This window comes from Chlorocebus sabaeus, chromosome 20, assembly GCF_047675955.1.
Source record: "Chlorocebus sabaeus isolate Y175 chromosome 20, mChlSab1.0.hap1, whole genome shotgun sequence".
NCBI lineage: Eukaryota > Metazoa > Chordata > Mammalia > Primates > Cercopithecidae > Chlorocebus > Chlorocebus sabaeus.
The window spans coordinates 25,343,645-25,487,823 of record NC_132923.1 but is presented as its reverse complement, the minus strand read 5'-3'; the positions used below and the strand labels follow the sequence as shown (position 1 = coordinate 25,487,823).

Genomic DNA, 144,179 nt, shown 5'->3' with positions numbered 1-144,179 from the left:
GTGAGCAGGGCTGAGATCTTGTTCCAGGGTATAAGCCTCCCTACCAAGAATGCGAGCAGGGCTTTCAGGTCCTATCTGTCCCCACCTGCCATGGCTTCTGTGCTCACATCTGCACTTCCTCTTCATCCCCCCCAGCGCCCCGCCCCACCCCCTGCCAGATTCAGCCCAGAAAAATTCATGCCCAGTCAAAATTATTACAAAGTTCAGCTGGGAGTTTTCTTTTTTCTGTGGTCCTTCCCCAGTTCCACTGGCAGCCCTCCCCAAAAACTCAGGTGAGATAAGGTCAGAAATGTCTTCCTTGGACTTCCCTGGGGACTAGGAGTTTTCACAGGGCTCTTCCCACTGCTTCTTTTACTTTTATATTTCACTCGGGTTTCTAAATTTATTTCAGCTCTAGGTAAGGTTAAATCCTTCTCCTGTGATCTGGATTTTCAGGTTCACCAAGGAGGATGTGTGTTCAGAGGTGAAATTTCCCCCTCTCACGCTTTGAGCACTCACAGTTTTTTGGCTGTCTCATGGAGTTTGTAGTGGCAAGCCACCTATTTCAAAGGGTCCATGAATTCTTTTGTTTTGCTGGTATGTTCCCGCAGTAGTTCTTTGAGCAAAACTTCACAATGTGAGTCTCCGCATGCTGTTCTGTCCATCTGAGTGAGAGCTGCAAGTTAGTCCTACCTCCTGTCTGCCATTTTTTTCTCCCCCTAACAATACTTTTTGAACTGGGCCACTATCCTTTGTTCAATATAATGTGTCAAAAGTGAAATATTGAATTTTCAAGCCTTGGCTTCAAGATGCCTTGCAGGTTATGCTCTTGCATTTGGAATACACAGAGCCATAAAAAGAAGCTAGATAACTTCAGCTGCATGAAAGAACCCATTGAGATCAGTGCAAGAACATTCCAACTAATCTTCATACAAACTAATGGCCCACAGAACTTTTGAGAATATAAAATTTTTGTTGTTGCAAGCTAAATTTGGGAGTCATTTGCTGTGCAGCCAAAGATAACTGAATCAGAAAATGATATCTGGAAACTGGGCGCTGCACAACAAAAAATAAAATGTTTCACTGGCTTTGGGACTGGGCAATAGGTAGAGGCCAAAACGTAGTAAGAAAAATGCTATTGGGACTGGGAAAATAGTGACTCATATATGTAATATGAAACAATTGGCAAAACTGGGCATCTGAATTCAGCACAAATTGTTACATCACAAAATTGTAAGCATATAAAATAACTGCTTTTTGAAGCCATTAAGTTTGGGATGGTTTGTTATATACCAATAAACAACTAAGACTCATTTTTACAATATCTTTTAATTGGCATATTTAGTCCATTTACATTTAATGTGTAATTACTAATTTGGCTGGGTTTCTATCATCTTGTAATTTTTTAATTTATCCAATCTATACTTTGTTACTTTTTTTCTGCCTGTCTTGTTTTCTTTTGGATTAATGAAGTTTGTTTAGCATTTCATTTTATTCCCTCCATTGGATTTTTTAGTTCTACTTCTTTGTGTGAGTGGGGAGAGAAATGAAGAGAGGTTTTTTTCTGTTGCCTACAGAATCTTGCAAAATAGAAAATACACTTAATAATTTGTGAATCTAGGAAGATTTATAGAAAGACCATTGCAAGAATCAACTAGCTTCTTACATCTTCATAAAAGGTAGAGAAACAGAGAGATGAACTAACAAAAGAACTGTTTTGTTTTCAAACAGAAATCAGAGAAAATATAGAGTTCCAAGGACTTACTGTGCTGGAAAATAAAGTAATTTCTTATCTTTTATCTATTCAGCTGGTAAACTATTCTCAAAGTGAGAAATAGACTCAGGATACATATTCAATCAAGAGTGTGATCCTTGGCGGGGCGCGGTGGCTCAAGCCCGTAATCCCAGCACTTTGGGAGGCCGAGACGGGTGGATCACGAGGTCAGTAGATCGAGACCATCCTGGCTAACACGGTGAAACCTCGTTTCTACTAAAAAATACAAAAAACTAGCCTGGCGAGGTGGCGGGCGCCTGTAGTCCCAGCTACTTGGGAGGCTAAGCCAGGAGAATGGCATGAACCCGGGAGGCGGAGCTTGCAGTGAGCTGAGATCCGGCCACTGCACTCCAGCCTGGGTGACAGAGCGAGACTCTGTCTCAAAAAAAAAAAAAAAGAAGAAGAAGAAAAAAGAGTGTAATCCTTTGCTAGAACCTCTGAGAGATTAAGCCAGTTCTTAGCAGATGTTTTTGTTCACTCAAAGTGTTCCTAAGAATATTAAGATCATGCTTCAACAGCAACCTGATATACCTACGCTAAAGAGTAGTCTATCTCAGAAAAAAAGTATGGTTATTGCTATTGGAGTATGGAATAAACCCTAGTAGGACTCATTGCAATCTACTAATTTTTTTTTTTAGACACACTACTAGAAAAGACATTATCAGTTTAGATTAAAAGGGACTAAGATGGTTCAAAATGAAAAAGGAATCTCAGACCCCCACATTTGTATGAACAGAAAGCATACTAAGAAAACTATTTAGCTGCAAATATAGTCAGTTTCTTCTAGAAAAGAAAAAATGTCTCAGTTGACAGAGCCCAGAACCCACATAATAGAACCACGTTCCACAGAGAGCTATGGAATAGGGAACTACTCCAGAAGCAGAACCAGACCCCAGTGACAGAACATCTCTGGCTCAGTGTAGGGAAACCTAACAATATTTGCCTAGTGGAATTTCAGAATAGCTGTGGGACAGCAACTGCTATAGTTTTCTCATTTTATTGTCAAGTGTCTATTGCAGTTATCATCTCCCTGCCTCACTATTGTAAATTGGTAGTGTGTATGGCACATAAGTTTTCTTTTTTGTTCAAAATTCCTGTAACTGAGAAGAGGCACACTTAAGGAGTTATGCCCAAAAAGGCTCAATGATATCTACACTCAGTGCGAATCACTAGATCATGGATTTTGAGCCTGATGCCATAATTAGATGACACCTTGTATTTACTTGGACCAAATATGCACATTTTGCATGTGGTAAATAGAAATTATTTGTAGCCATAGTGCAGACTGTTACAGATTGCACATGGCTACAAATTCTTTGTAGCATCCCCTATCAATAGATGGAACATATTTCTCTACTTTTTAAAGCTGAGATTTTTTTCTTTAAGATGCGGTCTTGTTCTGTCACCCAGGCTGGAGTGCAGTGGCACAAACACAACTCACTGCAGCTTTGACCTCCAGGGCTTAACCAATCCTTCTGTCTCAGCTTCCCAAGTAGCTGGAATTACAAATGAACACCATCATGTTGCTCAGGCTAGGCTTGAACTCCTGGGCTCAGCAATTCTCCTGCCTCATCCTCTCAAAGTGCTGAGATTACAGACATGAGTCACCGCACCCTGGCAAAAGCTGAAATAATCTTATGATTTGACCAAGAGAAAGTGATACAAGTGACACAGTTAGACTCTTAAGCCTACTTCTCAAGAGGCCTTGTGGCTCTTGTCAATTTTGAATAATTCTGCTGCATTTCAAAGCAGTCTGAAAGAGTCTCAGAAAGATATAGCCCAACTGACAGCACCAACTGCCAGATATGTAAGTCAGTCCACGTTAACTCATATAGCCCTAGCTCAGGTGTGAAATGTCTGCAGCTATATGAATGGCCACAAGTGAGACTAATATAAGAACCAACCATCTGAACCCAGTACAAATTGTTAAATCACAGAATTGTAAGCATATAAAATAAGTGCTTTTGAAGCCACTAAGTTTGGTATGGTTTGCTATATACAGCCATAGACACCTAAGACTCATTCTGACAATATCTGTCCTGTAATTGGCATACTCAGTGTATTTATATTGAATGTAGTTATTAATTTGGCTGGGTTTGTGTCTATTGGCTGTTTTTTTAAAAAAATTGTTCCATCTGTATTACTTTATTCTATCTTTCCTGTTTTCTTTTGAATTAATGAAGATTTTAAAAATTATTTTATTTTGTCACCCTCTATTGGATGTTTTTAGTTCTAGTTCATTGTGATATGGACAGAAGGCAAGAAAATACTAGGTAGAAGAGGGTGGTTCCCTGGCAAAGGCCCCACCCTCAAGCCTAAAAACCCATGGCCTTAAATGGGAACAGGGATTCCTGTTTTCATGCCCAAAAGTTGCCTTTTGGCCTACCTATCCTGTACACAGATAAGTAACAGAACCCTTTTCTGTTCATCTCCATGAGATATGAACAGAAGAGCAGAAGAGCAGAAGAACAACATGGTAGAGAAGAGAAGAGAAGGAGCATCTGAACATTGAGAGGAGTTCAGCTGGGGACAATCAGAGAGGAGACTGGCCTCAGGATGGCCAAACTCCAGGGGAAGATCAACTTTCCATTCCATCCCCTTTAAAGCTTCCTATCCATCCCACTGAGAGCCACCTCCACCACTCAGTAAAGCCCCCACATTCATCATCCTTCAAGTCCATGTGTGACCTGATTCTTCCTGGATGTCAGACAAGAGCCCAGGTGTCAAGAGGACACTGAGCTGGTTAACACCTAAGCCATCGGCAAGTGGCAAAGCTAGAAGAGCTCACTGCAACACATGCCTACTTAGGCTTTGGGAGTTGCAGGTACCCATCCCTAGATGCTGCCATGGGGCCAGAGCCCCAAAGTGCTCGCCCTGGCTCCTGTACCTGCCAACTGCATGCTCCCCCCCAATAAAGGGTTTTGAGCGCAAGGCAGCTGAACAGACGAGCCACACCCCTGTCACACATCCCGAGAGGGGGATCAGGGAACTTTCCTGTTTCAACTGTATTTTTAAAAAAATTTATTGATACATTATATTGGTACATATCTATAGGGTACATGTGAAATTTTGTTACATACATGAAATGTGCAATGATCAAGTTAAGGTATTTAGGGTATCCATACATCAAGTATTTATCATTTATATTTGCTGGAAAGACCAAGTTATCTCTTTTAGCTATTTTGAAATATATAATACATTGTTGTTAACTATAGTCACCCTTCTCTGCTATCAAACATTAGGACTTATTCCTTCTATTTTATTGTATATTTGTACTCATTAATCAATCAATCTTCATTTCCTTACCCATGCATCCTTTCCAGTCCCTGCTATCAATTATTCCATTCTCTATATCCATGTGATTAACTTTTTAATCTCCCATATATGAGTGCAAACATGTATTTGTCTTTCTGCGCCTGAGTTATTTTACTCAACATGGTAACTTCCAGTTCCATCTATGTTGCTGCAAATGACAAGATTTCCTTCCTTTTTATGGATGAATAGTAATCCACTGTGTATATACATGACATTTTCTTTATCCATTTGTCCATTGGTGGGCACTTAGTTTGATTCCATATCTTGGCTATCGTTAATGGTGTTGCAACAAACATGGGGATGCTGGTATGCCCTTGATATGCTGATTTCCTTTTCTTTGGATAAATACCCAGTAGCGGAGTTGTTGGATCACATGGTAATTCTAGTTTTTTCAGAAATCTCCATACTGCTTTCTTTTCTTTTCTTTTCTTTCTTTTTTCTTTTATTCTTTTTTTTTTTTTTTTTTGAGACAGTCTTGCTCTTGTCACCCAGGCTGGAGTGCACTGGTGCAATCTCGGCTCACTGCAACCTCTATCTCCCTGGTTCAAGCAATTCTCCTTCCCCAGACTACCAAGTAGCTAGGATTACAGGTGCCTGCCACCATGCTTGTTAATTTTTTGTATTTTTAAAAGAGATGGGGTTTCACCATGTTGGTCAGGCTGGTCTCGAACTCCTGACCTCAGGTGATCCACTCACCTCGGCCTCCCAAAGTGCTGGGATTACAGGTGTGAGCCACCACACCTGGCCCTCCATACTGTTTTCTATAGTGGTTGTACTAATTTACTAATTTATATTCCAAACAATAGTGTATAAGAAAGAGTTCTCTTTTGTCTATATCTTCACCACAATCTGTTAACTTTGTCTTTTTAATAATAGCCATTCTAACTGGGGTAGGATAATATTTCATCATGGTTTTTATTTGCAGTTTTGATTATTAATGATGCTGAGCATATTTTCATATATCTGTTAGCCATTTCTATGTCTTCTTTTAAGAAATGTCCATTTATGCCCTTTGATTATTTGGTTTTTTATTTGTATAAATTGATGGCAGTACAGGTGTTGCTTTGTTACATGCATAAATTGCATGGTGGTGAAGTCAGGGCTTTTAGGGTATCCATAACTCAATGTACATTGTACCCATTAAGTAATCTCTCAATCGTACCCCATTCATCCACTCACCACTCCAATTCTCTTGCTATCATTGCACATTCTATGTACATGTGTGCGCATTATTTAGCTCCCAGTCATAAGTGAGGATATGTGATATTTATTTTTATGCATGTGAATATTTCACTTAAGATAATGGCCTCGAGTTCCATCCATATTGCTGCAAAAAGGAAGATTTGATTCCTTTTTATGGCTGAATAGTATTTCATTGTTGGTATCACATTTTTAAATCCAATCATCTTTCAAAAAACCTTTTATTTTAGGTTCAGGGGTACATGTGCAGATTTGCTATACAGGTAAATTGCATGTCATATGAATTTAGTGTACAAATTATTTCATCACTCAGGTAAATAAGCATAGTATCTGATAGGTAGTTTTTCTATCTTCACCCTTCTCCCACTGTCAATGATATCTAGACTTGCTACAAAGGCATGATCTCATTCTTCTTTATGGCTGCACAGTATTCCATGGTGTATAGTTACCTAATTTTCTTTATCCATAGTAACATTGGTGAGCATTTAGGTTGAATCCATGTCTTCGTTATTGCAAATAGTGCCACGATGAACATACACATGCATGTGTCTTTAAGGTAGAATGATTTAGATTCCTTTGGGTACATATCCAGTGGGATTGCTGAGTCAAAGAATTATGTTTTAAATTTTTTGAGGAATCACAAAATTGCTTTCCACAATGGCTGAACTAGTTTACATTTCCACCAGCAGTGCATAAGCATTCCCTTTTCTCCATAAGCTCACTAGCATCTGTTATTTTTTGACTTTTTAAACAGTAGCCATTCTGACTGGTGTGAGATGATATCTCACTGTAGTTTTTATTTGCATTTCTCTCATAATTAATGACATTGAGCATTTTGTCATGTACTTGTTGGTTGTATGAATGTCTTCTTTGGAAAAGTGTCTGCTCATGTCCTTTGCCCACTTTCTAATGGGGTTGTTTTCTGCTTGTAAATTTAAGTTTCTTATAGTCTGGATTTTACACCTCTGTTGAATGCATACTTTCCAAATATTTTCTCCCATAATGTAGGTTGTTTACTCTTGATAGTTTCTTTTGCTGTGCACAAACACTTTAGTTTAATTAGGTCCCATCTGTTAATTGTTGTTCTTGCTGCAATTGCTTTTAGCATCTTCATCATAAAGTCTTTACTAGGTCCTACAGCCAGAATGATATTTCCTAGGTTACCTCCAGCATTTTTATAGATTTTGATTTTAGATGTAAGCCTTTACTCCATCATGAGTTATTTTTTATATATGATGTAAGGAAGAGGTCTGTTTTCAATCTACTGCCTATGGCTAGCCAGTTATCACAGCACCATTTATGGAATAGGGAGTCTTTTCCACATTGCTTGTTTTTCATGAATTTTGTGAAATATCAGACGGTTGTAAGTGTGTGGCATTATTTCTGGGCTCTTTATTCTGTTCCTTTGATCTATGTGTCTATTTTGGTACCAGTATTGTGCTGTTTTGTTTACTGTAGCTTTGTAGTATAGTTCGAAGACTGATAATGTGATGCCTCCAGCTTTGTTCTTTTTGGTTAGGATTCTCTTGGCTATTCAGGCTCTTTTTTGGTTCCATATGAATTTTAAAATAATTTTTCTATACTTCTGTGGAAAATGTTGGTACTTTGATACAAATAGCATTGAATCTATGAATTGCTCTGGGCCATATGGCCATTTTAACAATATTGATTTTTCCTATCCATGAGCATGGAATGTTTCTCCATTTGTTTGTGTTGTCTCTCATTTCTTTCATCAGTGTTTTGTAATTCTGGTTATAGAGGTCTTTCACTTATTTGATTAGCTATATTCCTAAGTATTTTATTCATTTTGAGACTATTGTGAATGGGACTGCAGTTTTGATTTGGCTCTTAGCTTGGATCTTGTTGGTGTATTAAAATGCTACTAATTTTTTTTTTTTTTTTTTCTAAACGAAGTCTTAATTTTCTGCCCAGGCTGGTGTGCAGTGGCATGATCTTGGCTCATCACAACCTCCACCTCCCGGGTTCAAATGATTCTCCTGCTTCAGCCTCCTGAGTAGCTGGGATTACAAGTGTGTGCCACCACACCCGGCTCTTTTTTGAATTTTTAGTAGAGACAGGGTTTCACCATATTGGCCAGGCTGGTCTTGAACTCCTGACATCAAATGATCCACCCACCTCAGTCTCCCAAAGTGCTGGGATTATAGGTGTGAGCCACTGTGCCTGGCGTATGCTATTGACTTTTGTACACTGATTTTGTACCCCAAAACTTTGTGGGACTTGTTTATCAGATCAAGTAGCTTTAGGGCATAAACAATGGAATTTTCTAGGTATTTAATTATATCACCTTCAAACAGAAATTTTGTTCTCCTGGCTTCCTATGTGGATGCCTTTTATTTCTTTCTCTTGCTTGACTGTTCTAGCTAAGACTTTCAGTACTGTGTTGAATAGGAGTGGTGAGAGAGGGTATCCTTGTCTTGTTTCAGTTTTCAAGGAGAATGCTTCCAGCTTTTCTCCATTCAGTATGATGTTTGCTGTCGGACAGTCATAAATGACTCTTACTATTTTGAGGTATGTTCCTTCAATGTCTAGTTTGTTGAGGGCATTTAATATAAAGAGATATTGAATTTTATAGAAAGTCCCTTCTGCATCTGTTGAGATTATCCTGTGTTTTTTGTTCTGTTTATGTGGTGAATAACATTTATTTATTAATGTATGTTGAGCCAACCTTACACCCATGGGTAAAGCCTACTTGATCATGGTGGGTTAGCTTTTTGATGTGCTGCTGGATTCGGTTTGTTCGTAGTTAAAGATTTTTTGCATTTGTGTTCATTAAGGAGCTTGGCCTAAAGTTGTTTTGGAGCTGTTGTGTCTCTGCCAGGTTTTAGTATCAGGATGACTACTCATAGAATGGGTTAGGAAGGATTTCCTCCTCCTCATTTTTTTTTTTTAATAGTTTCAGCAGAAATGTTACCAGCTCTTCCTTATGTATCTAGTAGAATTTGGCTGTGAATCTGTCACTTCCTGGGCTTCCTCAGATTGGCAGAACTTTAATTACTGATTCAATTTTAAAACTCACTATTGGTCTGTTCAGGGATCCAATCTCTTTCTCATTCAAGCTTGGGAGGTTGTATGCATCCAGGAATTTATCCATTTCTTTTGGGTTTTCTAGCTCGTGGGCATAGACAAAACCTTAGTTTCATTATAGCCTTTCTAAGGCTTTCATGGTAGTTTTTTTCTAGTCACTCAAGCGGAATTTTAATACCAGAAATATACTGTACTTTTATGTAGTGTATGTATATTTTTGACCCCTAAGAACCAATTATTTCCTGATTGGTGGCAATACCATTTCCATTGACAATGCATATAAGTATGTGTTTTTTATATTAATGACATTGGAGCTGATGGAATCTTTGATACTTTCACTATTTTAGGACACTTGGTAATCTCTTAATGATAACATTTAATTTTGTATATTTTTTATAATTTGGTGTGACTTAGGGTCACAGCTTATAACATTGTTCACTCTACTCATTACATCTTGAGGTATAAAGTGCCTTCTGATTGACGTATTTATGTATCCCATTTATGTATTCTTTTAAAATAATTGAATTCACAGTCATAGCATGACTAACACAATTGAACTATAACAAAAAAATTCTAGTTAACTTTATTAAAGTTACGCAATTATGTTTGCAGAAGGGCAAGTATCTGTGTAACCTTGGCCAATCCTACACTTTCCACTCTTGCTTGCGGTTCTTGGGTAGGATGTACCAAGAATGCAACATCCAGAGATAAGGAGGAACTGTACAGAACAGCCCAGTCATTGTCCTCATCTCTCCTAGAATAGGATGTCCACAAATCTTTAGCACAGAAATCCCAATTACACCCAGAATATAAAACCCAGAGCAAAATGTTTTTGGGGTCTCTCACCTGTGGTACAATGTGGCACACAAAGACAAGACCCTATCCATCTTGGGAAGCTTCCTTGATCCACTGGGGCACTGGCTCAACTTATTTTCATTCTTACTACCTACCAGGGAGTAATGCCTGCCTGACTTATGAGAGTATTCTGTTTTAAAAGACTAAGCTTAAGAAGGAAAGTGGTGGCAGTGTGACTGCTATGCATCTGGGTCTTCTATGAGCCCCTGCCAGAGTCAACAACACTTGCAGATCTCTAGCAGATTGTTCTGTGCAAAATTTTCTGCCAAACATAGGAATCTTAGAATAAATTAGTGAGGTATTTAGAGTCCTTTCCTCAGATTAGTGACTAGTACATGGTGCCCCTATCCCAGGGGTGGATACCAGTGCATGGTATTCTGCTTAACAATGTTTAGTGCTTCTCTCTTTTTTTGTACATTTCAATAGAAGAGCCTCATGTATTTTCACAAAATCAATATATTTTAATCAACCGCAATCAAGTTTTCTTCTTTTGATGTTCAAATGGTAATACCTGGCCACTTAGAATTTCCTTTACGTTAGGTCTCGTTTTCTTTTGATATCACTTAAGTTATTGTTTTTCCTTCTGTCACAAAAATTATTTAAGGGTCTTCTTGTTCCTTCCTGGTCCAGATATAAAATCAGAAATTTCTTAAAGTAGCCATCCTTTCAGTAGAAAAAAAGTATTAGAAATAATGATTTGAGCATCTTTAATGTTTATTAAAGATGACAATTTGCTTTACAACTGTCCGGAGCTGCACGCCCCGGCCATGGCAAGTAATTATTGACGATTAAATGCCTGAGCGCTATTCATTTCCACCTCTCACCTCCTTCCCAGATTTGTCTTTTTCCCTGTATTAAATACCTCACACAAGATGGCGCTCTTCCTGCTTCTTCTTCACCCATCTTTCCCGCGCGCGTGAAAATTGTTACTTCGTAGCAAAATGGTTACTTCCTAGCGCAGGCGCAACATGACGACCGACCGTTGAAACCGAAACCTGCCTGGCCGCGCCCTCTGAAATGAGATCATTTCCGCCTTGGCCCAACCCCTTCCTCTCCAAGTGTATATAAGGCACTGCATTACTGCCATTAAACGAGACTTGATCAGAGCACTGTCTTGTCTCCATTTCTCGTGTCTCTTGTTCCCCAAATTCCCACTCCCTCCTCCAGGGCCTGCTTCGACGATCCCGCGGGCCGGGATACGTGGCGCCCGAACAGGGACCTGGAAACGAGGGACTCCGTGAGGAAGAGGACGCCAAAGGACGGTCGACCGCTAACGAAGACAAAAGAAAGTGAACTCTTCCGATCACCGCGGGAACCTGCCGCGTCAGAATCGAAGGTAAGTGACGCGTCCGAAATGGGACAAGAATTAAGCCAACATCAGATCTATGTAGGACAATTAAAAGAGGCTTTAAAGATACGAGGAGTAAAGGTTAAAGGTAATGATTTGTTTAAATTTTTTGATTTTGTAAAAGACACTTGCCCTTGGTTCCCACAGGAAGGAACTATTGATATTAAAAGATGGCGTAGAGTAGGGGATTGTCTTCAGGACTATTATAATACTTTTGGGCCAGAAAAAATTCCTGTGACCGCCTTCTCTTATTGGAACCTCATTAGAGATTTAATAGATAAGAAGGGGGCCGATCCGCAAGTCATGGCTGCGGTCGCTCAGACAGAGCATATTTTAAAGGTTAGCTCCCGCTCTAACCTTACAAAGCCTCCGCAAGATACAGAGGGAGGATCTCATTTCCCTCGAAAGTGATCATGAGGAAATCAAGTCTCCTTCTGTAACAGATAAAGAAATGCCACACGAAAACAAACCAAAAAAATACCCAATTTTACAGATGCTTCAAAAAGAGGAGGAAATTAATAAGCCTAATCAATCAGACATAAATTGGGATGATTTAGAGGAAGAGGCGGCTAAATATCACAACCCTGATTTGCCTCCCCTTACTTCATACCCGCCCCCATATAATAAGACACATAATGAGGCTTCTGCGCCCATTGTTATGGCAGCAATAGATCCCAAAGAAGAATTAAAACAAAAAATTGCTCAACTAGAGGAACAAATTAAACTTGAAGAGTTACATCAATCCAATCATTGATAATTAGGCTCCAAAAGCTAAAGACAGGAAATGAAAAAATACCCAACTCAGACGCTATGGAGGGTTCCTTGCGCCCACCTCAGCGGCCTGGACAACATGTTCCAAAAGGGGGGTTAGTTGCTAGCCGACATAGAGAAGACTCCTCCCCCAAAGACGTTTTTCCGGTCACTGAAACCATAGATGAACGGGGACAGGCTTGGAGGCATCATACTGGATTTGACTTTACTATTATAAAAGACTTAAAGACTGCTGCCTCTCAGTATGGGGCTACTGCTCCATATACTCTTGCTATAGTGGAATCTGTAGCTGAGAATTGGCTCACTCCTACAGACTGGAATACCTTAGTTAGGGCAGTCCTTTCTGGGGGAGACCATTTAATTTGGAAGTCAGAGTTCTTTGAAAATTGTAGAGACACGGCTAAAAGAAATCAACAGGCAGGAAACGGTTGGGATTTTGATATGTTAACTGGTTTAGGTAATTATGCAGACTCTCAGGCCCAAATGCAATATGATCCTGGACTGTTCTCACAAATCCAGGCTGCCGCTACAAAAGCCTGGAGAAAACTTCCCGTTAAAGGAGATCCAGGGGCCTCGCTCACAGTGGTTAAACAAGGACCCGATGAGCCATTTTCAGACTTTGTGCATAGGCTTATGACCACAGCAGGTAGAATCTTTGGAAATGCAGAAACGGGTGTAGATTATGTTAAACAGTTAGCTTATGAAAACGCTAACCCCGCCTGCCAAGCGGCAATCAGACCTTATCGAAAGAAAACAGATTTAACAGGATACATTCGCCTTTGTTCAGATATTGGGCCCTCATATCAACAAGGCCTAGCAATGGCCGCCGCTTTTAGCGGCCAAACAGTAAGAGACTTTCTCATTAACAAAGGTAGAGATAAAGGGGGATGTTTTAGATGCAGTAAAAGGGGACACTTTGCAAAAGACTGCCATGAAAACCAAAATAAAAATCCAGAAGCAAAAATTCCAGGCCTTTGCCCAAGGTGTAAAAGAGGAAGGCACTGGGCAAACGAATGTAAATCTAAAACTGACAGTCAAGGAAATCCTTTATCCCCTAGGCAGGGAAATGGGATGAGGGGCCAGCCTCAGGCCCCGAAACAAGCATATGGGGCAGTCAGCTTTGTTCCAGCCAGCAACAGCAATCCATTTCAAAACTTAGTAGAGCAACCCCAGGAAGTGCAGGACTGGACCTCAGTTCCACCTCCCACACAGTACTAACACCTGAAATGGGACCACAAACCTTAAATACCGGAATATATGGACCTTTACCACCTAATACTTTTGGGCTGCTTTTGGGAAGAAGTAGTGTCACCATGAGAGGCTTACAAGTCCTCCCTGGAGTTATCGATAATGATTATGAAGGAGAAATTAAAATTATGGCCAGAGCTATTGATAGTATTATTACTGTCCCTCAAGGAGTTAGAATAGCTCAGTTAATCCTGCTACCTTTGGTCAAAACAAATAATAATATCCAACACTCTAATAGAAATATAAAAGGTTTCGGATCATCAGACATATATTGGGTGCAACCAATTACAAATCAAAAACCCTCTCTAACCTTATGGTTAGATGGGAAGGCATTCACTGGACTAATAGACACAGGAGCCACAGGCCTAGGGGTGTCACTAACCCCATATACTAAATTATCCAACCAATTAATTTCAGATGTACAGACCTTATCCAGTACTATACAAGATTTACAAGACCAAGTAGACTCATTAGCTGAAGTAGTTCTCCAAAATAGAAGAGGTCTAGATTTATTAACAGCAGAACAGGGAGGGATCTGTTTGGCTTTACAGGAAAAGTGCTGTTTTTACGCCAACAAATCCGGAATTGTCAGAGATAAGATAAAGACTTTACAAGAAGAACTAGAAAAGCGCAGAAAGGGCCTAGCCGCCAATCCATTGTGGACGGGACTCGATGGACTTCTCCCCTATCTCCTGCCATTTCTTGGTCCTTTACTTACTCTTCTACTCTTCCTCACTCTCGGGCCTATAATCCTTAATAAGCTTATGGCATTCATCAGACAACAAATCGAGGCCTTCCAGGCCAAACCTATACAGGTCCATTATCATCGCCTTGAGATGACTGAAAATGGTGAGTCTTATTTACCTCAATAAGACCACCTCCCCTGTGTGCTGAACTGGACAGTCAATGACGGGTAAGAGGACACTATCTCCACCGGAGCCTAAGACAGGAGGGCCGCCTTTGCTGCTGCCTTATCCCATGACGGGCCTAGAAGGTGGGGATGAGTTGACCCAACCTAAGACAGGCGCAGTTCCCCGGGGGGTCGTTTTCTTGTCATAAAACAATAAAAAGGGGGACCTGTCCGGAGCTGCGCGCCCCGGCCATGGCAAGTAATTATTGACGATTAAATGCCTGAGCGCTATTCATTTCCACCTCTCACCTCCTTCCCAGATTTGTCTTTTTCCCTGTATTAAATACCTCACACAAGATGGCGCTCTTCCTGCTTCTTCTTCACCCATCTTTCCCGCGCGCGTGAAAATTGTTACTTCGTAGCAAAATGGTTACTTCCTAGCGCAGGCGCAACATGACGACCGACCGTTGAAACCGAAACCTGCCTGGCCGCGCCCTCTGAAATGAGATCATTTCCGCCTTGGCCCAACCCCTTCCTCTCCAAGTGTATATAAGGCACTGCATTACTGCCATTAAACGAGACTTGATCAGAGCACTGTCTTGTCTCCATTTCTCGTGTCTCTTGTTCCCCAAATTCCCACTCCCTCCTCCAGGGCCTGCTTCGACGATCCCGCGGGCCGGGATATACAACAGCTCGAAATAAAGAGCTGTAAAATAACCATTGTGAAATTTATATTTTGTCATAAATTTATATTGACATTTCCTATTTACTTTTAACATTGTAATGCTACTAGTTAAATTTTTTGATCCAATATTATTCCTTTTTAAAAATAAAAGCCTTTATTTTTAACTAATTATTTGATAAATGTTTCAAAAACATGATGTTTTTTAAATTTATGTCTTATTTTTAACAAAAAAAGTATATATTTATGGGGTACAATGTAATATTTTGAAATATGTACAATACATTGTGGAAAAATTAAATCAAGCTAACATTGCATCTCATGGGGGTTTGGTGTACAGATAATTTTGTCACCCAGGTAACTGACATAATACCCAATAGGTAGTTCTTCAGTCCTCACTCTCCTCCCAGCCTCCATACTCAAGTAGAACACAGTGTCCATTGTTCCCTTTTTTTTGCCCATGTGTGCTCAATGTTTAGCTCCAACTTATGAGTGAGAGCATGTGGTATTCGGTTTTCTGTTCCTGTGTTAACGTGCTTAGGATAATGGCCTCCCACTCCATCCATGTTGCTACAAAGTATAAGATCTCATTATTTTTTATGACTGCATAGTATTCAATAGTGTATATGCACCACATTTTCTTTATCCAATCTACAATTCATGTGTATCTGAGTTGATTCTACATCTTTGCTGCTGTGAATAGTGCTATTTAGTAAAGACGCCATGTGTTTATGGTAGAATAATTTATATAATAATTTATATTCCTTTGCATATATTCCCAGTAATGGGATTGCTGGGTCAAATGGAGTGAGTTCTCACGAGATCTGATTGTCTTAAAAGGAGCTCTTCCCGCTCCATGCTTCTCTCTCTCCTGTTATCTTATGAAGAAGATGCTGGCTTCCCTTTCTGCCATAATCGTAAGTTTCCTGAGGCCTCTCCAGCCATGTAGAACTGAGTCAACTAACTATCTTTCCTTTATATATTACCCAGTCTTGGGTATGTCTTTATAGCAGTGCAAGAACAAACTATACATATGATTTTACTCATCTTAGAGATGCGTAAAATTTCATTACATTCAGCTCTGATTTCAGTTATTTCTTTTCTTTTGCTAGCTTTAAGGTTGGTTTTTCCTTGCTTATCTAGTTCCTCTAAGTGTGATGTTGTTAATTTGAGATTTTTCTAACTTTTTGATGTGGATGTTTAGTGCTATAATCTTTTCTCCTAACACTGCTTTAGCTATGTCCTAGAGATTCTGGTATGTTGTATCTTTGTTTTCATTAGTTTAAAAGAATTTATTGATTTCTGCTGTAATTTTGTTGTTTACCTAAAAGTCATTCAGAAGCATATAGCTTAATTTTCATTTATGGTTTTGAGGGATCTTCTTGGTAAAGATTTCTATTTCTATGGCACTGTGGTCTGAGAATGTGGTTGGCATGATTTTGGTTTTTTAAAATTTGTTGAGAATTGCTTTACCACATGGCTGAGCATGTGGTCAACTTTAGAGTATACACCATATACATATGAAAAAATGTATATTCTGGTGATGCTGGGGGGAGTGTTCTGTAGATGTTTGTTAGATCCATTTGGTCAAGGGTCAAATTTAGATGCTGAATATCTTTGTTAGTATTATGCCGCAATGATCTGTCCAGTATTGTCAGTGGGGTGATGAAGCCACCCACTATCCTTGTGTGGGTATTTAAGTCTCTTTGTAAGTCTGTAAGAACTCATTTTGTGAAGCTGGGTGCTTCAGTGTTGAGTGCATATGCATTTAGGATAGATAAGTCTTCTTGTTGAATTAAACCTTTTATCATTTTGTAACGCCATTCCTTGTCCTTTTGATCATTGCTGGTTTAAAGTCTGTTTTGTCTGAAAAAGGAGTTACTACTTCTACTGTTTTTTGTTTTCTGTATGATTGATAAATCTTTCTCCATCTCTTTACTTTGAGCTTATGGATGTCAATGCATCTGAGACAGGTCTCTTGAAGGTAGCATACAGTTGGGTCTTGCTTCTTTATCCAACTTTGCCACTCTGTGTCTATTAAGTGGGGGCATTTATCCCATTTATGTTCAAGGTTAATAATGATATGTACAGTCATCCCATCATCATGTTAGTAGCTGGTTTTTATAGACTTGATTGTGTAGTTACTTTATAGTGTCAATGATGTATGTATGTAAGAGTGTTTTTTTGGTGGCCAGTAATGGTCTTTCATTTCCATCTTTAGCACTCCTTTAAGGACTTCTAAGGCAGATCTGGTGGTAATAAATTTTTAGCATTTGCTTGTCTCAAAAAAGAAAAATCTTATTTCTCCTTCACTTATGAAGCTTAGTTTGCCTGGATATGAAATTCTTGGTTTGAATTCCTTTTATTTATGGATGCTGAATATAGGCCCCCAATCTCATCTGGCTTGTAGAGTTTCTGTTGAAAGGTCCACTGTTAGCCTATTGTGATTCCTTTGTAGGTGACCTGTCCCTTGTCTCTAACTGCTTTTAATATTTTTTCTTCCACATAGACTTTGGAGAATCTGATGACTATGTGCCTAGTGGTCACCATGCATGGTATCTCACAGAGGTTCTTTGAATTTCCTGAATTTGAGTGCCAACTTCTCTAGTGAGGTGGGAAAAATTTTGTAGGCAACATCCTCAAATATGTTTTCCAAGTTGCTTACTCTCTCTCCCTTTTCATTATGCCAATGAGTCATAAATTTAGTGTCCTTACATAATCCCATATTTCTCAGAGGTTTTGTTCATTTAAAAATTATTTTCTCTTTATTTTTGTCTCACTCAGTTAATTCAATGAATCAGGCTTTGAGCTCTGAGATTCCTTTCTCAGCTTGGTCTATTCTGCTCTTAATACGTCTGAATGTTTTATGAAATCCTTGTAGTGAGTTTTTCAGTTCTATCAGTTCAGTTTGGTTCCTTCGAAAAATGGTTATTTTGTCTTTAACCTATTAAATCACTTTTGCTGCGTTCTTTAGATGCTTTAGATTCAGTTTCAACTTTTCCTGAATCTCGATTCTCTTAATTGTGAGGCAGATTTGAATTCTATACTACTTCAGCCATTCCATTCTGGTTGAAAATCATTATTGAGGATCCACTATGATCATTTGGAAGTAAGAATATATTCTGTCTTTTAGAGTTGTCAGAGTTCTTGTGCTCATTTTTTCTCATCTGTGTGCAATGATGTTCCCTTAACAGTGGTATAATTTGAGTACAGACAGTTGGCTTCATTTTTGCAGGTTTTAAGATGCCTGGGGCTTTTTCTTGTGGCTGAAATCATGTCCTTGGTTTCACAGGGGAGTATATTCGTAAAGTATTTTTGGTGTTGAAGTTTGGGCTGTGATCCTGTAGATGGTGCTTAGTGTAATGGCCAGTGATAGGCTGTTATTCAGCCATATGAATCCTCTATATTTCCTCACACTTGTAGCTGTGCTCCCTCTCAGTGCTTTAAGAGTTTGAGCTCCTTTCCCACTTAAGTGCTGTTTACAGATCTTCAGTTGGCACTCCCAGGGTGCAGACCACAGCCCTGGAGAGTTCAGTCTTTTTATTCTGAACTCAGCTTGGAGGCAGCAGGCTCATGGACCTTGGTAGTGGCAATGGCAGAAGGCCTTTCACTTGTCTTTTCGGGCTCCCCCCCAGAGAAAAGGAGAGCCATTGCCAATCAGAATAATCAGCCTATGATGGAGTTTCTGCATATCAGGCCCAAACTGGGAGGCCCCGCCTGGTGAAGGGAAAGGGGGAAGGGGGAACATGGGGAAGATAGTATGTCCTCTTCTCCATAGGGCAGCAGTGGCATGCTGGAGGTGTGAATAACGCACTCAGGCTCTTTGTTTCTTCCCCAGCCTGATGGCGGCAAGAGCATATACTGCAGCAGCAGCTGTGACATAGGGGATGTCAGTTGCCTATGTGAACTCCACCCCAGAGAGACACAAAGCCACTGCCAACAGGAATGTTCAGTCAGGGATAAAATGGCTGTGCTGTGGGCCCAAGGCAGAGGCCCTACCTGGTAAAGAGTAAGAATTGGGGGCTTACAGGGTAGACAGATTGGGTTCCTCTCTGTATGGCAGCTGTGGAGTGCTAGGGGTACAAACAAACATCAGAGGCTTTACTCTTTCCCCAGCCTGAGGACAAAAGGGGAACTACTGCTGCAGCAGCAATGACAGAGATCCTGTGGGTTGTCTCTGGGATTTCTTACACAGAGGAACAAACAGCCTGTATTGACTGAAGTGATCAGGATGGGGCAGGGCGATTGTCCTGTCTGGGGTCCCAGATCAGGAGGTCCTACCCAGTAAGAAGTAGCATGGTCAGAGAACCACATGGAAAACATTCTGAGAGCTTTTCCTTAAGGCAGCTGCAGTGTGCTATAGGCTGGTGAGAGTTCTTTAAAAATCTTCTGGCTGGGTGCGGTGGCTCACACCTGTAATCCCAGTACTTTGGGAGGCCGAGGTGGGTGGGTCACCTGAGGTCGGGAGTTTAAAACCAGCCTGATCAACATGGTGAAACCCCATCTCTACTAAAAAAGATATAAAATTAGCCAGGCATGGTGGCACATATCTGTAATCCCAGTTACTCGGGAGGCTGAGGCAGGAGAATCACTTGAACCTGGGAGGCAGAGGTTGTGGCGAGTCGAGATCGTGCCACTGCACTCCAGCCTGGACAACAAGAGCAAAACTCCATCTCAAAAAAAAAAATTGCATATTTAATTTTGTGGCTATGTATATACATTATACACACACATTATATATAATGTATATACTATGTATATATACATATATGCATATACATATATTATGTATATGTATGTATATGTGTGTACTTATATAACGTATATATTATGTATATATATAATGTGTGTGTATATATACACACATACGCATATATGGATTACATGAGCTATTTTGATACAGGCATGCAATATATAATAATCACGTCACTCACATTCTGTGCTGTCTTTTCAACTTGCTGATCGTTTCCTTTGCTTTACGGAAGCTTTTTAACTTGATGTGATCTCATTTGTTCATTCTTGCTTTAGTTTTCTGTGCTTATGGGGTATTACTCAAAAAATCTTTGCTCAATCCAATGTCCTGGGGAGTTTTTCCAATAATTTCTTTTAGTAGTTTCATAGTTTGAAGTCTTAGATTTAAGGCGTCCATCAATTTTGATCTTTTATTCAAACTTTTCTTTTTGGTCTTTTTTTGTTTGGTGGGTATCAGGGTATTCCTATGTTACCCAAGTAGGTCTTGAACTCCTGGGCTCAAGCTATCCTCCCATCTCTGACTACCTAAGTAGTGAAATTACAGGCATGAGAAACCACATTCAGCCTGATTGTTTTATATGGCAAAATATAAGTGTCCAGTTTCCTTCTTCTACATAGAGATATCCAGTTTTCCAAGCACCATTTATTGAAGAGACTGTCCTTCCACTAACACATGTGGCATCATTGTCAACAAATAAAAGCTCACCGTAGATTTATTTCTGGGTTCTCTAGTCTGCTCCACAGTTCTATGTGACTGTTTTTATGCTATTAGCATGATGTTTTGGTGACTATAACTCTGTAGTATAATTTGAAGTCAGGTAAAGTGATTCCTCAACTTCTGGGGTTTTTTGCTTAGTCTAGCTTCAGCTATTGTGAGTTTTCTGAGGTCCCATATACATTTTTAAACTTTTTTTCTATTTTTATGAAGAATGTCATTGATATTTTTGATAGAAATGGCATTGAATATGTAGATTGCTTTGGGTAGTATGACTATTTTAACAATATTGATTTTTTTAATTCATGAAAATGGAACATCTTTCCATTTTATTGTGTCCTCTTCAATATCTTTCATCGATGTTTTGTACTTTTTATTGTAGAAATTCTTTATTTCTTTGGCTAATCCCTAGGTATTTAATTTTATGTACAGCTATTGTAAATCAGGTTACTTACTTGATTTTTCAGATTACTCACTATTGGCATATAGAAATGTTACTAATTTTTGTATGTTGATTTTGTAACCTGCAACTAAACTGAATTTAGTTTATCAGTTCTAATAGTTTTTTTGGTGGAGTCTTCAGGTTTTTCCACCTGTAAGATCATATCATCTGAAAACAAGGATAATTTGACTTCTTCTTTTCCATTTTGGTTGCCCTTTCTTTCTTGCTCTTGTCTGATTGCTCTAGTGAAGACTTCCAGTAATATGTTGAGTAACAGTGGGGAAAGTGGGCATTCTTGTTGTGTTCCAGATCTTAGGGAAAAGACTTTCAGTTTCCCCATTCAGCATGATAGCAGCTGTGGGTCTGTTGTATATGGTCTTTCTGTTCTCCAGGAATATTGACCTGTAGTTTTCTACTTTTTTTTTTTTTAATGTGTTTTTGGTTTTGGAAACAGAGTAACAGTGGCATCACAGAATTAGTTTGGAAGTATTCCCTTCTCCTCTATTTTTCAGAATTATTTGAGTAGGATTGGTATTAGTTCTTTTTTAAATATATGGAAGAATCCAGCCATAAAGTCATTGGGTCCTGAGGTTTTCTTTGCTGGAAAACGTTTTATTATAGCTTCAATCTCATTACTTGTTAATGATCTGTTCAGGTTTTGAATTTCTTCATGGTTCAACCATGGTGCATTGCATGTGTGTAGAAATTTATCCCTTTCTTCTAGATTTTCCAATTTATTGCCACACAGTTGCTCATAGTAGCCACTTTCTTTTAAGGAAGTTTTCAATGTTCTTCTTAATTTCATTGACCCCAGAGTACATTAATTTCCATGTGTTTGTGTATTTTCTGAAATGTCTTTTGTTATTTTTAGATTTATTCCACTATTGTGAAGATGCTTGATATTACTTCAATTTTTTAAATGTTTTAATACTTGATTTGTGACCTAACATATGTTCAATCCTTGAAAATGACCCCTGTGCTGAAAAAAAAATTCCTTTGCAGCTGTTGAAAAAAAAGTTCTGTACATACATATCATGTCCATTTATTCTATATTGCAGATTAATTCAGATATTTCTTTATTTTCTGTCTGAGTGCTCTGTCTAATGTTGAAGTTGGGTGCTGAAGTCTTCAGCTACTATTGTATTTGGATCTATCTCTCTCATCATCTCTAATCATGTTTGCTTTATATATCTGGGTGCTACAGTGTTAAGTGCATATATATTTACAACTGTTATATTCTCTTGCTGAATTGATCCCTTTATCATTACAAAATAACCTTCTTTGTCTCTTTTTGTAGTTTTTGTCTTGAAATATATTATTTCTACAAATACACAAAGAACTCTAATAACACAATTAAAAAAACAACCTGTTTTAAAAATGGACAAAAGACCTAAAGCAGCAGCACATCAGAGAAAATACACATAGTAGAAAAACCATCTGAAAAAATGCTTGACATCATGTGTCTTTAGGAAATTACAAAATAAAATGATGAGATTCCACTACTACCACACAACTATTAGAATAAGCAAATCCAAAAATACTGACAACATCAAATACTGTGAGAATGTGGACCAAAAAGAACTCCCATTCACTGCTTGTGGAAATGGAAAATGGTACAGTCAATTTGGAAGACAGTTTAGCAATTTCTTATAAAACTGAACACACTTTGACCATAAAATTCAGCAATTGTACTCCTTGGTTTTTACCTAAAGGAGCTGAAAACCATGTGCACATAAAAACATCCACATGTATGTTTACAGCCGTTTTATTTATAATTGACAAATGTTGAAGGGTAGCATGATGTCCTTCAGTAGATAAAAGGGTAAACTCTAGTACATCCACACAATGAAATATTATTCATTTCCAAAGAGAAACGAGGAATCAACTCATGACATGATTAACCTTAAAAGCATATTAGTAAGTGAGAGAACCTGATCTGAAAAGGCTACATACTGTATGATTCCAAATATACGACATTATGGAAAAGGCAAAATTATGGAGACAGTAAAAAGTTGAGTGGTCACCATGATTTAGAGAGGGAGAAATGAACAGTATGCTCTATGGCAAGGGTCCCCAACCCACAGGCCACAAACTGGTACTGGTCCATTGCCTGTTAGGAACCAGGCCACAGGGAAAGAGGTGAGCTGCTGGGGAGTAAGCATTACTGTCTGAGCTCCACCTCCTGTCAGATCAGTGGTGGTGTTAGATTCTCATAGGAGTGTGAATCCTATTGTGAACTGTGCATGTGAAGGATCTACGTTGCGTGCTCCTTATGAAAATCTAATGCTTGATGATCAGAGATGGAACAGTTTCATCCTGAAACCATCCCCCACCCTAGTCCATGGAAAAATTTTCTTCTACAAAACCAGTCCCTGGTGCCAAAATGGTTGAAAACCACTGCTCTATGGTACTATAATGATAGATACATGTCATTCATTTGTCAAAACCCACTGAATAAATACCAAGAGTGAAACCTAATGTAAAATATTGACTTTGGGTAATAACGATGTGTCAATGTAGGTTCGTCGATTTTAATATAGGTACCATTCTGGTTAGAGGTGTTGATAAATAGCAGGGCAAGCCCTACAGGTGTGAGGACAGGGAGTATATGGGAGTATATGCACTTACCACTTAATTTGGTTGTGAACCTATAATCACTCTAAAACATAAAGTCTATTATTTTTTAAAAGCCAGTTAACAAGTGTTGGTGGGCACATGCAGATAACAGAACATTCACACACTACAGAATGTAAAATGGCCTAGCTGCCTTAGAAAACAGTCTCACATTTCATCAAATAATTAATATAAATTTACCATATGATCTAGTGGTCCCTGTCTTAGGTAAATATTTCAGAAAAATGAAAATGTATAGCCACATAAAAACTTACACACAAATGTTTATAGTACTATTATTCATTATATCTAAAAAGTAGAAAGAACCCACATGTCCCTGAAGTGATGAATAAATTTAAAAAGAAGTGGTATAACTTAAAACCATGGAATTAATTAATTATTCAGCCATAAAAAGGAAAGAAGTACTGATGCACGCTAGAGCATGGATAAACTTTGAAATATTATGCTAACGAAAAGAAGCCATTCAGAAAACACCACACACTGTATGATTAAACTCATATAACAGTCCAGAATAAATAAATCTAAAGAGACAGAAAGTAAATTAATGGTTATATAAGGCTGAAGTATGGGTTAAGGAAATGAGAGGTAACTGTTAAAAGATACAGAGTTACTTCCTCAGGTAATAAAGTGTTCTAAAATGGTAATTCCTTACATACTATCTCCAATATACATTTAAAAGTTACAAGATGACCAGGTGCAGTGGCTCACATCTGTAATCGCAGCACTTTGGGAGGCCTAGGCAGGTGGATCACGAGGTCAGGAGTTCGAGGCCAGCCTGGCCAACATAGTGAAACCCCATCTCTATTAAAAATACAAAAAATTAGCCAGGCATGGTGTCAGGTGCCTGTAATCCCAGTTAATCGGGAGGCTGAGGCAGGAGAATAGCTTGAACCCAGGAAGCAGAGGTTGCAATGAGCCAAGATTGCACCATTGCACTCAAGCCTGGGCAACAGTGTGAGACTCCTTCTCAAAAAAAAAAAGAAAGAAACTACAAGACATTCTAAGAAAAAAGACAATGTTACTAATAGTTCAGAAAAAAAAAATAGACAATATAAACAGATACACTGTTGATAAAGATGTTGAAAACAGGAACTATACAATAAGTATTATAGTAAAGAGAATAAGAGGTGGATAACATGGACGAAATATGTAAAGACTGAACCAAGGTAAATCTTACACATATTAATTAATGTGTTATGTCTACCTAAAATATTTAAAAGCAAGCTGTATCCTGAACATTTGGGCACACGTTGTCAGGACCTTCTAAGGTTGTGTTACAAGTGAGTCCTTAACCTTGGCAAAATAAACTTTCTAAATTGAATGAGATCTGTGTCAGATATTTTGGGCTCACACTATAAAGGTACACTTGAGACTAGGTAATTTATAAAGAAAATAGGTTTATTTGGCTCATGGTTTTGCAGGCTGTACAAGCCCATCTCACGTGCAAAGACGCACATAGGTTCAAAATAAAGGGATGGAGGAAGATCTACCAAGCAAAGGGAAAGCAAAAACAAAAGCAGGGATTGCAATCCTAGTCTCTGATAAAACAGACTTTAAACCAACAAAGATCAAAAGAGACAAGTTCATTATATAATGATAAAGGGATCAATTCAACAAGAAGAGCTAACTATTCTAAATATATATGTACCCAATACAGGAGCATCCAGATTCATAAAGCAAGTCCTTAGAGACCTATAAAGAGACTTAGACCCCCACACAATAATAATGGAGACTTTAACACCCCACTGTCAATACTAGACAGATCAACAAGACAGAAGGTTTACAAGGATATCCAGGACCTGAATGCAGCTGTGCAACAAGCTAACCTAACAGACATCTAACAGAACTCTCCACCCCAAATCAATAGAATGCACATTCTTCTCAGCACCACATTGCACTTATTCTAAAATTGACCACGTAATTGGAAGCAATCCTCAGCAAATGTAACAGAGCAGAAATCACAACAAACTGTCTCTCAGACCACAGTGCAATCAAATCAGAACTCAGGATTAAGAAACACTTAAAACGGCAAAACTATGTGGAAACTGAACAACTTGATCCCGAATGACTACTGGGTAAATAACGAGATGAAGGCAGAAATAAAGATGTTCTTTGAAACCAATAAGAACAAAGACACAATGTACCAGAATCTCTGGGACACATTTAAAGCAGTGTGTAGAGGGAAATTTATTGCACTAAGTACCCACAAGAGACAGCAGGAAAGATCTAAAATCGACACTCTAACATCACAATTAAAAGAACTAGAGATGCAAGAGCAAACAAATTCAAAAGCTAGCAGAAGGCAAGAAATAACTAAGATCAAAGCAGAACTAAAAGAGATAGAGACACAAAAAACCCTTCAAAAACATCAATGAACCCAGGAGCTGGGTTTTTTGAAATGATCAACAAAATTGATAGACCACTAGCAAGACTAATAAAGAAGAAAAGAGAGAAGAATCAAATAGATGCAATAAGAAATGATAAAGGGGATATCACCACTGATCCCACAGAAATACAAACTACCATCAGAGAATACTATAAACACCTCTACACAAATAAGCTAGAAAATCTAGAAGAAATGGATAAATTCCTGGACACATACGCCCTCCCAAGACTAAACCATGAAGTTGAATCTTTGAATATACCCATAACAGGCTCTGAAATTGAGATATAATTAATAGCCTAACAATCAAAAAACATCCAGGACCAGACGAATTCACAGCCGAATTCTATGAGAGGTACAAAGAGAAGCTGGTACCATTCCTTCTGAAACGATTCCAATCAATTCAAAAAGAAGGATTCCTCCCTAACTCATTTTATGAAGCCAACACCATCCTGATACCACAGCCTGGCAGAGACACAGCAAAAAAGAGAATTTTACACCAATAACCCTGATGAACATTGATGCGAAAATCCTCAATAAAATACAGGCAAACCAAAGCCAGCAGCACATCAAAAAGTTTATCCACCACGATCAAGTCAGCCTCATCCCTGGGATGCAAGACTGGTTCAACATGTGCAAATCAATAAACGTAATCCATCACATAAACAAAACCAATGACAAAGACCACACGATTATCTCAATAGATGCAGAAAAGGCCTTTGACAAAATTCAACAGCCCTTCTTATTAAAAACTCTCAATAAACTAGGTATTGATAGATGTATCTCAAAATAATAGCTATTTATGACAAACCCACAGCCAATATCATACTGAATGGGCAAAAACTGGAAGCATTCTCTTTGAAAACCAGCACAAGACAGGGATGCTTTCTCTCACCACTCCTATTCAACACAGTGCTAGAAGTTCTGGCCAGGGCGATCAGGAAAAACAAACAAATAAACGGTATTCAATTAGGAAATGAGAAAGCCAAATTTTCCCTGTTTGCAGATGACTTGATTGTATATTTAGTAAACCCCATCATCTCAGCCCAAAATCTCCTTAAGCTGATAAACAAATTCAGCGAAGTCTCAGGATACAAAATCAATGTGCAAAAATTACAAGCATTCCTATACACCATTAACAGACAGACAGACAGACAAATCATGAATGAACTCCCATTCACAATTGCTACAAAGAGAATAAAATACCTAGGAATCCAATTTACAAGGGATGTGACGGACTTCTTCAAGGAGCACTACAAACCACTGCTCAACGAAATGAAAGAGGACACAAACAAATGGACGAATATTCCACGATCATGGATAGGAAGAATCAATATCGTGAAAATGGCCATACTGCCCAAGGTAATTTATAGATTCAATGCCATCTCCACCAAGCTACCAATGACTTTCTTCACAGAATTGGAAAAAACTACTTTAAAGTTCATATGGATCCAAAAAAGAGCCCACATTGCCAAAACAATCCTAAGCCAAAAGAACAAAGCTGGAGGCAACACACTACCTGACTTCAAACTATACTACAAGGCTACAGCAACCAAAACAGCATGGTACTGGTACCAAAACAGAGAGATAGACCAATGGAACAGAACAGAGGCCTCAAAATAACACCACATTTCTACAGCCATCTGATCTTTGACAAAGTTGACAAAAAGAAGAAATAGGGAAAGGATTCTCTATTTAATAAATGGTGCTGGGAAAACTGGCTAGCCATATGTAGAAAGCTGAAACTGGATCCCTTCCTTACACTTTATACAAAAATTAATTCAAGATGAATTAAAAACTTAAATGTTAGACCATAAGCCATGAAAACTCTAGAAGAAAACCTAGGCAATACCATTCAGGACATAGGCATAGGCAAGGACTTCATGACTAAAACACCAAAAGCAATGGCAACAAAAGCCAAAATTGACAAATGGGATATAATTAAACTAAAGAGCTTCTGCACGGCAAAAGAAACTAACATCAGAGTGAACAGGCAACCTACAGAATGTGAGAAAATTTTTGTAATCTACCCATCTGACAAAGGGCTAATATCCAGAATCTACAAAGAACTCAAACAAATTTACAAGAAAAAATCAACCCTATTAAAAAGTGGGTGAAGGATATGAACAGACACTTCTCAAAATAAGACATCTATGCAGCAGACACATTAAAAAAAAATGCTAATCATTACTGGTCATCAGAGAAATGCAAATCAAAACCATAACGAGATACCATCTCATACCAGCTAGAATGGCAATCATTAAAAAGTCAGGAAACAACACATACTGGAGAAGATGTGGAGACATAGGAACGTTTTACACTGTTGGTGGGAGTGTAAATTGGTTTGACCACTGTGGAAGACAGTGTGGCAATTCCTCAAGGATCTATAACTAGAATCACCATTTGACCCAGCAATCCCACTACTGGGTATATACCCAAAGGATTATAAATCATGGTACTATAAAGACACATGCACATGTATGTTTACTGCAGTGCTACTCAAAATAGCAGACTTTGAACCAACCCAAATGTCCATCAATGATAGACTGGATTAAGAAAATGTGGCACATATACACCATGGAATACTATGCAGCCATAAAAAAGGATGAGTTCATGTCCTTTGCAGGCACATGGATGAAGCTGGAAACCATCATTCTCAGCAAACTATCAACAAGGACAGAAAACCAAACACCGCGTGTTCTCACTCATAGGTGGGAATTGAAAAAAGAGATCACTTGGACACAGAACGGGGAACATCACACACCGGGGCCTATCTGGGGGTGGGGAGCTAGGGTAGGGATAGCATTAGGAGAAATACCTAAATGATGAGTTGATGGATGCAGCAAACCAACATGGCACATGTATACCTATGTATCAAAACTGTACTTTGTGCACATGTACCCTAGGACTTAAAGCATAATTTAAAAAAAAAAGAAAGAAAGAAAAGTGAAGGGGTAAAAGGCATGTCACATGTCAAGTGAGGGAGTAAGAGAGTTGAGAGGAGGGGCAAGGCTGCTTTTTATTTTTATTTATTTTTTGAGACGGAGTCTCACTCTGTTGCCCAGGCTGGAGTGCAGTGGTGCAATCTCGGCTCACTGCAACCTCTGCCTCCTGGGTTCAAGCAATTCTCCTGCCTCAGCCTCCTGAGTATCTGGGACTACAAGCATGTGCCACCACACCCGGCTAATTTTTTGTATTTTTTTTAGTAGAGATGGGGTTTCACCGTGTTAGCCAGGATGGTCTGGATCTCCTGACCTCGTGATCTACCTGCCTTGGCCTCCCAAAGTGCTGGGAATACAGGCGTGAGCAACCATACCCGGCCGGGCAACACTATTTTAACAATCAGATCTTGTGGTAACTAATAGAGTGAGAACTCACAGATTACCACAAGGATGGAACCAAGGCATTCATGAGGGATCCACCCCCATGACCAAAACATCTTCCACTAGGTCCCACCTCCAACAATGGTGATTAAATTTCAACATGAGATTTGGAGGGGACAAACATCCAAACTATATCATTTCACCCCTGACCTCCCCAAATCTCATGCCCTTTTCACACTGCAAATTCACATTGGGGGACTATTCTCAATAGTTCCCTAGTTTTAACTCATTCCAGCATCAACTCAAAAGTCCAAAGTCCAGTGTTATCTGAGACTCAAGGCAAGTTACTTCCACCTATGAGTCTGTAAAGTCAAAAACCAGTTATTTCAGTTATTTACTTCCAAGATACAATGGTGGTATAGGCATTGGGTAAACATTCCCATTCCAAAAGGGAGAAATTGGCCAAATAAAATGGGCAATAGGCCCTACAGATATCCCAAACCCAGCAGGGCAGACCCTAAACCTTAAAGCTCTAATATAATCCTTGACTCTATGTCCCATATCCAGAGCACTCTGGTGCAAGGAGTGAGTTCCCAAAGCCTTGGGCAGCTCTGCCCCTGTGGCTTTACAGGGTGCAGCCCATGTGGCTGCTGTCACCACAGGGTTGGAGTCGAGTGCCTTTAGCTTTTCCAGGCTCAGGATGCAACCTGCCAGTGCTGGATTATTCTCAGGTCTAAAGGGCAGTGATCCTCTTCCCACAGCTTCACTAGGCAGTGCCCTGGTGGGTACTCTGTGTGCTGACTCCTTGGGGAAATGGAAATGTGCAATTGGAGCGCCCACACAGAGAAGCTGTGTAGAGACACAGTAGAGGCTTTCTTGCAGCAGGCTTCTGCCTGGGCATCCAGACTTTCTGATACATCCTCTGAAATCTAGGTGGAAGCTGCCAAGTCTCCACCACTCTTGCATATGCTTGCATTCTGCACCCCTGCAGACACCACCACATGCAAGCTGCCAAGGCATAAAATGTGTGCCCTCTGATGCAGCAGCCCAGGCTGTATCTGGGGATGTATAGCTATCCCTGGAGCTGGAGTGGCCTGGATTCAAGGAGCAGTGCTGAGGCTGTGCAGGGCAGCAGGGCGCTAGGCCTGCTCCCTGAAACCATTCTTTCTTCATAGGCCTCTGGGCCTATGATGGGAGGAGCTGCCTGAAAGACTTCTGAAATGCCTTCAAAGCCTTTTTCCCACTGTCTTGAATGTTAGAATGTGGGTCCCTTTTAGTCATGCAAATCTTTCTAGCCAGTTCTTGCTCTGCAGCCACTTAGATTCTGAAAATACTCTTTCCTTCTCTAGCACACAGCCAGACCGCAAACTTTCCGAACTTTTATGCTTTGCTTCCCTTTCAATTGTAAGTTCCAACTTTAAGTCATTCCCTCACTCCCAGATCTGATCATAGGCTGTTAGAAGCAGCCACATTACTTCTTGGATGCTTCACTGCTTAGAAATTTTTTCTGCCAGATACCCTTGGTCATCACTCTTAAGTTCAACCTTCCACAGATTACTAGAGCATGGACATAATGCAGTCAAGTACTGTACTTGGCGAATGGGAAACAAGGGTGAACTTCATTTCAGTTCCAAGTTCTTAATTTCCATCTGAGACCTCATCAGCATGGCCTTCACTTTCCATATTTCTATGAGCATTGTAGTTACATTTAACCAGTCTCTAAGAAGTTCTAGACTTTCCCTCATTTTCCTGTATTCTTTTGAGCCCTAAAAACTCTTCCAACCTCTCTCCATTACCCAGATCCAAAGCAGTTTCCACATTTTCAGCTGTCTTTATAATAATGTCCCACGCTTTGGGACCAATTTTCCACCTAAGTCCATTTTGGATTGCTAGGAAGAAACACCTGAGACTGGGTAATTTATAAAGAGGTATATTTGGCTCACAGTTCAGAAGGCTATACAAGTACAGCACCAGCAATTGCTTTCTGTTAGGACCTCAAAAAGCTTCCACTAACAGTAGATGGTGATGGAAAAATACACATTTTACAGGGCAAGAGAGGGAGTGACAGGGTGAAGAAGTGGTGCCAGGCTCTTTTTAACAATCAGATCCTCCAATACCACAACAATGGCACAAATCCATGCACAAGGGATCTTCCCCCATGGCCCAACACTTTCCACAAGGCCCCACCTCCACCACTATGGAAGGTTATGATTCTACTTATATTACATTCTTGAAATGACAAACGACATGGAGGAAAAAATTGTGTTTTCAAGTATGAATTTTATTGCATTTATGAAACATGCTGTTCAACTATTCTGTACTTTTTTGTCCACTTGACATATCATTAACTAATACTGAATCTATGTAAAGCAGTTCACTTTTCCAATCTGTTGTTTCATCTCAGGCAAGAGATGTTAAAAGTTTTGCTTCTGTCCCATCTACTCAATAGAGTTCCTTTGTGTAAGACAAACCTCATGATCAGTTCATGACCAGAATCAGTGAATAACCCCCAGGTTACAAAATGGCAATTACAAGGTCACCCTCTTTCTAGAATTCCAATTGTTTCAAAATCCATTGTCTTGACAACTTTCCAATTTATTTAAAAACATATTTTTTGAAATTTTTATTTTTTAAGTTGTTGATGTGGGTGCATTGGGCTCCCATGGTCTAAAAGATTATACTCAGAAATGTAAGTTTATGATCTATGACATTGACATTTTTAAGAAATGGTGCCAGTTGTTTTGCTTAATATAACAAATTAAGAATTTTTCTGTTATCTCATTGTCATTTAACTTTTTTCTCTAACTTCAATATTTTTGGTAAAGTGAAATTTGGTATAAAGACTTGTAGGAGATTGGTCAGGGTGGTGGGAGAAACTATAGAAAAAGGAGCAGGTCTTCTGAAAGGTCGGAAGGCTCTACATAGCTTTGGGGGAGAATAGCTGAAGGCAGCTGTTCTCTGACCCTGAGGCAGAGGGCAAAAAGTAGGTACAAGGGAGCATAGGGGAATTTATCCTGATCAAGCTTGTTTACTTATGTTGACCAGGAACTGACCTGTGTGTGACATTCCCTGAAAGGGGAACAATAAATGTTAATTACCTGCAGGCTGTGTTGGCTTCAGCTTTTTGGCATTGTGTCTGCACTGAATAAAAGCAAGCAGCACCAGCTTCTTGGGGCTGTATTTTGACCACTTGAGCCAGGCAATCCCCTAGCTGCTCTTACACTGCATACCTGTGTCTGAGTACTCCTTTCAGTCTTTTTGATGTCACTGTTTAGGGCTATCAACTTTCCTCTTAGCAACACCTTTGCTGTATCCCAGAGGTTTTGATAGATTTTGTCATTAGTGCTGTTCAGTTTGAGGAATTTTTAAATTTCCATCTTGATTTTGTTTTTCACCCAATGCTCATTCAGGAGCAGGTTATTTAATTTCCATGTATTTGCATGGTTTTGAAGATTCCTTTTGGAGTTGATTTCCAGTTTTATTCCAATGTGGTCTGAGAGAGTGCTCAATATAATTTAAATTGCCTTAAATTTATTAAGGCTCATTTTATGATCTACCATATGGTCTATCTTGGAGAAAGTTCCATGTGCTGTTGAATAGAACGTGTACTCTGTGGTTGCTGGATGAAATGTTCTGTATATATTTGTTAAGTCCATTTGCTCCAAAGTATAAATACATTGTTTCTTTATTGACTTTCTGTCTTGATGATCTGTCTAGTGCTGTCAGCGTTCCTATTATTGTTTTATAAATTTGGGAGTTCCACTGTTAGGTGCATGTATGTTTAGGATTATGATATTTTCCTGTTGGACAAGGTCTTTTACCATTATATAATGTCCCTCTTTGTCTCTTTTAATTGCTGTTACTTTAAAGTTTGTTTTGTCTAATAGAAGAATAGCTACTTCTGCTCACTTCTGGTGTCCTTTTGCATGAAATGCTTTTTTCCATCCCTTTACTTTATGAGAGTCCTATGTGTTAGGTGAGTCTCCTCAAGGCAGCAGATAGATGGTTGGTGAGTTCTTATCCATTCTGCAGTTCTGTATCTTTTAAGTGAAGCATTTAGGCCATTTACATTCAATGTTAGTATTGACATGTGAGGTACCATTGCATTCATTGTGCTATTTGTTGCCTGTGTACTTTGGTTTTTTTGTTTCTTGTTTTTGCTTTTTAACTTGTATTTTTGTTTTATAGGTCCCATGTGATTTATGCTTTAAAGAGGTTCTGCTTTGATGAGTTTCCAAGATTTGTTTCAAGATTTAGAGCTCCTTTTAGCAGTTCTTGTAGTGGTGGCTTTGTAGTGGTGAATTCTCTCCTCATTTGATAGTATGAAAAAGACTATATCTTTCCTTCACATATGATGCTTAGTTTCGCTGGATACAAAATTCTTGGCTGATAATTGTTTTGTTTGAAGAGGCTGAAGGTAGGGCTCCAATCCCTTCTTGCTTGTAGGGTTTCTGCTTAGAAAACTGCTGTTAATCTGACAGGTTTTCCTTTATAAGTTACCGGTGCATCTGTGTCACAGCTCTTAAGATTCTTTCCTTCATCTTAACTTTGGATAACCTGATGACAATGTGTCTAGGTGGTGATTTTCCCAGGTGTTCTTTGTGCTTCTTATATTTAAATGTCTAGGTCTCTAGCAAGGCCAAGGAAGGTTTCCTCGATTATTCCCCCAAATATGTTTTCCAAGCTTTTAGAATTCTCTTCTTCCTAAAGAGCACTGATTATTCTTAGGCTTGCTTATTTAACACAATCCCAGATTTTTTAGAGGCTTTGTTCATATTTTCTTTTCCTTCTTTCTTTGTCTTTGTTGAAGTGGATTAATTCAAAGACTTTGTCTTCAAGCTCTGAATTTATTTCTCTACTTGTTCAATTCTATTGCTGAGACTTTCTAGATCATTTTGCATTTCTATAAGTGTATCCAATGTTTCCTGAATTGTTGATTATTCTTTAAGCTATTTCCTTGAATATTTCTCCATTCATTTCTTGTATCGTTTCTTTAGACTTCCTTGCATTGGGCTTGACCTTTCTCTGGTGCCTGATAAGCTTAATAACCTCCTGAATTCTTTTTCAGGTAAACCATGGATTTCTTCTTGGTTTGGATCAATTGCTGGTGAATTAGTGTGATTTTGGGGGGGTGTTAAAGGGGTTTGTTTCGTCACATTACCTGAGTTGGTTTTCTGGTTCCTTCTCATTTGGGGAGGCTGTCAGAGAGAAAGCCTAGGACTGAAGGCTGTTGTTCAGATTATTTTGTCCCACAGGATGTTCCCTTGATGTAGCACTCTTCCCCTTTCCTATGAATGTGGCTTCCTGTGAGCAGTACAGTGATTGTTGTCTCTTTTCTGGGTCTAGCCAACCAACAAGTCTACCCAGCTCTGGGCTAGTACTGGGGGTTGTCCACGCAGAGTCCTGTGATATGAACCATCTACAGGTCTCTCAGCCATGGATACCAGTGCCTGTTCCGGTGGAGGTGGCAGGGAGAGCAACGGACTCCATGAAGGTTCTTAGCTTGGTGGTTTAATGCTCTATTTTTGTGCTGGTTGGCCTCCTGCTGGGAGGTGGTGCTTTCCAGAGAGCATCAGCTGTGGTAGTATGGAGAGGAACCCATGGTGGGCGGGGCCCTAGAACTCCCAAGGTTATATGATCTTTGTCTCCAGCTACCAGAGTAAGGAGGGAAGGACCATCAAGTGGGGGCAGGGCTAGGCATGTCTGAGCCCAGACTCCCCTTGGGTGGGTCTTGTTGCAGCTGCTGTGGGGGATGGGAGTGAGGTTCCCAGGTCAATGGAGTTGTTTCCTAGGAGGATTATGGCTGCCTGTGCTGAGTCATCCAGGTTGTCAAGGAAGTGGGGGAAGGCCAGCAGTCACAGGCTTCACCCAGCTTCCATGCAAACCAAAGGGCTGATCTCACTCCCACCACGCACCCCTTAACAGCCCCGACTCTGTTTCCAGGTGATAGGCAAGCCAGGCTTGAGAACTTGCTCCAGGCTACCTGCCTCCCAGTTGAGAAAGGGCTTGGTTCTTCCCCTGCCTGTAGAGTCTGCACATTGGATTCACACTCTCCCCCGAGTTCTGGCCATTCTTCCCAACCCATTCAAATTATTACAAAGTTCAGCTGGAAATGGCCTTCTCCCTATGGTGCTTATCTCCCCACCTTGCCTTGCTCCTCTGGCCACCCTCCTGATGGATTCCTGTGGTGCCAGGTAGGAGTAGCCTGCCTGGGAAACTGGCAAGCTCCCAGGGCCTTTCTGCTGCTTCCTCTACCCCTGTATTTTGCTCAACTCTCTAAGTTGACTCACCTCCAGGTTAAGGTTGGAAACTTCTGCAAACAGACCTTCAGTTTCTCCAGTGGGGGTGTGTGTTCAGAAGAGGAGCCTCTCCCACTTCCACAGCTGGGGCATTCACAAGATCTGGAGTGTCTTGTGGGTCTTGCAGGAGCAGTCTGCTTCCTTCAGAGGGTCTGTGGGTCCTCTCGGGATTGCTGCTTCATTCTTGCAGTCGATCTGGTGCTAAAATTCACAATGTGGGCCTCCACACACTGTTCTGTCCATCCAGTCAGAGCTGCAATCTAGTCCTGCCTCCTGTCCGCCATGACGACCTGCCTCTCCCTTGGGATTTTTATATCCAAAAATGTCTTCCTATATATTTGACATATAGATTTAAGTTGGCAATATGTTTTTAGGTCTCTGACTGAATCACTACCTTCATTACCTTCTACTTTCTACTATTTCTGTTAGGAAATCACTTTTGAGTCTTCTTTTCCTCTCTTAATGATAATGTATCTCTTCTTCCATTATTTTAAAGAATTTCTCCTTGACATTGATTTTTAGTAATTTTAGTATGATGTAACTCAGTATGGTTGATTTTCATGGACATTACTTTATAACTTTTTTTTAAATTTTCGGATATATTTGGTCTTGTATCATTCTTTGGGCATTCTTCTACCCTATTTTGTCTCCACCATCCTTCTTCACTCCACTGACGATAGTATTTCTCATTATATCAATGCATCTCTTATAATGCTTCATCTAAAACCATTTTTTGTCTCTCTGCAACTCCACCTAAATATTTTCCCTGACAAATCTTTCAGTTTACTGTTACTTTTTCCTCTATGTCTACTGTGTTTTCAAATGAATACACTGGTTTCTTAATTTTATTTGTCAAATTTTACTTCTAGAATATCCATTTGGTCCTTCGTATGACTTCCAGTTCTCTGCAAAATGTATTTGTCAATCTTGTTATTTCATTTTAACATCCATGTTTATTAATTCCATTATTTGGGTTTCCTTGTGGTATAAAATGGTTTCTTGGGTAAGTCTTGTTTTCCCATATACTCAAGTGGTTGCCAGATATTTTAATATCAGATTGTAATGCAAAAACTTATAGATGAACTCTAGATGACTTTATCTTCCACCAGAGATAATTTACTCATGCTTTTGTTAGGTAGATGGGCTACAGAAACTAGAAATCCAGGAGTACATTGATTTATTCAAGAAATAATATCTGAAGTTGGAATTCATACTCTATGAAGAAATCATATACATCCACTTCAGCCTTACACTTGTTAAGAGTCTCAACTGAAAGTTGGGCTTGTTTGCCAAAGTCTCATCTCCTTCCCAATTATTTCAACAATTGTAATTGTACCATGAGTCTTCTTAGCATCTGCTGTCAAAACTGGCATTGCCACAAGTTGAGAAAAAGGCTGCATCAATGATAGGCTTACTTTCTTTGGGCTTCCTTTATTTGTAACGGTTGGCTTCACGATTCACCAGTACCTGTGTACCTCTTTGATGCCTTCTAAAAGACTTCTATATTTCAACACAAAGCTAATTAAAATAAAATTCACAAAAAATGCATCTATCATAAGTAATTTTTTTTTTACAATACAAAAATGTAAGCACTATCATAATCAAGAAGTAAAAGCAAGCCATAACTCCAAAAATTTCCTTTGCAGTCACTTCCCCCACTCCCATGCACAAACACTGTTTTACCTTGTATAATTACAGATATTTTTGTCTTTTCTAAAATATCATAGGAATGAAATTATACATCATTTCTAGCTACATTATGTTTTAAAATTTCATCTGTTTTTAAAATTTCATTTTACTTTTTAATGTTTAATTCTTATGAATACTCTTGATATAAGCATACAATATGTTATAATCAAATTTGGGTAATTAAGATATCCACCACCCAAAACATTTATCATCTCTTTGTGCTGGGAATATTCCAAATCTTCTTTTATCATTATTTAAAAACATACAATAAATTATTGTTAACTATTTCACCTTGTTGTGCTATCAAACACTAGACATTATTCCTTTTAATTGTTCTTTTGTGCCCATTAACTGACCTTTCTTCATTCAATCCTCCCCACTACTACTCCTAGCCTCTGGTAACCACCATTCTATTCACTGCCTCCATGAAATCAGTTGTTTTAGCACCCACATGAGTGAGAACATGGAATATTTGTCTTTCTGTGCCTGGTTTATTTCACTTAACTTAGCGTCATCGAGGCTCATCCCTGTTGCTGCAAACAACAGGTTTTTGTTTGTTTGTTTGTTTCCAAGACCAGATCTCACTCTTGGCACACAGGCTGGGGTGAAGTGAGGTAATCATGGCTCACTGCAGCTTCGACCTCCTAGGCTCAAACAATTCTCCCACTTAAGCCTCCCAAATAGCTAGGACTACAGGTACATGCTACCATGCCCAACTAATAATTGTTAACTTTTTGTAGACACAGGATCTCACTGTGTTGCCCAAGTTGGTCCTGAGCTCCTGGGGTCAGGTGATCCTCCTACCTTAGCCTCCCAAAATATTGAGATTACAGGAAAGAGCCACCAAACCAGACCAATTTCATTCTCTTTAAGGCTAAATAATATCCCATTGTGTATATATACTGCCTTTTCTTTCTTCATTCATCCATTGATGGAACACACAGGTTGATTCTATATCTTGGCTATTATGAATAGTGCTACAATTAACATAGTGGTGCAGATATCTCTGCAGTATGCTGATTTCCTTTCTTTTGAATATACACCCACCAGTAATATTGTTGGATAGTACAGTAGTTCCATTTTCAGTATTTTCAGGAACCTTCAGAGTATTTTCCATAGTGACTGTACTAATTTACATTCTCAGCAGTGTATAAGCATTCCCCTTTCTCCATATTTTTGGCAGCATTTATTTTCTTCTTGATAAAAGCCATTTAACTAGGGTGAGGTGATATCCTATGGTGGTTTTGATTTGCATGTCCCTGATTATAAGTGATGTTAAGCAGTTCTTCATATATCTGTTGACAATTTGTGTCTTTTTACAAATGTCTATTGAAATCTTTTGCCCATTTTATATAGAAATATTTTTATTGCTACTGAGTTTTTAAAATCCTTATACATTCTGGTTATTAATCCCTTTTTGGATGACTAGTTTTCAAATATTTCCTTCCATTCTGTAGGTTGTCTATTCACATTGTTGTTTCTTTCTGTGTAGTTTTTTAGCTTGATGTTATCCCATTTTAAAATTTTGGCTTTGGTTGCCTGTCAGGTCTTACTCAAGAAATCTGGCCAGACAAATGTTCTGAAATATTTGCCCAGTTTTCTTCTAGTAGTTTCATATCTTATATTTAAGTGCCATCCTTTCCCTAATGTATGGTCTTGGCTTGTCAAAAGAGTTTACTGTAAATGTATGAATTTATTTCTGGACTCTTTATTCTATTCTACTGGTTTATGTGTCTGTTTTTGTTCCAGTACTATGCTATTTTGTTTACTATAGCCTTGTAGTATATTTTGAGGTAACATAACGTGATACACTTGACTTTGTTACTTTGTTACATCTGACTGTTGTTCAGGATTGCTTTGGCTATTCAGGTCTTCTGTGTGTCCATACAAATTTAAAGATTGTTTTCCCATTATCTATGAAGAATGACATTGGTTTCATTAAATCTGTTGATCACTTTGGTTAGTATAAACATTTTAACAATATTAATTCTTCCAATGCATGAACATGGGATATCGTTCAATTTTTTTGGTATCTGCTTCAATCTCTTTCATCAGCATATTATAGTTTTCATTGTAAATACTGTTAACCTCCTTGGTTAAATTTATTCCTAAGTATTTAATTTTTTGGAGCTATTATAAATGGGACTGTTTCCTTAGTTTTTCAGATAGTTCTTTATTGAAATATACAAATATCATCACATTATTCACTGACATGCATGTTGATTTTGTATCCTGCAACTCTATTGAATTTATCAGTTCTAACAGATTTTTGTCAGAATCTTTGTTTTTCTGAAAATATCACCTGTGAATAATGACAATTTAAGTCCTTCCTTTTGAATTCTGAAACCCTTTCTTCTTCCTCAGTAATTACCCTGGCTAGAATTTCTGGTGTGAAATTGAACACAATTGTTAAAATTGGGTATCTTGTCTTGTTTCAGATCTTGGAACAAAAGGCTTCCAATTTTTCCGTTTGTCAATATCATGCTATGAGTTTCTCATACATGGCCTTTACTGTGTTTAAGTATGTTCCTTCTATACCCAGTTTGCTGTTTTTATCATAAAGGAATGTAGAATTGCATTAAACGCTTTTTTCTTTTGGCATCTGTTGACATGATCTATGGTTTTTGTCCTTGATAACGTTAATGTGATATTCAATTTTATTGACTGGGCCAGGCATGGTGGCTCACACCTGTAATCTCAGCACTTTGAGAGGCCACGGTGGGCGGATCACTTGGGGTCAGGAGTTTGAGACCAGCCTGGCCACGGTGAAACCCTGTCTCCACTAAAAATACAAAAATTAGTCAGGTGCAGGGGTGGGCGCCTGTAATCCCAGCTACTCAGGAGGCTAAGGCAGAATTGCTTGAACCTGGGAGGTGGAGGTTGCAGTGAGCCGAGATCACGCCACTCCACTCCAGCCTGTTCTTACTTGTCTAGTTCTTTAAGGTACACCATTAGGTTATTTATTTGGAATCTTTATTGATTTGGCATTTATTATTATAAATTTCCTTGTTAGCACTGTTCTGCTGTATTCTTATAGTTTTGGTATGTTATGTTTCCATTATCATTGGTTTCAATAGATTAAGTGCATTTAAAATTTTTTCACTGACCTATTGGTTGTTAGGAACATGTTTACTTTTGATGTATCTGTATAGTTTCTAACGCTTCTCTTGTTATTGGTTTCTAGTTTTATTCCAGTGTGGTCAGATACTTGACATTATTTTGATTTTTAAAAAATTTGTTAAGCTTTGTGTCATAACATATAGTTCATTCTGCAGAATTCTCCTTGTGCTGATGAGAATGTGTATTCTGCAGCTATTAGAAAAAATGTTCTATAAGTGTCTGCTAGTTCCATTAGGTCTAGAGTGTAGTTTAATTTTACTGTTTCTTTTTGTCCTAATGGCAAGTCCATCGCTGAAAATGGGACACTGCAGTTCCCTTTTATTATATTGCAGTCTACCTCTCCCTTTAAACCAATTAATATGTTTCATATGTTTAATTACTCCAATAATGGTTGCATATATATTTAGTTGCTCATTTCTCTTGGTAAATTGGCTACTTTATCATTACATTGTGATGTTGTCTCTAATTTTTAGTTTTTGACTTGAAGTCTATTTTGTCTTAGTAGCTACTTCTGAGATTTTTGATTTTCTATTGCATGAAATGTCTTTTTTCATCCATTCGCTTTCAGTCTATGCATGTCCTTATAGATGGAGTGAGTTTCTAGCAGGCAGCGTATACTTGGGTCTTAAAAAAAAAAAAAAAAAATCAGCCATTCCATTTCTTTCAAATGGAGAATTTAGTCCCTTTACATTCAATTCTAATATTATTAGGAAAAATTTACACCTGCCATTTTGTTGCTTTCTGGTTGTTCTGTAAATCATTTATTCCTTTCTTACTATCTTTTGTGTAAAAGTGATTTTGTCAAGTAGTATATTTTAATTCTTTGGCTTTGATATTAATGTATTGCAAGTTTTTGCTTTGTAGTTATAAGGCTTACAAAAAATATTTTAAAATAAGTTACTTTAAACTGATTACACCTTAACTTTGGTCAGTGTGAGAAAATACTAAAAAAACCTCTAAGCTCTAAGTTTATTACTCCTACTTTTAGACTTTTCATTGTCTCTGTATATTTTTATATTGCCTATTTCTTAAGCAATATAATTTTTGGTAGGTTTATGTTTTAGTTTTCATTCTAAACTTTCTAGCATCTTACACATAATTACAGCATTAGAGTGCTCTCAATATTGTGTGCTTAGATTTACCAGTGAGTTTTCCATCTTCAGATGATTTCTTGAAGCACGTTAGAGCCCTTTTCTTTCAGAGTAAAAGAAATCTTTAGGTTGTCTTGTAAGACAAGTCTAGTGGTGACAAATATCTTTCAGCTTTTGTTTGGGAAAGTCTAGTTCTTTATGTTCGAAGGATAGCTTTGCTGGATACAGTATTCTCAGTGCAAGTTTTTTTGTTGTCCTTCAGCACTTCACATATGTCTTCCCACTTCCTCCTGATTGATAAAGTTTCTGCTGAGAAGTCTGCTTCCAGATGTATAGGAGCTCCCTTATACATATTTACTTCTTTTCTCTTCCTGCTTTTAGGATCCATTCTTTTTGTACCTGAAAAGAGTTTAACTATATGCCCTGTGGTACTCTTGTTCAGGTTTAATTATCTTGGTGTTCTCTGATCTTCTTGTATCTGGAGATTCATATCTTTTTCTAGGTTTGGAAAGTTCTCTATTATGTATGAATACACTTTCTACCCCAAATGCTTTCTCTACATCCCCTTTAAGACCAATAACTTGTATTTGCTTTTTGATGCTCTTTTCTACATCATATAAACATGCTTCTTTCTTTTCCATTGTTCTCTCCTCTGTGTATTTTTAAACAGCCTGTTAAGCTCATTAACTTTCCCTTCTGTTTGATCAATTCTGCTTTTGAGACATAGAGGCATCTTTCTGATGGTCAATTGAATTTTTAGCTCCAAGATTTGTTTAGTCTTTGATAATCATTTCAAACTTTCTTACAGTTCTCGGAAAGAATCCTTATTTCCTTCTGTTTTATTGTAGTTTGCTGAGTTTCAAAAAAAATACGCATATTGAATTATCAGTCTAGAAGGTCACATAACTCTGTCACTCTAGGATTGATCACTGGTACCTCATTTAGTACATTTGGTGAGGCCAAATTTTCCTGGATGTCTGTGATGCTTTTGGACATTCCTAAATGTCTGGGCATGCATTGCAGATTTATGTATTTATTCCAGTCTTCACACTCTGATCTTGCTTATAATTCCTTTTTCAGAGGGCTCTCCGAGTTCAAAGTGGCTGTTAGCTGCAGCCACTTCAGCAGTAGAGGGTACCGTAAACTTAAGTGTGTTGTGACACTTGCAGACTCCTAGCCCTAATGAACTTAGAAATGAGGGAGAATTCCTTGGGTTCCCAGAGAATTACTTACTCTCTTCTGCCTTTCCTCCAAGCCAAATGAGTCCCTCTCTAAGCCTGGCTTCTTCGTGTTGGGGGAGGGTTAATGCAAGCACTGTCAGGGCCACCACAGCTGATACTGCATAACAACCAAGGTCTAGTCTGCCAGACCAGTACAGTACCTGGGTTTGTGCAAGGCCAACAGCTGCTACTGTCTGATTGCCACTGAATTTTATTCAAAACCCAAGGATAATTTAGTCAAAGGAAGGTGAAGCATGGAGGGACTTGGGTCCCATCAGGGCAGTAGATTCTCTTCTGGCCTCAGAAGAGTGTGGAAGCACCATCCAGCAGTAATGATCTGGAATCAGAAGCTTCAGGATTTCTGTCATTGCTTTATTTTACTGAGGCTGGACTGTCACTCTCCTTCCCCAAAGCAGAAGTCTCTCTCCTATGCTGCGTTTCCTGGAGTTGGAGGATGGGTGATCCATATACTCCCATGGTCACTGCAGCTGGTCCCTTGCTGAACCAAGTCAAAGTAAAGAGCCTCTGAAACCAGTGCAGCACTAGGGCTTGCTCAAGAACTGCAGTTGACATGGCCTAGCTGTCAGAGAAACTGATTCAGGGCCTCAGGGAACTTTAGTCAGTTGGTGGCAAAGCAGACCAAGTCTTGGGTTCCTGCTACTGGGGCAGTGAATTCTCCTCTAGCCCAGGGCTATTTTAAGGGCTCCCTCCATGGGCATTGGTAGAATTTTGCCTGGTGCCATTTCATTATTACAAGGCAGCACTGAGTTATTACGCAAAGTTCCACTCACGTCACTCTCCCCTAAGCAGAGATTCTCTCGTCCTGCTCCGCTGCCTGAGTCTGGGGAAGCAGTGTTACAGGCAATGTGAGACCATCCTTCCTACCTTCTTCACTGCATTTTTCCTCGTTATTATGCTAAAACTGTGATCCATCACAATTATTGCTAGTGAGGTACTGGTGACCCCTCACTTGAATTTCTCGATCTTATGAAGGTGCTTTCTTGCTCGGATAGTTGTTCAGTTTGATATTCCTGCAGGGTGAACAATTGCTAGAGGGTTCTATTCGGCCATCTTTCTCCACCTCACATTCACGTTTTTGCAGTTTCTTTCTTTCCTTTTGTTGATTAGCCTTTGATTCCATGAATACAGCACAATGTATACATCCATTACTCTTTTCTGGAACACTTATGTCTAGGTTGGGGTTAATATGAATAAGGCTACGAAATTTCAGGTACGTCTTTGTGTGAATTTCTGTTTTCATTTCTCTTAGGTAAAAACGTATCCTATGGAATTGCAGTTAATTTGGTAATTCTAGATTTATGGCTTTGTTTAAAAAAAAAAAAAACCCTGTCAAACAATTTTTTCAGAGTGACTCTATGACTTTACTAACCAGAAATGTATGCAAATTCCAATTTCAAGTCATGTTTTTTAAAAAGATGATCAATTGACTATGTGCATTTGTCTATTTCAGGACTCTATTGTGCTATTGGTCTATTTGTCTATGTTAATACTATATTATCTCTTTTGCTGCAACATTATAATACATCTTGAAACCAGGTACAGTAAGTCCTCTACCTGTTTGAAGATTCCTTTGGCTATTCTAAATGCTCTGAATTTCCAGATTTTAGAAACAACTTGTCAATGTATTTAAAATACACTGTTGGAATTTTGCTTGGGGTTACACTGAATTCATAAACCACCAAGCAGAAATTGAAAATCCTAACAATATTGAGTCCTCCAACATATTTAGTGATATATCTTTCCATTTACTTAGGTATTTTAAGTTTCTTCTCATCAATGTTTTGTAACTTGCAGTGTAAAAGTCTTACAGGTCTTACATGTGTGTCACTGAATTGTTCCTAAGTATATGGCTGTCTTATGCTGTTGTAAATGTTTCATTTTCCAATTATTTGTCAATATACAAATGCATATTATCAATTGTCAAATTACTTTTTTATATCTGTTGATAATAATCATGGTTTTTCTCATTTTGCTATGTGGTGAATTATATTGCTGGGTTAAGCCTCACATATATACAACCTTTAACATTGTTAAATTCTATTTCTTTTTATCTTATTTTTTGCATTCATACATATATACAACCTTTTACATTGTTAAATTCTATTTTTATCTTATTTTTTGCATTCATATTCACATGAAATACTGATTTTTAATTTTCTTTTATTGTACTATTTTGTCAAGTTTTGTAATGGGATTGATATGGTTTGGATTTGTGTCCCCATCCAAATCTCATGTTCAATTGTAATTCCCAGTGTTGGAGGCTGTGTCCTGGTGGGAGGTGACTGGTTCACGGACGTGGATCCTTCACAAATGGTTTAGTACCGTTCCTTTGGTGCTGTTCTTGAGACAGAGTTCTCATGAGATCTGGTCGTTTAAAAGTGTACACCAAATCCCCTCTCTCTCCCCCTCCTGCTCCAGCCTTGTAACATGTACCTGTTTCCCCTCCGCCTTCCACCAGGATTGCAAGTTTCCTGAAGCGTCCCCAGAAGCAGAAGCCACTATGCTTCCTGTACAGCTTGCAGCATCAGAAGCCAATTAAACCTCTTTTCTTTATAAATCACCCAGTCTCAGTTATTTCTTTATAGCAATGTGAGAATGGATTAATACAGGGGTTATACAGGCCTCATAAAACAAATTCAAAGTTGTTTTGTTTTCTAATTTTTGAAAGAAGCTCTGTAGAGTTTAATATTATCTCTAACCTACACATTTGATGTAATTTTCCATTGGAGCAACCAGGAGTTAGTGTTTTCTTTTTGGTAACATTTATGATTACCAATTCACTTTAATAAATATGGAGCTTTTTTCATATACTGTATTCTGCATCAATTTTGACAAGTTGCATTTCAAAAGGTGTTTGTCCATCTAAGTTATTCGATTATTGGCATAAAGTTGTCCATAACATGCACTTATTATCTTTAATGTTAATAGGCTATAACGTCCTTTCTATTCTCAACATTAGTAATTTGTGCTTCCTCCTTTTAACTTGATCAGTTTGTTTCCTAGGCTGCTATAACATCAACTAGATAGCTTGAAATGAGAGAAATTTATTCTCTCACAGTTGCGTAGACTAGAAGTCTGAAATCAAGGCTTCCTCTCAACACTCTAGAGAAGGGATCTTCTCTGCCTCTTCCTTACTTCTAGTTGCAGGCAATCTTTGGCTTAAAGTTGGCATCACTCCAATGTCTGCCTTTATTTTCACATGGACTTTGTATCTCTGCCAATGCCTTCTTATAAGGAAACCAGTCATTGAATTTCGGGATACCCTAACCTAGTACGATTTTATCATAACTAATTACATCTGCAAAGACCCTATTTTGAAATAAGGTCACATCTGAAATTTCAAGTGAACATGAATTTTGGAGGGATATTATTCACCCCAGTATATATGTCTTACCAGGTGTCTATCAATCTTATTTCAAAAAAACTCCCTTTCGACTTGATTTTGTGTGTTAATTTCCATCAACTTTTTGAAAAAGTTCTTAGTAAATAACTCTTCAAATATTTGTTCTGTATCATTCTTTCAATCTTCCCCTTCTGAGACTCAATTACAAGGACAGTAGGCCATTTCACTTTCCTTCAAATTACACATTCTATAATTTTACTCATTCTATAATTACAATTACTAAAATTATACTCATTCTATAATTTTTTCTTTGCTTTTCCATTTGTATACTCTCAATTGCTTTGTCTTTGTTTATTGATCTTATCCTCTGTGTACTCTTAGATCACATTCTTTCTAGATTTCTGTGTTTTGTTGTTGTTTCCATATTTCTGCTGCAATTCTGTATCTCTTCATGTATGTTTTCCACTTTGTTTTACTAGATCTTTAGGCACTTTTATCGTCATGACCATCCTCTGATAATGCAAACATATGACAATTTCAATTTGCTTCTATTGACTGATTCCTCTCTGGATAAAACATTTTTTCTCCTATGCGTGTCTCTCATATACATATTTTCTTTTTTTTTTTTTTTTTTTTTTACTGTGTGCTGTATATTTTTTATAAAAGGTCAGTAAGTATGAAAAGAAGTAATAGTTAACACCAGAAAACAGCATGCTCCTATTGTTAGGTTCAGAGTTTGACACTGAATCAATCTGATGTACAGTTGAGAGCAGTTGGGCTTTGTTGCAGCTGTAGTTTGATTAACTTCCTCCCTCCTTTCAATTGTATATACAAAATTGTATTATATATGTGTGTTACATACACACACACATACACATATATGAGACAAGGTCTCACTCTGTTGTCCAGACTGGAGTGCAGTGGTGTGATCATAGCCCTAGGTGAAGTGATCCTCCTGCCTCAGCCTCCCAGATAGGTGGGACAGCATGTATACACCACCATGTCCTGCTAATTTTTAGTATTTTTTTTGTAGAGATGCGGGTCTTGCTATGTTGCCCAGGCTGGTCTCTAACTCCTGGCCTCAAGCAATCCTCCTGCCTTGGCTTCCCAAAGCACTGGAATTACAGGTATGAGCCACTGTGATTGGCCATTTCAGATATTTTGAGTGGACAAAGTTTTGTTTTAACAGAAAATTTGGATATGAGCACTGGTGAGATTCTAGTGTTTTTTTGGTTTTGTTGTTTTGTTTTGTTTTGCTTTTCAGCTGAGCTGCCAGTTTTTGAAAGAACAGATTTTTCTTTGCATTAATCACAATAGTGTATTTTTGAATTTCTGGGGCATTTTACTTGTAATCTATTGATGTACTTGGCTTTCTGTGCCTCAGGTGAACTCTCAGTCATATTATCATTCCCTTTGGAGGACACAGTTCTTAGACCATAATGCCTCAGAATGACTTCCTTTGTTCCAGGTCTGTTATTTTTCTTAGCTTCCTAATAAATGAGCACACCCTTTCTAAAATCAGCACAGTGGTTGTTTAAAACCAAGAAATATTTCCAACACTAGACTTACAAGGGTACTAAAACAAGCCACTATTTGCTGAACTTTCATTTTGCAGCAAGTCTCTACTGGACAATGAAAGATAAAAGTTACCTTCCTTTTACACGAATTCACTGAGCACTTAAAATATATGACATCTTACTACAAAATACAGTATAATCTTAGTCCTTCTACCTTGTGATTACCCATCTTTTTTTTTTTTTTTCTGATGGGTTTTTTTTTTTTTTTTTTTGAGACAGAGTCTTGCTCTGTGGCCCAGGCTGGAATGCAATGGCATGATCTCAGTTCACTGCAACCTCCACCTCCCAGGTTCAAGTGATTCTTCCGCCTCAACCTCCCGAGTAGCTGGGATTACAGGCACATGCCACCAGGCCTGGCTAATTTTTGTATCTGTAGTAGAGACAGGGTTTCACCATGTTGGCCAGACTGGTCTTGAATTCCAGACCTCAGGCGATCTGCCCACCTTGGCCTACCAAAGTGCTGGGACTACAGGTGTGAGTCACCATGCCCAGCCGATTCCACTATCTCTTACAAGCTTGTAATCAATTGGTACAAAGAGAAAAAACTGGGAGAAAGCATTATGAATTCTCAAAATCTTAAAAATAGAAATACATCCATTCCACTTTCTAAAATTCAGTTTTGCACCTACATCTAACTGCACGTGAGGCTAGAAAATATAGTCTTGCTGTATACCCGGGACAAAAAGGAAACAGATTTTTCACTATCGGTTCACAGTATCTGCCAATTTTGTTAGCTTAAGACCTCTTACTTTAAAAGTTAAATATTCAACTCAAAAATGTTGATGTAATTGAAGATAAATTATCTGTTCAATCAAGCTACTGTATCTGACAGTGGAGGCAAGGTATATTTTGATGGTCAGTATGACTGTCTTCTGTCACTTCAGCATTACAGTTAGGGATAAATACACATTCCAAATTCTCTTATAATCCCTCCACAAAGCTACAGCAGTATCCCCTTTGATAAGGGGATATATTCCAAGATCTCCCGTGGATTATCTGAAACTATAGATAGTACTAAACCCTCTATATACTGTTTTTCCCTATACATATATATATACCTATGATAAAGTTTAATATATATGAGATAAAGTTTAACATATATATTAGGCATAGTAAGACATGAACAACAATAATAAAATAGAACAATTATAATAATATGCCAGCATACTACTCTTGTGCTTTGGGGCATTAAATAAAATATGGGCTACTTGAACACAAGCACTGAGATACTGCAACAGTCCATCTGATAACTGATGGCTACGAAGTGACTAATGAATGGGTAGTGTCTACAGCATAGATATGCAGAAAAAAAAGATGATTTACATCCTGGGCAGCAGGGAAATAAGATTTCATCACACTACTCTGAAGAGCCTATAATTTGAATTTATGAATTATTTCTGAAATTATCTTATTTTCAAACCATGATTGACTGCAAATAACTCAAAATGCAGAAAGCTAAGCCATGAATAATGCAAGCCAACTGTATTAACATTTTTAGCCTATGTTATTTCTAAGGGTAAAAGTTAACTAATGGGATTCAAATATTATCAAAGTATTTTTTTTTTGTCTTAAAACAATTTATTTAGTATGTTGGTATGTATTGTTAAGCCTCGTGTTCTAGGAATGGACAAAGTCCATGTTTTTCCCTGAGCCACCCTCCCCATACAAATTTTAAAATTTTATAAACGTTGACTCTGTCAATTTCCTTCTCCCCATACTATGATGCTTCATAACTTAAATAATAGCTTCCCTGATACAGGAATCAGGACTAAATGACATTTTGCAGGTGTGTTACACTGTGCTTTTCAAAGGCATGATACTTTTTCATGGTTTGTATCCAAATTATTTCTAGCAATGTCAGCATTTACTCAATCAATGCTTATGGAAATGTCTCCCAGATTTACTGCTGTTTAATATAGCTATAGTATTTTATTCCTTTTCTGTCCTATCAGTCCAGAAGACTTCAGAAATATTATTTACTGATTCTTGTATCTAACAACTAATTTATAACTGAGGTCTCCATCACATAAGCATTATTCCTTGAATTGCTCCACCTGACAGTTTAAATGTTTTCTCACCATCTTTTCTTCTGGTCAGGGAACCATCTCTTCTAAAAAGATAAAAACCTGGTTAATCGTCTTCAAAGATTATTTTGCAAACCAGTTCATCACTGGGCACTTTCCAAATGAGCAATTTTTTTCTTTTCCATGTCATCAGGCATCTGTAAACTATTCTTTACCTGTACATACAGAGATCCGAGGAGAAACAATCCAATCATCTGCATAACCAGAAAAAATGAGAACATTGTTTTTGTAGATGCATGTATCACAATTATTTTGCATGTAGTTTAATTGGATTGCCAATTTTGTTCTTTAGAATTTGGGCTCTACAAAGGTTACATCCCATTAAAAAGGCTCAATATTTACCTTTTCAAGACTACTTTCACATGTAATTATAACTTGCTATAAACAAAAATCTAAGAAGCTCTTGACTACGGTTATGACTTTTGTTTGATATTAATCATATCTGCTGTTATTCCCAAGCTTTTCAACGTTATATGAATACTAACCCTTGTTTTATATAAAATATGACTAAATTTACCTATAGGTACCTCTCTCCTTCATTGGTGATTACAGTCTCACACCAGAGACTAAACTTCATGAAATTACTGCAAGCATGTGTATGACAGACCAATCAGCTTAGTATCTGGCATTGTGGCCAGAAAAAAAAAAGAAAAAAAAAATCATCACCTACAAAATCTCTTGGGCAAAACTTAAACCATGAAAGAGCTCACACGAATCCAGGTCTACTTTCCTTTACAAGTAGATTCCAGAACAACAACAAAAAATTAAGACTATAAGAAATGATTTAATATGATAAAACTCCCATTTCAAAACCCAGTTCTAAAGGATTTACTGACCAATGCTGATTATTTAGTCATGGAAAATGTCTCTCATAAAAGGGCTCCTAACAAAATATGATCTACAATAATTTATAAAATGTGAAGGGCTGGATGTGCAGACTGATTGGTGCACGTCAGGCTGTTTCTCTTAAATAAGGTATAAAAAATTATGATATCATAGTCTTTTGACTTTATTTTCTAGGATAGAAAAGTATAGGCATAGGTGTTTTTAATAGTCTTCTTGATGATATCCTTTAAAATAATCTATCAAATGGCTTCTTTCATGTTTCCTGATTATCAGTATTCATCAATGTTACTGTCAGCCTTGATTAACTGGTTGAAAATTTCAGAGCAGAATAAGCAACTTCTGTGAACCTTTCCCCAATCCCTGAGAATCATAATCATTACAGAAATATTTTATCCTTTCATCAAATATCTCTGGAAAGTAGCCGTGTTCGTTCACTGTTAATAGGGCAAGGTGCAGTGTCATAGAGGGTTAATCCATGTAAATTGGCTTCCACCCGTAAAGAAATTTTCTGGAACAGAAAAGAAAATTATATATAGAAGTTTCCTCCTTAAAGAGAGCTCACTCCTTCAATATGTTCTATAGGCTACCTTGTGATTACGAATGTAAATCAATTCTAATGGTAATAAGAGTGAGACAACTGTTTTACTGTCAAAGGTATCCTCTTTGTACCAATTAAAATCTGGAAAAACCAAGCTTCTCTATTCATAAAGTTCCTTGTTTTTCTTTGGTTTCTACTAAGAATCAGTAAAATGTTGAGAATGACCTATGCAAAAGTACACAGAATCAATAAAAATTTCTATGTAAGAATTTCTGAAATTTATTTTATAGCCCCATTTTCAAGGCTAAATCTTGCTAGCAATACACTACTTCTTTAAACACAGAAACGATTTACCTGAAAAGTTACATCACTTGTTTATGATACCAAATCATAAACAGTTAATTTTCAAAAAGGCTGAGAGTTGCCTATGGAAAGTTCTCTTAGTCCACCTTCCTGGACTAAGAGAAGGAAGTCTCAATGAATGAAGCTAATACTGTGTTTTCTTACCTGAAAATCACGAATGTAAGTCAGGAAAAAACCAAAGAAGGAAAATGACATAGACCATTCTGCTGCGGTAGTGATCATGTGAAGCACATAACCCTGAGTGAGAGGAAAAAAAGAACAGTCTTGCGAAATTTCATTTAAATGATCTATATACTATGTTTCAAATAAAAAACACACAATTCTTACAAAACAATGGAGCTTCTGAAAATCAACCCTTGACTTACCAGGCATATATCTCTAGAATTAAAGAGCCAGCATTAGGAAGTCCTCCTAAATGATACTCTATTTGTTTCACTGGGAGCGAATAAAATTTCCACTTACATAGCTAAGACAGAACAGGATCATTTTTACTCTACAATTGAGAAATTACTACTGCCTTACCCAAAGCCATAAGATTCATAATATGTGACTAAGAAAAGTTTAACAATGCTCAGAATAAACTCAGTAAGTGGTATGTTTATGATATTAAATAATAAACGGGTTACAATTGGGAAAATCTAGTAAATTATTTCATTCATTATCACAAACATGTCTAATTTGGGGTTAATTCTTAAAGAAACCACCACCAAGTGGTTTGTGAAAACAGAGGAATTCAATTTATTCTTTAGTATATGTTCCCCTTCCTTTATTCTCAGCATCCAAGATGCTATCTACATTCAGATATTGACAATACTGAAACCTAAATGCAGTCTATAATCCATTTCCAGATAACAAAAAGAGGGAGATGTCTTTTCAATTCAGAAAACAAGTATTGAAAACATAAATGATCGTGGTTGGCTATATATATACTATACCCACATTTAGGGGAGTCAATTTCTCAGAAAACTCTTTTGCCATCACAGTGCTCTTCATATTTTGACAATATCTACAGATCACAGGTAACAGGAGAATATAGAAGGTTCTACATAAACCCTACCATATCCAGAAAATAATTTTAACACAGAACTGATTATTCCACCAGAAGACTTTCAATGTTACTGATGAAATGAAAAACACATCAAGATCAACCAAAATAACCATCTTTAATATAAAACGAAGTTTTATAGACTATAAGTTCTTACTTTGTCCTCGGGGTTCCAATGGAGTTTCTGTTCTAAATCAGTCCCAAAATTGCCACTGTGCAAAATTGATGAGCAAGTCAGCACTATAAAAACATAAGTCAAGGAAGAATCTCAGAGAAGACCTCAGAGAACAAAGATCACTTTACAGTCTAAAAGGATTACTCACATATTTACTGCTAAGTTGTGAACCCATTTTCTTAAAGACTTAATGTTACACAGCAGTGGTACTGTAAAACAAAATGTGCTGCTCAGAGGGTCACAACAAAATGGTTCTCACAGTCAAATCCCACCTCTTTGTTCAGAAAATTAGCAGTTCTATCATAATCTTTAACTAAATAATGGTTCTCAGAGATGGCATTTACTCATCCCTCATTTCTTTAAAGTGAGTATGATCAGGCTCAACATTTTTGTTCCTAGCTCAATTACTGAGGTGCTATGTACAACCTGAATTTCATATTTCAAATTCTTTAGTTTAGGGTTGTGAACCTAAGAATCTCTCCTACAAAAAAAAGAAAGAAAGAAAGAAAAAAAGGCTTCTTACACTGCACCAATAGTGTTCACTTAAATTTTGTCATTCAATTCCTTTCCAAGTGTAGTCACATTGTACAGTGAAGGATACTGCTAAATGCACTTACTCCACACCAGATAACCAACAATAGTCTGATCCAGAAGACTTGTTTGCCATGGATTTTGGGCTGCATTTGGTAGGAAAGGATGGTCTGAACAAACATATATAATGAGCCCATACCAAAGGTAAGCACAGCTCCACTTACATGTGCAGCAAAAAGGGCTGTTTTCTGAGAGATAGAGAGAAGAAATACGTCAATAAAAAAAAATCAGAACACATTGGCAACACAACATTTAAAAGCACAAGTCAGAGATTTCAATAGGACATTCACTGAGTAGAGAAGCTCGGCCAACTCTACAAACAAATTACTTTCTGAGGTAATTTTCTCTCATAATACTCAGCATAAACCTGAGGATTATAGTAATACCAAACTATTTCATACATCTCCACTGGAAATATAATAGGAACTATTCAATTATTATTTTCTTCATTTAATAATACGTTTACTTGGTGCCTATTAGGTGCCAGGCACTATTCTAAATCTTCAGATCCATTAGAGAACAAAACAGGCAAAAATCCAGCTCTGAGTTTAGTAAAGATACACAAACAATAAACATAAACTTCAGAAATAAGGAAATTCCAGTGTGCCTGATGGTGATAAGTGTCATAGGAAAAGCACAGTGCAGTAAGAAAAGATTAGGATGGACTGCAGTGCTGGGAATTGGGAGTTTCCATTTAAATTCAATTTAACTGTAAATAAAATTTAAAGACTCAAGAAATTGAAACATTCTCCCTTGGCTCTAGCTTGATTGGTTTTATATAGTTACGCTGCCATAAGCCAAGGAACACCAAGGACTACTGGTAATCACCAGAAGCCAGGAACAGATTCTCCCTCTGAGCCTCCAATAGAGAATCAACCCTACCAACGCCCTGATTTTAGACTTCTGGCCTCCCAAACTTTGACAGAATAAATTTCTATTCAGTCACCCAGTTTGATATTGTATTATGGCAGCCATAGAAAATTAATATAGATTTCTGCTTATTAAACTTTTACTATTCTCCTTTGATAAATTTCGTATGAAGAAAAAAATTCCTCTAAGTAGGTAGTGAAGACACTTGCCATGTAGTTATTTTACTGAACATACACAAATTTGTTTTAAAAGAAATCCAATTTTTATTTTTTAAGTTAGATTTTTCAAATACCATTTTATAGCAATTATTAGGCATCTCTTTAAATGCAGGCAACCATAGCAATAACGGAATTTTTTCTAATCCTGCATAGTCCCTTTAACCTCTCTCAATAAGTTACTAAATAATTAATGAAAGCATGTTTGTCCTAAGTACTACGCTAGGTGCTGGAAATACAATGGTGAATGTTTCAAAACCATTGTGCTTATAATTAATAAATACATCAACTAAAAAATAAAAATAATAAATTTACAACCATGGATATAAAGGGCGTTATGGCATACCAAACAGAAGAAACAGTATGTGAAAGAGAATTAAATAAGCTTGTCCTATTTAAGGAGCACAAAAAGTGATATATACAATGGAGACATTAAGAAGGGGAATAATGCAAAACTAGGCTTGAAAGGTAGACATCAGCCAGATCATACAAGATTTTTGAGTTAGTTAGGCAGTTTGGTGGTTTAGCAAATTATTTCTTTCTCTCTTGATTGTATCTCTTTTTACATAATTTTTAAACCTGTAGAACTTTAAGCAAGGACACAGGGAAGCAAAGTGAGATGTATATAAATTTCCAAAAGATCACTTTTACTGCAATATGAAGAAATGATTCAAGGAATGTAAGAGTGAATGCACAGGAACCATTGAGGAGGCTATGGCAGTAGCTCAGATGAGAGATGATTAAATCTAAACTACCTGAGAATAAGACAGTAAGGAGGGAAGTAAAGACAGAAATGGAAAGAAGTGAATGTCTTCAAAAAATATTCAAGAAGTAAAACCAGTGAGTCCCGACTCCATTTAAAACACAGTGCTAGCCTCTCTTCCAAGCCAGTATCTGCAAGGGTAAACCATTTATAGACCTGGTTTTGTAAAATTTTTCCTGTATAAATCACCTAGAATTTGTCTCCACAAAACAAAAGGGGGAAGTGGAGGAGGAAGCAGTGCACTCGCCACTTTAAGTAGTAAACGTTTACTCTGGAAAGGAAGGAGATCCTCATTAGGATAGCGGTGAGTAAAAAAGAAAAAAAGAAAGAAAGAGAGTCGTTTGATATCTGTGTAATGCTACAGGATCTGGTCATAAACAGGGCCCAGCAATAAAGTCGTCAGTGAAAGACGAAGAGGGCATCTAAAGTTGCATGAAGAGATGTTAACAAAAGAGAAAAACTAATTTAATTCAAAATTACACGGCCATAGATACTCTTGGGGTGAAGGTAAATTAGAATAAAAGCTAAAAGCAAAATAATAAAGAAAGTATATAGGCTACCTTAAGTAAATGAGATAAAGGTGGAAAGGCAGCTTGTGTGGGTGCTATCAAGAACTGCTATTAGCATTTGCTGGGCTGTGTAAACAAATATTGCAGATCCATTTTTACCATAAAAGTGATGAGAAACATTGTTAAATTGACCAAGAGACAGAGAATCACCATCCTCACACTGAAATTCCCCAAAACATTTTTTAACAATGAGCTACAGAAACTGATTAGGGAAGGCAGAACTCTATTTGTGGCACAGACAGCTAGCTAGTAGTACACCCAAATTGTTGGTATCCTTTCATAGTATAAAGTGGCTGCTGGGAAATAATGTCTAGCAAAACTACATTTTCTCCAGGGTCCATTTTTTCCGACCTGTGCACACCTGCTGCACCCCTATATCTAGCAAACATGAATGTCAATGGAATTACATGAGTTACTGTCAGGTGACAAAAATTCTCTCCTTCACCAAACCCAGCTCAGCTTACTCTGAACTCTCTTGTCAACTAGGTCCTGACTTCTGGGTTGCCATGTTCATCTCATCTCTGTATTGTCCAATTTTAGCAAGAATCTTGTTCAATTTAGCCATAATCCTCCATTCTCAATATCTGATCACCATAAATATAATCATCACCTCTACCATGCCTCAAGTGATGTCTAATCACCCTGGTCTGCCTTCACCAAGAATCCTATTAGGTCAGTGCTATGGTTTTGACATTTGACCCCTCCAAATCTCAAGTTGCAATTTGATCCTCAATGTTGGAAATGGGGCCTAATGGCAGGTGTCTGGGTCACAGGGATGGATCCCTCATGAATAGACTGATGCGGGGGATTGCGGGTGGTGAATGAGTTCTCGCTCTATTCATTCCTGTGAGAGCTGGTTGTTAAAAAGAGACTGGCACCACCACCCCCTTGTTTCCTCCCTTGCCATGTAAAGCTCTGCACACACCAGCTCCCGCTTTGCTTTCCATCATGTGTAAGCTTCCTGAAGTCCTCATCATAACCAAATGTTGGCATCATGCTTCTTGCACAACCTGCAGAATCATGAGCCAAATAAAGCCCTTTTCTTATAAAATACCCAGCCTGAAGTATTTTTTTATAGCAACACAAAACAAACCAAGGCAGTTTAACCAGAATTCCTTCTTAACCCTTATGTTTCCAGCTTGGTAATTTTCCATCCACTAACCACTGCACCCTGCTCCACAGCTATAAATTCCCACTTTTACTTGTATTCAGAGTTGAGCCCAGTGTTTCTTTCCTACTGCTCTCTCTGTGGAGAACTGAAAAATATTTGATGAAGGTTGACCACTACTTTCACATTAAGTATTTGACATTATTTTTTCCTGAGAAAAAGCTAGAAGACCTACTGTTCTTCCTTTCATTTCCTCATATACAAGGCAGGACACCTAGGAATGCAAGCAATCAATGAAAACATCCAAACAAGTAGATAAAATAGGTAAATGATTATAAATTGTTAGGCATGCTAAAAACAAAACTTTTAAAATCTGTAATTGTGTCACTTATAATTTATATCAATTTTGTTTCAGTAGTGAGTTGAAGTAATCTCCAACTAAATAGTAATGAAGACTCTATAGTCCTGTGGATCCTAAAAAAAGTTAAAATAATTTGTATTTGTTCAGACTTCTAAATATGAATTTTTCTAGTTGTGCAAGTAGCTATTTCTCATAGGGTCAAATAATTTAAAGGAAGTGATTTCTATTTTGTTAAGGTAAAGAAATAACAGCATGTAACTGAATGCTTCAGGTTTCCTTTTTAATACGTAGTATATTTATGTACTTAAGGAAAATACCTATGCTGGGCTAAAACACAAACCTGGAAGTTTGCCACAACAGAAAGTCCTAAACAACTCAGTACTCCAAGTACAAGGCCAGCCTTGTTTAATTTGATGATAACATTCTCTTCAGGACTCAGAGCATGAACTTGCTTATAACGAACATAAATGGTAGCAATGCCTGGGAAAAGATAATCCAAAAAACAACAAAGTAATAAATAACCAAGAAATAAAGTTGCCAATGAAGAGTTCACAAAGGTCACTGCTATCCAGAATCACAGATTTTCCTTTTAAAATTAACCAGAGAGAATAAAAAGAAAAAAACAAAACACAAAATAGCTGTAGTTTTGTTTTTGCTTTTAAGAGATGGGGGTCTCTCTATGTTGCAGAGGCTGGACTCCAACTCCTGACCTCAAGTTATCCATTGGACTCAGCCTCCCAGATAGCTGGGACTGTAGGCACATACCTGTGTGCCTGGCTCATGCTGTGGATGTTGGAGAGCCTTAAGGTTGTATTACAGAACTACTGATGTCTCCAGTGACTAAACAAATCATTTGCCTTCCATGGGTCTCATATTTACAAATAGTTATATAAAACACAACATATCTTTATGATTAACATCAGAATCAGAAGTAACTAGTTCTAGAATATAGATAAAATGGGCATAGGCAAAAAACCCAAAAGCTTATTTGTGTCACTCTCATATCATTTTATTTCAAATTACAACTTGGCTCAATAAGATATAGCAGCCAATTACACAGGGGGAAAAGCCCACCTTACCATATTTATCAGTCAAGGACTAGCTAAATCAAATTTTCCACTGCAGAAATATTGCCAGAGAATTCAACAGTGTAGAAAGCATTACAGAGATATGCTGGTAAAGACGTGTTTCTAAAGAGTTTGGTCATAAGACAAATTTCTTTTAGTTGAATTATCTTCCTGATTTCCATTTTTGACCCAAGCAAATAATAAACATCATACAGAAGAATGCAAATATTTAAAACAATCACACTTGATGGAAAAATATCATGTGAATAAACCATTAATAAAAATTTGGTTCAAAATAAACAGGGCTATGAAATACTTCAGTAGCAACTCTATCCCTTTAGCATTAGAATGTTGCTCAAAAATCAAAACATGGTTCCATCTTTATTCTCAAACACCTAAACTGCTTATCCCAAAGGAATTTAGTTAGGATTAGTTGTGGTCAGCTGCATCCACAACTCTTTGTTCCTTACTGGTTGCTTAAGAAGTCCACTACAGTCCTCAAGGAATATATGGTTATACTTAACAACTTCCATTTGAATAAATAGTAGAATAATCCTATACATATTTTTTAAAGGTTTATTCCCATAAGTCAATATTTCTAGAAAAGTGTTTATCTTTTAAAAGGAGCATAATTACGATCAATTATTTAGTGATAACATACTCACAAATATAACTAGAAAGTAAAACAAGTAACACTCCAGTGTTGAAAGAAGAAAATACAGTAGCAATTTGGCTATTAAGTATTATTGTTAAAATCACTTTCAATACTTACATAAAACTGCCGCGATATTTAGCATTGCCCCAAATAAGCATTTTTCTGGAGCCAGTGTACCAGTGTCACTGAAAGAAAAAAAGGAAGATATGTGCATTTCTCACACTAGATAGACACATATATTTCTTCTAAGGGATAAGAATACCAGGAGTTACTTCAAACCTCTTATCTTTTATAAGTCCATGAGTTCAACTCATATCATTTTATACAGAGAACATGACAATCTGAGTTCACAAATATCTGCCTACTTCACTTTCTACTCACATCATTTTAAGATTATTTCTCTTCCACATAGCAGAAATCAATATATACTGATTTTTAAAAAGCTATCCTTGGTATGTTAAGACTATGTTATTGACCGACCATCATTCAGGCAGATGCATTTATCTGTCCATAGGCTTTTCACAACTCTGCCTTTTTGCACATTTTGTTGACTATGCCTGTATTCAATTAACACCTATTAACCTACTGATCAATTTTTAAAAGTATTATCAAGTACTTACCATGTGCCAGACACCATTTCAGAAATGGGAACACAGTGATAAGTAAAATAGACAAAGCCCCTGCCCTCGCAGAGCTTACATTCAAGACCAGTTTTGAGTCTCTTCCCCTCTATAACCTTGGATGACTCCTCTAGCAGATAGTGACTCACACAGCATGCTTTCTAAACTTCTATAAACTCACTTACCACACAGCATTGCAATGTATCCACTTACATGCCTGTCTTTCAGGGCAGTATGCAACACACCCAGGCAGATTAAAACCCCACCATTTACTTACTGCAGGACCTTAGGTTCATCCTTTTATCTCCCTAAAACTGTTCCCTTCATTTGCAAAATGGGGCTATTCATTCCCTCCCGGCTTCATCATATCAGTATAAGGATGAAATGTAATGGTAATGCATGTTAAGTATCTAGCACAGTAGCAGGCTCATAGGAGACACACATTAAATATTAGTTCTTTTCCCCTTCTTAAAACTACTACAAAGATTAAAAAGACAATGTCTTTGGCCTTGAATTGACATACTACAGGAAAGAGATAATCAGGGTTTCAACTAAGACAATGCAATGGGGATAAAAAAGAAATAGAAAGTTATAGCTGGTAAGAAGCCATAACATTTAGTAAACATTTAGATTAGGGGTGTTAGGAAGTGGAAAATATTAAACATGAATTGTAAGGATTGCTCCTTCTAACTTTACAATTCCGTGAGTCTTTCTCTTAAAAAAAAAATAAAAATCTGCAGTGAAAATAGAGAAAAAAAAAATAATGTATTTGTAAAGAAACAATTATAAAATAATAAAACGGATCTTTTACATACAAAAGATTTTGGTACTTTGACCATCTTCAGGAGAAGGGAATAAAAAAGTAGAAGTTCCTTCTACTTTTCAAATTTTCCACAATATATATGTATTATTCTTAGAAAAAAATCCAAATTTTCATAGATATACTTCAAATGGTACATGTAAGTTAACAAAGGCATGCATTTCCAGGATGGTTGGCTAAGAGTGTTTCTTCCTTTGGCTCAGGACAGAATGACATATACTGGCCTACAAATGAAAACAGCCATGCCCATCACCTCATTATCATAGCACTTCATCTCAGTGGTCACAGCATCACCAAAAAATGTCTGACCATCTAACATCAAAATATATGTTATCATTATTCTATATGTTAAATATTGGCAAAGTTTAAATGTTTTTAGATTAAAAATATACATAGATGTTGTAATATTTCTTCTCTTACCCCAGTGGCTAGTCACTCCCTTGGGCATCCACTACTTGAACCAACTAAGAGAACACCTGAAGCACACTTAACAGCAAAATTGCCTTTGAAGTGAAATTTACATTTGGTTATGGCCACTGGGGTTGTTAACAGCTAAACTTTTTTTTTTTTTTTTTTTTTTTTGAGAGAGAGTCTCGCTCTGTTGCCCAGGCTAACAGCTAAACCTTTTGGATAGGATCTATGAACTGAAAAGAATTTTGCAGACTAGCTAGTTTAATCATTTTGCAGATGAAGGAAATGAGCCTACAAGAAATAAAAATAAGTACTAGAGTTAAAATATGTATGTCAGAATGCTGGAGAAAGACCTCAGGGTAATACTAAGTTCAACAGCAGAAAAATTAAAAAGCAGAAGGGGCAGAACAGAAAAGGATGTGCCTAGGGTGCTTTTTAAAGAAAATCACATGCAGTACCATCAAGGAAGTGAAACTCTGAAAAAGAACTAAGTGGCATTTTATATTACAGTAGTCCCTTGGTGTCTGTGGGGGACTGGTTCCAGGACCCCCATCAGGTAACAAAACTTGGGGATGCTCAAGTCTCTTACATAAAATGGTGTAGTATTTGCATATAACCTATGCACATCTTCCCATATGCTTTAAATCATCTCTACATTACTTATAACATCTAATACACAGCACTGCATTCCTGTGTATTCAACAAAGTACTTGGCATTTGGCAAACTCAAGTTTTGGAACCTGATGGAATTTCTGCAGAATATTTTCAATCTGTGGTTGATTGGATGTATAGAAGTGGAACTATGGATACGGAGGGCTGGCTGTATTAAAAGTTCTTCAAAATGAAAGCAGACAAGTTCTCAGATGGAGAAAAAAAATACTGTGAAAGAGCTTCACAAATGTTAAATATGTACCTTCTGGAGTTACTAAAGAATGGTGTGGCTCCTTAGGCTACATATTCCACTAGCAGAGTGGTAATTATTTATCAAATTATTCCTCGAAATGGAAGCTTAAATTCTAAAACATTTTTGGGTTTTGTAAATCTTCCCAAACTGCATCCAATTTGTTTATATCTTTTGTGCCATGCCATACCACTGCAGAAACAACATGTAAATAGTAATGTCCAGATCTTTTCTTGACATTTTTAAAAGATAAATTTAACCTTCCAATTTATCATTCTTTAAAAGATTACTATTTTCTGTGTTGGAAAGGTTATTTTTCTGAAGGTAAACAAATAAATGAAACAACCAAAACAACAACAAAACAAAAAATATTACTTAACAATAGCAACAAAATCTGGCATCTCTATGAAGAGACCGATGTTTCAAAAGCATCATATAGAGGTTGAATACTTTCAGGGGCGGACCTAACTATATTCCATGTGAAATCATCTAGATTAAAACCCACTAGTAGTTGCTTAATCATATTTAATAACAATGTTTTAATAATTATGCTTTCTTCATCTCCCTGCCCTATGTAATTTATTTAACTTTTATAGAGAAGTTTAAGCCTCAATAGCTCAGAAACCATGCATATGATTATGATTTCCTCATATCCTTTTTGTGAATGTATAAATAGATGCAATACTTTTAAAAGCATGTCTAGAAATGTCAAATGAAAAATGTAGATGCCCTATTACCTATCTAGCAATCTCACTTCTAGAAATCTACCTCACATCAATATCAGTATATAAAGTTATATGTAATAAAACCTTCATTATAGCACTGTTTGTAACAGCCAAAAAAAGGGAAGAAAGAATAAGTAAGCAATTTCTGTATCAACATCCTATCACTTTTTACAAACGAAACAAAATTAAAAACCGAAAAAAGTGAGAAAGGAGGAGAAAAAAAGAGAGAGTTTTGTACATACATGATAATAAGATAAAACAAACCAAACTCTGGAAGGAAATCTACCAAACTATGAATTGTCTCTAGGGTATAGAAATTGGAGGGTGTCAGGAAGGGATTTTTGCTTTTCATTTTTATAATCACTCTGGTATTATTTAAAATTTGTTGTAATAATTACTGCCATTGCAATTTTAAAAAAAGAGGGTTATTATAGCTTCTTGGCCTTTTGGCTAAGATCAAGTGTAAAAAAAGAGCATATGCAACTGACTATCCCTTCTTCATTTGTTGTGAGATTTCAAAAATGTTATCGATCAATTTTGATATTTAATACGTCAAAAATATCTAGGCAGCATAAAGAGTAAGAGCCTAGCTTCTAGAGTCAAACTGTCCAGGTTTAATTCTTGGTTCCAACACTAACTGAGTTGTATGTTCATGAGCAAATAACTTGACCTCTCTGGACCTCATTTCCTTCTCTCTCAAACGAGGATCATAGTTCCTACCTTCTCCAGTTGTTGTAAGGATTCAACTATTTAGGACATGAAGAATGCTTAGAAAATTACTTTCTATGAGGCTGGGTGCAGTGGCTCATGCCTGCAATCCCAGCACTTTGGGAGGCCAAGGCGGGTGGATCACGAGGTCAGAAGTTCAAGACTAGACTGACCAACACTGTGAAACCCCGACTCCACTAAAAATACAAAAGTTAGTCGGGCGTGGTGGCGTGTGCCTGTAATCCCAGTGATTCAAGAGGCTGAGGCAGGAGAATCACTTGAACCTGGGAGGCGGAGGTTGCAGTGAACCAAGACTATGCCACTGTACTCCAACCTGGGCAACAGAGTGAGACTCCATGTCAAAAAAAGAGAAAAAAAAAAAAAAAAACACAAAGTTTCGGGCATGGTGGCACACACCTGTTAATCCCAGCACTTTGGGAGGCTGAGGCGGGTGGATCATGAAGTCAGGAGTTCAAGACCAGCCTGACCAACATCGTGAAACCCCATCTCTACTAAAAATACAAAAAATAAAAAAATTAGCTGGGTGTAATGGTACACACCTGTAATTCCAGCTACTCAGGAGTCTGAGGCAGAAGAATCGCTTGAACCCAGGAGGCGGAGGTTGCAGTGAGCTGAGATTGCACCACTGCACTCCAGCCTGGGCAACAGAGCAAGACTCCATCTCCAAAAAAAAAAAAAAAAAAAGAAAATTACTTCATACGCAGTAAGTATATCAAGAAATGCTTGTTGTTTCCATTATCCTTTCATATTATTATTATTATTATTGTTTATAGCTTTTTTTTTTTTCACTTTAAGGGGAGAATAATTCCAATTCTATATTCTGAAATAACTTCAAATACTTACTTAGAAAACAAGGCACTAAGGAGTCACAGTTCAATAACCAGTTCACAAACTGAATCTTACTGAGCTGTCTCTATATTTCTCTATAAAGGAAAAGCCAAATTTAAGTTCCTTTATATATTTTCTTTATTGTTGCAATGCCAGTATAAATTCTGATTTTTAAAAGGTTGACATTAAATGTCGGCTTCAATGTTAAAATAAGAATGAGACATAAAGAGTCTCCTATCTAAAGAATACATTTCACTTACCTGATATAAGGTAAAGCCGGGTCTATATGGTGGAGTGTTACTGCAGTAATGTATGAAAATATGAAAGCAGCAGATGTCCAAATTACAAGAGCTGAAGGAAGGAAACTTAGGCCTTGCTGAAACCACCACATTTCAAACAGGTTTTCTGAAATAGAAAAAACATATTAGAAAATTCACAAGGGTTTCCTCATCCTACTTTAGCCATCCACACCCCACAGCCTTGTATTTACTACCCCAAGCTGTTTCACCTCTGAAATCATCCCTCATGCCATACCCTAACACTCGCTCTCCTTCCCTTTCTTAGTGAGTGGAACCAAGATTCACCCACTTGACATAGCTAGACACCTGCTTTCTTGTCCCATCTTCCCATGGAAAGGACCAAGGACTGTTTATACTACCTCCTAAATTTATTTCAAATCTACCCTTTTTCTCCATCTTCCCTGTCATTACTTTACCCAAACCACCATCATCTCTTGGTCGATTATTATAACTTCCTAAGGGGTACCTGTGATATTGTGAAATATATATGTATTTGGTCTTCATCCCATTTCCTGGCAAAAAGCTCTTAAAAACGCTTGGAATCTCCAGGGTAATAGGAGTGTCTTCTATATACTAATAAGGCTTGCAGTTCATAGATAGTTTTAGGATGGGAGCTGGTCACAGGAAAGACCAAGGCATAATTACAGGGTTGGATATTTAGTCCTCCATCCCCAATTCCAGGAAGGCAGAGAGAGAGGATGACAGTTAAGTTGATCATGCCTGTGTAACCCATAAAAACCCAAAAGGACTGGGTTGAGAGAACTTCTAGATAGCCAAGTATGCAGAGATTCCTGAAGGATGGCATACCCAGAGAGGGTGCAGAAGCTCTGTACCCCTTTCCGTATCCCTTGCCTTGTGCATCTGGTAAATATAAGCGTTTCTCTGAGTTCTGTGAACCACTCTAGCAAATTAATCAAACACAAGGAGGGGGTAGTGGGAACCTTGGTTGACAGCCAGTCAGTTAGAAACATGGGTAAGACAACCCAGGCTTGTGATTGGTGTCAGAAGTTGGGAGGTAGTCTAGTGGGACTGGGCCCTCAACCCGTGCAATCTGATGCTATCTCTAGGTAGATACCATCAGATTTGAATTAGGGGACAACCAATTGGTGTCGGCTGGTGGACAGAAATCTCCATACTTCTTGATGATCACAGAAGTATTGTGTTGATTATTGAGAGAACAGGAAAAACACTTTGGTTGGTTTTTCTTCCTCTTTTTTTTTTTGAGACAAGGCCTCACTCTGTTGCCCAGGCTGGAGTGCAGTGGTGCAATCACAGCTAACAGCAGCCTTGACCTCCCTGGCTCAAGTGATCCTCCCACCTCAGCCTCCCAAGTAGCTGAGACCACAAGTATGCACCACCATGCCCAGCTAACTTTGTTATTTGTAGAGATGAGGTCTCATTATGCTGCCCAGGCTGGTATCAAACTCCTGGGCTCAAGAAATCCTCCCACTTCAGCCTCCCAAACTGCTGGAATTATAGGTCTGAGCCACCCAGTCCAGCCTAGTTTTTCTATTATTACTCAGTCCTCCTCCAGTCTTGACCAAACCAATCTAGACTCCATTCTAAAACCAAAGTAATCCTTCTAATTTCAAAACACCAATCTGATCACCTTATTCTCCTACAATGGTTTCCCCTATACCCTTAGTCTTTCCTCCTTAACATGGTCCATAAGGTCCTTGCATCGTCTGTCTTTACTTTTTTTTTTTTTTTTTTTTTTGAGCCAGTGTCACCGTGACACCCAGGCTAAAGTGCAATGGCGCAATCTCAGCTCACTGCAACCTCAGCCTGCCAGGTTCAATATTCTCCTGCCTCAGCCTCCTGTGTAGCTGGGATTACAGGCGTCTGCCACTATGTCCAGCTAATTTTTGTATTTTTAGTAGAGATGGGGTTTTACCACATTGGCCAGGCTGGTCTTGAATTCCTGACCTCAAGTGATCCACCTGCCTTGGTCTCCCAAAGTGCTGGGATTATAGGTATGAGCCACTGTGCATGGTCTGTCTTTATTTATCTTTCTATATTCACCTCTGGCCATGCTTGGTTCTCAATTCTTTGCTCTAGCTATCATTATCTCATCATTATTATAAATGCAAACACCTAGCATTTACTATGCCTTACCAGTGTTTACTAAACACCTTAAATACATGAAATAACATACTTTCCTCAACAGAATTACAGAGGTTAAGACAACTGCCCAAGGTCATAGAGCTGGATGTGGTGGAGACAGGATTCGAACTCAAGCAATTTGATTCTAATGCCCAATCAACTATGTCACACTGCCATAGCATATTTCTTGCAGATCTTCAAATGTGTCAGGCTCTCTAGCACACCTTCAGACCTTCATGGTGACTACAACACTACCTACCCAGTTAACTTTTATGTGTTTTTCAAGACTCAATCTTTCCAGCTTCAGTTGAGTGTCCCTGCTTTGTTTTTAATAGCACCCTTTACTTCCCCAACCAGAGCACTCATTACATTTAACTTGCTTGTTTGGTTTTCACTTCCTCACTAAACTTTAAATTCTGTGAGAGCAGGAAACAACTGTTGTGTTCACTATTATATTTCCAGCTCTTACATGGGGGCGGCGGGAGTGGGGGCAGAGACAGAGGGCCTAAATAACCCCATACCACACATCACCACTTTCTTCCTTGAATTCCAGACTAAGGATGTTATTAAGTAATAATGAGTCAACGATGTGAATTAAGAAACATTGGAACAACTTCATGCTTTTAATTTTTTTAATTTAGTTTTTTAAAATATAGGAATACTTTTAAATTAGAATACTCCTATGTTTGTGAGAAAAATTTCATGTTTGAAGGTGTATCTTCTCATATTTTTTGATGACCTAAAGAAATTTAGTGTTTCCCATGAACTTTGTGAATACTTACAGCTTCCTCATCTGAGACTGACTTTCCAAAGAATGAAATCTCAGCCATTTTTGATTCGTATTTGTCATTTACTCTGGTCATCTGATTTGTTGCTAAATATATACACTTGCATTTCATAATCTTCTCTTCTCTTCCTTTTTCCTTGTCAGTCCTTAACATCCCATCAATATCTTTTTTCTTCATCTATTCAGTTAATCATGACAAGTCCTTGCCAAAATCCTATTGGTGCTTTCACCTGTATAGGTTTCCAGGACAAGAGTTCTTAATTTACATAATTTTGAGTCATTTCTAAGATCTTTAAATTTTTCGTTTTTCATCTCTTTAAATGTTAATTTCTGTTTCTGATCATTCCCATAAATCCTTAGGCGTCTATGTCAGTTTAGCTGTCCCTTGTACATGTTTTACAGTTTTTGACTCTGAGCCTATATTGGACAATCTTAAAATCTGGAAGTATCCTAAAAGGCTTAACTAAGGGTGAGTCATTACAGAGAGGATCTGTATTTGTTTTTTCCAGAGAATATGGCACATCAGCAACCCGGACCAACTTTATGTTAATTTCTTGGCTTCTGGTTTTTCAGACCGTGTAGGTATGTAAATTTGAACTTTTTGACTATGAGTGATGGCAGACCCTCCAGTTTCAAGTTTTCAGGTGGTATCTTTATTCCCCCACCTGGAGCTGTGATGAAAATGAACAAATTTCTTTGTGACCTCCCTTTGCCAGGAGGGAGAGATTTTTCTGGCCCACCTATGACTGAGTGTATAGACTTTTGTGGGTCCTGGCTGAATTTGGGGGAAGGTGCTTCTCCAATACCATGAGTTGTACAATTTCAAGTGGAAATACTTAAACTTTATTCTATGAAAATATCACCCACTGAAACACAGGTACCATTTACACCAACTACCATGGAATGGCACCCATTGGAGCTATGTACCTGGGAGGTTACAGGGGTATGAATTCTATCTCTCTGCTTTGGGTAGAGAGCAGTGTGTCACCTTTTCCTGATTGTGCTTTACTTCTGCCATCAGCCAAATGCCCCCAAAGGAAATACACTGCTAGTATACTACTCTAGTTTTGGCTTTTTTTTTTTTTAACTTTTTAGCCCTGGAGATTTCCCTGTCTTTCGTAGAAGACCTGTCATGAATTTAATGAGCTAATTTATTCAGCATTTAGGTGTATTGGTAAAAGGGATTTTCAAATATTTTGTCCACCTCATTGCTAGTAGCAAAATCTCCTCCCCCTTTGTTGTTTTACATGTCTAAATCCTTGCTTTTCTTCAAAAGTTCAAATGCTATCTTCCACAGACAACTTTACCTAAGCCCTTTGTAGATAGAAATAAGCACCCCTTTCTCCGAGAACATTTGATTTTCACATCTTTCAGAGCTCATTATCTTCTACAGTATGAAAATTGAGGATGGTGTCTTAAGGGAATAAAATCTTTCCACTTCTCTACCTAAGCAGAGCAGAGGACCTTACCCATAGTAATAATTCAATTATGTGTTGAATGAACAGCCAAAGCAAAATCCTTTTAATTCCCAAAACTGTTTATGATTTTTCTATTTCAGTAAACCACACTACCATTTTTTTCAGGTTATGACGATTCTAAGACTTCAGAGGAATCTTAAGTTCTCTCTTATAAAGTCCTCACATGCTGTCACCAAGTGAGGGCAATTGTATTTCTACAAGTCATTTAAACCATTCTTCTTCTCAGTTCACACTGTACCTATGTGATTCTGACTTTCAATTCTCTTGCCCTATGTGCTTTTTCCTTCCCCTTCACCCATTCCACTTGCATTACCGAATTAACATTCCTAAAGTATTCCTCTCCTCAAAACTGTTTTTTTAAATAAAATTGTGTGAACTTGAGCAAGTTTCATAACTTCTCTGAACCAGTTTCTCCTTTGAAAAATGGAATAATGTGAGGCGGGGTGCGGTGGCTCACGCCTGTAATCCTGCACTTTAGGAGGCTCAGGTGGGCGGATCATGAGGTCAGGAGTTCGAGACCAGCCTGGCCAGCATGGTGAAACCCCGTCTCTACTAAAAATATAAAAATTACCCAGGCATGGTGGCATACACCTGTAATTCCAGCTATGCGGGAGGCTGAAGTAGGAGAATGGAGGCGGAGGTAGGAGAATCACTTGACCCTGGGAGGCAGAGGTTGCAGTGAGCCAAGATTGCGCCACTGCACTCCAGCCTGGGCGACAGAGTGAGACTCCATCTCGAAAAAAGAAAAATGGAATAATGTTAAGGTTATCGGCACAGATTGTACCATCTGATACAGCAACCACTGCTACACGGCTACACGTAACTATTGAAATTAACATCTCAATAGATTAAAATTAAATAAAAGTTCTAATTCCTTAGTCACACTAGCCACATTTCATATGCTCAAAAACCACGTCATCATCCTGGCCAACATGGTGAAACCCTGTTTCTACTAAAAATATAAAACGTTAGCCAGGTATGGTGGCAGGCGCCTGTAGTCCCAGATACTTGGGAGGCTGAGGCAGGAGAATCACTTGAACCCGGGAGACAGAGGTTGCAGTGAGCCGAGATCACGCTACTGCACTCCAGCCTGGCGACAGAGCCAGACTCTGCCTCAAAAAAAAAAAAAAGAAAAAGAAAAAAAGCCACACGTCTAGTGGCTACCATTCAAGACAGTAAAAATTTAGAACATTTCCAAGATTGTGGAAAAGTTCTACTGGACTGTGCTGAGTAGTTTTCGTACAGCTTATACTGATAGCACAAGCAAAGAACCTAACACATTGCTGGTGCATAATAAATGGTAGTTTTCAATATTATCTGTTAAATAGTATAAAATAATACCCAGTTCATAGAGGTTTATTCAACGATTAAATAAGATATGTATTTTCAGAGATGATCAGTATGTACTTGTTCCTCTTATAATGTGAAAAATGAATTACCTGTTTTACAAGTTCACAAAATGTTAGTCTTCAGATCTGCTCATACCTGCACCTTTTGTAAGTCCTAAAATCCACACACAAAGAAAATAGGAAGTTTTTCTCTCAATCCAAATAATTTTAAACACGTACAGTTTTAAGTTAACACACCATATTGTTCATGGGCAGAATACTAGGCTATAGCATTGTTAACAGGTTCTTTTTCTTTAAAGAGTTGACACTTGAGTTTTTTACAATGATGTTGTACCATCTGGAATTAAATAACGTTTTAATTCTAGGATATCAATTTTCATATGCATTCTCACATCCAACGCCTTCACTATCTTAAAGAGGATAAAAGAAAAATCATTGACTCCTCCTATAGAGAGACAACATGAGGAAAAAAATAATAGATTAAACAAAATAAAGCAATTGCAAGTCCATGTGATATAAAGAACACAGCTGTGAGATGAGATTTCTCCAACGGCCAGTCCTGCCTTTACTACTGCCCAACTCTGTGATTTCAGGCAATTTACTTAGCTTCTGAGTTACAGTATTCAAAGAGTTGTTCCTTGGAGTGGAGTAGAATAAGCACATAATATAATAATGATAGCTAATTTACTAATTATGTACTTATAAGGCCACAGGTATGGAGTACAACTTCTCTGTATGAATTTTTTCTATGTATGAATTATCTTGGATTCATATCTCCTTAGGCTTTGAGAGTCCTAGTTGTTTAAACTGACAATTTATAGAGAAGCAGGGCTTGAAACAAATGGTTTACCAGTTTGCGAATGACAACTGAGGAATTTAAATGCATGGACTAGTTGAGGAAGACTAATTGTCAATGTGTTTTTGCCTTTGAAACCCGAAAGCATTGCTGAGTAATTGCCAACCAAACAAAATTAGAATTTTAATGATTCATAATTTAAAAAACCTTTCAAAATAATTGAGAGTATGCAGGAATACATCTCACAGGGCAGTAAGAATGTTTATAAAAATGTTCTTGTAGGCTGGGCGCGGTGGCTCACGCCTGTAATCTCAGCACTTTGGGAGGCTGAGGCGGGCGAATCACGAGGTCAGGAGACTGAGACCATCCTGGCCAACATGGTGACACCCCGTCTCTACTGAGGCAGGGAAGAATCGCTTGAACCTGGGAGGCGGAGGTTGCAGTGAGCCAAGGTCCCGCCACTGCACTCCAGCCTGGCAACAGAGTGAGACTCCATCATAAAAAAAAAAAAAAAAAAAAAAGGTATTGCATCTCTAGCCTATCTTCTCTGCTTTCTTTGAAGTTCCATGAATCAAAACTGATTACAATTTTTTTAATAAATATTTAAATACCCCTGGTAATAAAACGAATTCCTCATGCTGTCTCTGCCAAGTGGTGAATGCTAGGAACTAAGTAAATTCTGGAAGTTCCAAGCGAACGGTCAGAAAGCCGTAAGCTGCTTTTAGAGATGCACAGAATCATCAGGCTCAAAGTAAAACATAATTTAAAAATACTTACTTTTCTAAACTCTAACTTGGCCTCCTGACAAACGTAATATTCTCCTAACGGTTAAATCCTAAAGAGTACAGAAAATTAAGTTTTTTAAAAAGCTGCATCAAATGTTACATTAAGAGAAATGAGGACAATCCAATAATGCAATGCAAAATACAGAGTTGCATTTGGTTACTGATTTATAAATTAAAATCTGGGAGAACTGGAAAGATTATTTCTACAGTGTTTCTGTGTTTTTCAGATGTATCCTACTATAAAACACGGTTGTGAAGATACCCAGGACAGGCAATTTCCTTTCTGTGTAGGACCCACCCGCTGCGATAGAATTGAGTGTAGAAGACTGAGCTTCGTGTAAACACAAGGTCACCAGGGATCATAATTTCAAACTCTCCCCTCCCCCTCACTCCCTCCAGCCACCAAGGTATCTGAACCCAGAACTCACAACAGGAACGTGGACTCAACCGCAGCTTTTGTGGGAAGGGGGTGAAGATTCTTGGTAACTGCTTCAACAAACCAGAGGAATTAAATAGACCTTTGATTTTTCTCCGGAGGCGCGAAGCACTAGGCCGTTTGAGGATCTCCGCTCCGTTTTGCCTGGGACCAGGAAAAGACGCGAGAGACGGAACTCGGCACCAGGCACTGCTTGGGGAAGGAGGAGAGTAGGGGAAACCAAGAAAGAGGACAGAAAGGTAGGGCACGGAGAGCTGAGCCCTGCTGCACTCATCCCCGCCCCCGGAAACCCCCGCAGCTCCCGCCCCAACCAACCCCTCTCTGATGCCTGGCACAAGGTAGCCCCCGGAGGCAATGAGAGCCAGCACGAGTCTCGCGCGCCCGCGAAAGGGGGCTCCAGGCTGCGCCCACTTCCCCAAGCTGCCAGATCCCAACCTCTGACGCACCCTTCTAGAGGGAGCGGGCTCCAAGCGCTGGGGCCTGTCGTTTCTCCCCTACTTCGGCTTACCTTACCAGACCGACCAGCGCCGGCCGATAGCGCCTAAGCCCGCCCGCTAGAAGGAGACAGGGCTGGGCCTTGGGGCGCGCTCCCGATCTGACCGGCCGGCCCCCGGGGCGCGCTCACGGCCCCGAGGAGCGCGCTTACGGCGCTGCTCTTTCAAACCTTGTTTCCCTTTACGGCAATCGCGAAAGTGTCGTGAACGTGCTGCCGCCTATCAGTCATCCAGTCGGCTGGAGTCGGAGGTGGTATCTGTAGGGGTGTGCTTGTTGGGGTCAGGGTAAGGCTGCGGGACGCGGTCACCGGGCGTGAAGGATTTGAAGGGCGTTGTAGGGGCCGGTGGAGAAAGGACTGGATGCTCTGGGGCGGGTCATTAGGATATAGCTGTGTATGGACTCGCGCGAGGCAAACGCCGTCCTTCCTGGCACAGGGTGGCCTCGCGCGCGGGGTTGTGGGGAGGCGAGGGGCGACTGACCCCTTGCTCCTCTGTGGAGACATTGGGGTGGCGGAGCGCCGGCGCGGGAGCCGGGGGACTGTTGTGTGGGAGCCAAAGGTAGGGGTGGGAAGAACCATGGAGGGCCAGCGCTGAGCGGGCCGAGGGCTGGGAGCGCTACCCGTGCGGAACGGACCTTGCCTGTCAGGTCCACACCCTCCTGCCCGAATGCTGGCAAGTCCACACACCGTGTGGCATCCTCTGCCGGGTTTGCCTCTCCTTAGGAATGCGGTGCTGATGTTTGTGGCTGGGACTCGATTCTGGTCAGCAACTTTTCTAGAAATTTCAGCGTATATTGATAAGCTGTGAGACTGCTAGCCGGCGCTTATTTCAGCAGTAGTCTTGCAAGGAGAAATAACCAGAAGAGTTGCTGGTGTTTGCCAGTATTCCCAGAAACACTGCATGAATGGGATCTTTACGTTTAGCCGTGTTTAACTTGTTTTCTCCAATTCAGTGCTTGGCATTTTGGTGTCATTTTTGCCATTTTGCATCATTAGTATTGAATATATAATTTTGCTTGAAGTCTTTTAGTTCATCAGTAAATCCGTAGTATAATAGTAGGCAAATTCATAGTTGTCTTTCAGCAAATGTTAGTGTCTTGTATATGGACAAAGAATAAAGATGTATTGCCTCCTCGAACTATTAGGAATATGTCCAGTCCGTAGTTGTTGAGTTGAACGACTTATAACACAAGTTAGACTTTGGTAAGGGCATTTAGAGCATTACTAAATTAGAGCCATTGCCATTCACATAAAATTCGAAATTGAGGTTCTAAAAGTATTTATTTGCCTATTCGTTTTATGCTGAGAAAAACTAGTTAAAGCCCCCTGCACAACTTGTCTTTCTAACACTTCTAAGAAATAAATTAGGTAAATCTACCTTGTGTTAATACCAATTACATTTTATTGCACGATTTCTTTGTTTTCTAGGCTGCAGAGTTGTTTTTTAAGCTGACTAAAGGTGCTGATGTTCTTTTTGAAGGTCATGCTGTGCTATTTTTTTAAGAGACTAGAAAAATAACCTATAAAATGCCAAGCTTTTGCTGATGTTTGTGTTGTGTGTGTGTGTTTTTTAAGGGGGAAGAAAGCTATTTCCTCTTTTAAGGAGTGCAAGATTTCACTTCAGCAAAACGCTAGATCTAAATTGTGTTACACAGCCCTGTTTTTGCTTCCGAGTCTGCTGAAAAGGCTTTTGTTTTTGTAAACTTGCTCTATGTATCACTTGTTAAATAATGCTGAACTTAATCCTGTGATCCTATTAGTTTTATTTTCCTTTTTTTCCCTCCTTTCTTTCCTTGTTCTTTATAATTTGCCCTTCCTTTCTGCTAGTGTTGCCATGAGTATTTTTCTTTAGCCAATTACCTGTGAAAAGACTGTAAACATACTGCTGAATCAGTGCAGATCAAAACTTGGCACCCTTAGACATGGCTGGGATGGACATTCTGGAATTTCACACAACAGGTTGTATATCGTGTGAGCTTACCTTATGCACTGCTCAGGAGTTAGAGTTTTGTTTTTTGGGTTTTTTTTTTCAATGTGATACTTGTCAGCCGTTCCCCATGCTGAAGTCCACACAGGAATAATGTAGCCAGTATGCCGTTATCCTCAGCTGGTATAAATGCAGCCGTTGTGCATGATAGACTTTTTTAGTAAACGTATTAATTAAATATTTCTGATTATACTTTTCTACCTTTTTTGGATTTTCCACATAAATATTTATGCTTGCACAAAGAAAATTCTTTGTCAGACCGTATGTGTTTTCCTAGTTCTCTTCTGGACTTACAAAACAGTTTGTTGATAGCATTCATAACTTAGCTGTTTATGAAACCCCACCCTCCCCCCTTTGAGCTTCTTAAATGTATGGAATGGTATATTTCAGTCTTTTTGTTTCCTCAGAGTCTGGAACAACTAAGTGTTTATTAAATACTAGACGAGTAATATTTGTTAATTGTTCAGTAAGTACTGGTTACCTACTAGTAGGGTGTGGTGGCACACGCCCGTAATCCTAGCTACTCTGTGGCTGAGACACAAGAATTGCTTGAACCCAGGAAGAGGAGGTTGCAGTGAGCCAAGATGGTGATACTGCCTCCAGCCTGTGCTACAGAGCGAGATCCTGTCTCAAAAAAATTAAATTAAATTAGATTAAAATAAGTATTGATTATCTACTTAGTGCTAAGTATGGTATGAGCTTGTGGGAAAAGAATGTTAACAAGACAGGCTTGGCCCATGCACTTGTGGAGTATACAGAACAGTGTGGGAGAAAGACCAAAAAAAAAAAACAAACAAACAAACAAACAAAAATAGTTCAAAGTGTGATGAGTGCTTTAAAGGGAGCAGAGCACTGGAGCCAGATTTTAACAGAGGAGGGGAATTACTGATTACAAGTGAAAAGGCTACAATAGCTATAGGACTGTGACAGTATTATTATGAACTGACTTGCAATGTTATAGCTGATGGAAATTTTATACAGTTTAAAATATTCACTTTTGCTATTATGATATATGAAAACATATCCTCAGTGAACAAATAATTTTGGCTGTGTTCTAAAGTTACAGGTTTCTTTATAAGCACATCAGTTGCTTTCCATTACATCCAAGTAAAATCACAACTCTGCATTAATTCTCCAAACTTCATTTTATCTCGTTCTTCCATCTGGTTTACTCCTGTCCATCCGTGGTGATCTCTCTTGTACCTGAGCAAGACAAACTCTTTACTGTAATTTCAGGATGTGTTCCATTTTCTTGGATTATTCTTCCTCCTGCTCTCCTAAAATGTCTGGCTCCTTCTTCTGAGCTTGGTATAAAAGCTACTTGAAGACTTCACCCTATTTAAAATGTGTACCCCCAGCTATTTTCTATCTTGGCACTTGTTTTCCTCATTGTGCCTATCACAGTGTGTAATTTTTTTATTTGCTTGTTTACTAGTTTTTATTTGTTTTCCCACTGGACATAGGAGATGGGATCATGTCAGCCTCATTCACTGCATTTATATGTTGGCTGAGCGCATTGGAAACTTGTAATCTATTTTCTTATAAAAGCTGTTAAGACTGGTGGCTAGGTTTCTGAGCTAGCCAGGAATAATTTTAATTTCTTACTTTTTTTTTTCTTTTTGTTACTTATACTGTGGTAAGAAAAGGACATTTTCTGCTCATCCTTTTGGTCATAGGCCTGACTCCATATAAAAATTACAGCTGGCTAGGAAAACTTTTGGGTTTTTTTGTTTGTTTTTGAGACGCGATTTTGCTGTTGCCCAGGCTGCAGTACAGTGGCATGATCGTGGCTCCCTGCAGCCTCAACCCCCAGGGGTCAAGCAATCCTCCCAACTCAGCCTCCCAAGTAGCTGGGACTGCAGGCACAGGCCAGCCTCCCAAGCTAATTTTTTTGTATAAAAGTGGTTTTGCCATGTTTCCCAGGCAGGTCTTAAACTCCTGAGCTCAGGTGATCCACCTGCCTCAGCCTTCCGGAGTGCTGGGATTACAGGCAATGAACCACCGTTCCCAACATAGAATAATTTTTTAATATTCTCCTTCCTTCGTGTATTCCCATCCCACATCCGTTTTTCCTTTCTCACCACATTGTCCTGATCTTCCTATTGTAGCCACCTACCTACCCAATGCAGCTCCATTGAGACATGCTTGCTTTTAATTTGATAAATTCAGAAGTTCCTGTTTTTTTCTGTAATGGTTTTCATGGTCAAAGACCCTGGATCTCAGATATGACAGAAGGAAGAGTGGAGATGAACCTGTGGTAGTGACTGCAAACTCTGTATCTGTATGTATGTGTTGAAAGTAAAGTAGCCACCTGCAGGTCAGAGACTACATGTATCTGAATTTATATTTGCAGTGTTGTTGTTAATAGCTTCACAGAGACATTGTTGCTGCAATGTTGGCAAAGAAAACCTTCAAAAACTCATTGCCTCTTTTCATGTATAAATTTATACAGTGGCTAGATCTGGAAAGGTTTGTCAAAATGTAGATTTTTATAAAAGAGAAATAGAAGGTTAAAAAACCATCTAGGTCGCAGAAGGGAAAAACTGAGAGGGAAAGGATCCGTTTATCAACTAGTCCTGCCAAATGCTCAAACTTAAAACCATTAGGATCAGTTGCTTATAGCTATTCAGTGCCAAAAGCCGGCTAGCACTCTTTTTTTTTTTCTTTTTTTTTTTTTTTTTACAGTAAGAGAATAGAATACTGCAACAGTAAAATACAAATGGAATTGACTAAATTTTTAATTCCCGTTTCAAGTGGAATTCCGAAAGAGCTATTATTTACCAAATACAAAAATTTATCATTGCTTGACTATAGAAAATTTGGCTACTATGAAGCTAAGTGTATTGATGGTTATTGATCTTTCATTTGATCTAAAGTGATCTTGTCACCAGTTATTTAATATTATATAAACATTACTTTAAAACAGTTTTAATCAGTAACTTTGTGATACAGTTGTGTGAAAGAATTCCTCAAAATATAAGGAATTAGCTTTGATTTTTCTCCTTGATTTGAAATATTAATTTTTTGGGTTTTTTTTTTGTTTCTTTGTTTTAAGACAAGTCTCACTTTGTCACTCAGGCTGGAATGCAGTGGTGCGATCTCCGCTCACTGCAACCTCCACCTCCCGGGGTCAAGCAATTCTCCTGCCTCAGCCTCCTGAGTAGCTGGGATTACAGGTGCCTGCCACCACACCCGGCTAATTTTTGTATTTTTAGTAGAGACGGGATTTCACCATGTTGGCCAGGCTGGTCTTGAACTCCTGACCTCAGGTGATCCGCCTGCCTCAGCCTCCCAAAGTGCTAGGATTACAGGTGTGAGCCACCCTGCCAGGTGAAATATTAAATATTTTTATTTCAGGGCACCTCAGTTGGTTAAATTGTGACACTGATAAGTCTCTTGAGATTTTTGAAAATTTATTTAAGGGCATTAACTTGACTATAACGACTATTTTCTAAACCAAATATTGAGATATGTGATTGACAGAGGTCATTCACCTTAGGCCATTAGTAATATTGAAATTTTGGAATTTGGTATTTATGGGGCTATAGGAAAAAAGTTCTGGTCTGTATGTGACACCAACATTGTGTTCACATGTCCATACTAGGCTGTGGGGTGAGTGTCCCCCTGGCCAGTACCTACTTGTCCATGTGGTTACTCATGAGCTGAGTGCCTACATTACATGTTTTGTGGCATGTGACTCTGTGGCCCACTTCCCAGAATGCACATGTGGCCTGGGTTCATAGTCCTCTAGCCATGGCCCGGTCTCAGTTCAGTGCCTTCCATCCTGGGCAGCAGGAGCACCATGCTCCAGTCTACCACAGCTGCCTCTGGGCCTTGGCCTGGCTTCACTGCATTCCAGGGACTATGTGCTGCCTCCCCTCCACCCCAGACAGGGGGGAACCTGCCGCTCTCAGGACCACCCTGCAAAGGCAGAATAAACCAGATCCTCTCACAGCAAAAATAGTTAAAAGGGACAACTGAGCATGTTTTGATAGTAGATCCATTGTTGAGATGTCCTAAACCCATACCATTTCTGGGACTTTGATCTTGCTTTATGGATAGTTTCCAACCAGAAGATCAAAGTATACCTATGCCACTAATCTTTTTGTTCTATTAAGATTCTTTCTTTCTTTCTTTCTTTTTAAAATAATCTTATGGTCTCTGTTCCTCCTTCTCCCAACTATGGTAAGTTTCTCACAAGGTTCTTTATTCATTTTTTTCTTTCCATGCTTAATCCCTTTGAGAACTTTTCTACTTCCTAGGTTTTAATCAGACTAGCTTTTAAGTTGATGACCTGAACTTTTCACTCTTACCAAAACTCCAGTTTTTCGATTTTGTCTAAAACATCTCTACTTAAAAGTCACATGTATGTATATATATATATATATATATATATATATATATATATATTCCCTTCCTACCCTCATCCCTAGTTCCCTTTCACCCCCTGCACCCTAAAAGTCAAAAAATAACAAACTGATTTTCTTTTCCAGCTTGCCCTTTTGACAACAGTACCAGTAATCTCTAGCAGTTGACTCTTTTTTTCTTGTTTCCTCACCTCTCATATCTAATTCTTAAGTACTTTCTGCTGAATCTTCCATTTAAATAGAAATTACTTACAGATTTGACTGTCTTTCATATTTTCATTTTTACCATCCTACTATAGGCCCTCACCACTTCAAACCATTGAGATCACTGTGGTTACTAATTTTTAATTGTTCTCACTGTTTTCTCCATTCTGATTCATCTTGAAAATACTCTTGTATTTCCTCATGCTACTTGATTACTTATAATTGTTATCTCTAATCTTTTCTAAATGAAATACAAATACTTCAGGGATTAAACCCAAGATCCTTTATCAGCAGTCATCACTTGATCCACTTTTATTTTTTTTCCTTCTACTTCCTCAGTTCATCAGGACACTCTGCTAATACATATATACTGTCTTAAAGTTAATTTTTTTCATTGTTGTTTATCTCCACCGAGAATACCATCTATATTCGTTTTTCCCAATAGGAAGTTTTATGTTTTGGTTTAGTTTAAATAGAAACCCTGTGTTTGTTTGAATACTATTTGGTTTAGTTTAAACAGAAACCCTGTGTTTGTTTGACTACTACTTACCAGCTGTGTGATTTGGACAAGTTAATTAGCCTCACTGAGCCTTAGTTTATTTTTCTGTAAAAATGGGGATAATTAATAGTCCTTGCCTTCTAGGGTGGTTATGAGGATTAAAGAAGTTAGTATATAAAAAGTGCTTAAGTTTTGTAATATGAAGGGCATGCCCGACAAATGTTAGATATTACTATTAAATAAAAATCTAGTTTAAGACTCATTCAAGTCATTCCTCTGATACTAATACTGATTTGCTAGCCTTGAGACCTCAGTTTCCATATATGTGTAATGATGAGATGATTTCTAACATTTGTTGCATTATACAACTGAAAACTGTGTGAGATCGAAAAAGAATATGAACGTCAAAGTCAGACAAACTATTGGATAATAGGAAGTGTACTACTATTAAAGTCTCTTACTGTTTTTTGCTTAAAGTTGAGGTTATACACTTTCAATAAGAACTAGAACCAAAATCAGATCCCTACTTTTCTGGTCCTGTTTGATACTTACTACTTTATTGACAATTTAATTTTTTTGTTTCCTTATTTGTTAATATTGGCATAAGATGTAAATAGTGGCTGACAAGTGTATTTTTTATTTTTATTTTTATTTTTATTTTTTTTAGGTAAGCACCAGCCACAAAATCCTACAAAAGAAGGTAAATTACTGTCTTTAAATATTAAAAAAAAAAAAAACAAGATCCATGAGTGGGCATCGATCAACAAGGAAAAGATGTGGAGATTCTCACCCGGAGTCCCCAGTGGGCTTCGGGCATATGAGTACTACAGGATGTGTATTAAATAAATTGTTTCAGTTACCAACACCACCATTGTCAAGGCACCAACTAAAGCGGCTAGAAGAACACAGATATCAAAGTGCTGGACGGTCCCTGCTTGAGCCCTTAATGCAAGGGTATTGGGAATGGCTCGTTAGAAGAGTTCCCTCCTGGATTGCCCCAAATCTCATCACTATCATTGGACTGTCAATAAACATCTGTACAACTATTTTATTAGTCTTCTACTGCCCTACAGCTACAGAGCAGGTAAGAGTTTCTTAACAGATCTCAGTATTTGCTGTATACCAAAAACATTGTAATTGGGATCTTGGGGTCATTTTAACCAAAGATAAAGTAATCTGACAGCTATCTGTTGACTATTTTAAAATATCACACACACTATGATAAAGGTTATAAGTACAACCTACACACTTGCTTATTAGAAACCAGAAGCAAAGGGTAGACTGTGATCCTAGTAGTTAAATTAATGTTAGCAGGGATTAACATGTAAAATGTTCCTTTTAAAGTCACTAAATCTCAATTTTTTACAAAAAAGTTTTTCATTCTTTTAAATGGTAGAATAAAGTCTTAGCAAAAAAAAAAAAAAAAAAAACTGAGAAAAGTCTGTGATATTTAGTATGGCATGACTGTAAACTAGCCTTATCAAAAGGTTTTTTTTCCATTCTAGTGAGAAGTTTTAAATTACTTTTCTCTCTTCCTTTAAACATGTATGCCTGATGGACTTCAGGTATATGGCTTATTATTCTCACAATTGTGACAAAGGAAGTGTAAGAAAAAGTCAATATAATGTATTTCCTATTCCATATCTTGCTCTGGCTACTATTAAGAAATGATGCATGCTATTGCTTACAAAGACTCACACAGGCCTTCTCAGATCCAAGCCTCTCTTCTACTGTTACCCTCTATTACCCTCTGTACTCGTTACTTGAAACCAAAACTAGAACTCTTTCTCAGAATAGATAATTGATATTTATTTCTTTGGTTTTAAAATGTCCTTACCAAAACGTGAACTAAGCTAGTTAGGTAGATGAGAGAATTATAAGCATTTGTTCTGCCTGTATTAGTTAGACTGATCAGTTTCTGGTAATTCAAGACAATAGAAGGTAATTCTAACTAAACATGTCAGAGTGACTGAGCTAAATGAGACGATAATGGCCACAACGTTCCTTAGCTTGTTTTAAGCTTGAAGTAATTTTTTTAAGTAATCTTCTAGATTATTTGTCCTTTGAGATAAAATTACCATCATTCAACCCTCTATTCTTTTCTGTTTTCATCAATTTGTCTGTTGCCATAGGTTAAATTAAAAGTCATTAAAGTGAATGGCTATTGAGGGTCACAGTTACCCACAGAACATGTGATTTCTGTCATTTGCCAGGTTTTCATTTCCCATCACCCTTAATTCCTCTTTTACAAATACAGTCCATACAGATTTTATAGATGTAAAATCTGGTTTCTCCTCATCTTTCTCATCTTTTTTTTTTTTTTTTTTTTTTTTTTGAAACAGGGTCTCCTCCTGTCACCCAGGCTGGAGTGCAGTGGCGCTGTGTTGGCTCACTGCAGTTTCCTCCTCGGGGGTTTAAGCAGTTCTCCCGCCTCAGCCTCCCAAGTAACTGGGATCACAGGCCCACACCACCACACCTAGCTAATTTTTTTATTTGTAGTAGAGACAGGGTTTCACCTTGCTAGTCAGGCTGGTCTGGAACTCCTGACCTCAGGTGATCCGCCAACCTTGGCCTCCCAAAGTGCTGGGATTACAGTGAGCAACCAGTACAAAACCAGTGCATTATTTAAATATGTCCTTGGATTCTTTATCACATATCCTTTAAATTGTTTCACTTGAGGCTTATCTGAGAATTTGACTGCCACTGCCGGAAGGGTTTGGTCCAAATCACACAAATCATTAGAGATATAGCAGAACAGCAGGGAGGTGGGTTGATTCCAATGGAAGACCTCCTGTACTAAACTAGTTCTAGGATAGGGATCAAGGAGTGAGAGCAGGTTCAAGGGTAGTTCGGCCACTGATAGTCATTTATTGAACACCCCAGAGTATATCAGGTAATGTGTTCCCATATAATACTTTTTCTTGGCCTCTGTTCTTAAGTGATTTGGAATATATGACTAACCCAGAAATTAGTTAAATCTTTAGGGAGACTTCCAGAATGGAAACTATTCTTTTCACTAGTTGTAATGGTTCAGAATTGCTGCTAGGAAGGATCAAGGCGGGGTATAACTGAGCTGCTGTTTGTTTCTCTGCAAAGGAAGGTAATGTCCTACAGTGGAGATGCCTGGATGCATCTTCAGCTACAAGGTAGCTATCCTTATTAGGCTCAAAGCAGAATGCATTGAAATAGGTCTTGGTTGTTTTCTATGACAAGTTGTTATTATCTCTGTGATCTTCAGTATGATACGTAAATTCTCTAAGTCAGCTTCTTTAAATCTTATTTTGTGGTGTGATGATCATACATTCAGGGTACCTAGCATATAATGTTCGAAATAGTAGATGGTTATTGTTTCATTGATCAGAAAGATTAGGTATATAATCTATTCTTCCACAGTCACCTTCCCATTCGTGATTTCCTCTAATAATACATAATATGTCCAGTCACAAATTCATCTAAGTCCTTATTTCTTTTATATTTTTCTTTATCATCGTGTTGGAGTCAGAGAATTTCATAAATTTTATCACCCAGGGAAGTTCTCTTTCGTTATATCTCTGATTCTTTTGGGCCTTGTGCCAGTGGATGATCATTAAGTTTCATGTCTACTTGTATAGTATTACAAACTTCCATTTATTTTTTATGTTACTAATTTTTTTAATGTATTAGAGTTTCAGACACCAATCTTTCTGGTAGAAAGGAAGGTCATTATTATAATAGTTTAAGCTCAGTTTGTTTCTTTTCTTAGAAAAAGCAATCTTCCTAGTAGATAAGAAAATAAGTTAGTCTTTATTTTTCACATTCTAAAGGTAGAAATACAGACTTCTGTCTTTTTATATGGAGAGCCAAAATTTCTCCTTGATCTGTTCATTACTCAGTATTTAAACTTCATTAGCTAGTAGCTTTAGTTTTAGTGTCATAAGTTAATTTGGAATTTCTCTTGTAACTTGGTACATATATACTTGTGTTCACCTTGCCACCATCCACAAAAAGAGTCGGACTCTGTAAAATATTTGAAGAGATTTATTCTGAGCCAAATATGAGTGACCATGGCCTGTGACACAGCCCTCAGGAGGTCCTGAGAACATGCCCAAGGTAGTTGGAGCACAGCTTGGTGTTTTTTTTTTTGTTTTTTTGTTTTTTTTTTTTTTGAGACCGGAGTCTCGCTCTGTTGCCAGGCTGGAGTGCAGTGGCTCAATCTCAGTTCGCTGCAACCTCCACCTCCCTGGTTAAAGCGATTCTCCTGCCTCAGCCTCCCGAATACAGGACTACAGGCGCATACTGCCACACCCAGCTAATTTTTGTATTTTTAGCAGAGGCAGGTTTTCACCATGTTGGCCAGAATGATCTCAATCTTTTATTCTTGTAATCCACCCGCCTTGGCCTCCCCGAATGCTGGGATTACAGGCGTGAGCCACCACACCTGACCAGATATTCATGTACATATATACACACATATACACATATGTGTGTATGTATATATATTCTATTTCATTTCGGTCTGATCTTCTAATTTTGGATTTGATTTGTTCTTGCTTTTCTGGTTCTTTGAGGTGCATTATTATGTTGTTTAATTGAAATCTTTCTACTTTTTTGATGTGGGCATTTATTTTGCTTTATTCTTTCCTCTTAGTACTTCTTTTGCTGTGTCTCATAGGTTTTGGTATTTTGTGCTTTGGTTTTTATTTTTTTCAAAAAAATTTTTACTTCTTAATTTCTTCATAGATTCATTGGTCATTCAGGAGCATGTTGGTTAATTTTCATGTATTTGTACAGTTTGCAAAGTTCCTCTTGTTTTTGATTTCTAGTTTTATTCCATTGTAGTCTCAAAAGACACTTGAAATGACCCCAACACAAAGATTTAAAAATTTGTTGAGACCTATTTTGTGGCCTCACACATGGTTTGTCCTGGAGAGTATTTCATGTGCTGATGAGAAGAATGTGTATTCTGCAGCTGTGGAATGAAATGTTCTGTAAATGTCTGTTAGGTTCATTTGGTCTATAGTGCAGTGTAAGTTCAATGTTACTTTGTTGGTCTTCTGTTTAAATCAGGGGTGTCTAATCTTTTGGCTTCCCTGAACCACACTGGAAGAAGAATTATCTTGGGCCACACATAAAACACTGACAATAGCTGATGAGTGGGGAAAAAAAAAAAATCTTACAGTGTTTTAAGAAACTTTACAGATTTATGTTGGGCTGCATTCAAAGCTCTCCTTGGCTGCGTGCAGCCCACGTGCCACAACTTGGACAAACTTAGTTTAGATGATCTGTCCAGTGCTGAAAGTGGGGTAACATTTAATGGTTTTTTTGATGTATCCTCCCAGAACAAGAAAAAAATTACTCTTGTACTAGCATGTAGATATATTTGTATGTATGTAAAATCTTCATTTCTGTTTCAAAAGTTTAGTAAAACCGTATGTTTCTTGGAATTTTTTACCTGAGTTGACTCACATAACATCTCTGCAAGATTTTATAAGTTGGTTAATTGCTACATTGTGATAAGATTATTTGTTTATGTCAGTTCTTTCCCATACACTTATCAGGGCATAGTGAGTTCTGACTGATGCGTGAGTTCCTTCATTCATTCAATATCTCCCCCAGGGTCTTACGGCAACTGGGATCATATTTATTCCTGAATTAGAAGGCTTGCTTCTTAAAATACCTCTGAGAAGTATAAAATAATGTGAACAAGGAAGAAGTATATAAATATTAGTGTATCATTGTGCAGATTCACAGGAAGAAAGGAAAATCCAAAGTCAAGAAAACTTTTTATGTATGTGATTGTTATTTTACTATTTCCTAGGATTGTGTATATACTAGTTATCTTTGTTCCTGAGCAACACTTTGCCCCATTAAAATCTTAAGCTTGGACCCCAACAAGCCCCTAGATTTCTTGTCCCCTAAAGCAGAGCTATTCAGCAGAATTTTCTGGTGATGGGCATGTTCTATGTCTGAGGTCTAGCATAGTAGCCATAGCCACGTATGGCTATTGAGCATTCAGAATGTACCTTGTGTAACTGAGGAACTGAATTTTTAATTTTCTTTAATATTAATTAATTTCAAATAGTCACAGGTGACTGATGGTTGCTGTACAAGGTAATGCAGCTCTACAGAGTTACTGGATTCCTTTAGGAGCAAGAAGCAGTAGATCCAAAGTCCGGAAGACAGAGTTCTTAGTCATACAGGATTAATTGCTTAGTTCAATGTGCTTGCATGTAAAGTATGGTTCCATAACCACATTTATTGCTTTTGGGGTTTATAACGCTGGCTTAGTGGAGGTATGTACTAGGTCCTTTGGATAATCTCAGTGTCTTAACAGAACTCAAAAAAGGTTTGTGAAAAGATTCTTACGTTTTAAAAACTGGTCTCTGTCAGAGAGATCTAAATAGATCGCTATCAGAAACTCCTTTGCAGTACAGAATATACTGAATGTTATTTGCATCTCTGAGTGTTTAATATTCACAGTGTAACTTGATAACCAATATACAGTAAAATACCTTGTGATTATAAAAAATATTTTATAGCCTGGGAAGGGTAAAGTAATGAAAAGTGATACCGTATACTCTTCTATATTCTTAAGGAAAAAACAAATAGGACCTCTTCTTTTTGAATATACAACATTTAAATTCAATACCAGGCCGGTGCAGTGGCTCACAGCCTGTAATCCCAAAACTTTGGGAGGCTGAGGCAGGTGGATCACTTGAGGTCAGGAGTTCGAGATCAGCCTGGCCAACGTGGCAAAACCCCGTCTACTAAAAAAAATAATGAAATAAAAAATTAGCCGGGCCTCGTGGCACATGCCTATAATCCAGCTACTAGGGAGGGTGAGGCAGGAGAATCTCTTGAACCCAGGAGGCGGAGGTTGTAATAAGCCAAGACTGCACCGCTACACTCCAGCCTGGGTGACAGAGCAAGACTCCATCTCTAATTAATTAATTAATTCAATACCAGCAGTCCAATTTCTGTTTGGGAAAAAAGAAGCTATTCCTTGAAAATGTGACTGTAGATTTGAAAAATAGTATTCTGAGCACTCTATGCACTGGATATCATGCACTGGTGTTATTTTATGGCCCATTGAAGAGATATGTTTAAAAATGTTACAAACTCAAATTTGGAAAATGGCAGCACATTATGTCCCCCTCTTGAATATTCACAGGATGTATTAGCAATATTAAGGACTGGAGGAAGTCCTGTAGTAAAGAAATCTGTTGAACATTGTTTAGTGTTTAAGCCAGTGTGTTTCCCGTATGAGCTTAGCATGGCATTTTTCATGTAATACCTGCAAACATTTTGAAGAATACAGTTTTGGAAAACATTCAGTAATTGACTCTTCTAATCTAAACATTGAGAAGAATCTTATGGAAGACACCTAGTCTAATCTCTTATGGGATTTCTGTAATCTCCCTGGTAAGTTGTTATCTAGCATCTGCTTGAACACCTCTAAATGCAGGAAATTTAATTCTTTTACAATTCTGATTGTTTCAGTGAGTTCTTCATTATGTAGCACTTGGATCTTCTCTCCCATAGCTTCCAACTAGCTTTCCAATCTGCAGGTAAAAATATTATTAGTCAAACATGGTAACTGTGTGTCTGAATATTCTTGCCTTTCTTATTTCACAGGCACCTCTGTGGGCATATATTGCTTGTGCCTGTGGCCTTTTCATTTACCAGTCTTTGGATGCTATTGATGGGAAACAGGCAAGAAGAACCAATAGTAGTTCTCCTCTGGGAGAACTTTTTGATCATGGTTGTGATTCACTATCAACAGGTATTGTTGATTTTTTTAGTGTTGTTGGATTATTAACAATGATTAAACCAATGCGATAAGCAGTGTTAGAATATATGTTTAGGCATGAAAATAAGTAATTTTGTATTAAATTTTAGTATTTCTCAAAAGACTATGAACCTAGTTAATATTTTATTATTGGTAGTGTTAGGAAATTTAGAAATTAAGTTAATTTCTGCGTGTTATTTTTAGCCCCAAATATTGTTTTGGCATCTTTTGTTTTTAAAAGCTTGGGGCATAATTGTCATCATCAAAACTATTATGAACTAAATGAGAGTACGGTGGTGGGAGACTAGTTGGGTAATTTGTGGTCTTCGTATATTTAAGTGAATGTTATATAGGCATTCAGAATTATGTTAATAGACTTGGATTATAACTATGTCATGAGAAGCTTAAAGACTATGACAAATTAGGAGTATCGTTAATATTGCATTGTGTACTGGAAATTTGCTAAGAGAGTACATTTTAGGTGCTTTTACCACCGGAGAAAAAAGATAACTATGGGACATGATGGATAAGTTAATTTGCTTAACTATAGTAATTATTTATATATGTGGCATGTTTTACACCTCATATACAATTTTTGAAAGAAATACTAAGGTGCTAGCAATAACTGAGTTACTCTATTTGGATTATAAGTGACATATCTTTATTTGCACTGTTTTGCAAGTTTTTAAAATAATAGTTTATTATGTTTTTAGAGGGAAAAAAGACACTTAGAAACTAAATGACAGTTTTTCAACTAGTCTTTCTGACAGGAACTCATCCCTCCCCTCTTTTATTTTTATTTTATTTAGTTCCTCAATTATTTTCTTGTTTGGCATGGCACTTAAAATATTTAAAAAGAAACAAACAAAAACCCCTTATAGTTTTAACTCCTGAATCCAGATTTGCAGGTATAGGTGCATGTCAAAATCATTGCTTCATTGTATCCCAACAGCAGCTTATTTAGTAGAGGAGAAGAAGCAACTAAGCTCATATAATTTTTTAAGAATCAAATCAAGAAATACTCAAAACTTCTGTTGAATAAATGGTAGTTGGCTGTCTTGAAAGGTAACAACTAGCTGACTGCAGGATGGCAGGCTTCCTATTATTTATTTTAAATTTCTGTCGTTTTTGCGTTGTAGTTTGAGTTCTAGAGTTTTATAGGAAGTCTTTTTCTATGTATGTCACCCATAACAATATCTGTTTTAAAAAAAAAAGACAGTTATCAATCTGAAGCAAGTAAGTAGGTCCATCTGGGGATTATATAGCCCCTTTGTTTTTCTTTCTTTTTGGCTGTCTGCCTTGTAATGTTTTGCTGATCGTTAGTACTGGTGTCTCTCAGTCAGGAAAGTGCCCGAAGAAATGCTAAAGTATTTTAGTTGCCTTCAAGAACTTTGCCTCCACTAAGTGATTTGGTTTAAAAAAAAAAAAAAAAGATTGAAATTATGGGGTAAGAGATTATGTAACAGATTATAGCCTACTTTTCTGTTACAATAGATTACTGAGAGAAGATAGTGCATTTACAACATATGTTTTTGTCTCATCTAAAATCATTTCCAGCTCAGTTGTTTGCTATTCATATTATTTGGTTTTCATTGTGATCTTTCTTCTGCAGTTTTTGTGGTTCTTGGAACTTGTATTGCAGTGCAGCTGGGGACAAACCCTGATTGGATGTTTTTTTGTTGTTTTGCTGGGACATTTATGTTCTATTGTGCGCACTGGCAAACATATGTTTCTGGAACATTGCGATTTGGAATGTAAGTAATACTTAATGGTAATTTTTGTTTTCTCTTTCACGTATGGAGAATGTTGCCTTATAAGTATTTGAGTATTAGAAATTGATCAAATCACTAAGTTAGTTTAATAAATTAAAAAAAATTTTAAGCTTCATTATTATAGCTATTTCCTAATAGTCTCTACATATGCCCCTCTTTTATACTTTTTTAAAAGGAGATATCAGAACCTCCCAGCCAGTATTTTAAAAGCAATACAAAAAGCAGTAGCCCCTCATCGTTGTCTTTCCCACAGAAAAATTCACTTTTTTCCCCACCATTATTTACCTTAATTCCATTTTTATTTTGACATATAAAAATGCATTTCCAGGAGAAAGAAGATGGTTTCTGAGAGCGGTGCCCTAATCCAATCTTAATTTTTAGTGTTTCTGCTATTTTCAAAAATGGCAGAATTTATAATATCTGGATTTCACATAGTTTGTGTTTCATTGGTTATTATCTCACAGTTCACTTTCAATACCTATTTTGAAAGCTTATTTATCAGTCAACCCTAATGTATTCTCTTTCCCTTTCGAATAATACAGCATCAACCATATGGTGTGGGAACTGAAGGAAGGAAAGAAAATTAACCACGGAAGTAGGAGAAGAGTAAATAGTGTTTTTAGTAGTGATTTGATATCACAGCTTTCTGTCTTCCAGTCTTTGAATTTCCCTCATGATGTTATCCTGTGATGAAGTGTGTATTTAGAGAACTGTAAACAGCTCCATATGGTTGGATGATAAGATGCCTGCCTGTAGGGGAGTGGCAGGAGATAAGGCTGGAGAAGATCCAGAAAATCAAGGTCCCTCTGTGCTCTGCCGAGAAATATGAGCTTTTATCCTGAATCTGCAGGGAACTTTTGCAGGACCTAAAGCAGGGAAATGACAAAAGTGCCTTTTAGATCAGTCTGGCAGTAAGGCAGAGGGTAAATTGTAGTAGGCTGTGACAGAAGCAAGGAGACCCGTTAGAGGAAGCATCAGCATAATTAATGAGAATGATGAAGCATGCACGAACACAATGGCAGTGCTATTGCAGAGCAAGGAATAAATTGGAGAGAGACTTAAGAGGTAGAAACTATAGGACACAATATATATTTGGATGCAGGGAATGAATGAGAGGGCAGAGACTGAAATGACTCCTAGTTCCCTTCCTTGGGTGGCTGGATGAAAGTAGAGAAAGGCACTATAGGAAGAGGAACCTATTTAAAGAGAACAGTCTACCCAGAAACATATGTGAGGGATCTTAGACATCCAAATAAAATGAGAACAGGAGAAAACTTAGAGAGTAAGCTTAGAAAGAAGCCCATGAAATGTATTGAACAGCCAGAGTAGTAGGAGGCGTACTGGAATGTAAAGCCAGAAGGATGCATTTCACAAAAGAACATTGCTAAATGCTGCCAAGACTCAAAATGAGGAGAGAAAAGTGTACATTGAATTTGGCAGTGTGAGCTATTCATAGTAATTTCTGTGTAATGGTGGAGTAGAAGCCAGACCGTAGGAGATAAGAAGTGAATGGAACGAATAAGTAGACTACTATTTATTACACATTATATAAGGTTGCTTATAAAATGTGTGACTGTGATGTGAAGGAGAGAAGCATTGGTTAGAGCAGAGGATATGGGCTCAAAGGAAGGAGGGTCTTGTATTTTTATGAGAAAATTTTGAGCATTCAGAAGAAATCTGCTAGAGAAGAGATTGAAGATAATGAATAAAAAGAGAGGGAATGATTTATAGAACAATAGCCAAAGATTTAGGACCAAAGGAATTCTAGGGTAAAAGGCAGAGGCATTAAATAGGAGGAAACTCTGCCACTGACACTAGAATGCTTGCAAGGCTGGGGTGGGGGTGTGGGGGCAGGGAAACACTAGATAGTTTGAATTTAATATATGAGCTTAAATATTAGTATTACAAGGGATTAGTTTTAATTTGGGAAATTGTTTCCAATTTTCAGAAATTCTACATTTGCATTAAAGCAGCACCAAATTTGTTTTTTAAGTTAAAAGCAGGCTATAATATTCATAGAAATGTGCTGTGGCCAGGTACAGTGGCTCATGCCTTTAATTCCAGCATTCTGGGAGCCCGAGGAAAGAGGATCACTTGAGCCCAGGATTTCAAGACCAGCCTGAGCAGTATAGACCTGGTCTCTACAAAAAATTTTTTTAAAAATCAGCCAAGCATGGTGGCGCTTGCTTGTGGGAGGATCACTTGTGCCCTGGAAGCAGAGGTTGCAGTGAGCTGAGATTACACCACTGCACTCTATCCAGCCTGGGCAACAGAGCAAGAGGCAACAGAGCAAGAACCTGTCTCAAAAAAAAAAAGAAATATAGGCTAAGTGCTCTACATTAGGGAGCCATGTATCAAAATAACAATGTAATGGAGGCATATAGATTAGAGATATACATATAGATACATAGAATCTATAGAATACATGTAGATATCCCTAAAGACTTATCAAAGTTTGTATGCATGGAGGAGAAAGTCAAAATTTATTTTGCTTAATAAGAAGGGAACAAGGTCAGCTCTGGAATGTAGTTTGAGTAAAGAAATTTTTAAAAATCCCTTGCATGTTCTTACTCTTTTCTAGAGAAAAGTAAAAGCAACTTTAAGTACCTTAGGAATCTTATTTTTAAACGTGTTTATTTATTTGAATTGTTTTATTTTGATGTTTACATACATAAGTGAAAGGAATAATGAGAATTTCTTTTTTATTTATAATTTTGGTTGTTATACTTTTAATAACTTCATAAAATAGAATGTTTACCAGATAAGAATTTTTTGTTCTTTAGCCTCTTTAATATTACTGTTTTAAATTGTTATTAAGTTTGCTTATAGTATCTTGAACAGAAATAGTCACGGGATTGTAATTCATCTGTGACTAAATAATTCTCATTAAAGTCTAGCATTTTGAGAAAGCAAATGTGCTTTGGATACATCTTCCCTGAAATTATGAGCTGTGTCTTCCAACAGTTTGCTCTGATCACAGCTAAAAGCTGCCTTGCACAGAGAATATTAGTGCCTATCATGTCTGTTCAGACTCCTGTTCTCACAGTGCCCTTGGATTGAACAAGTAGAGATCTTACAGAGATGACTAGCCTGGGTATGAAAGACTGGGGAGGAAAACGGGGTTAGAGGCTAGAATTTCATGGGAGGATTGGGTTGTAGAAGATAAATACGAATTGAAGCTCATTTATCAACATTTGCAAAATACTCTTTAAGTTATTTATGGATTATACTGAGCGGGAGAGTTCACATTTTCTCCCCTAAGGCCTCAACTATCTATATTAGGATTTTTTGGGGTTTTTTTGTTTTGCTTTGTTTTGTTTTTGAGACGGAGTCTTACTGTGTTGCCCAGGCTGGAGTGTAGTGGCACAACCTCAGCTCACTGCAACCTCCGCCTCCGGGTTCAAGTAATTCTCCTGCCTCAGGCTCCTGAGTAGCTGGGACTACAGGTGCGTGTCGTCACCACACCCAGCTAATTTTTTGTATTTTTAGTGGAGATGGGGTTTCACCGTGTTAGCCAGGACGGTCTCGATCTCCTGACCTCGTGATTCGCCCACCTCGGCCTCCCAAAGTGCTGGGATTAGGTGTGAGCCACGTGCCTGGCCTATATTAGGTATCTTTAAGTATATAACTTGTAGACATATATAGAGAATCATTTCTATAAATTAAATGCTTAGAAATCCTAATCAATCTTTAATAAAACTATACTTACATAAAACATCGGTCTTAAAAAAAAATCTGTGCTGTAAAGGCAGAACTCATTTAAATTATTTCAGGAGCAAAATACTCTTCAATTATTTTTTCCAAGACAAAAAATAATAATTTGAACTTGGGCCAATATATGTTGGCTCAAATGTTAATCTCTGTTATCTTTTTTATGTATCAGCTTGGGCAAGGCTCATAACTTTCATGGGCCTTGTTTCCTAATTTGTAAAATAAGCTTTAGATTAGATGATCTATAAGGTTCTTTCTGTTTATAAAGTCTGTGAGGCTACTAATTCTACACAGATATTATTACAAGTGTACTTATTTACAATTAGAGTAGGCAGAGTATTGATTTTTGCTTTTATTACATTTTTCAGCTCATGCTTCTAAAGTTTCACATTTACATTAGCTAAAAACCCTGTCACCAAATGTTTATTTCTATGTAAGTAAGTAGCTTCCCATTGTTTCTTTTCTATAGTTAAATGAAAAAAGTTAATAGGCTATGTATTCCACTGGGTTGTCTGACAAATTTAGTTCATCTTTTTGTCTAGGTAATTTTTAAAGAATAATTATTTGAAGACCTCTTGATAATAAAGAACTGTTGTTTGTTAATGTATAATCCACTTTGTATGGATTCAGAATTGGGAAACTTTCTAATCCCTGCATAGAATCTATTTATCTTTAAATGTCTAATACTTAACATATGAATTATTAAATACCAGAGATTTTCCTTCCAGTTTCCAATTTCCCTGTGTAGCTTTTTTTCAGCAATGATTTGTTCATTTGGGCCTCAGCTCTGTTCGTTTAATTTTATCAGTTGCCATAGATGATGTCCTAAAACAACCATTTGTATTAATGTAAAACCTAGATTGCAGTCTGGCCTCTCAGATCACCAGGTAAAAATCATGGACATCTATCTATCTCACTAGCATTCCTCAGTTCTTAATTGTTATTTAAGTAGTTTTTATTTGAAGCTTAGTCTATACTGCTTTTTTGTGTGTTATTATCTGTGTTTCCAAACTTTTTAAGTGATTGAACTGGATGTTTTACCTATTTTTATCACTAGTAAACTAATCCAATGTAGTAGAGTATTATAATGCTGATATGGAATTAGGGAAGAAAAAGAGGAAAAAGGAAAACTTCTGGACTAGAGATTATCAGGAAATAGGATAAGGAGATGGCCAATTTGATTTTTGCTCTAACCATGTCCATATAGAAGTTACTCTTGATGAGATTCTTTCCCACTTACTCTTTCTACATATATGCTATTTTTTTTTGAGATGGCAGAGGTAGGAGTGTGGTGAGGCTTGGGACAAGGAAGGAGCATAAGACGGATTAGTGGTTTTTCAAAATGTACATTGGGACTTCTAAGAAGAATTCCTGTCTACAGGGAAGTCTAGATCAGTTCTGGTGCTAAAAGGATTTATGTCGTAGTGTAATTATTTGGCAAGTAATTCACCACTCCTAGGTAATTAGAGTTGATACTGTGTTTTTAGTATTAGTGTTTCCAGCTGCCTACTTAAAAGTCAATTTTTCAGTATATTACAGTTTAAATTTTTTTAACTTTTCTTCTATCTTGGTTTGGATAAGAACTATGTATGTTTGTATAAGGATAGTATAGTACTGTATAAATTGTATCATTCCATCTTTAGGTGTCTTTGTAAGAAGAATGCTACTTTTTAAATCTATTTTTGTTACCTGTGTTAGTAGGGCTCTTTAGCAAAAGTTCCGAGTAAAGTTATTTTGAAATGTTTGTTTCCTTATGTATAGATTCGATGTTACAGAGTCCCAGATCATAATTATAATATGCCAGCTTCTCACAGGAACCCTGGGGCCTTGGTTCTGGAACTTCACGGTAACTGCTAGAATATTCATGCTATCTGATGTACAATGGTGTGAACTCAATAAAGACAGCACCTTTGTCATGCACAGAATAATTAAAACATGAAAAATCAAAAGTCTTCCTGTTGGTATGTCACAAACAGGTTATTAGAAAACATAATTTTAATATATAATATTAGGGCAATAAAAATCCACCCTATTAAATAAAATTTTTTAAAAGTGGTATTTCTGGTGATTTGATGTTAAAGCCAATTCTCCCATTTGCCTATTGTGCCTAAAATTTTTATTCTATGTACTGTTTTTTAAAACAAATACCTTTCCACCAGTAAATAGAATTTTTTTTATATTTCTATTTTGAAAACAGAATAAAGCAAGCAGAGTTTTTCTTAGGTGAGGAAGTTGAGATGATCCTATGTTAATGTAGGAAAGATTCTGCTTGTTCTGTTAACTTCTTTAGCATATACTTTAAGCAGTCTAATACTAGTTCTTCTGCTTGTGTTTGCAGCAGTCTTGGTGTTGTATAATATTTATGCTGGAAGCTATTCTGATTTCTGTTTGTTTTGCTTAATGTTTTTCACTCTTAGTTGTGCTTTTGAAACTAAATATCCTTAGCTTTTCATGTTACTATAGTCATTCTTTGAATACTTTCCTTTTTTTTTTTTCTTTTCAGTAAATACATATGTCTCTAGTGTACTGCTAAAAGTAATATATCTTTTTCCTCTTTTTTTTTTTTTAATTGAGATAGAGTATCATTCTGTCACCCAGGCAGGAGTGCAGTGGCACAGTCATAGCTCACTGCAGCCTTGAAACTCCTGGACAGAAGTGCTCCTCCCACCTCACCTTTCTGCACCATCACACCTGGCTAATTTTTAAATTTTTTTTGTAGAGACAGGTCTTGCTGTGTTGCCTAGGATGGTCTTGAACTTCTGGCCTCAAGCATTCCTCCCACCTCAGCCTTCCAAAGCACTGGAACTATAGGCATGAGCCACAGCGTTCACCCTTCTTTCTCTTCTTATAACTGCAATTTTGACCTTATGACTTTTAAAAACATTGTTAGGAAATGTTTTCCTAGTAAGATAGTCCAGAATCATTCACACTTTAGCATAAGAAAAAATAGGGCTTAGATTCAATTTATTTGGCAGTTCAGAGAATGTCAGAGAACTGTTCATATGAAAACCTGACAGATAATTATATCAATGTAAGGGTTCATTAGGTTTCCTACATTAGGTCTCCTGCCCTGAAAAAAAAAGAATTGTAAAAATTTTAATATTGCTTCAATAATACAGAAATAGTGAATTCCTTGTTGGCCGAGTTCTTTCTTTCTTTTTTTTGAGGGGGGCGATTTCTCACTCTGTCGCCCAGGCTGGAGTGCAGTGGCGCGCTCTCGGCTCACTGCAAGCTCTACCTCCCGGGTTCACGCCATTCTCCTGCCTCAGCCTCCTGAGTAGCTGGGACTACAGGTGCCCGCCACCACGTCTGGCCAATTTTTTGTATTTTTAGTAGAGACGGAGTTTCACGGTGCTACCCAGGATGGTCTCAATCTAACCTCATGATCCGCCTGCCTGGCTGAGTTCTTTCTGAAAAGTATATTTCAGTGTTGTCAATCCAGTTATTCAGTGGCAGTAATGATGGCTTTGAGGACAAATTCATGGTGAGGGATATTCTGCATCTTTTTTCAAAATAACCTTGGAATGTGGAGAATACAGTTGTGCCTCCGTATCTGTGGGAAATTGGTTCTAAGATCTCCTGCAAATACCAGAATCCAGGGATGCCCAAGTTCCTGATATAAGATGATGTAGTATTTGCATAGAACCTATACACATCCTCCTGTATACTTTAAGTCATTCTACGTTACTTATACCTCACACAATGTAAATGCCAAGTAAATAGTTGTTATACTGTAATGTTTAGGGAATAATGACAAGGAAAAAAGTCTGCACGTGTTCAGTACAGATACAGCTTTTAATATTTTTGATCTGTGGTTGGTGTAATTCATGGATGCAGAACCCACAGATAGAGAGGGCCGACTGTACTAAGAAGTATATCATTAGTCTCCCTTTACCCTTACACTGTCTTCTGGTACTTTCTCCAAAGACCTGTAGCTTTATGCTCATTGCAGTTGTCTAGATTTGTAGGTTTATAATTTTTGATAGCCCTTTTTTTATTATTGTTGATTATACTTAGCAAAGGTCTTTTCCACCAATGTTCTTAATGAAATTAACAGTCAAAATATTGACTGTATCTACTTTCACCTTGTCTCTGATAACAAAGTACCCTATATTTATAGAGCCCTTTCTGTTAAAATGTTTCTAGAAACTAATGCATTTTAACATCATAAAAAAATTTTCAAAATATTTTGTTTTCTCCGTATATACTGTTTTTTACCAGTTGCTAACTTGCAGAGATTTTCTTTTGCTTTTAATACTTACTGCTTAAACTGATTTGATAATTAAAATGAGATTGTCAAATATACTCTCTTTTTTTATGAAGTTTGGAAAAAACCTTCAGAAAGAATTGTCCTTAATAATTTGTTTCTAAATGAATTTGATTTATTAGCATGTAAACTATATATAAGCTATTTCCTGTTGTATTCTAGCATTTTTGATAAAATTGTATTAGAATATGAAGAGTTTTAGCACTGCATGGGAACAACGTTCCGGTTTCTCTTCAAGGTTATTTTCACTGTAACCTTGGAAAAGTCACTTGACCTTTCTAAATTTTCTCATCTACAAAATGGTGATATTTCCTACCTCCTAGGGTGGTTGTCAAGATTTAAAGGGTTAAGAATGTAAAGTGCTTACTGTAGTGCTAAGCATATAATAAGTCTTCATTATTGTTACATTAAGACCTGTTTTAGCTGATTCCCAATGGTTGGCAAATTTTTTATTGTGCCAGTTAGAGAGGAGGAATAAGCTCATGATCCCTTTATTTAACTCAGAGATTGTGAGAGGATTCTCCTTTCGGGTCTTATTGTTTTCAAAGGCAATAAAGATAGGCTGCCCCTTAAATTTGAGACCTATACTCTATTTCTTTTTATGTTAGAGGACTTGTTCTATTCTAGCCTTTGGCTATATTTTTCTCTTCTTAGAGTTATTCAATGGGCTTTTTCTTTTTAGTCTTCTCAGAAAGTCTGAAGATCCATGTAGTCATTCATGTGGTAGGTAATGTGTTTTTAATAATTAAGCTTATTTCAAAAATAGACTTGTCTTGCTGTCTGTTTTCCAAATTTATAACACTTGAATTAAAAATACTCCAAGTTACCACTCAGCTGTATGGTTAATATTATTTAACATTAAGATTACCATGTCCAGTTTGTCCCTTACCAAGGATAGAAAGTAAAATATTCAAAATCAGTATATTGAATTTCTAGGTAATCTTTATTCAGTCCACCAACAGTTCACCCCGCCCGTGGTATTTCTGGTAGAATCTATAATGAATGTCATGCTCTGGTTATCCATAAGTTACCTAGAGCTTCAGATCCATTTACAGATAATTATAAATCTGGAGTTAACAGCTATCTAATCCTTGAGTAAGAATCTAGACTTCTTGAAATAGATGATTTTTTTAAACAAAATGCTTCTCTTTAACAATAGCTCACAGGTCAAATTGTACAAATCGGGGATTCTTTGACATTGTGAATTTATCCCTAATGCATATTCTATGTTAACCAAACTAATACAAACAATTGTGTTGCCAAACTACAACACAATTATATTTACTATGTATAGTTTAACAAAAATACTTATGTTTACAAAATAACTGCAAGTGTATCTTTGAAATGCATATGTCACATGTAGAAGAACAATGGATTGTCTGTTTCTGATTTTAGAGGGGAAAGACATTAAAAATTTGTGGAAAAGATAATTAATGTGCTTAGTTTTCATAGAATGCCATTTAAATCCCTTCACATCCCTCAATTAAAACTGAATTCTGAAATTCAAACCAAATGCATTTGTCAGGTAACACTGATAAACAAATGGAAACTTTCAAAATAGAAATTTTTCTCATAGTTAGCTAACTTACTTTGGAGTTGTTCTACCCCCTTTTAAAAGCTATTTTGCACTTCTGATGTAATAACTACCTTGATCAGAGAGTTTTCTAAGCTTTTTGTAGTGCACTTCTGATGTAATAACTACTTTGATCAGAGAGTTTTCTAAGCTTTTTGTAGTGATGAAGACCTCCTGAGATCATCACTCCAACTAAAGAGATGCTCTGTTCCCTTGTTGAGAAGTTTATTCATATTCATTTAGTACACTTTATTCTCTGTTAATCAGTAGACCATTAGAATGTTGTAAGGAATGATTGGCTTAAAGTTTATTGTGGGCGTTGAAGGTTATTTTGACCTCAGACTGTCACATTTATAGCTTCCCCATCAGATGAATGGTTTGCTTCTTTTTATTTATTTTTGTGACAGCCATCAAAACAGTGTTTGTTTCTGGCTTGTCATAGTAATTTAAGTGTGTCCTGATGAGAATATTCATTATGGGTTATCCCCAGTAATTGGGAGAATTCTTTGTTGTCTTTTGACAACCTATATTAAAATAAAGTAGAAATAGGAAATAATTATTTATTTATTTATTTTTAAGACAGAGTTTTGCTCTTGTTGCCCAGGCTGGAGTACAATGGCACAATCTCAGCTCACCACAACATCCGCCTGCCTGGTTTAAGCAATTCTTCCGCCTTAGCCTCCTGAGTAGTTAGAATTACAGGCATGTGCCACCACACCTGGCTAATTTTGTATTTTTAGTAGAGACAGGGTTTCTCCATGTTAGTCAGGCTGGTCTCAAACTCCCTACCTCAGGTGATCTGCCTGCCTTGACCTCCCAAAGTGCTGGGATTACAGGTGTGAGCCACCACGCAAAGCCAGGAAATTATTTTAAAGCAGCACTAGTCAAGATGTTCATGTACCTTCATAGATATAGAAAATTGTGGTTAGTATCATTTAATTTTCTCCCTCTACAACTTTAGGCTGTAGAAATCTAAAGCGACACATAAGTAATTTATTTTCCCATATGTTTTGTTAAAAAAATCACCGGTGTTTGGATGCTCTTCGACCACATATCCCATGTGTCTTGAAGGGTTTTTTGGTTTTGTTTTTCATTGTTTTTTTCTTGGTGTGGTAGTAGTGGTCAGTTTCTTTGTTTTGGTTTTGAGGAACAGTCCCAACACTTGAGAATATTACCACTGATGATTCTCCACTGATGAGAGGCAGTTCTCATGATTCAGAGAATAATAATAATAATAATAAGGAAGTGATTACAGACATGCCAAATTCCTGCCCCTATATAATATTCTGTCCTCTAAATAACTGTGTATTCCCTGTATGGCCAAAAAGATTAAAATGAGCCTCTTTCTAGTATGTGTTACAGTAAATTGAGCCCATACTGAGACTTCTTAGCGGAAAGGTGGAAGAATGAATTGTCATATAACTAGCTGTCTTCTAAACAGAATCATAACTCTTGTTTATCATTTCTACCACCTGTCCCTCTTTGCTTGCTTTAGTTCCCATCCCTGGGAATGACTTTGCACTGCATGCACCCTTTTTCATTGACAGTCAAGATTAGAACCACACTTCCAGGAGTTATGATAGGCAGTTCTCATGATTCAGAGCAGAAGATTCTCATCCTGGAGTTCAGAATAGTCTTCTAAATCAGATAAACAAATAAGAAAAAATATTCTTAACTAACTACCAACTGGTAAGTAAGTTTTCCTGGCCCTCTCTCCATAACAGTAAGACATTATTCATCTAAATAAAATGTTAGTATTAGAATGGTTAAGAAAATTCTGTCTTTGAAAGTTTCAAATGACTATTCTATAAAACTTGCCCTAAGAATCCCAATTTGAGACTTTGTAAAGATCTTTTATGTTTCCTATTCTCTTTTATATTAATCCATGGTACAAAGATTAATTGCATGAGGTTCCCTCCATTTTTATTTTGTAATTCTATACTTCTGGCCCTTCCCCTTCCAAAAGGCTACTTCATATATCCAGCAAAATGTTCTAAGATGTCTACCCTCCTCCACCCAAGACAGAATCGATCATCTTTGACACCTACCTGCTTAGTCTCCTGAATCTGCTACTGAGTGTAATTCCCCTTATTGGCAACACCAGTCACCAGGTCAGCTCTACAGATTCTTTTTAGCCTAATTCAGTCCATTTTTTTTTTCAATGTGTATATCAAGATAACTACATCACTGTATGTTTGCAGCTAAATAAGCTTCTGTTTAAAAAACATTCCTGGGCAAACAAAGACCCATTTTTTTTAGTTGCAAGACATTAGTTTCAACCCAGTTATTTATCACAGCATGACAGCTTATGTATCTTAAACTCACATTACAGATTACCTGCTTTATATATTTTTGGAAATGGAGGCTCTGTTCTGTTCTGGGAATTGAATCCCTTTGCTGCTGTTATCTACTTTCAGACTAATTACTTATAATAGATAAATTATTCACTTTGTTGAAAAACTAGCATTATAAAAAGGTATACAGTGAAAAGTCTCCTCATTCTTATCTCCCAGTTCCCCGTTTCTATACCGTACTCCCCAACAGGTAACCACTATTCTTAGTTTGTAATGTATCTTTCAAGAAATTTGTTATGCAATTACTGGCAAAGATAAAAGTAGAATACTCTCTTTTTTACACAAAAAATAGCCTGTACACATTCTGCAACTTATTTTCACTTACTATATCTTTGCTACTTTTTATATCAGTATATAGAGAGCTGCCCTACTCAAAAGCTGCAAAATATTCTATGTTATGGAAGTACCATAATTTTTATAACTACTCCCTTTGAGGGAATTTTTTTAAATTATGCTATTGTAAATTTATAATTCCATAGTGAATAACCTTGTATAAACATCATTTTGTGCAAGTATATCTGTAGGGTAAGTTCTCAAAATTAGAAGGCATTTGAATCCAGTAATCTAAGAATGATAATCTCAAAATTGTAGAAAGTGCTAGTTTACAGGAGGAAAGGAAAAACAGCGTATGTTTTGCTTCCCAGTCTTTTTGCCCATATTCTTTTTTTCACACTTTCAGGCTTCTAATTTCTGCTGCCCTGTTGTGCATGAGGTTTGTCTCTTCTTGACTGTAAAATTATTTTCAGCAACCCCAAAGCTAATTCTTGGCTGCTTTCAGTATCTTCTTTGCAGAAGTCTTAGAGTAGTTAACCTAGTAAGAATAAGAATTTGAGAACTGGAGGAGATTCTTGTTTTCACACCTATACAATGGCAGACATTAAATGAATATATCTAAAGAACAGTAAGTGTTACAAAGTGTCAGTGAGTTAAAGCGCACCATTTATTTCATCTGATACTACAAAGCACTTATTTCAAGATTTCATATTTTATAGCACTGCAATGTAATCCTCTGCTTGATACTCAAAATTTAATACCTCCTCAATTTTTTTTTTGTTTTTTTTTTTTTTTTTTTTTGTTTTGGTGGGAAAGGTTAACCTATGGTTTCAGCCCAACTTCAATGAGTCAGAAATTTCCTTTGGAAAGGAGGGGTTTTTATTGCTCTTTGAAATTCATCAAATTAAATTAAAAGGCTTTGGATTTTATATGATTTTGCTCATAACAAATTTTTGATGCCTCCTTTTCCCCTTTCCTCAATATTTGAGATTTTTTTTTCTATTGTGCATGATAGAGGAATGCTGCTAAGCTTGCACGTAATTAACTTGAAATTGTTGTGAGTAATTCTGCTCTTTTGGCTTTTTGTACCTAATCAGAATTGATGTGACTGAAGTGCAAATCTTCATAATAATCATGCATTTGCTGGCAGTGATTGGAGGACCACCTTTTTGGCAGTCTATGGTAACTTTTTTCACATTGTGTGTCCCATTTAATGCATGTTGTCTTTTGCTTGTGTTTTGTAATATGGGATAATCCAGTTAAAGGGTAATGTGTGAAATTCTTTTATTTTTTCTGAAAATGAAAAGTCATAGCGAACAGTAGAACACAACTTCTCTTTAGAGGATGGTGAATTTTACTACTTGGAGTTATGTGGAACGTTAGGACTATTCCAGGGCTGTTATTTTTGAAGGCCATTGAGAATCTGAATTAGTATTGTCATCCCATTTTACAGCTGAGGAAACAGCAGACACTATTAACAAGTTAACCAGTGACAAGATTAAATTAGACCTTTTATTCTCTTTCTTAACTACATGAGTCTACCAGTTTCTCTGTCATATACTTAAAGCTGAATAAAAAATTTGAGATTGTAAGTTAACTCTAGCTCCAAAACAGGATAAATGCCTGTTGAATGAAATCAGTGCCATGGGATTGTTTGAATGAGCTTGGACCTTGATTTCCAGGTCTACCTGAAATATAGTCACTCCTACAAACAGATTCTGTTCCACAAACCTCTGAGGTAGGGAGTAAAATACGGGGGCCAAGAACACAAGCTCTGGAACCAGACTCTGTGCATTTGACCCAGGCTGCACGGCCTACTGTGTGAACTTAACCTGTTGTGTAACTGTCTCTGGCCTGGTTTCCTCCTCTGTAAAATGAGGTCAGTAGTACCTATCTCATAAAGTTATTTTATGCATTAAAAGAGTTAAGATATTGTTTAAAGCACTTAGAATAGTGCCTATCAAATTAATAAGCACTCAATAAAAGTTGTTGCTGCTCTTACAGTTTTAATGTATTCTTTCAGATTTGGGTTGTCATAGTTTGTACTCCCCTGGTCATCAGTTAACTGCCGATTTCTACCATCACCCCTTCAGAATACAGTATTTATCATTCATTTGGTGAAAGCTTAACAAAGAAAAGATTTACTAGACCTAAATTAATGTAATTCTTAAAAATCAGATTAATTTTAAAGTATAAGGGAAACTTACTGAGCAACATTTTTCCCTTACCTAACTCACTTTATGATGGAAAATGAGGTACTTGAGGAAGTGTAATTGATACACTACCCAAAGTATTTATTGCCAGAAATGAATTGTTAAGTGTCTTTTGTTGGGAAGATGAGTCTGTGAAGGGGTAGGAGATGAAGGAATAAAAATAATCCACAGTCAACTGGGAAAATTGTGAAACTATTCAGTTATGTACATAATATCATTCATTTATATATCTTAGATTTCACTATAGAGACCCTATTGGCTTTTGAGACTAATGCATAGGAAATACGAATTTTATTACTTTTGCTCTTCAGTAGACTAGTTCTTTTTTTTTTTAATAACAGTTTTGCCTTATAGGAAGGAAATAATAGTTTTTGTTTTCCTGAAACCAGATCATAAAGCCGAAAGCTTACCCCCACTCCTAAAGTTTTGACTATGTTATTATTTTTATAAGCCTTGTATACCAAAATTTTCCTCACAAAATTATTTGTAACATCTTGTACATAAAGTTTCAGCATACCAATATCCAAAAAGTGGGATTTCTGGCTTGATTATTGGAAAACAAATCAGTGTTTGGTTTATACAGGTTAAGTATCCCTTGTCTATAATTCTTGGGACCAGCATTTCAGATTTCAGATGTTTTCAAATTTTACAGTCTTTGCACATACATAATGAGATATCTTGGTATCTTGAGATACCAAGTCCAAACATGAAATTTATTTTCATATACATCTTATACACATTGCCCGAAAGTAATTTTATACAATATTTTTAATAATTTTGTGGATAAAACGAAGTGTGTGTACCAAACCATCAGAAAGCAAAAGTGTTACTATCTTAGCCACCCATGTGGATAATCTGTGGTTTGACATCAGTGTTACTCCTGACTCTGAATTTACATACTACTGTTAAGCAATCATTTTCTAACACTTATTTACACATAGATATATTTAGCAAAACATAAGACGTATCAGTGAAAAGATAATGTGTTCAGGGTAGTGAAGCAGCACACTAGCATCACTAGAATACCTGTATGTTATCACTATTAACCAAAAATTATCTGCAGGCCTTTTTGACATTTTCAACAATATCTTTATACTACACAGCAGATAATAAGCAAAAAACAAAAACAAAATTAAAAAACAGTAATGCACTTAGTTCTTGGCCCCATGTCGGGCATTGGGAAGAGCCTGCTGTTGGAATGTCCAGCCTGCACAATGTCATTTTATTACCCTTTGTGAGGGTACTTACGTGACAGGATATGGGCCTTTACACAAAGATATATTGCAGCTATGAAGGGGACTGGGAGGGTTGTTTTTCCCTTGGAGATGCTGAATAAACTTTAGTGCACCTACATTTTGACCTCAACCTGTCACATAAGGTCAAGTGTGGAATTTTCCACTTGTGGTATCATGTTGGCACTCAAGGAGTTTTGGGATTTGTAGCATTTTAGATTTTGGATTTTCAGATTAGGGATGCTACCTGTGTGCCTAATCATTTTTTGTAAATATGGAAATGCATAAAACATTGTAAATGAAGTTGTCTGTGCATGTTATATACATATCCTTATTTCTGAGGTGATGCCTGGTAGTAAATTGCTTCAGTATACTTATTTACCTTTTTCCATTAGGAAAAATCTACACATGTACATAGTAGATATAATTTTTTCTTTTATAAAGATCAAATATTTTGTCGTCTTGTAATTAATATAACTATCCTTTTTAATATTTTTTAAAAATTTTTTAAAATATTTTATCTGAGGAACTCTCAGATTCACATCTGAAATGGAGTTCCCAGACCCAGTAAACTAGCAGTCTAATTTCAGGATTCGTGAGGTGAGGTTGCAACAGGAAAACAGATTCTCCCTGTGCCCCTTCATCCTATTGTTAGCACTTTGGTCCTACTGTTAGCATCATTAAACTAAAAGGGTACAACCTGACTTCTCTGGTGATATATTTGGAGACTTAGTGAAATATTCTGTTTTTTCTTTTTTTTTTTTTTGAGATGGAGTCTCGCTCTGTCGCCCAGACTGGAGTGCAGTGGCCGGATCTCAGCTCACTGCAAGCTCCGCCTCCCGGGTTTATGCCATTCTCCTGCCTCAGCCTCCCGAGTAGCTGGGACTACAGGCGCCCGCCATCTCGCCAGGCTAGTTTTTTGTATTTTTTTAGTAGAGACGGGGTTTCACTGGGTTAGCCAGGATGGTCTCGATCTCCTGACCTCGTGATCCACCCATCTCGGCCTCCCAAAGTGCTGGGATTACAGGTTCTTTTTTTAAACAACTCCCAATATAGATTCCCATAATTGACCTCAGATCACTATATTATTTTTTTCTTTTTACTTAGCATTATGGGTTCGTTACTGAATATGCTGTTTTGAATTGCATTATGCTAATACAGGAACAATTACTACATATTGAGCTCTAACTTATTTGCGTGCCAAATGGAGAAGAGATACTCACTTAGGGTTCAGGTGTGAAATTTACATCTCTTCTGAGATTGAGGCATAAAATGGAAATTGCCTTCCAAATCCTCATTAAATTAGAAGGCTTTTACTGACACTTAGGAAGCAAGTTTATGGTCAGAACAAATAAAAACAGTGCAGATGTCTTCATAAGGCTGATTCCAGAAGATCAGCTGTTTTGTAAAGGTAAGTGATTTGCATCTATTACATATGGATTATCCATTCTTTGCCAATTTTTTTCCCCAAAGAGATGAGTTTTTACCATAGGTTATAGTTACTGTTGTTGTTGTTGTTGTTTTCCCTTTTTTTCCCCCCAAAGGAAATTGTCTTCATCCATAAAAGTCAGTGCTTGTTTTATACATTGCAAGAAACAAAAAGCATATTTTTTTGTTTTTTGCTTCCCCAAAAGACATTCCTTTTAGAATGCCTTGGAACTATCTTCTATCCTATCACTCTTTAAAAAAACAGAAAAGAATATATTCTTACTTTGGAAAAGATTTACATATAATCAACTCATGGTTACTTTTACTGATGCTTGAGTCTTGTAAATGTAGTAATTGATCAAATTGTATTAAGCCACAAGGGACTTTCTGGCATTCAGTTAAGGCAACTAGGTGAGTGTTACTATTGCAAGTGAAGTTTCAGGATTCATTTGGTCAGACTGAAGACTTTCTATGTAGTATAAATTGATATCTCATTCTTGAACTACAAGATGTTAAAATGCCTTTACACTTAAATAATTCTGATAGGGTGATTTTCCTTTGTGGACACTGTAATTATGTTAACATTTGCTGTATTTTGATGGAATTCATTTACATTAAAATGATTTACAAACAGGCATTCCCACATTCTTTGAGGAAAGTGTCTAATCTCAAAATGATACTTTTTATTTCTGCTCTGGTGTACAAAGCCTATAAGGACATTTTATCATGCTTATAAGAAAACTAGTCAGAGTTTACTAACTGATAGTAGTCTGCATTAATACAAACTATTGAACCAGAAAACATGACCTTTGTAATCTGGTAAAGATACTGATAATTTAAGATTTTCTTTTTCTATCTGTAACCTTTTTGAAAGTGAATTACATTACATTGTTATTATTTGGATGCATACCTTCATGGTATGAGTCTGAAGAGTTTTCACCTGGATATAGGACAGACACCATGACCCAAAGGAATTCTTACTCTTCCCGACTCCTAAAGACTTGAAACTGCAAGCAGTCCTGACATAAAGATGTCTTTGGTATAGCTCTTTGGCTATTTCTAAAGAGTGGATGCACTTCGGCCACCTTTGATGAGTTCCAAGATGATGACAGAAAGAAAAAGGTTGGGAAATACAGAATGTGCCTGTCCTTTTTGACCTGAGGGAAAGACAGAATGTGCCACCCTCCTTGATCTTAAGTGTGGGGTGAGAATAGCAACACTTTGTGTTTTTTATAAGTAGTGCCAGTTTTTAAAGGATCACCTGCTAAGACTTGGGATTCCTTTGACTCGAGCTTTTTCTTCACTTTGCCTCATATTTTCTTGGTAGCTCATTTCATTGCTAATGTGGGGGCTAGATGTTTCTTCATACTCTCCCAAAACAGGAGTTCTACATAGAAAGTAAGAGAAAGGGAGATTTTAGTCTTCATTTAACAAATATGTATTGAGCCACCTACAATAACCAGGGCTCTAGAGAGTGTACAAAATCAATTCAAACAAAATGCATCACTCAGGAGCTTATGTTTTGGTGTATGTAGCTAACATATATGACAAAAGTGATGAGAACCTTAAGAATCTATGATGCTTTGCTCCTAGTTTGCTTCCTTTGTAATCCAAGCCATGTACTAATTTTCCTGGCTTTTCTAATGTTTGTGTTTATTCTTTCAAAAGGCAATGATTTTTACGATCCCAAGGCAATTTCACCAAATTATAAATACAGTTATGACTCTGATTCAGTTCGTTTATGACACAGATGACTATTATACAGAGATGGTACTCATTTAGTACCCTGGCCCTAATACAGGGCTGCCCCTGTGATAGAATAATGCGTTGCTTCTTTTGGAATCTGAGAGAAGTATAGTATTTTCCCCTTTGCCAGAGAGATCCTTTGTCTCTGTGGAGTCAAAAGTGGGAGGGGTGGGAAGAGAGTCTGGGAACCAGGAAACTAGCCACAGTATTGAGTTTCAGCCAGGTGCATCAGATTGAGAACGTAATGTCCCTAGTTTATTGAACAAGAGCAGAAAAATCTCTTGGAGTTCAAAGCAACCATGGTGTTGATTTTCTCCTTTATTGAAAACAAGTTTTGAACTTAGACTGCAGAGGTTGGAGATTTAGGAAGAGAAGATAACCATTTAGGATAGTTTAGGACTTGACTTTTAGGTTGACCTAGTTAATTTCAGAAAATTTAACACTGCTTCAGTACAACTTAAATTTGAACATTTGATTTCAATTTTTTTTTAGAGCTGCATTTTTGTAAGAGGTAACGGAGTTATCTAAACAAAGTGAGTTCTTGAGAGTTTTGAAGAAATGAAGTATCCAAACATTAAGATTTATGTCTTCCAATCTTAACTGAGGTTTCCCATATAGTAGGAAGTGCCACATTTGCTATTTGATTTTAAAAGTGTAGATAGATGATAGTCGTACAAAGTGTAAACAGCCCTAATTAAAATGCTTTCATTGTGACCAGGCATGGTGGCTCACACCTGTAATCCCAGCACTTTGGGAGGCTGAGGCTGGGAGATCACTTGAGGTCAAGAGTTCGAGACCAGCCCAGCCAACATGGTGAAACCCCATCTCTACTAAAAATACAAAAATTAGCCAGGCCTGGTTGTGGCCACCTGTAATCCCAGCTACTCGGGAGGCTGAGGCAGGAGAATCACTTGAACCTGGGAAGCAGAGGTTGCAGTAAACCAAGATCACACCACTGCACTCCGGCCTGGGTGACAGAGCAAGACTCGGTCTCAATTTTTTTAAAAAAATTTTTTTCATTGTAAGAACTCATGGCTTATTAAACTATTGGGGGCTTTTGGAATCTCGTTTCTATAATCATTTGTTTCTATTACTAGACTACATCATTTATTTTACTGTTACTTTCTTTTCAATCCATATTGGACAAAATTTGAGACCAAAAAAGCTAAAGGGAGGGGTGCAAAAAAGAAGAGACTCTTAAATGATTTTTAAAATTCAGTACAAGTGTATTTCATTTTAAATGATGGATATTGTGTTTTCAAGATTAAATGCATGATATCAATCCACTCTGTCCCCCATACTTCAGGTAAATACATTTTCAGTGTATTTTATGAATATATTATTCACTTTTCTGAAAAGTACATTTAAACTTCAAAATTTTGGATGCATAGTAGTAGAATCTGTTTGAATGTACTTGACCTGTTTTTTCTCCTGCATGTGAATGCCTTCTTAGTTGCCTTCTGCTTTTACTGCCTGTATCCTAACAATTTGGAGTTGGGAACTCTTCTGAATAGAAATTTTGTCTTCCATTCTCTATACTCTGCAGATTTTTATATCTAGTTGCGACATTTCTGTTATGCTTCATACTTCCTCACAACAATTATGAATGTTCTACAGATTTAGAGGTAGAATTCAAAAACATATACAAAGAAAAAGGCGAGGTGCACTCCTTTTATTAAAAGGCCAGAACACATCCTGATTCACTGTTGCAAGATCTCTGGCATGCATTAGGTGAATCTATCTTAACTTGTGACACAAGTTAATAAAGTTGAATGTGTTTTGTTTTTTTTTTTTTAAGGTTGATATCAGAAGTGAGACTAATTTCTAAATAGCCTCAACTCTTGAGACTTGCTATATTGCTTATAACGAAGAGGAAAAGGAAACTGTCATTACTTTACATATTTATGTAATTGGAGGGAATGGAAAGTTTTTGGGAATATGAATCAAGTATTAGACTGTTTTCTTATTTTAGTTTGTATATGTTTTAATTGTTTTCTCTCTCTACCCATTAAAGATTCCAGTGCTGAATATTCAAATGAAAATTTTTCCTGCACTTTGTACTGTAGCAGGGACCATATTTTCCTGTACAAATTACTTCCGTGTAATCTTCACAGGTGGTGTTGGCAAAAATGGATCAACAATAGCAGTAAGTATGCCTTAAGATTTTCAACACTTGTTTACACTAGGACTTGGTTTTGTTGTCATTTTGTTTTTTATTTCAAATGTATAAAATCATTTGTTAATTTATAATTGATACACAGCCTTTAAAGAAACTAATGTTCAAAACTTCAATTTTATATATACTTACCCACATTTATATGCTTTATACAGTCATAGTTTTATGCATACACACACACACACATACTTATTCACATGTTTTTTAAAGTATGAGCTGCTTTGTAAAAATAAGCCTGGTCTCTCAAGTGAAATCTTCAGTTTGTACCTAATCAATTTATGCTGCTACTTTTCATTAGCTCTTCTAGTTTGTGGTTTATAGAAATTGCTGCCTATCAGGTGCGGTGAGGTTCCTGAAAGTTTGAGTTGAACTGTTCTGGAGCAGATCCATGCAGTATCTGATGAGTACTGAATACTATTAACTCTTCTCTTCACTCTGTACAGGGAACAAGTGTCCTTTCTCCTTTTCTCCATATTGGATCAGTGATTACATTAGCTGCAATGATCTACAAGAAATCCGCAGTTCAGCTTTTTGAAAAGCATCCCTGTCTTTATATACTGACATTTGGTTTTGTGTCTGCTAAAATCACTAATAAGCTTGTGGTAAGCACCTGAGTTTTTATTTGTTTTGTTTTTCACTTTTATCTTATTTTGGTTTTATGGCCATAGTTTTCATTCTGTGCTTCCTAAATGGTCCTAGAGTTTGCCCTCCTCTAATCAGAATCTCTTGATATCAACATGGGAACTATTTTTACCCTTTGTGAAGCTACAATTTGAAGTTACTGGAAGTTCTTGGAAAACATACAACTTTTCACCCTTTTATCCACTGTTTAATTTGGTTGTTCAGTTTATCTACATTCTTCAGTCTCAATCTGGACACTCAAATTAAGGCTCCTTGTGAAAAGCATCTTTTGGCGGGTTTCTCAGACACATTTCTTATTGTTGGGTTTTTAGTTTTGGGAATTCAACAGCTATTCCTAAATAATTACTGGAAGTTGAGATCTGAGCACAATATGATTTACTCTGTAGTCCACAATTGTCCTCCTATGAAAATGCCTACGTTATTCTGTTTTATTCATAGGTTGCACACATGACGAAAAGTGAAATGCATTTGCATGACACAGCATTCATAGGTCCAGCACTTTTGTTTCTGGACCAGTATTTTAACAGCTTTATTGATGAATATATTGTACTTTGGATTGCCCTGGTAGGTATTGTACTAAGTCTTATTTCATGGTTTGAGGATTTGAAGGTTGCTTGTTTTCTTATTTTGATGAGCCAGTCATGAGAGATAGTTCATATAATTGTAATGATTTGGAATGTCAGAAATCCACATAAATGGGGCTGTGTGAGAGTTCTATGACTTTATATTTGAGCCTTTTATTTTTTGCATTAATCTTACTAGTCCTACCTACATCAGGCAGGGCTCATAAATTGCAAATTGCTGACTGAGTAAAAAAGCATGAATCGGCATACTACACCCTGTGGGCCCATAGCCTGTTTTGGTAAATACAGTTTTATTGGAACACAGCTATGGCCATTCATTTATATATTGTCTTTGGCTGGTTTCATGCTACAATGGCAGAGTTAAGCAACTGTGTCAAAGACAATAAGGCCCATAAAGCTTAAAATATTTGCCATCTGTCTCTCTAACAAAGAGTTTGTATGTGAAGGAAAGATTGCGAGGAAATTGAATTATTGTTTAGAATAGAAGGTCAATCTGCAGAGAAAACAGGGGCCACTCCTCTTTACTTTCAGGAAGCTTAGGGAGAGCCTAAACGGGTGCTGAGAATGTCTCTTTTCTTTCCAGGTTTTCTCTTTCTTTGATTTGATCCGCTACTGTGTCAGTGTTTGCAATCAGATTGCGTCTCACCTGCACATACATGTCTTCAGAATCAAGGTTTCTACAGCTCATTCTAATCATCATTAATGATGTAATTGGTATTATATAGGAACACCATGTTTTCTGCAGGAAAGAATCTGAACATATTAAGGAGAATGGGGGTGGATAAGAACAAATATAATTTATAATAATCAATGTTGTATAACTTTTATTCTTTATTATTGGTAACACTCCCTAACTATTCTGTGAGAATGGGAATTTCAAGTCCCATCTTGTAAATTGTATATGTTATCATGCAGGGTTTGGGCCAAGAAAGCATGCAGAAAAAAAATGCCATGTGATTGTAATTATCCTGGATTCAGAATAACATTGTGATGGGGAGCCAGATCCACAGTGGTGGAGAGTTCTAATGTTGACTATTTGCAGGCCAAAAGATGATTGCTTTATAATTTTAACAAATCATCGTCTTTTAGTAACATCCTTGTTTAGTGTCTTCTCAAGCTTTCTTTACTAAGGAGTTCAGCTTGTGACACAGATACATCCCACTAGCTTGTGAGGTGGAACTAGTAATAAAGACCTTGAATTTGGATTGAAAGGTTTCCTATTTTTACATTGTTGAGGAAGTTCTTTTTTTTTTTTTTTTAATTGCTCAAGAAATGATTCTCTCACAGGCTTGGGAAATCCTGTTAGCATGCAGAATAATGTGGTAACTTTGTCAATTTCCCATTTTATTTTTTTAAATAAATATATGATCTGAAAGCCAACTTTTTCTCAGTTTTATTCAGTGAAAAGATAAACTAAGTTTTAATATTATTTTTTTAAATTTAAGCAAAATTTCTGTTCTTTAATAAGAAAATTTGGTCCACTGCATTGTTCTAATGTGTCTTGTGACATTTCTATTTTGTAGAAACTTTAACTTTAAAAAGGAGAACTATGTTCATCTTTCCTGTCAATGGTTTTTTTGTGTTGTAGTCATCACCTGTGTAATCACTTAGAAATTTCAGACCCTTCCCCTAAATTTTCAGCAAGTGCCTGGGCCTCTCTAAGGGGTTACTTTGTACTCTTCTTTTCTGGCACTCTCCTCTTTGGTATCTGTACTATAGTTTGAAATGGGAACCAGATATGTTTCTATTTTATACAGATCATTCAGTTGCTTGAAGAAGAGGAACACAGGAGAAAAGATTTAAACTATTGGCTAAAATGAGTGTCTTATTATTGATTTTCATCTATATCCTGTCCCATAATCAGGAATAAACAGTAGCTACACTGTCTTGTATGGCAGCCAGAGCGCTCCTTGCTTGCACTTTCAATGATTCCATCCATCCTGTGTAGATTGGATTAGCAAGGAGAAGTAAACCTTTAATTTCTTTGCCAGACTTTATTGGGAAATGAAAATCCATCATTACCTTTCCTTGCTAGCAATTGTTCCAATATCTGGGATAAAGAAGTACATACAGGAAAATGTTAGGGCAGATCAAGTATTGAAAGCTAGGACAGAGCAGGACAAAGAAGGAAGGATAATTCTACTTGTTTGGCAAAGTTACATCAGTTGTCTTACTGACACATCGGGTATTATCTATAGTGGAAATTGAGGCCTGGAGAGGTTAAATGGCATGCCAGTGTCGGTTGCTATTTTTCAGAACAAAAATTAGAATCCAGATCTGAAACCTGGTGCAGTGTTCTCTCCTATACTATACTGGGCTTTAGTGGGCTAAAGCTCTAAAGCAACATGTTGAGGGCTAATTGAAATATGTTTATTCTCTTACATTCTTTTTCAGCATAGATGGAATCTGAAAAGCACTCAGATATTTAGTGTGTGCATCCTTCAGCCCTAAATACAGCATTAGCATCAAATCAAGGGTACATTTGTAATAAGCCTCAGCAAACCTTACCTGAAGAACCTTTTAAGAAAGTACAGATTTCCAGGTCCTATCACTGGAGATAATTTGGTATATTTGTGATGAGGCATTAGAGGGTGTTTTCACAAGATTCTCAGGATTCCAGTTCCTTTTCTGAAGCCTTTGAAGGTACAACCATATTTAGGCACCACTACCATAAACTACCAAAAAAAAAAAAAAATGTAATTCCTAGAAGCTGTGAAGAATAGTAGTGTAGCTAAGCATGGTGTGTGGACAGTGGGACATCTGCCACCTTCATTAGGTCTCTGCACTTCCAAAAGCAAATTACATTGGCTTTAACTTCAATATGCCCTGTTCCACCCTCCAGAAACTTTTGTGTTCTTTTTACAGAATTTAGGAACTTCTGAGGGCCACAAATACATGCATTAAAAAGGTAGAATTTTTGAAGATAAGATTGTTCTAAAAAAGCTTCCCAATGCTTGAGTAGAAACTATCGGTAGAGTTATCAAGGGAGGGGAGACTAGGTGACCACTAAACTCCTTCAGACTCTTAAAATTAGGATTCTTTTCTCAAAGGGGAAGAATGTCAGTGCAGAGATCCCTTCATCTTTAGCTAAAGAATTGAACTGTGCTGCTCAAAATAAAGATCAGTTGGAGGTAGGATGTCCAAGACTGAAGGTAAAGGACTAGTGCAAACTGAAAGTGATGGGGAAACCGACCTACTTATGGAAGCCATGTAGTGTTCTTCACAGGCTGCTGTTGACTGAAATTCCTATCCTCAAATTACTCTAGACTGAAGCTGCTTCCTTTCAGTGAAGAGCCTCTCCTCCCAGGATTCTGGAAAGCACACCTGACTCCAAACCAAGGACTTGGATGCCCTGTGTCGAGTGCTGCTGCTGCTTTTTCCAGTATCTCTTACCCTTCCTCTTAGAAGAAGTAGAGTTGCTGCCCCCCATGATTCTATCACTCCAAACATATCCCCAGGTTCAGGACCACCATGGCCAGGTCCTCCACTTGTAGTCCACTTGATTCTCATATTCATTGCCTTATTTTCCTCATTCTCCACCCGTAGTAAAAGCCAAAGACACACATAAAAATAAGATTTTCCTCTTTACTCTCATCCTTACACGTCCACAGACTTCTTATGTGGAGAGGCTGAGCCTTTCGAACACAAAGTGTGTTCTCTGTTGAAGATGTTGTAATGATGGGAGAGGGCAGTTGCAGCAGCTTCTAATCAAGTGTCTACAACACATGTACTACTGTTTCCTACCTGTGTCACCTCTGCAAAAAAATGCAGCTCTGAGCCCAGTTCTGTGAGCATGGTGTCAGAGCCCTCCAAAGTCCTGAGAAATCGATACCAGGGATCCAAATGTCAGACACCAATTTGAAGCAATACCTGGATACCAAGACTCAGAGTGAGGTTATGGATTTGGGGGGCTGATAGCTTTGCTGATCCTGCCACACTGGCAGGGGCTGAAGTCCAGAAATGGTGTGTGGCTGTAGTCATTCTTATTCACCACAGCTCTTATTTCACAGTTTTTTCCCTTGGCTTCTTCTGTTTCTTCTGTTCCTCATATTCAAGTATTTTCTGTTGGAAATAGCCTGTGGGTTCAGATACAGGTGTTAGAGGCATCTGATCTGATCAGGCAGACTATAATGAGCTCAGGAATAAGGATCAGAAATATCCTGTCTGCTCCCCATACTCCCATCCCTGCCAGGATGTCTCTGGCCTCACAGGCTTCTGGAGATCCAAACATTCAGTTCTGTCCAAAAAGGAGCCCATAAACAGAGGATAGATACTTAGTAGGAATTAGCTCTAGACTGAAACAAAGGAAAGGGCTCAGTCCTGTTGGCTAATGAGTAAACCAGCTTCCACAAAATGGCAGCCCATTAGACATTTTCATAGGTTGCGGGTTATGTCATTTCAACTCCACTAATAAAAGTCTGCCTACACCTCTTTTGTGGGTTTCTAAAGAGAAGTATTCTTTCTTTCCCCTCCTGTTTATTCTAGAGGTAACCCTCTATGGGCTTAGACTGATGGGGACTGTCACTACCTGCAGGAGGATTCTTGCTTTTCTCAGCTTCCTGGATGAAAAGTGAGAAGAGCTGTGTCTTCACAAACTTCTTCACAAATCGGCGGTTGGTCTTGGAGGTCAGAGCCTTACAGAAGGATCGTTCTTGGAAGTGGCCTTGCCCATTTGCCTCCCGCTTGATATAGGAAGCATAATGACCCACAGTCTTGACAAAGAACTGTACAAAAGGGCCTGAAACGTGCTCGTTGATTTGTTCTGCAGCTGCAGGAGATATAAAGGCCATCTCAGAGGGTAGCAGAAGGATGAAATTACCCAAACTCCCCTCCAAGAGTGGCTTTCATGCAGGCTGAAAGCTCCTGGGGAAAGCCGTAGGGTAGGGTTCATAATTAGTGACTGAAATGGCAATCTGGGTATGGGTTCTCTGCCATTACTTAGGAAGAATACAATCCCAAATTCAGACTTGCCCTAGGTTCTAGGCCTCTAGGGCTGGTTCTAGGACTGCTGAGTGAGTTCATTTTAGTTCTGGAAGGGAATGATTGAGAATCACGCCCTTGCACTCCCTGGAGAGACCCAAAATAAGAGTAAGGACTTACTCTTTAACTCATTGATCCCCTGACCGAGAGAGTCTAAGATGCCATCCTGAAGCTTCGGTGGCAGGATGTCTTTTTCATCACCAACCTAGAAGAGGACAGAGCTCCAAGGTCAAGCAGGAAGGAAGTGTGGAGTGAAGCAGGTTGGCAGAAAAGCATAAGGAGGGCATGAATTCTACACCCCTACTCCACCCACAAATAATCAGCCACATGGGACAGAAACAACACAAGCTGTTTCTTGGCCTTTAGTTTGACTCTAGACATTAGCAAGGAATCCTCTCCACCCCCGTGGTACTTTATTTATATCCCTTGCTTAAAAGGCACTATCACTGATTGTCTTATAGTGAAGTCATCTGTGTTTATATGTCCATGGGCTCCTTGAGAGAGATGCGGTCTTTTTAGCACAGATTCTCACTCAACAAAGAACTTAATGTTTGTTTAAATAAGTGGAAACTAGAGTGGTAGACCTGCAGGGCATCTGAACCCAGACACTTACCGACATTAAGAAGGTTCCTTCACAAAGATTGACCAGCAGGACCTGAAATAAACATAGACTGGCTTTCTCTGGTCCCCTTTCTTCAAAGACCTCTAGAGGATTTACCGTCTTGATTTCTGCCTGTGGCTGTATCTTTCAGCCCAGGTAGCAACAAAATCAATATCTTCAGTTCTCATTTCCTGTCTAGCATTCTCCTTTCTCACCATTCCCCTCTGGAAACCTCAGTTCCCTTCCTGAGGAAAGGGTGTGGGTGTTTGTAGGAAGGGAGTAGGAGAAAGAGCTAAGGTAGAAGGGAAATACAAGATGGAGAAATCACAGCCAGTCACTCCCTTAATAAAACATTGCAGAAATTGCTTCTACCTGGAGCATTTAGTAGATTGCTCACATAAGTGCTTTACACATTTGATCTCAAGCAACAGTCTTGTGAGGCAGATACCATCTCCATTTTGAAGATGAGGAAACAGACCCAAAGAAGCTGCCTGAGGTCATACTATACTGCTAATAAGAGAACCAATTTTTTTCCAAGCCTAGACTGATACTCTTGAGATGACATTCCTCTCTCTATGATTCCCCTTCAACTCCCTGCTCTCTAGAACAGAGACCAATATCTTTTTATTTTTTTTCATGCTTGCAACAACTTATGTACAATTTTCTATTAGAAAAACTCCCACCAGGCATAGTGGCTCACTCCTGTAATCCCAGCACTTTGGGAGGTCGAGGCGGGTGGATCACGAGGTCAGAAGATCAAGACCATCCTGGCTAACACGGTGAAACCCCATCTCTACTAAAAATACAAAAAATTAGCCGGGCGTAATGACGGGCGCCTGTAATCCCAGCTACTCTGGAGGCTGAGGCAGGAGAATGGCATGAACCCGGGAGGCAGAACTTGCAGTGAGCAGAGATCACACCACTGCACTCCAGCCTGGGTGACAGAGCGAGACTCCATCTCAAAAAAAAAGGAAAAAGAAAAACTCCCTCACAGCTTTGGGCCTTCCAGCAGGAAACAGCAAAGGAAAGAAATGAGCCCAGGGTCAACAGGAAGAGAAAAGGAAAGGAAGTGAGGAGACCATGTGTCTACAGTCCTCAGGTAAGATAAGCACAGGGCTGGAACTGCCCAGGGAGCCTTCAGTCTAGACCAGAGATTACAAATAGGCACCCTGCTGGCTGATTCCAACCAGCAGATCTGTTTCTTTGATCCTTACAGTATTTTTAAATAATTGATTTGGTTTCCAATATTTAAACTGGACTATCTCACATAAAATTTGGATTTGGGGCTTCTCCTGAAAAGTCAGGAGATCTAACACTGGGTCCACATTTCTAAAGGACAACACTCAGATGGAACTGAGTAGCAGTTGCCTGCTTTAGGCAGGGAATGTTCCCACCAGTTTACCGTAATTTCCCAAATCATGTGTTGGTCATTTAAATGCCTGCTGGGCCTCTCTTTTCCATTTGTGACCCTTGGTCTTGACAGTAGAGAGAATGATTCCTCCATTGTCCCTTCTTCCAAATACAAGGAAAGAGAGTGGAAAGTATGCCAAAAAATAGAGCATGCACTGTAATTATCTGTCATCAGGGGAGAAAAGTTGAACTAGTCCAGGCCTGAAACCACTTGTATACATAGGCTCAGATGCCTTCATGGAAGGAAGACTGTTCCTTTGAGGGATTGGGAGGAAAGAGTGTGTATAAATAATTTCTTTTTCAAGATTGTTCCCAGAACTCTTTCCAGTATTTGGGCATATTATTGTCTGTGGAGTAATCCCTTACCAAAAGCCAGAGTCTGACCGGCCATCAGGAGAGGTGCCACGGCTTCCAGGGAGCTGGAGCTGCAGAGTCAGGAAGTTTCATAACTTCTGGGGTTGGGACATTTAAATGTTTATTGCTAAACATGGGGCTAATACTCTGTCCCAGTTAGTCACAAAGCTAAGGCTGGTTCAAAGGGCATGTGTACTCAGCAGTCCTAAGGAAGGATGAGGGGCCAGTGGAGCAAAGAAAGGAAACACAGCCTTCTTCTTTACTTCCCAGCAATAGTTTCTATAGGAGGGGATTTGGTTTTATCTGTGCTAGGTTCCACTGTTGTCTGTGTGGCCTTGGATAAGTCTCTGGAGCTCAGTAATCTCTTGGAATGAGTCAATGGTTATGGCCAGGGCAGATATTCCCAAGTCCCTCTTCTGGCTTAAGATACAGCAACATGCTATGTTTTGAAAGTCCCTACTGATCACTCTAAAGCACATGCTTTGAGTTGTTTTTCCAACAGTGGGGATAGATTTATGCTTTTAATGCCCATTTTCACAACTGAGTCCTCTGGTTTGTCTGCGGCACTGCCAAGATGTAAGAAGCTAACAAAATGAAAAAGGATTCAGACCTGTATCCTCATTAACCCATTTAGCTCTGAGCTACTCAGAAAGATGACTTGCTGCATTCTTAAGACTCACAGTTTGCCAGAGGGCCACGTTAGCTCATTTCCAAGGAATTCAAATACATTCCAATGGGGTGTGTGTTGTATAGACCAGCTGTGTCATCCATTTGGATGAGATGGGACACCCCGAAGACTGTTCATCAGGGTCAGCTGGCATGGAACAGTGTGATCACCCTTGAATAAGCTATCCGCTGTGCCTTATGCCTAAAGGGAAATCCTTCAGAAGGGAGCCTGCGTTAATTGAGCATCAACTGTGTGTTGGGTGCCAGGTTAGGAGCTCTATGCAGGTGGTTTCCCCCAGAATCCTTAGGAAGTGACCACTGTTATCCCCATTTTAGAGATGAGAAAGCTCAGGCTTAAAGAGGTAAGGTAACTTGCCCCTAATCACACAGCTGTAAGAGCTGGGATCTGAATCCCAGTCTATCTGGCTCCAAATCATGCACTCTTCTTGCCACATCATACCTCTTCCATAGGGCTGTCCATGACCTCCTGCTGGAAGCGCATTTGTACTCCAACCATGAAGGGGGTGGGGCAGCAGACGGTGGCCAGAAGGCTCTCAGGGACAACAGGGATGTAGGTGTGCGCCCAGCTGAAGGGGTAGAGCAGCGCAGCAGCAGCATGGATGCACTGAGACAGGGTGCTGGGACAGAGCACAGAGGATGAGAGTCAGGAGGCCCCTGCACCTCCATGCTACACACCTGTCATCGCCCACCACCAACAGCAGCTACAGCAGTGCTGCCCGTGCCCATGGCAGAAAGGCAAGTCTGGGGGCCATGCTGGTCACAGAGCTTGAATGTACATTGCTGGGAGGGAGGGAGGGACAGAAACTAGAGAGGCCGAGGCTTCACTATCAAGAGGGGGACCTCAATTTGACCCTTCTTTTCCCAGTTAGTCTTCTCAACTTACTACTGGCCAAAAATAAAAGTGACTCCAAAGAGAAGAGGGAAGAAGAGTTGCTTTCATTCAAGGAGATAATTGATGGAGCCCCTAGCCTGTGCTCACAACTGTGAGCCTACATCACAGATGTGGATACCAGGAAGAGCAAGACACTGACCCTGCTTTTAAGGAATTCACAGTGTAGTTAAGAAACAAACAACTAAGTAAGCACTGGAGGCTCAGCCGAGAGGCAAGGCCTTTTTACCTCCCTATGTCTATCCAACCTCACCCCCAGCCTTTGCCCCCACACAGTCCCCTCTGGGCACTCAAGGTTATTAAAGATTACCAGGTTGCTGCCTGAGTAGCTTGGGAAATTCCCAGGTTCTAAGAACCCTTGCCCAGCAATTCCTACACGGAAAGTCCCACAAAGGTGGCTCCTCAAGACTTTCCAGTGAAGCATTTCTCGTCACTCCTGCCCAAGTCACAACTTGGACCCTACTCCTCTCGCCACCACACACACACAGTCCCACTCTCTGTCTTCTCATTTCTCCCCTGGCTTTCGTGGCTCTTTCCTCCAGCCAAATTGCCTCAAAGTCAAGGCCAATAAAAGCACAGATGCGGGAATCCTTGTTTCAATTCTGGGTTTCAAGCTAGCACTTCCTGAATTAGCAAAATTGAGTCTCTGAGAGGCTAGCTGACTGGAAGTCCCCTCCCTGGCTAAGCTTTAGGGAGCTGAAAAACTCAGTGTGGGAAGGAAGTGGGGAGTGGTAGGATTTCCCTGAAGAAAGTAAACGTCTGAGAGGTAAATCCTGCCAACCTTCACTTTCCAAACACTGATCTGAGGAGGAAAGGCAGAATCCCAGCTCTAGCCACACAGGAACTTCTGGTTTCCATTCAGGGCTGGGAGTGAAAGAGCTATTTCCAAAGCAAAATATGCCACTCCCTTCAAGGATTACCTACAACTAGTTCCTTTTTGGTTATCACCCATTTTTACAGAATCTTCAACACAGAGACCCCACTGGTTGCCCAAGTTTCCTTTCCTCTGAAACCCATGACATTCACCTGACCCTTTGACTTCTATTGAGTCCCCAACATCCTTTTCTTCCTTAAAAGATAAAAGCAGGATTGTCAACCTAAAATCATTGGTTCTCTGCCTCCCCAGATATGAACAGAAGGTCCACCCCACCCCTACTGTTTTATGACTTTTTTCATTCTCCATTCTATTACGTCTCCCCATGTCCTTCTCAGATCTGAAGCCCCTAAGAGGTAGAGACTATGGCACAATAGTACCCTGCTTCCACTACACACAGGGATATACTCAACCGTGAACTTAAGAATAGCAGCTAGCATTCACCAATATGTGCTTGGCAGGGTGTTAGGTACCTAATGTGCATTATTTCATTTAATCCTCACCACAACCTTATGAGGTAATCACAATCATTATTTCCATTTTCGAGAAGTTAAACTAACTTAAGGGGGACCTCATAGCTAAAGGTAGAAGAACTGGATTTAGACCTCCTAATTCTGCTGATTTCAATCCCTGTGCTTTCAACCACTATATAATTCTGCATCCCCTTCAGGTGAAGGGAAGTTTGTATTTCCCAATGCTTGGCATCTGGCAAACAGTTGACACAGAATAAATGTTTGTTGAATGAGTATCTACCTCCTGCCCTGTTCTCCACCCTCCCTCAGCCTTGCAAGGGCAGAATCATGTCTACATCCACCCTAACTGGTCCCACCTGAGCTGTCCCAGGAATACTTCCTGTCCTTCCCTTAGCTAAGTCAGGAGCATTCCTCAGGCCCAGGCAGCAGCCCTGTGTGGAGGAAGAGGCAGTGGGGGTGGTTCAAAACAGCTGTTTCTCTTGGTTTAAAGAACAAGGAGCTAGAAACAGGAGGGTGGGCACATGGGCCCTACAGCCCATTTTCCTTGGATAACCTCCAGTCTGTTCCCTTGAACTCAGGGATGCTGGGCAGTTCAGGTGAGCAGTTCAGGGGCTGGGCCCACCTGAGACCTTCCGCCAGGAAGATGATTTTTCTCTCCAGCACAGCAGAGGCAAAGATCTGAAGTATCTGTTCAAAACTGAGACAGTGCAATAGAGAACTAAAATCCACATGTTCTAGGTGGGAGTCCAGGGGCCGTGTCAGTGAAATGAACTGTGGGGAAACCAGAGAGAGAGAAGGTGTTACTACACTGCAAGATCGTGCAGACCCCGGAGTGCTGGGCCTCTACCAGCCTCTATTCCTTCCCCCAGGAGTGAATCTGACCCTGTCTCTCTTTCCCCTGCTAATTGGCTGGAGGACAGCATTGATGTGATCTCGAGTATGGCCCATAATGTCCCGCATCCTCCCTCACTCGCCTCCCTGAGCACACACCCCTCTCTCACTGCGCTTCAGCACATGGGCTTCTGTTCCTTGAGCAATTCTATCTTTTCTGCCTGCAGCCTTCACTGTGGGGGCCCTCCTCCTGCACTGCTCTGCTCCCTTCATTCTTACCTTCTTTCAGGTCACAGAGGCCCCACCTTGGCCGCGTGATACTTTCCCATCTTCTTCTTATGTAGCACCCTGTTTTTATTTTTTTCCTTTCATCCCAGTTACATAATTTCCAAGTCAACATGCACTGGTGTGTTTATTTAACATCTATCTTCCCCAGTGGACTTATAGCTCCAAAAGGTCAGGGACCACATTCATTTTGGTCACCACTGTATTCCCAGAAAATGATATAGTTTGGCACACAGCAAGCATTCAGTACTAATTTTTCTAGAAAGTGAAAGTTTCTAGCTTCTCCCCTTATTTTCCTGTGGGGAAGCCAAGTTTAAAGGGGCACAGAGACTATTCAGAGCTCCAGGGGTCAGGACTGGAATTCTCAGAACGGTGTTGTACCTGCTGCCTCAGTGTGCTTGGTGCCTTAAAACAATAGCATTCCCCCATGCATGGGTGGAGACTCGGGGGTGGGGATGGATGATAAGAAATGGACAGATGGAGGCTGTAAGGTAGAGACAGGACAAACAAAGGAGAGTGGATTGGGCGTGGGGGCAACTGGCAGTCTGGGGGCTGAGGGAAAAGCCCTTTATAGCACCAGAAGCCTCAACTTACATGGTTTATTTATTATAAATAAAAGTCTTGGTGGCTTGAGCAGTAACTAGGTGCTTGTGGGTATCAAGTTAGAAGGATCAGAAAATTTGAGCTTGATTTCAGCTTTGTTCATTCTAACCAAGTCCTAGTCCCCATCTTGCTCAGTTTTTCTGTACTTTAACCTGGTTAATGGAAGAACAGTGGTAAGAGCTGCCACAGATGCCTACCCTCTCCAGCTAGGGACGGTCTCACCCATTTTGCTAACCCACCTCAGTGCCTGAGTCGGGGATGAAGCTCTTGAGAGTGACAGTCTTCCCAGGAGCAGGGAAGGCTGCCTCTCGGAGGCCCTGCATGAACGGGTAGATGACAGCCATGGAGATCTGATGTCTCTTCTCCACTTCATCCAGGATCTGCAGAGAAAAGAACCACGGGAGGCACGGCTCAAAGGGACATTATCGGGCAGGTGGCAGAGACTCTACATGCCCCAGAGCGTCATAATGTTCCCATACTGGTTCAGCTGGTCCTCATGTATCTTCTAGGGCCCTCCATGAACTGGTCTCTCCCTCTCTGGCAGAGGCTGGGCTCATGCTAAATAATCTGCAGTTTATGTCCCATGTAAGACCTGCTTTTTTCCTGCTTCCTTTTTATTATCTCTCTATCAATCCATATTCTTCCCCTCTCTTAACACCAACATAAAAGCACCTCCCTGGGAAGTCATCCCAGAGTAAACTCACCACCCATGATGGTACCATGTCCACTCATGCTGGTTGCAGCAGGAGGCTAGAAGCCTAAGCCTCTTGGTACCACTCTGTCCTCCAACTCCCACAATAGATTCCCGGGGTCAGAGACTGCCTCCATCCCTAGGAACACTGCACAAAGGAATTCTTTACCCAAGCAAAAACTGACAGAGTTTCCTCCCTTCCTCCTCCTAAGGTCCTGCTGGGGTCAGAGCATAATTAAGTCCTTTCTGGTCACCAATGGATGGCATGGCCCCCATGGATTCTGCTCAAATCCTGACTCAGATGCACTGGCACTCAAATTAGCTCCAGCAGAAGTCCTGGGGACCTCAACTATTCTTCTACCCTTGAAGGAGTCAGAATGGGTCTTATAACTCCTTCATATTTGTTTAGTGCTCTGCCTTTTATAACGAGTCTTCCCATATATCACCTCATTTATACCTCACACCACCCAGTGAGATAGGAAGGTGAGATTATTATATCCATTTGACAGATGAGGAAATTGAAACTCGGGGCAGAAGTTTCTTCCCCTTGTCCTACTTCAACTACTTTCTTACCTGGCTAGAGCGGGAACAGTAGCTGTCTCTGCAAGGAGTCCAGTCCCCTAGATTCAATTTCCACTTTTCCCTTAAGCCAAGTGCATGCCCCTTTGCCTCAGTTTTCCCAAGTGTACTTTAAAGCTGATTCTGGCTATGGGAGAAGAGCTCCACTAAGGGCTTAGGTTGCACAGGCAGGGTTGGCAGCCAGAGAGAGCCTAGAAGATGGGCAGGACAAACAGGCCCTGAGGAATCCTGTTCCATCCCTACCTTGGAGAACAAGCCGAAGCAGCCGATGCAGCTGATGATGCAGTACACTTTGGGAAGGCGAGGGCCAGGGCCGGCAGGCTGGGGAGGGACAGAGAGGCTTCTTCAGTGCTGCAGCCTCCCCAGGGGTTTCTCCCAATTGGTATGAAGGAGCACAAGGCTGAGGGCTGGGGAGGGGGAATTTATGGGGAATGGTGGGTGCAGCAGGGAGGTCAGAGTGGTCACCAGGGTCAAAAGAAGAAATCCTTGAGGGTACTGGGTGAGTTGGTGGGCAAGTGCTGCCACCTTCAGTGCCAACACAATCTGGGGTCAGCAAAGAGGGGAAGCAAGTGTGCCTTAGAGATGAAGAAATGGCTAAGGAGGAAAGCACTGTAAAGGTGACTTGGGGAATCCTTCTGAGACTTGAGATTTGAAACTAACTGTCCAAATCCCAGCCTCTGCTCTGGGAGGCTCCAGGGTCCAAGGTAAGCAGGCCTGGGTAGAGCAGCAGGGAGAGGAGTCAGTTGGAGCCTCTCACAAAGAGGAAAGTTATCAAAAGCCGGGGAGAGCACAGACCAGAGCCTGACCAGCAGGGGGAGAAGAGGCATCAGGTCCTCGTGCTTGTGGGGCTGCAGAGGGAGCACTAGCATGGCAGAAGGTCCTGGGCTGTGCTTTCTCTACAACTGGTGCTGCCAACAAGCCTGGACTTTTACAGCTAAGGCTTGAGCAAGCCCAGCCATGGAGCTGAGCAGACTGCAGAAAGGAAGGGGCAGTTCTGAGCTGCACAGACCAAAAGGCGCCTGCAGTATCCAATCTTTCTGCTCCCATCCACATTGGTCAGAACGAAGGAGAAGGTCTCCCTAAGAAAGAGCAGACAAGGCTTGATTTGCATTGCTCACTGGATTCTAAAACAGGAAAGTGGTCAGGATTAGAGGGTGGAGAGGAGGGCAAAGCGGAACTGCTGATTAATCATAGGAGTAAGGGCTCACTGGTGTCGAGCCCTAAACACATCATCTCATCTAATTGTCAAAACAACTCTTTGAGGCAGGTTCAGTTATTATCCCCACTTTAAAGATTAAGGAACTAAGGCCAGAGGGTGCTTCTTATTCAAGGTCACTCAACTCATAAATAGTGAAGTCAAAGCTCAAGCAGTCGAATTCCAGGGCTCATGCTAGAAGGGTCTTTGCTACATCGCCTTCTTAGAGGCTAACTGCTTTCTGCTAAGTCCAGCTTGGGCCAGCAGCAGAATTAAAAGCAGCAACTATTGCTTCTAAGACAGGTGGGAGAATCTAGCTCTTTGGACAGAAGTGCCTGATCAAACTGATAGCTAATATCCTTGGCCTTGAGGGACCCCAGGCCAGATGTTCTCAAATGAATCAATTACACTCCTGGGCTGAAAATCAACAAATGACAACAGTGAGGGAGGCTACAGGAGCCACAGAACTCACACGTGTTCCTTCTCTCCAAAACCAATACCCTTGCCCAAGGCTGAGCAATTACCTGGGATACTCGGTGAGTGATGCCCACTCATTCCCATCTGGGAAGCAGAACAAGGGGATAGCTTTGAGTAGCCGCTCCTCCTCCTCCTGTTGACCCCGAAGCAGGTTCTCCCGCTATAAGGAAAAGGAAAAGACAAGTGGATGTGAAGCTGGGGGCAGAGGTAGGAGGAGAGGGCTTCAGAGCTGGTGGGTTTCCTTTGAGGCTCTAAAGCAGTCTAGGGATAAGCTTCTCCACTAGCATAGGGGCAAAGATGCCTTTGCCCATCAATCTACACAGTTTGCATTCTGGATCTGGTTGGAACAACTCCAAAGCTGAAACAGCCCCTCCTCAGTCAACTCGACATAAGCTTGACTTCGACCTCAGTATTGAGGATCTACATAGAAAGCGGACAGGGCCATGTTGAATATGGAAAGGCCCTGAAATGACCCAGGCCTCTGAGAGGACAACATCAGAGAGGCACCACATCAGAGAAGAGAAGCGGCCAGCTCAGTTGGCACACCTCCTAATGAGAAGGGTTAATGAGGATTCCCACCCCTGGTGCAGGATCAGACAAGAAAGAGTCTGATGCTTGGGCTTGGGCAGAGGACTGTGCCTGCCTACCAGTTACATGGCTGCCCCACTCTTTCCTTCCCACACATCCCAGAGAGGGGATTTATTCTAGGAGGTCTGGCAGAAGGTAAGCTTCTCTACAGAAAAGGGTGACTGAAAATGGGATTTGGAAGACCTATGAGGTCCCCTAAAAGGCAAAATATCTAGCCTAGTTTCCCTGCTAGGAAGCCTAGGTCAGTCCCTCACAAAGAAGTTAGACCTAGATTCTGTGGGTGATAACAGAGAACTGGGGCTGTGCTAAGAAGGAAATGGAGAGCAGCGAGCTCAGAGCTCAGGGCAGCTCCAGGTTCAAGCCCTGGTAGGGTGGGGAGAAGGAGGTAGAACCCCCACCCCTACCACCTTCCAAACACCCCAGTCCTCTGACTGGCCCTGCCCCTCCTTCAGTCCTTACCTTGGGAAATTGATAGGTGATTATAGGCTCGTAATCATCCTGTGAACGCTTTTTTTTGAGAGAAACCACAAGAAGGTATTCAAAGAAGTGCTGCCCCCCAGCAAAGTTGGGCAAAGAGTGCTCCTGGGCCCTTTCTGGTTCCTTTAAAGCTTCCCCCGAATTGTCCTGGGGCGGTCCTGAAACCAAGACACCAGAGCCCATTTAGTATAATCTCATTGATCCATTCCTGGAGTGGAGTCTGTAAGAATCTGGGTGACCTACACACCTCAAGGCCACCTTGCCAATGCTGAGATACCTGGATACTGGCCAGCACCACCAGTCACTCAGGATCAGGGCCAAATGGGCAGTTTCCACACCTGCCCTGATAGACTTGAAACCATGGGGAACCAAGCAGAGGAAAGAAAACACTGACGCAGAAGCCACGGAAATGTGCTGGAGAGGCCGCTTGGAGGCCAAGGCCCCAGGGTACCACAGACACTGCCTAACCTGTCGGGTGCTTCTGGCAATCCTGGAACAATATGGCCTGAGAGTTTAGTTCATACTAAGTGAATAAGAACAGGCACAAAGGGCATGTGACTGTGACCACACTAGCCCCACAGAGGGCATGACCAGTTCTTAAAAACCAGCAGAGGAAACCTCCTGGCCCAGTCACATGGGGAACCATGTGGAGGCCGAGATATAAAGTAAGAGGAGGAAGGAGTATTTCAAAGAAGAAACAGTCCCGCCTAAGAGGGTCACCCTAAAAACAAGGAAGTGGGCAGTCCAGTCCTGACCTGCTCGACGTCGGAAGAGCCTGAACACCCGGCCTACCACTTGTCCTTCCATCTCTGGGCCTTCAGGACACAGCGGACTCCCCTCTCCCCTAACACAGACAGACTGGTGACAGAAAGCCTGAGAAAGGGGCTGCTTCAGTCTCCAGCCACAACTCCGTGAAGCCAAGCCACGCACTGTCTTCCAGAGAAGGGAGAGAAGTTTCCATCCTGTGCACCCAGTAGTTGAGCAAGAAGGATGTGACGGGGCCCAGGAAGGCAGCAGCAGCCAGCACCAACAGAGTCAGCATCCTGGCACTGCAGTGCAGATCTCAGCTCCTCCCAAGGGCCTCAGGGTGTGGCGAGAGAAAAGGTCAAGAGCAAACACCTCTGGCTGAAAGAAGCCAGAAAGGTCTGGCTACTTCTGGGCTAAGGGTTTTGAATCTGGGCTGCAGATTGTGCAGAGAGTTTATTTACAATCTTAGAACAGTGGACAACAGTGGATAGCATCAGACTGTGGGCAGTGGAAACTGGCTGGTCTCAGGATAGGGATCCTATATCTCCATCACTTAGATTGCTGACCTTTCACTTCTCAACTTGGTCAATGGAAGTCAAAAACCCCAGCAGGGCCACCTGCTGAATTCTATAACTTCCAGGACTTCCCAACCTAGAGCACATGCCCAAACACTCTCTGCAGCCGGGATGCCACTGTCCTCCCCTGATTGAGATAAATAGACTTGGCCTAATAATTATCCAAATAGATTAATTCTTACAACAAAAGAAAGAGTTCTGGAAGTCAATATCCAATAGCCTCCTTTCCTGATGGTGCAGTGAAAAGCAAAATCCATCTCTAAGCCCAGAGTTCGTGATATTTTGGAAATAGCTACAATGGCGAATTTCACCCGCTGGAGAGTTCTGTCACTGGCACTTGTTCCAGGGTTCCAGCAGAGTCCCTCTTCTCAAATAGGAAGCACTAGCTCAGGAGACTGTCCCCAGCTCAAGGTAGGGGACTGACTGCACCAGCAGCCTGAGGGTGATTCTGTGGCAGTGGTGATCTCCACCCAACCCCCACACCTGCTCAGCCTTCCTCTGGATCAGGCCAGGCCAGCCGTACTGCCCAAGCTACAGGCAGAGCTGCTGGCCCACTGCTGTGTCTGGAGGCTAGGTAAGAGAGAAGGAATAGCAAAAAATCACCTTGGATTCTCACAGAAACCCCTGAATGAGTAAATGCAGAGAAAGCTTTTGCCAGGAAGCTGTCTCAAAGGGAAAGCAGGGGGCAAAAGGGGTTGGCGCCAGTGTTTGCCACTCCTACTAAGAATAAGCAGCCTTCTGGAAGAGAGTGGGGTGCCAGGATAGGGAAAACAGCTGCTTTGCTTCTAAGAGCTCTAGACCTGGCTTCTGTGGGACTAGTAAAAGCCAGGACTCATGGCCAAACTCATTTACAGTAAAGAAAGATGTTCAAATGCTGTAGTGGGTGAGAAGAGCAAACCAGAACACTTGGAGCTGGCACCACACCTTACTTGCAAGCTACACGGACTTGTTGCACAAGCCTTACCACCTGTCTAAGGAACAAGCATCTTCCTGATACAGATGGGGACACTGAGGCATAAAGTAATTCAAAGGCTATTAAAATTGGCAGGATTTGTTGGGAATGGGGATTAGGAAAGCTCTACATCCATGCTCCTGCCTTCTGGATGCATTTGACATCAAATATCCCACAGAGGTTTTCAAAGGACATTGAGAAACAGAATCTTGTCACTGACATTTCCAGATTCTAACGAAATTATGCCTTTCCCTAAAGCCTTTGGGCTGTATTTTCAGATCATTTTCATCTGCTTTATCAGGAAAGCCAAGAGAATAGCAAAATTAATAAATCATTGACAAAAGAAAGTAATTAGACTTTTGGGATGAGGCCCAAGAAATGCAGCAAAAGACTGTTTTCTCCCCTCTTTCAAAAGGGGTTATCCACAGGAGAGAAAAGCATAAGAGAAAACTAACCTCCATCAAACTCATGTTTCATATAAGGTATCTCATTTAACCTCCAGTGCCCTAGAAAGGAATTATTTTCCTGAGTTTTAGTTGAGGAGGGAGTCGCCTTTTCTAGAGAAGTCAGGAATCTGGTTACACTTGTTCCTCCACCAGAAAGCCTCTCCCACAGACACCTGACTGAAGTCCCAGATCTGTCCAGAATATAGGTGAGGGGACCTTCTGGAACCTTGATCTGGGAAGTTGGCCCATCCCTTCCAGCTCAGGTGCTCTCAAGCCAGGACCACCACCACATCACTCCTTGTCACCAGGATACACACACACACACACACACACACACACACACACACACACACACACACACTCCCTCCTAATACGCAACTGTCCTGGGGCCAGAAAGGCAAAGAGGAAGGGGGAGAATCCCCAGGCAGGTGGAGGATGGTATGGAAGATGAACAGGACACACGCTCCTGGCCAAAAAAGTATTAGGCCTCAGTTCTTACAGTTTCTCAGTATCAGGAAGCTCCTTCAGGCACAATCAGGAAGTGCCTGGTGTTGGGGCAGGGGTAGGTGGGAACAACTGGAATGTCTCCTCTGGGCTGCAGGGGGCAGACCCCTTCCATTCACACAGATGTCTCAGGGTCTGGGAAGACCAGGACAGACCAGGCCAGTGCTCTCCAGAGAAGACAGAATGTTAGCCTCATCCTGCCCTCTGCTCCCACCACTGCATGGTCCTAGGCCTCTGCCCCAAACTGTGGTTTCTGACCTCTCCCTGATGGTGCAGCTGGAATGGCCAGATATTGGAGATCTGTGTCTAGAGAGGACACTGCAAAGGGGGCAGGGTGTGGCAGGAGGAATGGCAACAGGATGAAGAACAGAACACTCATAGAGGTCACTGCAGTTCAAAGAAGGGCGCACTGACTTCACTCCCTAAGGTCTTCCCAACTCTGGGGCTTGGGCTAAGAGAGGGGCTCACTTGGCCTCCTTGGTGTGCCAATGTTGGAAAGGGCAGGCTGTCTGGGAATGGCCCCTGCTCACTTTCTAATCCACTCTTTGCTCCTCAGACGGTAGGACTTCTAGGCAAAGTATCTAAGGGTCATGGCTGCTCAGCCATAGGACTGGCTAGTGGTAAGTCTTACAAATATTTGCCGAAGGAATGAATAAATGAATGAATTTCTAACTGCTCTACTTCCAACCCCAGAGCTCTGCTAAGAAAGAAAAGAAGCTGCTGCTTTAAATTAGCAGTTGACTTCTAATTTAATCCCCATAATCCTGGATGGGGGAATTATGTCCGTTTCACTGTTGCGGCGCTGAGGGAAAGGGAAGGGGTGCCCCGTCTGGGCGACACGCTGGAAAGCAGCAGCTGTGCAGGTTCTACCCCCGCTCCGCTGGAGGCCGCACTCTGAAGGGCACCTGGCCGCAGGTGGGTGGGGATGGTAACGTCATCGAGGAGACCTGTGTTTGTGGCCGGTGGCTATCTGCGGGGCAGGGGCAGGGCCGCTGGCTCCGAGGAACTGGGCAAAGGCCACGGAGGAGTCCCAGGGCGGCGAGATGGGATGGGGCGGCGGGCACGCCGGGAGCTGAGGCAGTGCCTCTGGGAGGGCACCACAACCGGGGCGCTTTCAGGCACACTGCGGTTGCACCACAAGCTTCCTGGATGGAAGGACACGTGGCCCCGGGGCCCCACAACGGTTTCCTGTGTCCCGCCGCCTCCCCCTCGCCCCCGCAGGCCTGGCCTCGCCGTCGTGTCCCGCCCCCGCCCCCACCTGACCCTCTTCCCCTCTCCCCGCGCTCCCTCCCGCTCACCTGCCCCCGCGCAGCCTCCTGAGTCCCCCTCCAACTGCTCCCGGATCTCGACGCCCCGTGCCGCCCTCCCCCGGGCCCCAGCCGCCGGCTCCCCGGTGCCCACGCCGTCCCCGCGCGCTCTCCCCGGCCGGCACTAACCCCCATGGCCGCGCTTCAGTCTCAGGCTGGCTCGAAGGCGGCGGCCGAGCCCATCCATGGCCCCTCGAGTGCCCGGCGCCCGCTCCCAGCTCCGCGCTGGCCCCGCCCCCCTATCCTTGACCTCCTCGGGTCCGACACTTTCACTTTCACGCGGGGGGAGGCCTAGGGGACAGGTTCGGGGCGGCGCGGCGCACCTTCCGGGCTCCGGCCCAACCCCCGGGCGCACCTGGGCGGGCCCGCTCTGCCCTCGCCCTGGGCAGGGCGGCGTGGGGTGGCAGAGGGCGCTCGACGCGCGTCCGGGACTGGGCGGCGCCACCTCGTTCCCACCCTCCGTGGGGCTCCCAGGGAGGCTTGACTTAGCTACCCCCTACAGTCCGCAAAAGCGCGTGTCCTGGCTGAAATCACCGCCTTCCAGGTGGCTCCAAACGAATCCCAAAAGAGAGTTTTCAGTCCTCACACCTCTCCAATCCCTCCACCTCTCCCTTTGCCACTGCTTTAGCCCCTCGACCATCTCCAGGTCTCTTGCCCTACTTGTCCTCTCACTCTTGCGGTTCCTCAGGAGGAACTGGAGATGCGGATTAGGGAGTTGACCCTGCCTTCCATTCAAACTTGGCCTTGAACAGACCAGCAAAATGGGGGTAACCCCTCCCATTCCACAGAAATGTGAAAGTTCAGGAATATAGAAAACTTTTTGTAGGTTGTTACATAATACAAATTCAAGGGACGGTTATTGTCATAATTGTTGCAGTAGTCCCCTCTCCCCTTCTAATCCTGAGTTTCAGTGCAGCCTTTCCGCTCCTCCCTTTTCACATCTTCATTAACTTGCAAATATGTCCAGGCTTTAAACTTCAGGTATCAACCATGACATTGTGGGTCTGCTAAGCCCACTTCCTCCTGGGAGATTTGCCCTAGTTCCCTGCTCCCTCTCAGAACATTTTCTGTAGGGCTGGAAAGTGCAGAGTCCATCTGGGGTTGCCTTGTTTACAAGGTTTTAGGGTCCGTTTCAGGAGGGGTGGGCACAGGGAAGAAGGTACTCTGGCAGAAATACATCTGGGATCTGTGGGCCTGACTCCCAGACCTACAGCCCTCTTTCCTCTCCTCAGGCATGGCCTCCGGGTGACTCTCCAGTCACCACGGGTGAGCCAGAATTGGTTATCCAGCCCTAGTATTAACTGTCTAGTCTTAGCCCAGAGGTTCTAAAAGTTGACTTTACTCTGGCCATATGCAATTTTGCACTTAATTACAGTCTGTTGCTGTTCCCTATTCTTTGTGTATTCCCTTCCCTTCCCTAAGTACCTTTTGTGGGCTGAATCCATGTCTTACGCATCTCTGTGTAATAACAGTCGTTGCTCATGATAAACTTGTCCAATTGATTGAATATTATTGTGCCTTAACTTCCCCAGTCTATTTTGTGGTGTTCCCAACCAAACTAACTCCCTTTCTTTAAAAACAGATGAAGAAAACTGTGTACATGTGCACCAAAAAGATAAGTACAAGAATGTTCAAGGGGGTCTTATTGAAACAGACTCACACTGGAAATAACCTCAAATGTCTATTAATAGTAAAGTGAGTGAATCACAGTATATTCACATAATGAAGTACTACATAGCAGTAAAAATAAACAACAGCTGCATGCAATAACATGGCTACATTGCACAAACATCATGTTGAGAAAAGGAAGCCAGACACGGAAGAGTACATTATGTAAGGGTCCATTTATATAAAGTTTAAAACAGGTGAAATTAATCTACGGTATGAGAGGTCAGGATGGTGTTACCTTTAGGGAGGAAGGAGGAAATAATGACTGGGAGAATACCATAGCATTTCTGTCTAGGATGCTGGTCATGTCCTATTTCTTAACCAGGTGGTAGATACCTAGATGTATTCGCGATGTGATCTTTCTTTGCAGTGAACACTTAAGCACTTCTCTTTATGTATATGATACTTTAAAAAGATTTTTAAAGTGTTCGTTAGGATGTTAGGGTGACATTAATGAAGGTAATGAAACAGGAAGAAGCTAGTTCAGAATAAAATTAGAAATTATTGGGATGGGAGGAAGTGGAGCTAACTAAGTATAATCTGCATTTTTGAGAAGTGTGGATAATAATAGGAACAAGTTAATTGATCCATAGAGGAAAATTGGGGTTTAAAGTGATGGGTTAGGATGGGAAAGATGAGAGCATATTATGGGTATAGCAATGAGAACTAGCAAGGGGAGACATTTAAAGTATAAGAAAGAGGGTGTGCAGATGGAACAGAGTCTGAGAGAAGAGGGAGGAGGGGGCAATTAGAAGCTTAGGTAGAAGTTTGGCGTTAAACGGGAAAAAGAAACTTTTTTTTTTTTTTTTTTTTGAGACAGAGTTTCACTCTTTTTGCCCAGGCTGGAGTGCAATGGCGCGATCTCGGCTCACTGCAACCTCCACCTCCTGGGTACAAGCGATTCTCCTGCCTCAGCCTCCTGAGTAGCTGGGCTTACAGGCAAGCACCACCAAACCCGGATACTTTTGTATCATTAGTAGAGACAGGGTGTCACCATGTTGGTCAGGCTTGTCTCAAACTCCTGACCTCAGGTGATCCGCCCGCCTCGGCCTCCCAAAGTGCTGAGATTACAGGCGTGAGCCACTGCGCCTGGTTGGGAAAATGAAACTTTATCTGAGGGAAAAAATGAAAATGGCTATAGATGTTGATAAATGTATAGATAAGGTAGCAAGAAGTTAAAGGATACCACAGGAGGCCTCAGTTTCTGTTAAGACGAAAGGTTTTTTTTCTTCTTGTAGCTGCCATCTTCCACTGTCCCCTAGGTCATTCTCCTAGTCTGGCTGTAGAGTGGAAGTGAATCACCCTAGCCTCCCTTTTTTGAAGGTCTTGAAAGGAAGCACACTAATATTCAAGGAGGCAGTCAGTATGACATAACAGAATGAGCCTGGGCGTCCGACACAGACGAACTTGGACCTGAGCCCACTCTTCCTCTTGCTTGCCCTGTAGCCTTGGGTTACGCATTGCACTGAGCCTCACTTTTCTGACATAATAAAATCACCTTGCAGGGCAGTTGTGAGGATTGGAAAGAATATATTTGTAATACAAATTCCAAACTTCATACATACCTTTAAGGCTTAAATCACTGTAGTCTCAGCTCCATTTCTTTTAATTGCAGAAAGTACTGTCTATTACCAGGCTTGTATCTCCAGGAATTTCTGAGAAGCCTCAAGAAACACACACTCCAAAGACCAATTCTGATATTCACTGGTCATTAGAGTCCATCATGGGAATTCAAACTACTACTTTCCCTTCCACAATTATACCCATTTATCTGAAGACATACTGCTATTGTTCTCCCCTGTGCCATTTTGCCCAACTTGGACAATGATTCTATCTTCAATTCCATATGGAGATAGCTGAGGTCAGAGGAGGTTTTGTTAAGACTTAGTCGAAGGTTTGTTAAGACTTTGTTTTATAAGAGAAGCATGTTATAAAAGGAAAACTTAAACATAAAATATCACCGCTTTTGGGATCTGCATGAGGGTCCTCTTTGGAGCACTTCTCTCCCTAACCCTAGAGCTGCCCCCATCTTGCAGGGATTAGCTAACCTGACTCCAGTGGGAATGCCCTTGAACCCAGCCCTGTCTTAATATCTGCATATTTCAGAATGATTGACAAGAGCAATGTTTATTACATTCACGGGGAAACCCTGTCTCATACTTAGAATCTAATCTCTTCTTTTGGCACAGAGACATCAGAACAACAACAAAACAAAAGCAACCCATATTTCCCCAAGGATAGGCCCATCAATACAGAATGCCACCATCAATTGACCTGCACAATTCCTCTTCCTTTGAGATGAACAAAAGCTCAAGCTGTCTCAAAGCATGTATACTGCAAGTCATCTGAAGTCTTGCCTTCTCATCTCCTATGAGAAATGAGTTGAATAACCTACATGTCTTCCAGAAACAAGCAATGATATCCAGGATTAGGAAAGAATATCTGAATATTAGAAACAAAGATAGCCTTTTCTGTTACCACAAAGAGTTTCTGGAGTTAAGAGGTTCTCAAATCTCTCTCTCTCCTAGAAAGGGTCTCTGCTCTATGTTTGAGAGCCAGAAATCTCCTTATATTCTCTCTCTTCCTGTTCTTCTAAAGTGCTAAGATTTCAATCCCAACATTTTGTGTGTGTTGATCCCTCTACTTGGAATGTTCTTCCTCCCACTCCCCACTCTACTAACTTCTACTCATTCTTTATATCTTGCTTAAACGACCTTTTCTGAAAAGACTTCTTTGACCACCTCCCCTTTCCATCTAAATCAGATCCTCCTGTTACAACCTCAACCACACCATTTCCTTAGGAGCATTTATAGCCATTTGTAGTTACATATATGTATTTCTGAGATTATTTGTTCAACTACTCTCTCCCTTTCTAGAGTCGTCCCCAGAAGGCATGGGTCTTATCTCTTTCTCTTACTTCTGTGTCCCCATTGCCTAGCACAGTGCCAGGCATACATTAGATAAACAGTAAACATTTGTTGAGTGAATAAATTTATGAATTAATAGATTGGTAGTATGCAGAAAGCTTCTATCTCTAAGGAGACAGAAAATTAATTTAAACATTTTTTATTTTCTGGATTCTACTCAGGACAAACACTTTGGGTGCCTAAGACTCATTTCCCCCTTTACCCTTGCTGGATGTATGGATAGATTTGCTCAGAGGTGTATCAGATGGTGGAATCTGGTCGTGGTAGTCCTGGTCTCCTTCCCCCAGGTTGATTCATGGTGGCCATGTGATCCAGGTGTGGCCAGTGGGAGGTAAGGAGGTGTCTAATCTAGTAAGGGAGGCAAGATGCAATCTCCTAGGGACTTCTGGGATAGGATTCTCCAGAAATGATGCTGTTTCCCTGCCTGTGGGCATCACTGGGTTTGGATATGATGACAGGAACTGGTGAGATGAAGCCAGCTTGTGTAGCAGAACAGGGACAACAGGCTCTCAGGATAATGGGGCAGGAGTCAGGGATGGCATGTCAGGCCTGAAGCTGCCTTCACTCTGCACTGCTTGTTACCTGAGGTAATAACTCTCCTTATGTTTTAACGCAGTGAGCCTTCTAAATACATTTTACATGGCATCTCAGTGCCATGTAATATACACACATGTAATACACAAATAAAAGTTTCACAAAACAATACCACTCCTACTATGTGCAAGGTATGCTGATATTTCTCTTTTTTCTTCCATTCTATTATTGTACTTAAAAAAAAAAATCCTTGTTTGAGGCACCTTAAAATTATTTCACCCCCAAAATGTGTTGTGACCCACAGTTTAAAACATCGGGTTTTCTGGTACTTTTTCTGCAGACTCTGGAGCCAGACTATCTGAGTTGGTGTCTCAGCTCTGCCAGTTACATCAGGCAAGTTTCTCAACCTCTTTGTGATTCAGTTTTTTCATAGTTGATAGAATAATAATGGCATCTACCTTACAGGGTTGTTTTAAGGAATAAATGAGCTAATACACCTAAAGCACTTGGAATGGAAAGCCATTGGCAGGTCTGAACACAAGACTTACATGATCCTACAAAGATGAGTAAGGCGTTCTCACACAGTTTGCATTCTTGCAGGAATAATATAATGCAGAGATACTGGGATTAAGATAAGCACAGGGTAGTTCAAGATCATGAAGGAGAAACACGCATTTTAGCCTAACAAATCGAGTCTGATCTCCAGTAGGTAAGCCTGGGAGATAAAATCTCACTTACTTTTATTGTTAACTAATAGACTAGTTTTAGGTTTACAGAAAAATTGAGCAGAAGGCACAGAGAGTTTGCACATATCCCCTCAGCCCACCCCCATATATAGTTTTCCCTATTATTAACATCTTGCATTAGTGTGGGACATTTGTTACAGCTGATAGACCAACATTGATCCGCTATTAACTGAAGTCCATCATTTACATTAGGGTTCACTGTTTGCTCGTATATTCTATGGGTTTTAACAAGTGTACAATGACATGTATTCACCATTACAGTATTATATGGAATAGTTTCATTGCCCTAAACATACTCTGTGCTCTTCCTATTCACCCCTCCCTTCCCCTGTCCAACTCTCCAATACTGATCTTTCTACTGTCTCCATAGTTTTGCCTTTTCCAGAATGTCAGATAGTTGGAATAATACAGCATGTAGCCTTTTCATCATATAATATGAAGCCTTGCTTCTTTTAATTAAAAATATGTATTTACCTTTCAAAAACCCTCTCTGAATGCAGAATACATTCATAAGCAAAAGAACAAAGAGTAATAATTTTTAAGTGTGTTTTCAGCACTGTTCAGGGGATTGAGCAGCCAATAGGTGTAACCGATTTCCTTAACAAGCATCTGCTTAATAAATATTTGTCGAACAAATGAATGAATGAATTCCCAGCTTGATGACTACATTAGCAGATGGTCAATGCGTGCTTGTTAAATTGGACTCTAGACCTAACATTTTGATTGCATTTAGGGGATTCCCAGTTCTCCTTGACCATAAACTTAAGAGGAACACATAGTTTTCATGGCTTGGTCACTTTATATGTTTCAGACACTATGCTAAGCATTTTACAAACACTATTTCAAATCAGCATTATCAATAATCTTCTGAACTAACAATTACTATTCCCACTTTACAGATGAAGAAGCAGGCTCAGAGATGTTAAGGAACTTGCCTGAAATCACACAGCAGGTAAAGTGAACTTTTAATTCACACTCAGATGGAAACTTTATCCCCAGGAGCATCCTGATGAGCCCACCAGGACATGCTGTGGAGTCTTCCATGGAGCTGACAAGTGGCCCAGCACTCCAAGCTTTCCATGATGGTCTCAAATAGGTATCCTATGAGACTACACTCAGGTCAGTCTGTGTACTGCTCCCAAAATGCGCTACCTTGCTTTCTACACTGAACAATGCCCCAAAGTAGTGGATTTTTTTTTTTTTTTTAATGGAAGCCAGAGGTTCATCATAACAGGTGTCATGGAAGTCCTCAGAGATGTAAATAAACCCCTGGAGATAAGGCTGACATATAAAAGTCTACCTCAGTGCTGGGGAAACGAGCACACTGTTCACCACTGTAGGAGAAAAGAAGGGGACAGAAGATCACGTAGGGCTTTGTAATTCATCAAAGATTCTTAGATATTTCTACCTACAATTAGAAATGAAATTACCTCCAACACTTCAAACTTCTGACAGAGAAAATTTATAAATCTGATAAGTAGAATCTTTGTAAGCATATAAATAAGTTCTGTAAATCGAACATACCCACCTGCTAAATGTGCTAAGCAGAGACAACATCATCAAAGCAGCACCATGAGGACAAATCAGTTTCCTTGAATGAACACAATTTACCAAAAGTGTTGATCCCATTTTTATCTCTTTATTGTCTCTCTACTTGCTTGTACAATTTCCCAGAACTACACGTTTTTCTCATCCAGATAAGGGAGACTTAAAAACTAGGTCAGTCACATGAGTACAGTAACTGACATTTCAGAATCAGGGTTTGGTCTGAAACTCTCGATGGGAAAGCAAGGCCTGAGCATCAGTTCCAAGTTCATTCTAGATGAGCCATAAGTTAATACACTGAATGCTTCTTGTAGGACTACAACTTCCTAATCATATACTTTTGCTTGCAATATAGGGCATCCTTTATCACCTTTTTGGCTTTTTTGAACAGTAATCTTTTACAACACTTTACCAAGATGTCTTTTATATAAATTTTTATTGAATAATTTGAGTTAAAATTCTCTTCTTCTTACCTGAATTGCAATGAAATCTTTCTATTGCCCACCTGGGTCCAACACCCTATTTGTTCCTCTGAACCTTTTGTGTTTATTAACCACCATGTTCTGGCCATTGATTGACAGAAAGAATCTGGAATTCTAGAGTGTCGAGTTAGAAGGGACAGTATCAGAGGCATTCTTGTGCCCACCCCTCCATCCCCGCCCCCGCCCCACCCCGCTGTTCCTGCTAAGTGCTGGGAACTCTGCCTAGCAGTTTCAACAATTGGAAAATCCTGCCTCAAGAAAATATAAAGCCTGCCATTCCCTGGCCCCCCTGGCTGGGGTGTGAAGCCTTGTGATTACACAGCCAGTTAGGGGCTGTCAGGACCAGAATCCAGGAAATGCCTCTCCAAGCCCCTATCTTCAGCCCAAGAAAGAGATCTGATGGATAACTGTTTTCTATTTTCTCCCCCCTACTTTTTTTTTTTGTTTGATAAGCAGAGATAGACAACAGAGAACAGTGAGCCCTTAGCTCAGTCCTGGAACTCAGAAATCAGAACATACTTGTTAATGGACTGATTAACACCACCAGCCCCCACCTGTTCTGGTTGCCCTAATCACGAACCCCAAGAAGGAATGATGCTCACACCCCCGAAGTGCTTCTCCTCTTCCCTCACCCCTGCACAACCCGGGAAGGTGCTGTGCTGAGCAACCGCATCAGGCAGAAGGGCTGCCTGCTAAGTGACCACGGCATTTAAGGGAAGCCAAGAAAGTGATGAAAGGCTTCGAAAGACAACTGCAGGAGGAAAGAAGGAAGGTCATGGTGGACAGGGATCCTGGAGGGAAGAGAGACACGGTCAGGTGGAGAGGCTGGGGGCGGATTGCCATCACCCTCACCATGTTGCCTACTTGAGTCTCAGAAACAACTCTCTTTTCCTTCCCTTTGTGCTCCTGCAGAGAATATCATTCCATCTTACATCTTATCGCTAGCAGTGGCAAATCTGTACAGGTCTGCAGCAACCTCAATTCTTGGCTTCTCAGAAGAAAGATTTTGACTGAGGGGAATAAGGCAGAGGAAGAGACTGAATCTAGTTTTAGAGCAGGAGTGAAAGTTTATTAAAATGTATTAGAGCAAAAATGAAAGGAAGTAAAGTACACTTGGAAGAGGGCCAAGCAGATGACTTGAGAGATTCAAGTGAATGGTCTGACTTTTGACTTGGGATTTTATGTGTTGGTATGCTTCCGAGGTCTTGCGTTACCTCTCCCCTGATTCTTCCTTCGGGGTGGGCTGTCCGCATGTGCAGTGGCCTGCCAGTACTTGGAAGGGGCCGCATGTACAGTGTGTTTACTGGAGTTGTGCACATGCTCACTCGAGGCTTTCTTCCCTTACCAGTTGAGTATTCCTAGAGGAAGGTCATATACCAGTTAAACTCTGCCATTTTGCCTTTTAGTGTGCATGCTTGGGGGCACTCGCCCAACTCCTGAGATCTTCTTATTGGAAGCTGCCGATCATCAAATTTTGGTGTTTTCTAGCTACTGGGAGATGATTGCCTTTCCCTGGTGCCAGCTGCGACCAATTATTATTTTAGAGAGATCGTTAACAACCGCCTGACCATCACCTGAGGGTCACCTGGCATTCCTCGTTGGGAAACCCACTCCTGCCCTGTTCATGTCTGCATGACTACCTACTGTAACATCATGTTTTATTTAAAGAGATGGATGCACAAAGTGCGTATATGTATAGGTGCCCACATGTCTATTTGACCGTATGTACTAAATTCACACCTGTCCCCAAACTGATCTCTGCTGAATAGAGCCCATCAAACTTGGTTCCCTTGGTGTGCTTGCACTCTTGGAAGTATATACCGACTAGGGCACAGGTCCAGCCTCAGCCCTGGTGTTACAGTCTCACCAATGCACCACAAAGTAGCAGTCTCTCATTGTGAGTTAGCACCTGGAGTTCTTTTTCTCACAGCTAAGAGAATTAGGGAGAGTGAGCACAAAGGGTGAAGTTAGAGCGAAAGTTTAATAAGCGAAAGAAGAAAGCTCTTGGCTGCGGAGAGGGGACCCAGAAAAGGGTTACCGTTTTTATAGTTGAATGCAAAGGCTTTTATAGGAAACCAGTGAGGACTGGGGATCTCATTTGCGTAGGTACGAATTTCTGGTAGCTCTACCTTGTTCCTAATGCGCATGTGGACCCTTAGCTTGAGTTACTCCGTATTGCTTTGTTCCCCTTACTGTGCATGTGTCAGGGGATGGAATTGTCCATTGTGGGCATGTCTGGGCAAGCCACCTGTATAGCCTTTCTTCTCTGTGTGGCTGTGGGCAGTCTTAGGCAAGGCCCCCTGTGCAAGTTCCTTTACCTGAGCCTGCAGCTTTGATTTTTCAGACTGTTCTTTTGTTTGAAAGAGGACCCACCCTAACTATCTGCCTGACCAGTTTCTTCCTTTCTCCTCCCTCACTAGGAGATGCTCTTATCAGATCTTCCTAAGTGAAAAAAAAAAAAAAAAAAAAAAAGCCACAGCCTACTCTGTCTTTTCTCCACTTCCTTGTTCACTTTTCATCTTACTCTAAGAAGTCTTTATGTAGCTATCATTTCCTGAGCATCACACTGCTTGGTGCTGGGAGTCAAACCACCCAAACCTGAACTCAGCTCATAGGACATACCATCTGTAAACCAAAAAAAAATTCTAACCACCTCCCGACCATCTGAATGGACCCCTTCTCTCAGCAAGGGCATTCTAAGACTTACCTGAGGGACTGGTTCAGGCCGTGATGGGGGGTGGAGTGTGGACATGCCTCATCGTACACGCCTCCCTCTCAGAACACACTCTGAAAGTTTGATGAAAAATAGTTACAATCAAGTCTTTCTGAAGCCTGCTGCCTGAAGGCTTCATCTGAATGATAAAACTTTGGTCTCCACAACCCTTATTGTAACCCAGATGTTCGTTTTTATTAATTCCAGGCCTTCAAACAATAACTTTTTCAACCAATTGCCAATCAGAAAAATTTTAAACCTGCCTATAACCTGGAAGCCCCCATTGCAATCCCCCCACTTCAAGTTGTTCCCCCTTTTCAGACCAAACCAAGTACATCTTGCATGTATTTGACTGATGTCCCATGTCTCCCTAAATGTGTAAAACTGGGCTTTGCCCTGATCACCTTGGTCACGTGTTCTCAGGATCTCCTGAGGGTTGTGTCACAGGCCATTGGTCACTCATATTTGCCTCAGAATAAATCTCTTCAAATATTTTAGAGTCTGTCTCTTTTCCATCGACACATTTCAGCCTTTCGAGGAGTTTTCACAACCAACATAATTTGCACAGTACTTGCAAAGACCGACAGTGATTTGAGATATAAAAATGCTTTAAATAATTGAATTATATGAGCTAATATTATTACCATATACTCCAATGGTAAAACAGAGCTCACTAGTATCCTTGCAACTGAGAGGAAGCAGAATATAGTGGTAATCAGCACCCGATGGGCTGTCTGAGAGATGTGAGGTCTGAGCAGCCATCACGTTGTAGAGTTGTAGAGAAAAGAACGTGAGAAACCACCAGCATCAAGTTCCCAGGTGAATGGGGCTGGGCAATTACTGCTTCATTTTGCTTTTGCTTTCTCCCCCAGCTCTTCTCTCTCTGTCTCTCTCTCTCCCTCTCTCCCAAGACACAAAGGAAACCAAATGCAAATTGATACTTATTCTATAGGGTCCAGATACCAGTCTCCTTCTTAACAGGAAATTGAAAGTCTCAGTAAGTCTCTCCACAGAGGCCTGTTTGCAGGAGGCCAGGGCAGGAGGTGGAGCTAAGTTTGTTTATCAGCTTATTCTGGGGACGGAGGTAGAACCGTCACCCACAACCAGAGGAAACTGTCTGGTTCCCCAAGGTCGTTATGGGACTTCCTGCCAGAGCACCTGATGGAACAGTTCACGACTGAGGTGGGCCCTCACCTTAAAATCTTTCTGTAGACAGACGTGGGGGATGGGAGAATTTGTAAATGACCAACCAACCACCTGTTAGGTCAAATCTGAACTCCCTGGTGACTTAAGGGAGGTTTTGTGCAGGAAAAGCACCAGGCCTACCAGGCCTGCAATGCAGTCAGAAATTGCTGCATGTAAATCCTGGCCCTGCCATTTGAAAGTTGCTCAACTTGTTCCCTGTAAGATGGGAAGAGGCTATAAGGTACACTATACCCCAGTGATGAGGGTTGTGTAACTTCCTCTCCCATTCATTTTCATTTCCCCACTTTCCTTCCCAGTTCCCAAGATCCTGTTATCCTGCCTCTTACACTGACAGCCAAAACTTAAAATTCTACTTGTTTTATTTTGCTGAGTGATTTAGTTCTGTTTCATTTTTTCCTTTCAAGACAAGATTCTGGTACCTAATTTTTCAGCATTTAACAACCATACAAATGTTTTACTAACACACACACATGTGCGCACACACACACACACACACACACATGAGTCCTCCAAGAGGAATTCTGCCTCCAGCTTTAAAACACATGCATTTT

At 39.4% G+C, this 144,179-nt stretch overlaps 3 protein-coding genes across 16 annotated transcripts; 1 reads left to right on the top strand and 2 right to left on the bottom strand.

Annotated features, from left to right (window-relative positions):
- Positions 1-49,231: 49,231 nt before the first annotated feature.
- DRAM2 (DNA damage regulated autophagy modulator 2) lies at positions 49,232-72,094 on the bottom strand. Of its 8 annotated transcripts, none has more exons than XM_037998188.2 (11): positions 71,986-72,094; positions 71,550-71,607; positions 70,067-70,130; positions 67,145-67,379; positions 64,221-64,365; positions 59,044-59,111; positions 57,545-57,684; positions 53,329-53,506; positions 52,710-52,792; positions 51,652-51,744; positions 49,232-49,954 (listed from the first exon to the last, which is right to left on the bottom strand). In XM_037998188.2, exons 5-11 carry the CDS (start codon positions 64,349-64,351, stop codon positions 49,844-49,846), a joined length of 804 nt encoding a protein of 267 aa, XP_037854116.2. In that variant the 5' UTR covers positions 64,352-64,365; positions 67,145-67,379; positions 70,067-70,130; positions 71,550-71,607; positions 71,986-72,094; the 3' UTR covers positions 49,232-49,843. The 8 variants fall into 8 exon arrangements, with proteins under 8 accessions (XP_037854116.2, XP_037854119.2, XP_037854115.2 ...); XM_037998191.2 differs by lacking the exon at positions 67,145-67,379 and having other exon boundaries at positions 49,232-49,786; positions 49,916-49,954; XM_037998187.2 differs by lacking the exon at positions 67,145-67,379.
- Positions 72,086-112,662, top strand: CEPT1 (choline/ethanolamine phosphotransferase 1). Of its 6 annotated transcripts, none has more exons than XM_007977608.3 (9): positions 72,086-72,232; positions 80,211-80,627; positions 87,158-87,305; positions 88,924-89,065; positions 102,359-102,443; positions 109,895-110,026; positions 110,500-110,658; positions 111,137-111,262; positions 111,866-112,662. In XM_007977608.3, the coding sequence occupies exons 2-9, from the start codon at positions 80,289-80,291 to the stop codon at positions 111,983-111,985; spliced, it is 1,251 nt and encodes a 416-aa protein (XP_007975799.1). In that variant the 5' UTR covers positions 72,086-72,232; positions 80,211-80,288; the 3' UTR covers positions 111,986-112,662. The 6 variants fall into 6 exon arrangements, with proteins under 6 accessions (XP_007975799.1, XP_072864594.1, XP_007975796.1 ...); XM_073008493.1 differs by lacking the exon at positions 102,359-102,443 and adding an exon at positions 94,556-94,640; XM_007977605.3 differs by lacking the exon at positions 72,086-72,232 and adding an exon at positions 72,650-72,737.
- Positions 112,663-114,853: 2,191 nt separating this feature from the next.
- DENND2D (DENN domain containing 2D) lies at positions 114,854-132,219 on the bottom strand. 2 transcript variants are annotated; one of them, XM_007977609.3, is made up of 12 exons: positions 131,937-132,219; positions 127,259-127,434; positions 126,259-126,371; positions 125,549-125,618; positions 124,783-124,860; positions 123,509-123,649; positions 122,173-122,321; positions 119,754-119,931; positions 116,876-116,917; positions 116,383-116,467; positions 115,811-116,050; positions 114,854-115,358 (listed from the first exon to the last, which is right to left on the bottom strand). In XM_007977609.3, the coding sequence occupies exons 1-12, from the start codon at positions 131,992-131,994 to the stop codon at positions 115,282-115,284; spliced, it is 1,407 nt and encodes a 468-aa protein (XP_007975800.1). In that variant the 5' UTR covers positions 131,995-132,219; the 3' UTR covers positions 114,854-115,281. The 2 variants fall into 2 exon arrangements, with proteins under 2 accessions (XP_007975800.1, XP_007975801.1); XM_007977610.3 differs by lacking the exon at positions 131,937-132,219 and adding an exon at positions 128,032-130,276.
- Positions 132,220-144,179: the final 11,960 nt, after the last annotated feature.

Excerpts from the sequence above, each read along its gene's own strand:
- DENND2D (XM_007977609.3), bottom strand. The coding sequence starts at position 131,994 with ATGGATGGGCTCGGCCGCCGCCTTCGAGCCAGCCTGAGACTGAAGCGC. Across the intron at positions 124,861-125,548 it reads GATACTGCAGGCGCCTTTTG|CCTGCCGGCCCTGGCCCTCG; the intron begins GTCTGTGCAGCT and ends GTCCCTCCCCAG. Across the intron at positions 116,051-116,382 it reads GGGGATCAATGAGTTAAAGA|CTGCAGAACAAATCAACGAG; the intron begins GTAAGTCCTTAC and ends TATCTCCTGCAG.
- CEPT1 (XM_007977608.3), top strand. The coding sequence starts at position 80,289 with ATGAGTGGGCATCGATCAACAAGGAAAAGATGTGGAGATTCTCACCCG. Across the intron at positions 87,306-88,923 it reads TTGTGATTCACTATCAACAG|TTTTTGTGGTTCTTGGAACT; the intron begins GTATTGTTGATT and ends TTTCTTCTGCAG. Across the intron at positions 110,027-110,499 it reads AAAATGGATCAACAATAGCA|GGAACAAGTGTCCTTTCTCC; the intron begins GTAAGTATGCCT and ends CACTCTGTACAG.
- DRAM2 (XM_037998188.2), bottom strand. The coding sequence starts at position 64,351 with ATGTGGTGGTTTCAGCAAGGCCTAAGTTTCCTTCCTTCAGCTCTTGTA. Across the intron at positions 57,685-59,043 it reads AAATATCGCGGCAGTTTTAT|GCATTGCTACCATTTATGTT; the intron begins GTAAGTATTGAA and ends ATCTTTTCCCAG. Across the intron at positions 53,507-57,544 it reads CTGTTGTGGCAAACTTCCAG|AAAACAGCCCTTTTTGCTGC; the intron begins GTTTGTGTTTTA and ends TCTATCTCTCAG.